This window comes from Tetrao urogallus (genome assembly GCF_951394365.1).
Source record: "Tetrao urogallus genome assembly, chromosome: 1".
In the NCBI taxonomy this organism is placed as follows: Eukaryota; Metazoa; Chordata; class Aves; order Galliformes; family Phasianidae; genus Tetrao; species Tetrao urogallus.
The window spans coordinates 15,429,764-15,551,659 of record NC_136813.1 but is presented as its reverse complement, the minus strand read 5'-3'; the positions used below and the strand labels follow the sequence as shown (position 1 = coordinate 15,551,659).

At 40.3% G+C, this 121,896-nt stretch overlaps 2 protein-coding genes across 2 annotated transcripts; both read left to right on the top strand.

Moving 5' to 3' along the window:
* Nucleotides 1–269: 269 nt before the first annotated feature.
* On the top strand, nt 270–62,519 carry CWF19L2 (CWF19 like cell cycle control factor 2; the record flags this gene model as incomplete). The annotated part of the gene is made up of 18 exons (XM_079548793.1): nt 270–353; nt 6,653–6,763; nt 7,452–7,571; nt 8,922–9,029; nt 11,376–11,495; nt 12,721–12,814; nt 13,939–14,054; nt 16,892–17,589; nt 21,322–21,418; nt 22,238–22,327; nt 35,076–35,201; nt 36,416–36,553; nt 53,025–53,237; nt 53,844–53,960; nt 58,280–58,435; nt 59,453–59,533; nt 61,417–61,518; nt 62,379–62,519. The coding sequence occupies 18 exons, from the start codon at nt 270–272 to the stop codon at nt 62,517–62,519; spliced, it is 2,712 nt and encodes a 903-aa protein (XP_079404919.1).
* Nucleotides 62,520–99,536: 37,017 nt separating this feature from the next.
* Nucleotides 99,537–101,413, top strand: VMO1 (vitelline membrane outer layer 1 homolog; the record flags this gene model as incomplete). The annotated part of the gene is made up of 3 exons (XM_079549616.1): nt 99,537–99,704; nt 100,359–100,453; nt 101,128–101,413. The coding sequence occupies 3 exons, from the start codon at nt 99,537–99,539 to the stop codon at nt 101,411–101,413; spliced, it is 549 nt and encodes a 182-aa protein (XP_079405742.1).
* Nucleotides 101,414–121,896: the final 20,483 nt, after the last annotated feature.

Below are 121,896 nucleotides of genomic sequence, written 5' to 3'. Positions count from 1 at the left end.
CTGTAAAGGGCAGCGGCCACAGCCCGACCCCGGCTGGCTGCGGAACGTGCTCTGAACAGCCGCCTGTCGCCCTCGGCGCGGCTGAGCCGCCCGCGCTCTGGGCCGCGAGGAACCGCGCGCGCCTCGGCCCGGGTAAGGCGCCCTGCTGCCGGGCGGGGCCCGGCCCGGGCCGCCCCGCCCGCCGTTGCCCGGGACGCCGTTCGCGACAGCCGCCGCCTCTCGGTACGGCAGCGTTGCCGTGCAGCCGCCGCGTTCTGCGGGGCTTAGCGATGGCGTCCGGATGGGAGAGCGAGCGGAGCCTGGAGGCGCGCAAGGAGCGGCGGCGGCGGGAGCGGGAAGCGCTGCTGGCGCAGGTGGGCTGCTCGGCGCGGCTCGGCCTTCCCGGACCGAGGGCTTCCTGCCCTGCCCTGCTCTTCTCTGCTCTGCTCTGCCCTGCTCTGCTCAGCCGGGCTGGGGCGGCCGCAGAGTGCGCTCCGAGCGCGACCTTACCCCAGGCCTCAGCCCGCCGTGGGCTCACAGGACAGCCCGAGGGGAGTGCCGCGACACGGGGCGGCGCGGAGCGGGGATCTTGTCTGCGATTTCGCTTATTACGGGCGTCTGGTTTTCAGTCATCTGAAAAGAGCCCGCTTCTGTCTGCTTTGAACTTGGCTTCATGTATTCGTGCACATAACCCCGAGCCTTCTCAGCTCTAGGCCAGGCAGTTTTGTAGCAACAGGATCTGGGGTTGTTAGCTGACAGCTGGCTGAATGTGAGCCAGCAGTGTGCCCGGCTGGCCAAGAAGGCCAACGGCATCCTGGCTTGTATCAGCAGTAGTGCAGCCGGCAGGAGCGGGGAGGGGATCGTCAGCTCTGGTGAGGCCGCACCTCGAGTACTGTGTTCAGTTTTGGGCCCCTCACTACAGAAAAGACTGAGGTCCTGGAGCGTGTCCAGAAAAGGGCAACAGAGCTGGGAAGGGTCTCGAGCACAAGGCTTATGGAGAGCAGCTGAAGGAACTGGGATTGTTCAGTCTGGAGCAGAGGAGGCCCAGGGGAGGCCTTATCGCTCTCTGCAACTGCCTGAAAGGAGGTTGTGGTGAGGTGGGGGTCAGCCTCTTCTTCTGCATAACAGTGATAGGACAAGAGAGAATGGCCTTAAATTGTACCAGGGGAGGTTCAGGTTGGATATTAGGAAAAATTTCTTCTTGGAAAGAGTTGTGAGGTATTGGCACAGACTGAGAGGTGGCACATGACCAGAGAGGTGGTGCAGTCACTGTCCCTGGAGGTGTTCAGGAAGTGTGTGAATGTGGTACTGAGGGATGTGGCTAGTGGGCATGGTTGTGAGGGGTTGACGTTTGGACTGGATGATCTTAGTGGTCTTTTCCAACCTTAATGAATCTATTCTATAATTCTATTGTTTTGTCAACCCTTCCTTTTACAGGTCATCTCCTCTCTTTGCATTCCTGCCCTTTCTTTCCTGAGGAGCCCATGTTGTACCACTGACACTTTCATTGTGGGGCAAGTGACATCTCAGACAAAAGTGAGGCAGCCTGACGGGTAGAGCTCACATTCTAGCTGCTGGGTTAGCCCCTGTTCTTGTGTGAGCTGAGACACAGCAGCCACTCTTTCACAGTTTTCATGGAGTTGCTGTGACCCAGAGAGCTAACTGTCTTTATCCTGATACACTCAAAGCCTGCCTGTGTGCAGCGATCAGTGCATGTGCTGCTGGTTCTTTTAACTCAAAGGCAGAATGGATAGTGGCATTGGGAATCACATGCTGGTTAAGTAACGTGGCTTGATACGAAGCTTAAGGAGTGACTACATGGATGTGTAGGATAAGATACAGAAATAATAGTAGGTTGTGATGGTGGGCTTGTGAGAGAAGGAAGACAGCCAAGATATTTCTAGAACAAAGGGAATGGGAAAATGGCCTGAATGGCTTGCTGCTTACATAGTAGTGATGTTTTTTCTCACTTTTCAACGTGAGAAGATAGCAAAATTTAGGTAATGTTTTACGTGGGTGCCTCTTGCATAACTAGGGAACTGTTCCTAGGCAACAGGATTTCCGTTCAGTGACATCAAAATGTGAAACAATTCTACTCTCTATGTTCCCTTCTTCTTACAAGCAGTTGAAAGGGATATCCTTTAACTAGGTAATAAGCCGTATTATCCTGCAGAAGTTTTTTTTTTTTCTTTTTCTTTTTTTTAATTGTTATTTTTTGCACTTTCTGCTTGATTTGAATTCCTGTGAGAAGTGCTCTCTTGAGCAATTCAAACTGTTGGAAAATGTTCTTAACTAGAAGAAAGTAAGATTTCTGTAGGGCACCATTATCCTGTTTTACCTCTTCTCACTTGTACAGCAAGAGAGTTGAGAGCTTACAGTTCTATTTGTAGAAAAACTGTAAAGTGTCAGGCATTGTTGGTGTAGCTTATCAAATAATCATTTTTCTCTGTTTTCTTTGCTTCTGCTAGAATCAGTGGTGTAACACAGAACAGAAGTATACTATGAGGATTTTAAAATTTTAGCATAACTTATTCTTCAGAGGACTTTCTACTTCTTTTGTTTGTATCTTTAAATAGTGTTAACTTTAAGTAGGAGTTTGTAGTCACTAGATTGTGGTATTACATATGCTGCAATCTAAAGAAAATCCAATAAATTTGTATTGAACTTGTCATCATGTAAGTCTCATTTCAGGGAGACATACGGAAGCTGAGAAAAGCAGTTGGGTTGCATACTGTAACACAGTTTGACAGTGAGACATAAGCTAATTCCATGGTGAAAAGGCTGAAGCTGGTGATGAAGCCTAATCCTAGTTTGGTGGTGAATCCCTAAGCTGGTGAATCCCTAATCCTAGCAAGCCATCTTCACTAAACTTGTTTTTTTCCTTGAATTTGAACAAGAAATAAATCATTGTGGTGGATGAGAAGCTGGACATGAGCCAGCAGTGTGACCTTGCAGCCCAGAAGGCCAACTGTGTTCTGAGCTGCATTAGAAGAGGAATGGCCTGCAGGGAGAGGGAGGTGATTGTCCCCCTCTACTCAGCTCTTCTGAGGCCCCATCTGCAGCACTACATCCAGGCCTGGGGCAGCACAGGAAGGATATGGAGCTCTAAGAGCAGGTCCAGAGGAGGGTACTAAAATGATCAGAGGGCTGGAGCACCTCTCCTATGAGGAAAGGTTGAGGGAACTGGGCTTGTTTAGCTTGGAGAAGAGAAGGCTCCAGGGAGACCTCATTGTGGCCTTCAGTAACTTGAAGGGAGCTTATAAACAGGAGGGGGAATGGCTGTTTATGAGGGTGGATAGTGATAGGACAAGGGGGAATGGTCTTAAGCTGAGACAGGGGAGGTTTAGGTCAGATATTAGGAGGAAGTTTTTCACACAGAGGGTGGTGACGCACTGGAACAGGTTGCCCAAGGAGGCTGTGGATGCTCCATCCCTGGAGGCATTCAAGGCCAGGCTGGATGTGGCTCTGGGCAGCCTGGTCTGGTGGTTGGCAACCCTGCACATAGCAGGGGGTTGAAACTAGGTGATCATTGTGGTCCTTTTCATCCCAGGCTATTCTATGATTCTGTGATTGTCTTATTCAGAATGTTTTTAAAATCTTGTGAATACATTTTATTCCTAGATAGAAATCTTAAAGAAATATCAGCATCTATTTTTGCAGGCAACAATGATTGCTTAGAATCATGGAATCACCAAGGTAGGAAAAGATTTCCAGGATCATCCAGTGCAATTGTCCACCTACCACCAATATTTCCTACTGAATCATGTCCCTCAGTATATCAAAACATTTTGTGAACACCTCCAGGGTCAGTGACTCCACCTGGACAGTCAGTGGTTCCAGTGCCTGACCACTGTCTCGGGGAAGAAGTATTTCCTAATATTCAACCTTAATCTCCTCTGGCTCAACCTGAGCCATTCCCTCAAATAAATAAAACCTCATTAAGTTCATGCAGGCCCACTTTTCAAGCCTGCCCAGACCCCTCTGGGTAGCGTCCCTTCCTCCTGTTGTGTCAGCCGCACCACTCAGATTGGTGTTGTCTGCAAACTTGCTGAGGGTGCACTCGATCTCACTCTGTCATTGATGAAGATGTTGAAGAGTATCTGTGCCAAGACAGTGTGTGTGTCCAGAGTAGGGGATGCTACTCATGACTGTTCTCCACCTGGATGTAGAACCACTGACCAAAAAGAGATGATTGTGTGTACTTCAGTTTTTGATTCTGAATGAGATGAGATTTTGAACTGACTCATCTTCAGGAGCCTGTAGTAGTATAGTATTGAAAATTGTTTACCTGTCTTCTGTTCTGTCAAGAATGCAGATGGGGCTTTGAAAAAGGGAAGACCTTTCACTGGTTCCAGGTACCATTTGTTTGTTCATAGGTAGGACACTGAGGTGTCTGGGGGAACCTTTACTCTATTTTCCTGAAGTAAAGATTCTACCAAAATCACTGAGCTCACAAGAAAAAAATGGGTTTCACTCTCCCTTTTCTTTTTGCAAATTCCATATCCTCAAAAATCAAGATTAGAATTGTTTTGAAACAGTTGTAGACATAGAACTGTATTCTTTACCTTTTACTTTAAAAGGAGCTGAACAGATGTTGTATCTTGCTGACTTTTAATTACTCTTATGTTTTTGCTGGTTATGACTTTACTGTACTACTTTGGAAGAATCCAAATATTTCCAAGCCCATTGATTGAGATTTCTCTTTCAAATTTTGGAGACATAACTTCTATTTGTGTAATCTGCCCTCCCAACTGCATTGATAAAACCCTAGCAGCTGGTAATGCTTGTGGATAACGATCAGTAATCAAATAATTAAGTGTTGACATGCAAATTGTTATCAAGCTCCAGAAATAGCATCTTGTTTTGATGAGTATGATCGTTCATGACATTGGTGTTTTACTTTGCAAGTTTGGAAAGGGAAAATAATTTGATGGGTGTTTTGGTAAGCATAGGGCTGTGCACTTTTCCTAGATGTGAGCACTTTTTTCTTTTTTTTTGGTAAAAACTGGCAATAATTCACTCCTGAGTTTAGTCCCTGAATCTGTGCTATGTCATGACAGCTTTTAATTTCGTTGTTACCCTTCTGTGACTTGTTTTTTTATGGAACTGATGAGTTTCACTTGGTCTCTAAGGCTGATGTGATTTGCTTATTGCTTCTGTAGGAGCTGTTAGGGGTGACTGATAGATTGCAAGATTCTCTTGCTACCAATGCGTTGTTTAAAAAAATATATTTGCAAGTAAATGAGAGCTCATTCAATATTTCAAGTGAATAAGATGCGTTTGAAATAAGGTGAATAAAATAATGGTGCTTTGAAACAGGTCAATGGTTAATTTGTTCCTCGTTTGTAACGTTAGCCTCATTTAACTCAGTGTCTATTTGTAAATTTTCCATCCCGAGGCAAATAGTAATTTCATTCTATTCTAGTTCTATTTAAGTTTCTAGAAAAGTTTAAATCACACGCAAAGAATAAGCATAAAGATAAAACAAACAACAACAACAACAACAAAAAACAACCAAAAAGCAATCCAGCAAATGTGAAGAAGCAATGGAAAATAAGTGAAAGAATTTATACAGCAATGATGAGTTCTCTGGGGGGAGAAAGGGGAGGAAGTAAATATAGGAGAAGAGTGAGTGTTGCTCAGGAATGAAGCTGATAGAGGAGACAAAAGGGATGGGGAGTAATTTTTGACTTTAATAGTGTGCAAAAGGAGGCAGTGAGTTCCAAATATGTAATATTGTTACTCTTTTTGTGCAGTCATTTGGTTTATGATTGAGAACACTTTCTAGTAAAACTGGTTCAGGATGGAAACCAAATCCCGTCTTTAGTTTTTGCTTCAACTTTATTAGAAAGTGCATGGTTTATTTCACACAGCTGAAAACATTGCAGGAGTGGAGTTGTAATAATGAAAAAAAAATTTCCTGCTTAATCAGATGTGATGATTGGATTTGGGATAAAGAGTTTTCATAATGACAAATTCAGTTTGAGGGAACTGAAAGCTGTGCTTCTGATGAATGTATCACAGGAAACTTCATTGTCTGGAAGGGTCGACATCTTATTTACATAGTTTACAGCATTCCTTTTCAGGAGTTGAAAGTGCAGCTATTACTAACTTCAGAAATAGGACTAAAAATATTTCTAGCTTTCTCTCCATAACCAGAAAGGGAAGAACCTTCTGCAGCCCCAAATTTTGAATCTGGCTGAGATACTTCTGAAGTGGAGAAGGCTTGCTTACAGCTTACTTGTAAAATTAATGCATACTGAGCTGTGCTTGGCAGTGGAGTAATTGCCCAGGGAATGTTTTGAAATAGAAAATCAGAAGTCCACTGTATCACGTAGTGTGCTGTTTGTGAAGGCTGCAAGAAAGAAGATTCTGCAGAGTGAAGAAGGGAAGGTGAACATCTTTGCCTTGTTTACTGAGGATGATGGGATGGAGTCAGTGCTAGAGAAGCTGCAGAACTGTAGCCTGAGGAAGTAGGGTGCATAATCTTTTCTTAGCTGGCTTTCCCATTTAACGTGCAGTAATCCTGAAGTGTGTTTATTGCTGTCTTGTAATACGAAAAGCTCTCAAGTACTGTTTTGAAATTGTCTAAGACTGTGGCAATGTGACTTACAAAAACATCTGTACCTAATGCTACTGAGCTCCATTTAGTTATTTTTCTTCTCTGTTTTAGGCCAAAATTGATTACGAGAAGGAGGAGAGGCGCAAGCTGCAAAAGCGTCTGCGAGGCGAAGACACATGGATGCTTCCTGACGTGAACGAGCGTGTGGAGCAACTGGAGGAGGTGATGCGCCTGGAAATCACTGAATTGTGTTTGTAATTTTATAACATGTCCATATGCACAGGAAGGTTTGAGGGCCCTAATGTGGTCTAAAAGATCTCCCAATTTCTGAATTTTGTATGCTTCAAAATTAGCTTAGTTTAAGTGGAAATAATCTTTTACTCAGAAAGAGGAAAGCAACTTTAATCATTCAATTCCAGCTTTAATTTTTATCATACACAGGGGAGCAAGTACTGCCAGACAAGAATAGTGCCTCGAGAGGAGTTCTAGAGGATCCAGGGTTTTGTAGTAAGCTCATTTGCGCTAATTCAACAGAGAAGTTGTAATGGAGCATCCAAATATCTCATCCCTAAGTGTTATTTTAGAAACCTGTGTGATATATCAACAAATGACACAGTGTTGCTCAAGGGATTGCATTTGACTGAAACAAGGGTAGTGCAGATGATCTGTGTCTGATGTAGTGCCTTAGTTTCAGTGAAAAGGATACTGTGGGTAGGGGTGGGGATTGGTTATGGACAGCTCTTCTCTGTCCCTAAGATGAAGAGAGAAGGTAGTAGAAATAAAAAGTGTCTGTGTCCAGATGTGTGTGTTTTACCTTTTTCAGTGTGGTTTGGTATGTAGGTTATGATTGTTTTTCTTGTATGTGGCCAGTTGGGTTTACTGAACCTCATTTACAAACATTTTCTTGTAGGAACATTCTGGGAAGAAAAAAAAGAAAAAGGATAAACATTCAAAAAAATCTAAGAAAGAAAAAAAGAAAAATAAAAAACAGAAATCTGAAAAAAAGGATGACATTGATGATAGTTCTTCAGTAAGTAAGAAACTTAAAAGAGCTTCAAGTGACTTCTAAAAAAACTGCAATGTTCTATGGGTACTTGGGTACACACGTTTAGTAATACTAAGACTCACTCTTCCTGTTGGGAAAAGCTGTGGCAATATTTGTCTCTTTAATGTACCAAGTCTCCTTCATATAGCAAATGTTTAGTCAGTTTAGAAGATGCTGTAATCTGAATCTGTCTGAATTTTATAATATTCATATATTTTATAATATAATTAGAAAATAAGGATTTGCAGTTTTTTAGCCAAGTTCTTGATATTTGGGGACTTCTGGAATAGAGTGGAAAAATTCATTATTCTCTGTAGTTACGGGTATAAGGTAGAACAATGTGTCTAAAATTGGAAATGTTTGACTTAGATTTCAAGCATGAGTTACTGTTGCCTTCTCCCGTGGATATTCAACTGGGAGCTGTACACTAGTCCAAAGGAAGCTCAGACCAGTGCATTTGATTCTCTTGACAGATGCCTTCTCATTCAGAGGCACTCTGGCAAAACAGTACAGAGAGCTGCTGCTTTCTGGCCATGATGTGCAAAACATCTTCCTGGTGTTTTGGTCCAAGTCAGGTAGCAGTGTAACTTTTCTTTTGAGAGAATCTCTTTTACTGAGAGAATAAACATGTAGTATGATGAGGTTTATTTTCTAGTGACTGAAGGAGGTGAAGCATGCTTTAAGTGTGGGAAGTAACCACAAATGTCCCACATTTCCTGTGGGATTCATCAAAGCTAAAATTACATTGGTGAGTCCCACAGTAAAGCACAAGTCTGATTGCTTTGTTCCAGAGTCTCTTATTGCCACAACAGGTTCAGATAAATAGCAAAGAAATTCTATTCAATAAAATACAGTTTGGTTTGAGTGTGAAATTACAGTGCATGGTTTGCAAATGTCGAAGTTGGATTTGAAAATGGGAGATCATGACATGTGAAGTGCTTTGGATGGTAGTTACTGGTTTAGTTTTCCAATGTAAAACATAGTGATGAACCTAAACTTTTTCAATATTTTGTTTTTGTAATGCAATGAAAACATTTTTTAAATGTTTTTATTCTGACAGTTTTAACATTAGCAGTGTTATGATGTGAGTCAGCAGCCAGTGGGAACTGGTGTTACATACTGCAGTGTGCTCATGAACTCTAGCAGTGTGTTTTGGTTGTGAAGGAACAATTTCCTTTTGGATCTATCTAAACTACATTTTTATCCTCAAATATTACATTAGTAGTGCTTAGCAACCAGCATCAAGTTTGACTAACAGTATACTTGGTAAGTGGCATAAATTTTATCAGTGTATGTTGATGTGTTATAATTGTTTGCATTAAAATTTATACTTAGGATTCTTCAGTTGAATGGGTTGAGTCAAATGCATCACAGTCAGATAACACAGAAAAGGCCTGGAAGGTCAGCAAGCAATCAGATGCTGCAAAAGAACCAGCTGTGCAGGTAAGAGGTCAGATAACTACTCCAGAAATAAATTCAGCATGACCAAATGTGGAATGTGTTTGGATTTCTTGACAGTTCATTTGCAGTGTGTTGAATAAACACTGTTTCTCAGAGAAAAGTTATGTTTATCAAGCTAAATGTTACATTTCATTAATTCATGGCTTCTCTACTTGATAGTTGCATAGGATTTAACAAGGTGCAACGTTTGAAGTTGCCCAGCGCCAGTTTCTTTCATCTGTTTTGAGGCTCTAGCAACTTAGCCTGATTTTCTTGATGAGTCAGTTTAAAAATATTGAGTGGAGAAGTTATTTTTCTACATAATTTAGGTGTTTTGTTCTACAGTTGAATGAAGTTTTGCTTCTGCAATTATTAAACAGTTATAAGGAAGGGAGGTGCAGAACTTCTCAGCAACAATATTTATAGGCTCAAGGCCACTCCCAAGGTGAATTCTGTGCACAGTAAGCAGATTTACTATCAGAATGGCATAAATGGAGCGACATGTCATGATGTTTTCAGTTGTGTGAAAGGGTCTTATTTCATTCCTGCTTCTCACTCTGAAGCTGTGTATGTTATTAAGAGAAATAAAAAGAATCTCTGAATTGTACCACATATATTTTGAAAAAGTATGTAGTAATAAAATATAATCACAGAATCATTTGAGCTGGAAGGGACTCAGAAAAGTCATCTAGTCCAGCTCCCCTGCAGTGAAAAGGGACACCTACAGCTCCATCAGGTGCTCAGAGCCCCATCCAGCCTGACCTCGACTGTCTGCAGGGAGGGGCATTTGTGCCACTGCCTCGCTGCCCTTATTTTAAAAAAACTTCTGCCTTATATCAAATCTGTATCTCCACTGTTTTAGATTGAACACACTTCCCCTTGTCACATCACAAAAGAGCCTACTAGAGGTTCTGTTCCTACAGCTCCCCTTTACATAACGAAAGGCTGCCCTCACGTCTCCGCGGAGCCTTCTCTTCTCCAGTCTGAACAGCCCCAGCTCTCTTAGCCTGTCCTGGTAGGAAAGGTGTTCCATCTGTTGGATCATTTCTGTGGCCCATAAGTCCTTATGGATATCATCGTAATTTGTATTGCAAAGCCATTGTTTTTGCCAGACATTTCTCATGTAAAGTCACTTACTCTGCACACTCTGGACATGTCTTATTTTGGATGAGGAGTGAATTTCCAAGTCATTCCTACCTTTTGTATTTTTGCTGTCATTATAAAGCAGTCTTGGAGCTCATAAACCCATTTCATATATACAGAAGATGCATACAGGACTGCTCAGAGCAGTTGTGAAATCTCCTTGGAGATCTTCAGAAGACATCTGGATATTGACCCGGGCACCCTTCTCTGTGTGGGATCAGGGAGCTTGGACCAGGTGTCCTCCAGATCCTTACAAATCTTCTGTTGATCCATACTGCTTGGTTATGTAAGTGTAGATACTATTGAATGACTTGAAAGCAGATTAGTTTTCAGTTCTTTCTTGGAGGAGATCTGAGAAGTGGAATGTTTATCACCTCCAAAACACTCATTTTTGAGCACTGGAGAACTAGTTAACATACAACATCTGTTAAGATTGACGGTTCAGACTTGAACCTTAGCAAAGACATTTGAAGACTCTTCTGCAAAGGCATGTTTTGAAATAGATGTAGCTGTGTCATTTTGATTCCTGTACTATACATAGAAGTGTTCCAAATGTTTTTGCAGAGTAGTTGCTTATAATGTGTGTGACACTGCCTTCTTTGATGCTTCAGGGTTTGTATGTATAAAGAAGTGTTTCAAATTTGAGTAGGTTGTCCATATGCTGCTGTTCTTTAGAAAGTACTCCTCGTTTTTAAATGTCCTCAATCTGGCTTTTCTACCTGCTACTGTGGGGTACAAATGACAGAATTTAGATGTGCAACTCTTATATTTGGGGGTGCTGTTAGATGCTGAGATATCCCCAGTATGAACTATGCTCAATGATATTTTTTTTGGCAGATTTTGTATATGCTAGAAGATACATAGGAGTTCATGAAGCCAAAAGCAGCAAATTGAAATTCTGTAATGATGGAAAAGGAATTGGCTTAGCTGTACAAAGTTCACTTAAGCAAAAATGAAAAAAAAGCTGTCTGTACGTTTTGCATATTTACTGCTGTCTTAAATACACTGGGTGGACGACCGGGGCAACGGGCACAAACTGGAACACAGGAAGTTCCACCAGTTCTACACAAATATTAAAGACTGAAGCTCATTAAATCGCTTTTGCTTTTCATCAAAATATTTCATATGTATTGGTAAAATGTCTGCTGTTTGTTGTAAGTAGCTTTTGTCAATAGTTGCATTGTTTGTTTTTTTTTTTATTTGAAGAGAGAAGAATGGATGAATTTAGACTTCATGTCTCTGAAAACCATGTCACTGGCATCTGTCAAAGGTGAAAGAGAGAAAGACAAAATACTGGAACGACAGAAAGCTCGAGAAATTGAGCAGGTAGGAGGAATTAATGCACCAACTTTTTTCTACATTTTACCATGTTTTACATAATGAATTGGTTCTAATACCTAAATTTCAGTATACTTTTAAATTATTTAGATTAATGCCTGATGTTGTGTATGATAATGGTTCTGATTAAATGGATCAGATATTTGTTCTCTTTGGGTTAGGAAGGGTTCTTATAGCAGGCTTATCCTGTAGAGAAAAGCCTGTAGTTACCTTTTCAGTAAGAAAAAGGCCAGCTTAGAAAGTACCAAGTTCTGTAACGATTGAAGTACTTCTGAGATGTTCTGTGTAGTTACATACTCTTGGCCTGGCCTTCTCCCCATGATATGTGCGAAAGGAGCCCTGTTGTTTTGTGCAGTAAAAGCTCACTCAGGTTTCTGTGTTAAAGTGTAATATGGCTGTTTTTCATGAAGAAGGAACTCAAAGTGGTTGCAATGCCTTCCATGTGGTAGTTGTGCGTTAACACTTCGGAGGATCAGAGTCCAATTGCGGAAGGGCTTGGTGTCATAAAATTAGTTCTGTGCGTGTACGGTTGTTGGTGGCTTCATTTGTTCATTCAGCTCTTTCAATGCAGTATGATCTGATTTGAAAACGTAGTTGATGATCACAACCTTTTCTTTCTGCCATGCTTTTCAAATACTTACATTGTAGTTAAGAACCAGGCAGACCTGGACTGTTCTTGTGTGCTACACAGCACTTCAGGTATTCGCTTTTGAGCAGAGCTTAATCTTTTTTCTTCCCACATAATATTTTGCTGTTTTTTCTGACCCGTTGAAGGACCATTACCAGACTGTCAGCATGCATTATATGGTTGATGACCACTTATACGTACTCTTGATCCTAGAAGAATATGGTTTGTTATAGACTGTTCCACCCAATTGCTTTCCATGCAGCTTTATATTTTATCTATTCCTTATTGGGTACATCAAACCATCTTACAACAGATGTGTGTAGCATGATGAGTTGAAAATAAATGGAGACAAATATAAACTTTTGTTGCTGCTGGAATTTCCTATTAAAAATTTTCTCCAGTGAACTTGCTTGCTTCCAGACAAATAAGTTGACAGAATCACAGTAAGAAATCTATTTTGAGATTTCTTGAGGTAAGAGCAGAAGCTTTCATAGCCCTGCTTCATGCACAAGTGCATGTTACTGCTACACTGATAATGAATACAAAACATATGCAATGCATGCATAAACATTATCTTTGTATCAGGCCGTGCTTTCTGAGAGAGAACTCAATCCCTATTGGAAGGATGGTGGTACGGGATTGCCACCAGAGGAGGATCACTCAGCTTCAGTTAAAAAAGGTAAACAGCAACTTTATTAATAATCTTAAATTCCCATCTCCACTCTCTGGTCTCTGGGTTACTAGCAAATTATTACAAATGTTAATGTAACTGGATTATAGATAAAGTAGAATTTAGATGAAAATTCAGTAGTGAATATTGGGTTAATATCATAGTATGTTGTTTTGCAGAATTTCTCTTCACTGGTTGCTAGTCTTGAGTGGTTTAACCTTCAGTATCTTCATAGAAATTCCCCATGTGGAACTAATTAAAATAAAGAAGCATGATTTAACCAAGACAAGATAAATTGTTGTCATCTCATTTGGTTCCTTTCATTCCATTACACAAATTATAGTTTTAAAATACTCAACTACAGAAATCTGAGTCACATTAAAGTGAACTGCATTACAGATGCAATTTGTGAAAAATATTATTTCTGTAACCTTTTTGTTTCTTTCCTTACCCTGGGGTTATCTCATCTGTTTCTAGCAAAAGTGTTTTTCATAATGTCATGAAACAATTATCATGTGGTAAAAAGGCCCTCATATTCTGTCAGTGGGGAACACTCAGGTCCCTTGCATTTCTGTTTGGGAACCTTTCCCTTGGACACTCTGTCCTACAAACCATTAGCCTCATGCACGCTTGCAGGAGTAGCAGAGATCAGCGCTGTATGAAGGCAGCAGGCATTGGTGGATGTGTTCTGAGTGTTAAGACCTCATGCTAACTTCTCAAAGGAAGAGCACTGGGTTACTCATCAGTTTTCTGAGAAGGAAAATGCGCTTGTTTGTATTGAATGGGTGTGCCAAAGAACAGACACAGAAGGTGAAAACAATAAGAAGGTTCTTTAAGTTCATTTAGAAAAATCTCACAGCTTTCTGTGTGCTGCTCCTGTCTTGGAAGATCTATGTTGTGTTCAGTGACAAAACAGAGAAGCTTAAATTTAATCAATAGTATGACTGAGGGACGCTCGACTGAACTATAAAAATGTGTAATTGCATTATTAGATTCCTTCTGTTTTTCTTTTGTATCCCACCAGTTATTACATTAACTTCAGGTGAAGGTTTAATGTCACATATAGAGCATGTTTTAAGTAGGAGTAACTACTGAAATACAAAATTATGACTTCTCATTGTTTTCTATTTTAGTTACAGTGATAGAAGATGCTGGTTTAAGTTGGTTACGAAAATCATATCAAAGAATGAAGGAGCAGGCTGAGAGAGAGAAACGGGATATTGAGGAAATTGTGGCTGAAAGATACGGGGTAAGGATCTTCAGTTAATTTTTTTTAATAGTAATTATAAATACAGTATATTTTTTGTAGGTGCTTGGAAAAGGTTACTTTCATGTAAAAACACAAATAATGTGCAGTGTAGAAAGAAGCAGTAGGAAAGAAGCAGGAAAAGGCAGCCTCTTAAGCTTCTCTGCAGTGATGAAAAATTTTATGCTATCCAAATTCATTTAATATCTTTTTTGTTAATATTATTTAGGTTTGCTGTAGGATTCTATATATTAAAATAATTTCCTTCAGCATTGTTGATCAAACGATCCCAGTTACAAAGTACCTGAGTGCTTTCAAAATTGTGATAGTTATTAGAAAATGTATTTTTTGCCTGCACACAGTTTGTGGGTAATAATAATTCCGAGGTAATTTGGAGAACTGTGTCAGGTTTTACCAGATGTGAACCTTCTGGCCACTTGTCCCAATGCACTGAGAAAGCTATATGTTTTGGAAGTGTTTAAAAATTATTTTTAAAGACTGCTTTATTAAGTCTGCCATAACAATATTAGAATCATAGAATCATAGCGACATTTTGAGTTGGAAGGGACCTTTAGAGGTCATCTACTCCAGCTCCCCTGCAGTGAACAGGGACACCTAAGCTAGATCAGATTGCTCTTCAAGGCTTCTAGATATAGTAATATTGTCTTTAAAAGCACTAGTCAAATGTGTGGGATGTTAGTATTTAATCTTGGCTGTAATTTTATAGTTTTGAGTTTTGTGTGTGGGGTGTGTATGTTGGTTTTTTTCTTTTGGTTGGTTTGGTTGTGTGAATCTTGGATAAGACAGAGTGAGTTCATACTGTTGTCTTGTCACGCCAGAATGATGAAATCAGCAAGGTCAGCACTGTTGGAAATTAGTTGGTGCCAGTAATTTTAAAGAATATTATTTTTAAGAGTCTTTTTCAAGAAAGTAGGATTCAAACGCACACACACTCTAGCTGCTGTGGTACAGGGTAGTGATTGAAAGAGGTCTTGGCCTGGTATGCCTCAGTATGTACAGGACTTCAGTAAAGCCTTTGACACTGTCCCCCACAACATTCTCATGGAGAAGCTGGCTGCCCATGCTTGGGATGGGCGCATGCTCTGCTGGGTGAAACACTGGCTGGATGGCTGGGCCCAAAGAGTGCTGGTCAATTAAATCCAGTTGGCAGCTGGTCATGAGCGGTGTCCCCCAGGGCTCGGAACTGGGACTGCTTCTATTTAACATTTTTATTAACCATCTTAATGAGGGGATTGAGTGCACCCTCAGTAAGTTTGCAGATGACACCAAGTTGGGAGGGAGTGTTGATCTGCCTGAGGGGAGAAAGGCACTGCAGAGGGATCTGGATAGACGGGATCGATGGGCCAAGGTTAACTGTATGAGTTTCAATAAGGGCCAAGTGTTGGGTCCTGCATTTTGGTCACAACAACCCCAGGCAACCCTACAGGCTTGGGGAGGAATGACTGGAAAGCTGCCTGATGGAAAGGGACCTTGGTGCACTGATGGACAGTCGGCTGAATATGAGCCAGCGGTGTGCCCAGGTGGCCAAGAAGGCCAATGGCATCCTGGCTTGGATCAGGAATGGTGTGGTGAGCAGAACTAGGGAAGTCATCCTGCCCCTGTACTCGGCACTGCTGAGGCCCCACCAAGAGTACTGTGTTCAGTTTTGGGCACCTCAGTACAGAAAGGACATGGAGGTGCTGGAGCAGGTCCAAAGAAGGGCAACAAGGCTTGTGAAGGGCTTGGAGAATATGGCCTATGAAGAGAGACTGAAGGAACTGGGGCTGTTCAGTCTGGGGAAAAGGAGGATGAGGGGAGACCTTACTGCTCTCTTCCAGTACCTGTAAGGTGCTTACAGCGAGAGCAGGGCTGGTCTCTTCTCACTGGTGACAGGTGACAGGACAAGGGGAAACGGCTTCAAGTTGTGCCAGGGTAAGTTTAGGTTGGATGTCAGGAAAAACTTCTTTACAGAAAGGGTTGTGAAGCACTGGAATAGGCTGCCCAGGGAGGTGGCTGAGTCATCATCCCTGAATGTGTTTAAAAACTGTTTGGATGTGGTGCTCAGGGACATGATTTAGCAGAGGGTTGTTAGGGTAGTTTGGTTAGGTTGTGGTTGGACTTGATGATCTTTAAGGTCTTTTCCAACCTGAGCTATTCTATGATTCTATGATTCTATGTAGTATTTTGAGTAAAAACTAGATGATCTTTAAGATCCCTTCCAACCCAAGCCATTCTACAAAATATGTAATTTGTGGCATTTAACTTCTCAAATGTGTTGCATTGCCTACTACAAAATGAAAGAAGAGGAACAGTTCACATTTTGTATAATTGGCTAATGGATTTTGATTTTAAGCTTTCTCTCTTACGTTTTTAAGAATTCAGCTGGATGATAAAATACTTTAGTGGGAACATCTGCTGGTTCTGTAAAAGCTGAACATCCAGTGAGCGTAAATGTAAAGTTCATGAGCAGGTAAGAAGAAACCTTTCTTGCCAGCTCAAGCTCCTAATCGCTGAGTTAGCTGGAGGAAACAGTTGTGAAGCTGTGCTTCCTGTTCCCAAGAGTGTTCAGAGCTTTACAGTAGAGGCACTGGATGAAAGTTAGAAACAGTCCAAGATAAGTGAGCAGAATACCTTCTCTGTGGAGCACTTGAGACTCTAAATTGTTAATTCTTACTTTTTGTTTGAATTGATTTTCCTTCTTCCTTCCCCCTCCATGGCTCACGGTTCTGCACAGTGATACATTTTCACAGAATGATGCCTTTTTTGTAATATTTCTTAAGGAGCTTTACAATACTCCATGAGCTTAAAAGCAGTGTGACCTTTTTTGTTCTTTCTTGTAGTCAATGGAGGCATTTCAGTCACGGTTAGAAGAAGCTGAAAAAGTTGCAACCAAGAAGGAAAATGATTATAGAGGTGGTAGATGGAAAAAACATGACTACTCAGAAAATGAGAAGAAGGAACATCGTATGAAAGATGAGACACGACATGAAGATGGTAGAAACATGTCTGGGGGACATACAAGGGAGAAGCATGGCAAAGGATGGACACAAGAAGACAGAGGTTATAATAGAGATGGAACAAGAGCAAACCAAGAACGTGGACACAGCAGTAGAGACTCAGAATTGAGAGGCTATAGCTCCAAAGTAGAAAAACACTTGGATGAAAAACGAAGTAAAGAAAAGAGTGTGTCTCTAAGTGACATAAAACACAAATTTCTGAAACCCTCTGAAGATGACCTGTCATCTTACAGTGCATCTGGGGACTACAAGTCACAGGGATCTTCTTCAAAATCGCCTCTTCATAGCTCTTTAAGCAGCCGTTTCCAAAAACCTAGTGAGGATACTCCATTGTGGAACAGAACGCGCACACAAGAAAACAGTGAAAGATCAGTGTCTGATCAGAAGTCATTGGATGCTGCAGCAAAAAGTCACGGTGAAAGAACTCAAAGTTTTGAAAAAGAGAAATCACGAGAGGAGTACCCAACCAGTATCCCTGAGAAGCAGCAAAGGTCATCTGACAGCATAACATCATGTTCCAGGTATTTTACAAACACCTCTTCTTGTCTTTGGTTTGTCTGTATTGTTCATGGCAAAGTATAGCTAAAATGTTGTATTTATTATAGTAGTATTCAAGCTGTCCATGTCAGATCTTTAATTATGTGGACACTTGTCCACTTGTCTCCCAGCTAGGCATGGCCAAAATGGACCTGTGTGGAATTAATGAGCACCTCTGTTTCCTCTGTTTCCTTGGCATATTTAAGAATTGCCAGTTACAGATTATTTTGCTGCTTCTTTATAATGTTAGCTCACGCTACAGTAAAATTGTCCTATTAACATACCCCCTCTACCAAGCAAAACCATGTTTCATGTTTTGATTAATTTAGTAAAGACAAACTTTAAATGTCAGAAATGTGAACTGAAAACTGAAGTAATTATTAAAACAAGGGATAGGTTTGCCTCCTGTAAGATTCACTCATAAGCTAAAGTAATAGCACATGAAAATAGCAGAAGATATTGATTAGAAAGGTGTATTTTCTGTGAAAAAGGGATAAGATGAAAAGGAATGGGAAGGGAGATGCAAGGCAGCATGTGATGGAAATTTCAGTTTGACTGACTTGCTTTATTAAAAGAAAATGGGGAGTAGTAAGGAGAGGGTAGGAAAATGAGTTGCAGAAAATTGAGTTGTTTCTCTTCTTAAAGTTAGCTGTTCTCCATCATTACCAGCTGGTTTGTTCTTCCAGTGATATAACTAGTGTGGGAATTACTGTGAAGGTTTGCTTTGGATCTTCCTGGTAGCTGATAAACATGTGCAGAGTGTTTTACAATTGAAGTAGTGTTATGCAGGTACACGGGGTCTGACTGATTGGGGAAGTTGGCAAGTGATTGTTCATGGCCTGTGTATGTAAGGTGACAGGGTTTAGTCAGGAACAGCAGTTGATGAAATGTTCTCAGGTATAATTCCTTGTTTCTTAAATGCTCCTGTCAGTTATTTGCATTAAAAATTCTTATAGTGAGGTTATGAATTCACTTTTAATGCTTTAATGTTGGATTCTAGTAACAAGACAGTACCTTACAGTTCTTTATTTAACATACAACTGCTCCTACATGTAGTACTTGCAGAAACCCTGCAGTGTATTTGCAAAGGTAAATTGTACATTAAACCAATACTGTGTGACGAACCAAAGGCAAGTGGCTGAGTCGACACAGTTCTTTGTATTGCACAGATTGTGTGGTTCTTCCAAATTTTTACTTACTATATTTTCTGCTTTGAATGGAACTACTGAAATGTGCATTTCCTTTCATAGCAGGGGTAAAATGATGTTGACTTTTTTTTTTTTTTTAAAGCATGAATGTACATTGTGGCAGGAGTAGTTTGCCATTCTGTCATAAGCAGTTTGTGTGCCCTAGCACTGGCACCAAAATCACTTTCTGATTGTTATCTTAGAACAAGCAACTACTGCTTTACAGTGGTATTTTTTTTCTTTTTTTGTTAGATGATGGCAAATCACTTTTTTGTAGGACAAGTGCAAAAGCTGCATCTTTTACTGTTTGGTTTTAGCACATGTAGCAAGCACAAGGCTGACTGGATCTGGGCAGACCCGCAAATTTGGGAAAACTAGATTGTGTGCAGAAGTGGTTTGCTTATTCCAGTACATTGAATTAAATTGTAATGGTAGAACAGATAACTTGATGTAATTCTTTTCTTTCCCTCTCAGAACAGAATTAAGCATGGAAGCTATTTAGCTGATACTTTATTTTGCATGTTTTCTGTTTTAGTACTCTGAAACCCAATTGTGCATCTTCTTTTATATTATAATTCTATTTCTTAACCAATTTGATTACTGAGCTGATTTATCAGTAGATAAGTGAAGATTATATAGTTTTCCAGACCTTAGTAGCCTTTGCTTATTGGTTTATTTCCAAGCTCTTTTAAACTGACTCTCAACTCCCTGTGTGTGTCTCATTGCTGTGTTTGAAACAGAACATGGCGTGTCTTCCTGTTCCCCTCAGTAATAACTTGTTTATTCTGAATCTTGCAGCTTTTTGGGGTTGGGTTTTTGAGGTACTTAATTTGGGTAATGATTTATAGCTGCTGCTTTCTTTTCTTCCTAAAGTTTTAAGCTTGCGTTACGTGTATGTTTTCGATGTTGTTCAGTCACTAAAAGTAAACCTCCACTGAAATGAAGCCTTGAATTAATAGGTGTTGCTGTAGTTCAATTCTTCTTCTCTCACACTGACAATGTACCTTTTAGATTTTATCACTTCTAAAACATGGGGAGAGCTTCTTCAGTCTATAGATCAAAGTGTTTTGGACATTTATGACACAGGTTAATTAAAAGTGCTGATTAGATGTCCAGGGGGTCTCTCCAGAGGAAAAGTCCATCCAGCGGGTGTTTGCAGGACATCACACTTAATTATGTGACTGCTTCAGAGTTTAATCTGAGACCGAAAAATAAAGAACAGCAAAACAATGCCACTAATCTCAAAAGGTTTTAAGGGATTGATTCACAGAGTCACAGAACTGTAGAGGTTGGAAGGGACCTCTGGAGATGATAGAGTTCAACCCCCCTGCAAAGCAGGCCCCCTGCAGCAGGCAGTTACTAACACTGCTCAAAAACACTGCCTGAAGTGATAACCATCTCTTGCTTCCTTTGCTCAAGTGCTCTGCCTTGTTTTGAAAATGGAGGTTTAGGGGGAATTGAGAACTTCATCTATGAAGTTTCTGTTTCTGGTGAAGTTAGCATGAATATTTTTGTGGCCTTTTGAGTTTTGTTGACTTTTTGTGTTTTGGATTGGACATCTTCAAGGCAAAGATAAAAGTAAGGGGTAATTTTGCAGGGGTAAAAATTGTGTTTCAAAATCCTGCCATCCTCCCACTCTTCAATTCCTATGGGATTTAATTGTATTGATTTGTGAGTGAATTCAGTCTTCCTTTTAATAGCAGGGACCGATATCATAGGTGGATTTTTATATCACTTTTATTAGCTCTTTCGTATTCAGAGTTTGTTGTTTGAAGGCTGTTTTATGGTTAGAGAAAAAAAAGTGAAACTCGTTTGACGGCTTTTTACAGTTACTCTTTGTGGTATTCTTTATTATCCCAAGAAGCTAGCACCAGTAGCTTCCCTAGGAGCATTTCATATGTTACAAATTAGACAAATTTAGACATAAGGAAAAACTTTTTCTCTCAGAGGTCAGGCACTGGGATGGGCTGCCCAGGGAGGTGGTGGAGTCGCCATCCCTGGCAGCATTCAAGCCCAGTGTTGTTACAAACAGAGATGGTGCTGTGAGCAGATAAATATGAGCATAGAAGTAGTCTTCAAGAGATGGAAGGCCACAGGAGAACTGGGAAATAGGTGCTGACCAAAGACAGAAAGGATGGCTACAAAGTGGGTTTAAGTTACTCTTTTTACTGCTGTTTTCTTTGCTTTTTGCTGTCTTATACCTAGTGCTGGCTCTTGACTGATTTTTATGCTGGGAAAGTGTTCATTGGATAGTGCTTTTCATTTTAATGAACTCAGAACTAAAAGAAAACATACCTCATGAAATTTCTTTCAGCTTTTTGGTTTTAGAGGCAATAATAATGGTAGTGTTCTTTATAAAAGAGAGTCATTATAACAGTGACAACTTCTGAGTGCAGGAATGTTTTCATAGAACGTTGTTATTATTTTTGACAGTAAGAATGCATGTGCCAATGCAGTAGGTATATAATAATTCTACAGGTGAAGACAGTATTGTTTTTGTGTAGGTCTAATGCTGATGTTATTTTCCAGGCATCCATCAGAGGATGAGCCGCCTCGGGTCCTTAGTGAAGATGAGATGAACAAACTGGGAGCCAGGATTGTGAAAGCTGAGCTCATGGGAAACATGGTAATGTTTTTGAAAAATTGTGACAGTTTACTGCAATTTTGCACGCAGTGCTTTAGTTTTAAGGAGCCACACGATCAATGGAAGTATATTTTCTGAGCAAATGAAGTTCTCTGAAACTGATCATGTAAGATTTGATGATACTACTTTTAAGTACAACTTAAATAGAATATTTCATTTAAATAGAATATTTCTGTAACAGAAATACACAGATAAAAAAAATGTGCCTCTGAATTAACATAGCTGTGTTACAGGATTGTGAGGAATTAGTATCGGTGACTCAGATGTTTTATAGGCGGTCCTTTAGGAGTGCTGTTCAAATGGAAGTTTGGACACAAGTGTGGCTTACTTCTCTTAGCCTGACAGCAACAGAATAAAGAATGTTTTGAATAAGCATACAAGAGGTGTGTGGGAAGAGAGTGATTCTTTAATTATAATACTTTTTTTTTTTTTTTGCAAAATCATGTAGCAGAGATGACATTGCAATTTTGCTGTCACTTTAAATATGCATTTTTTTCTGCATACTCACTCTGACTTAGTTTTTAAACAACAACAACAAACCCTAATTTTCAGGTGTTTTTATTACAATATGTATTTCTGTACTGCAAGTACATCTTGTCTGAACAAATATTTGTATTTTATTTCCAGTAAAGAGTTGTGTGAATTATATTGACACTTTCTTTAGTCTGTTTGTGTCTTTGGAGTTTTAAAAAATGTAATAAAATGTAAATAAATGAAATGAATAGTTACTTCTGACTGGTTTCTGTAAGTTCAGAATGGTTAAACTAATTCAGTGCTACCACTTTTTTTTTTTTTTTGAAGGAATTGGCTTCAAAACTTCAAGCTGAACTTGATAGTGCGCGCAAATTAAAGGAGACTCAGAAGCAGATCCCAGGGAAGTCTCGCAGAGAGGTAAGGGGAAAATATTCTTTTTTTTTTTTTTTTTTTAATGCTAATGTGATACAATGCAAGTAGCAGATATATCAGAGAGAACATGAAATACACACAGGAAAATGAGAAAGTGTGGCACGCAAGAAAGATCTGTACCTTCATTTGTAGACTTTGTCCTCATAATGGAGAGAAGATTTTTAGGGAAAACTGTGATGTTTTGGTACAGTTTGACCTCAGTTCCACAGTGAAAAATCATGCATATTTTGTCAGCAGAATTTGAGTATTTTTTCAAGAAGAGTTCATCTCAGAGCTTTTACGTTTACTAGTAGTTTGCTTGTCACTAGAAGAAGGTCTGAAATAGAAGTTAATGTGTGGTCTTTACGTCATGACAGTCAAAGTAATAAATCTCAGGCCTTGAATTTACAGCTCTCTGTAGGTGAACTTGGAAATTCTTAAGACTAACAATTTTGAGCACCCTTAAATATTAATCATAGTCTGATTTTTATCTTAATTTTTAATTTAAGGATTTTTAAAGCTAACAACATGTGGTCATTGCAGAAATACAAAATGTTAATATTAAATGAATTTCCTGAAGGGAAAAATCATTTAAAAAAAAAAAAAAAAGAAAAGTGAAAACATATTTAGCAATTGATGTCATAGATTTTGCTTTTACCAAGCGATATACTGCTCTGCAATTTGGGGATTCCTCCCCACATTTAAAAGCACTACGTTCACAAAAATGAGAGTTTGGGAATTCAGAAATATAAACTTTTGAAAAAGAAGAGCTTTGCATCCTTCTGATTAGGCTGATTATGATCTGGTTCTAGTAAGTCTTGGATTGGCATCTGAAACATTCATGAGTAGTCTAGGAGAGGTGTTACTAAGAAGGACACATTATAGACTTTGCTAGGCTACAAACTCAAGCTTGTTTCCTGAAAACCTTGAAGCTATTGACTTAGTTGTTTCTGTTCATGAATTATTGCTATAAGATAGTTATCGTTTGGACTCAATGATCTTCCCACTGAACTATTCAGTTCTATATGATTTTTCTTATATCTTTTGTGTGACTATCTTCAGCTTTGCACTCTTGTAACATATACTTCAGTTGGATCTAGGGACTTAGAAGGCACATTCACTGTCTTGGGTTCCTTTAAACATTAGGGGAAAAAAACAGAACACTTGGCCTCCTGCCTTCCCTGTTCGCCTCTCAAAACCTTCTGGAGCACCACCGTAGTGTTGGGATTGCTACGAGCTTCTGTGATTTAGGGATTTAGAAACAGGACTCTTTCCTCTCTTAAGCCTCTTAGATGCAAAATGTTTACCCTTGTGCTTCCCATGCTGGCTTTCTCTGAAGCCCAGGATCAGCATCTTAAATAATTCCATTATGTATGTGCTTGCTTTTCGGGTCTCTTCACCTCAGTGATACTTTTGTTAGTCTGTCTATCTTGCAGAAATGATCTTTGTGAGAGTCAGGACTGCTAACAGTCCTACTGTTGTCATCTTTCCAGAGTCTGCCAGTGGGAATGGTCCCTTACAGATACATCAGGGCTGGTGTCTATAATCCTGCTGATGGTTAGCTCTTGAAATGCACCTTGCTTGAAGAGGGCCAGCCGCATTACAACCTGCTGTAATGTTGCTCAGCTTCTTAGGCTTGTAAATTCGCATACTCTTCCAGCCTCTGTGAAAATGGTGCTGTTTACATGAAGTCACTGTAGATTTAATTATTGCCCAGGGCTTGCTTTCCAGAGAGCGGGTGTCTTCTGTGACATTCTAAAGCCTTGCTATGTTGTCTTTATGAATATGCCGATGTAGTGTTTGTTTCTTGGTTATTACTAACTTGTATTAGATGTTTTTTAAGTGTGAGCAGTCTTGCAGAGCTGATAGTTGCTCAGTCCTAAGTCCTATCCAAGTTGCCAAGGTAATCTTACCAGTTGCATAGCTCAAATTGATTTTGAAGTTTTGGGACATAAGCAGAATGTATTGGGCCTGCAAATCATCGGTGTATAAACAACTCACAGGTTCAGAAACCGTCTTGTAGCAAGAAGCTGAAAGTATATTTGATAGTATTTGAATTGGTCTTTCTGTAGCATTGACCATTCAAGTGATGGTCTCAATCGATCTAGACATCGGTATTCAAATTAAATACCTGAAACAGTTTCCACAGGAATGGTTTCCAAAAGAATGCCTCAACAATCCTGAAGTTTGATGTATTTGCCTACTACCAATAATAAACAGAAAGAATTTTGTTTCAGGCAGGTCTGTGGTTCCTTGAAGTAACATTGCCATTGTTGTGCTGAAAGGTCCCAAAACCTGGTTTTGCTTTCCTTGTTTTCATTTTTGTTAGGGAATTTGGGAGATAATTCAGAAAGCAGTGAAGGTAATTCTGAATGCATCTCCATAGCTAATCTTTTTCTTTCTTTGCGATTAATTGAACGTGGATCAATTTCCCAATTCATTTTACTGTGCGATTGAAAGTAGACTCATACTAGCGTAAGGGGTAGCATGGGTGACTGGGGTTTGTGCAGAGGACAGCATCAATTCTTTTGAAGTGAAGTGGTGCTAGTTCTTTATCGACCACTTTAAAGTGATCAAGAAATTATAGTTCACTACAGGAAAGACACTGAGGCCTTGGAGTGTGTCCAGAGAAGGGCAGAGAAGCTGTGCTGGTCTGTAAGCGCAGTTCTTATGGGCAGCACTGAGGGAACTGGGATTGTTTAGTCTGGAGAAGAGGAGGCATCATGTAGCAGTGATAGGATGAGAGGGAATGGCTTTAAGTTTCATCAGGGGAAGTTCATACCTAAATACGTATCCACATCCATATCAGAAGTCTAATTTGAGGATGAATTATTTTCAGTACCCTCTGAACTAGTATGCTATCATAAGTGTTTTTGCAGTTAGTGGTATCAGGAGGGCTAAGCATTGCTCTTATCAAACTTAATAGCTGAATATGCCATAAAAATGACAAAAGTTTTCAGTGCTGTGGTAAGCAGGAAGACTCTGAGAGAACACCACTGTGTATCAGGCTGCTGTCAGTTAGCAAAGCACCTCAGAAACAAGGCCATGAAACAGAACACCAGGCTAGACAAGAAAATGATTAGTACTAAAAGGTGGATTTATTAGAGTGTGTTCTCCTCACACCTCTGAATATGTCAGTGTCTGGTATCCTTAATGGCTCTACAGATTGTTTTCTGTATTAGAACATTAAGTAAACATTATGATGCTATTTTTTCTAGTTTGAAATAGGAAATTAGATCAGAATAGCAGCCCAAGGTTAAGCACTCTAAACACTGAACACTGAAAGCCTGACTTTCAGTGAATAGGATTAACTTCCTGTGGAGGCAGGGACAGGCAACTCAGGCAGAATAAGAATAAGGAGTTAGGATATACAGGAAGAAAATTATAAAGGCAAAAGCCAAGCTTGAACTTGACCTGGCCACTGGGGTGAAAAAGAAAAGAAAAATGATTGCCAAGCTGCTTTCCACTGTCTATCAGAGTTCCTGGTCAACCACAGAGGTCTCAGAACTGGAGTCTTGTCAGTGTGACTCCCATCTACAAGCAGGGTCATAAGGAGGTTCTGGGGTACTGCAGCTCTGTCAGCCTGACCTTGGTGCCAGGAAAGGTTATGGAACAGATCACCTTGAAGGATATCCCATGGCATGTAGGGCGCAACCAGGGGATGAGGTTCAGCCAGTGTGGATTCACCAAAGTCAGGTGCTGCTTGACCAACTCCTTTTACGACTGGCTGACCCAACTAGTGGATGAGGGAAAGGCCATTGATGTAGTCTACCTAGACATCAGCAAAGCCTTTGACGCTGTCTCCCACAGTATTTTTCTGGAGAAGCTGAAAACCTGTGGATTGGACAGGGGCAGTCTTTACTGGGTAAAGAAGTGGCTGGATGGCCAGGCTCATAGAGTGGTGAATGGAGTTAAATCCAGCTGGAGACCAGTCACGAGTGGTGCTCCCCAGGGGTTGGTCCTGGGGCCTGTCCTCTTCAATACCTTTATTGATGGTCTGAGTGAGGGCATTGAGTGCACCCTCAGTAACTTTGCAGGTCACACCTCACACCAAGTTGACAGGAAGTGTTGATTTGCCTGGGGGTAACAAAGTCCTACAGAGGGATCTGGACAGGCTGTATAGCTGGCCAGCAAGATTGAGTGCCAGGTCCACAACAACCCCAGGCAATGCTACAGGCTTGGAGCAGAGTGGCAAGAAGACTGTATAGAAGAAACAGAGCCGGGAGTGTTGGTTAACACTAGGCTGAACGTGAGCCAGCAATGTGTCCAGGTGGTCAAGAAGGCCAATGGCATCCTGACTTTTATCAGAAATAGCACTGCCAACAGGAGCAGGGAAGTGACCATCAACTCTGGTGAGGTCGTACTTTGAGTACTGTGTTCAGTTTTGGGTCCCTCATTACAAGAAAGACATTGAGGCCATGTAGTGTTTCCAGAGAAGGGCAATGAAGCTGGTGAGGGGTCAAGAGTGCAAATCTTAATGGGGAGTGGCTGAGGGAACTGAGATTGTTTAGTCTGGAGGCTTGGAGACTCGGGGGAGACTTTTAGCGCTCTCTACAACTACCTGAAAGGAGCTGTGGCAGGGTGGATCAGCATCTTCTCCCACGTAACTAGAGCCTGGTCTAGAGGGAGCGGCTTCAAGTTGTGCCAGAGGAGGTTCATGTTGGGCATCAGGAAAAAGTTGCTTTTACAAAAGAGTGGTCAGGGGTGCTGGAATGAGCTGCCCAGGGAAGTGGTGGAGTCACTGTCCCTTGAAGGTGTTTGACAGACATTTAGATGTTGTACTGACGGACATGATTTAGAGGGGAAATATTTGTGGTAGGTGAACGATTGGACTGGATGGTCTTAGAGGTCTTTTCCTATCTTGGTGATTCTGTGATTCTATAGTTTTCCTGGGGTAGAGACTGCATGTGACATTAATGGCAAGGCTGTGACTACATGCACTAATTGCAAAATGCATGGCTGGCTTTGTGTGGTCAGCTCCAGTGAGAGAGATGTTGGACTGCACTAGATTTGGACTGCATGTATACAGCAACACTGTATAAGCAAAGAAAGGCTTAGGTGGATTAAAAACGTAGCTTGTTTTGTCTTTACATTTCAGCACAAGGCAACCTTCAGAGTCAATGGAAATTAAAAAAAAAAAAACACAAAAAAACTGAAAAACCAGGAACAAACTGTGTGAATATGCCAAAGCAGCATTTGGGCTAACCTTCATTTTAATTTTAGATGGAATTAAGTGGTGCTTATGTTCAAATTCCTGTGTTTAATTTTTTTGTGGCCATTTAAACCCTACTGAAACTGTAATGAAGACTGCTGTGCCAGTGTTTCTGCTTTAGGATAGACGAGGACAGTGAGTGCTTACTGAATGTAAAGACAGCAGAAAATTGTGAAGGCTTCAGTATTTAAAAAGTAACTTCTATTTTTTCACACTTGCTTTAGTACTGTTCCTGCATAAGAATTAGTCAAATCTGCTCAATGAAAAATATTCTGCTTTTGTGTTGCTAAAAATTTGCTTAACTGTGTTTGTGTTTTTTTAATCAGAAAATACATTGACACAATACAAATTTAGGTAAATCTAGGATTCTTTTCGTGGTGATGGATGAAGGAAGTGTGTTTGCATCTTATAAAAGTCTTATATACATCTTGTACTTGGAGTTGAAAATAGCTGTGCCTTTTGAGGAAATTTCAAATGAACGAAAAGACCCCTTCTGAGCCCTAAGCCTGTTATTGGGTTCCATAGCACTTAATCAGTATGCAGGAAACAGAAAGTAATCTCTGCTGGGTGATTGCTAGAGACAGTTTTTAATAATGATGAATTGTGTTTATAATACAAAAAGGAATACAAAATTGAGTGAAAAGTAAAAGGTGGTTCTTCAAGCAAAACAGCATGGTAGAATATATACTATCAGAGAATATTTAAAAGGTGAGAGTGAGGTTCTGAAAAGCAGAAAAGCGAATACTGACTTTTCTATTACGCACTTGAGATAAATTGTAAGGAAAACATGAATGACTGCAGCATAGTCAATCTTCGTTTGAATAACAGTTTTCTGTGAAAATGCAGCTGCCTTCAGTCTGATATGATTCATTCAATGACTATATTTAAGTTATAAGGAATAAAACATTTGATTTATATTTCTACAATATAGAGCAAAAAACTCAAAACGTTATTTATTTATTTTTTTTTCTGATGAAGCATGTGTGGTGCTTCTGTGAGGACTGTTGGACAAGGTATCCCTAGAGCAATTAGATCCCTAGAGTTGTGGCAGGCATTGTATTCCACTTTACCATATGTATCTGACTAACACTGTACTGCTTTAAGGGAGACGTTTTTTTTCTAGGCAACCTGTTGCCTCCAGGCAATGATAACACTTTCCAGCCCATTACACATCTCACAGATGGAAGGAATGTTACGAGGGAAGGAAAAGATGCTTCTTAATTTAGCTCCTTTTATCTTGGAGTGAAAATCTTTATAGTATCAAGAATGTAGTATACAAGTGTGGTTTTATGACCATAAGACTTAAGCAGTAGTTAATAAGTGTGAACACGACATGAAGGAGGGGTGAAATACAGTCAGTACTTCAGATGTGATGTTTAGAAAAATGAAACAATGACGCCCCAAGCCCTTAAAATTAACATTTGAAATTGCAGGTGTGCCATCGTGTTCAATTTCATGTTTGAGAATAGAGGAGGATATAGAAGCAATTTATTTTTCTGCAGTAAAAATATTTGCTTATCAAAGCTTAGCTGTAACATTTTTTAATTTTATGGAATTGAATGGCCTTTCATTATGCCATACCCAGTGTAGAAGTTAAATTCACTTGAAGTAAATCTCTTTGACTTATCTAGATAGAGGGCCGTTTAAAAATTACTTAAAACTCTTGGAAGAATACATCTGAAACACGTGTGTGAGACTTAGGATGTTGGGGTCTAATGACCCTTGCTAAATATACAGTAAAAATCTGTGATTTCATTTGGAGATTCAGATAATGTGGGGTACAGTAGCAAATAGATTTTGGCCAGCTGCATCTCAAATGTTCTCAGTGCATTTTAATTTCTAATTGGTGCTGTTCCATCACACGTGAATCTCCTGTGCAGGATGGCTGTGCCATTGTGTCTTCAGCAAAAGCTTTTCTTCACGCAGCGTGCTGAATAGTTATAATTAGATCAAGGAATAATAAAGTAGGCATATGTTTGCAGAAGAACTTTAACAGCATTAGAGTGACTTTTAAAAAATAATAGGTATATGCAGCTTCTGGTGAGAGTATTTCCTGAAAACTCTTGTTCATGTCAGCTGCAGAAGGTTAAACAATTCTTTATACAACAAAAACATATTAAGACAAACTTTCTTAACTTCCTAAATGTAATTTTCAGGAAATTGAATTTTGTATTTAAAAAGTACAGGAGAAATTGTATTAGTAGCTAAATGAAATAAAATATCATACTAGTTTCAGTACATTATCGCATTCTGAGTCTTATATTACATTTCTGTCTTTGATAAGATGAAACAGAAATTTGCAGCCTGAAGAATCAATATGCTGCAAGACCTTTCTTTTTATGGTCTGTGTATTTATGTTTTGTACCTGATGTTCTTGCTATAGAAACAATGTGCCTAGTCATTACTGTTTTTATTTCCTTTTTCTACATCCCATGCTGCAGTGGCAGTTATGTTGTTTACAAGACTCTTTCAAAATACAGCTAGCAATTTGAAATATTGAACTGCATCTTCAAACCTTTTACTGGAACTATATTTGCAAGGTTATATGGCTTGCTAACATCTGATGTTGTTCTTCCTAGGCTTAATCTCTTCAGTTTTCCCTGTTAGGCTCTCATTACAGGACATAGTGCAAACTGCTGTCGGGTAAACATTTCTAAGTCCTAATCTTAATTCCAGAAGCTGGTAATACAAAGCCTTCTGATTTTGATTTTAGGCTGTATGCTTGTTCATTCTATTCATGAGATGTTATTCTGATAATCTTATCTCAAAGATGCTCTGAGTACTGAGGGCAAACAGAACAACTGTTGAATGCAGGGTTGATTGGAGGCGTTCAGTATCAAGAGGAAATGAACAAGGCGGTCAGGTTTGTTGTTCTGAGCAATGAGCAGTTTAGATAAAATTCCATTTTTCAGAATACAAGAACAAAAAATTGAATTTAAAGGCCAAACAATTTTATAAGACAAAATTGCATTTTTACATAACATGTTATTAACTGATGTCACTAACTGGATTAAAAAAGAGATAAATTAGCAGTTATGTGTCTAATCCTTTTGTAATAATGAATGCTTTCACTTATGAATTAGGACCTACGTTGTTTTTTTTTCATCTCACGCTTTATGTATAAACATAGCAGAACCTAATAAAGATATTCTGTTGGATACTTTGGCCTGGTGTTACAGCCTGCATTAGATTTTCTGCTTTTTCTCCTTTATTAAATGCAAGTTGCTAATTATTCTTGATCTCATTAAAACAAAACAAAACAAAAAACAAAACCTTTTTTTTTTTTTTAATTTTTAAGCATTCACCTGGTACTTCTAGAAGTTGATCATTGATGCTGATTACTGGTTTACCAAAACACTGAGTTTCTAACCTGGGCTGAAGTTTGCTCTTACTTCCTCGTTCTGCTATTTCCCTTCATCTTCCTTTCTTTTGTTCTTCTCTGTAGGAACCCAAATCAAAGATATATAATTTATACTATGGTCTGCTGTATGGACCTGTGACCACTTTAACTTCTTGTTGTGAGATGCAAACCTGGGTCTTGTTAGGAGAATGCTATATCTGTCAATTTATTAGCTATTACCTTTGAAGTGGGCGGTTCAGGTATTCACAACAAATGAGGAGTAGCCTGGGTACTTTGAAACTTACTTAATGGGCACTCAGAGCAATGAATACACTGGTGAGCTCTGCTTATAAAAATGGTTACAAATAAAGTAACCATTGAGCCTGAGCAGGGCTGCCACATCCTTCTGGAAACTCAAGTGATTGTGCATAATCACAATCTGAGGAGTCAGAAAAAGATCAGTTGAAAATGGAGAAAACGATTGAAAATAATAGGAGACAGAGGATGGAAGAAACAGCAAGCTGTAGTCAGGCATGCTGAGAAATCCTTAGACCAATTAGAGATAATGGATTCAAGGCATTTCCACTGGCCATAGACTGTAAGAGAAATAAACAGGTTATACAACAAATTAGTTCAGCACCTAATTTTCTGCAAGCAAAGAGCTGGTGTGGTGGTTGTGGTTTGTCTTTATTGAAGACATTGGCAAGTTTTGTATTTCCCTTGTTACATTGTGCTGGTCCCACTCCAGTGTAGTGCTTAGTAAGGATGTGCAGACAAATTGTTTCGCACAGTCTACAGCTTTTTGTTTGCTCAGTAATTTAAAAAAAAAAAAAAAAAAGCTTGTTTTTCCTAGCTTGCACAGCTCTCAATCCTGCAATGTGCTGCCTCTTAAAATGTATTTTATTCTCCTAACTGCTAATACTGAAGCCCAGTTCCAATTAAGCGGATACTGTCTCAGATGATGGCCCTCCCTTTGTTTAGGCACTTGAATGTCCCTGCATGTATGGAGGCAGAGCTTTTTCCATTTCCTCTTACTAGATTACGGAACAGACAGCATCTCAGGAGAGTTCAAAAATCTTCTATTGAACTGCATTTTATTATTTAATTTTAAGCATTTATCTTTCTCATTGTTTCATTCACTTGGGTATTAATTACTCTGTAGCGTCTTGTATATTTTTGAGAACTGCTTTGTACTTTGCATGTTTAATTGGCCTGAACTAGATATTCATGTTCCTTCATTAATGGCAACAAAGAATTACAGTCTAGTTCAGTAAATTCACCCAAATGTTGCTTGTTAGGGTTGTAAGTTGCATTGCCTGTGTATTGATCATCACATGGCTCAGGAATGGGGACTGAATCTCTTCTGCAGTTTCAACTTTAACATATAATAGTATATATAATATTTAATCTACTTCAACATGTATTTTAAAAGTTTGTATTGTACTTCTAAGATGTTATTTATCTGACAATAACTATTCAGGAAAAATTAATACATTGATATAGCCATCTATTTTGTATTTATAATACAGTGTGATGTAGTTGAAGTCATTTGGAAAGCTGAGAGATTTAAAGTAAGCTTTGTAACAGCACGGAATGCCATGCCAGTTTATGAAGGGATAAATATGCTTTCTAGATTCTAAAAGCAAGTTAAAACAGAAGCAAAATCCATTCTCAAAGTGTGTCTCTATATAAAGCACAAGAAGATAATTAATGCCTCTTTTCTGAAAGATGGTGCAGTTCCTGGGAATATTTCTGAAGTCTTCTGGATGGTTTCACGGAGTGTGAGAAAGAAGGAAAGTCATTACTCTTGTGCTGTGACAAACGGGTCTTAGCATATACTGTGTCATATAGTCAGGGGAATGCAAAAAGTTGAAAATCAACAGAAGATATGAGAGCAGGGGGTAAAGAATGCTAGTGGTTGTTACATATGAGATTTGATGGTGCGTTCCAGAGTTAATGAGATAACTGACAATAGTTAAACAGATAAAAGTTCTCAGCATGCTCTTTCAGCTAGATAACTGCATGCCTTTAAGCTCCTCAGAAAAGACTGGCTCTGCTAAGAGTCATTACTTCACCTTACAAACTTTAATAGCACAAGGACTGCACTGAAAGAGATGCCTCCTATTTTATGATGTTGGCCCACCATGTCAGAGGCAGATAGATGCTGGTGGTATGGCAGTAGAGGTTGAAACTTCCCACCAATGTTGTGTTATGTTGTTGCTGTGCAACAGATGGCAGCAGAGGGACAGTCTGACAAAATGGCACCTGAGGTGGGAGTGCCTGTGTAGCAAAGGTGTCTCCCAGTTCCTTCATGTGGAAAACATGGCACCCATTGACATTCACTGACACTTGCTGAATGTCTGTAGAGGCCAAGCAGTCGGTGTGAGCACAGTGAGGTGGCACGTGGTACGTTTCAGCTGTGGTGACAGCAGCAGTGGGTCACCTGCACCTGTGAAGGCTTTTAGGGAATGGCATGTAGGCTGTTGTTCATAGCTGGTGAAAATGCAGAGCTTGTGGTGGTCTTTGTATCTGCTGTCTTTGTACTGAGTCCTATGTAAGTGATACAGTGAGTGCCAAGTATGTGGATGTATCCTTTGGAATGGTTTTTGGAAACTCCAGAGACAATCATTTTTTATGGAAGCTTTCTTGAAAAACTTTTCTGACATTTTGGTTTGAAAATGATTCTTTTTTTTTATTTTTATTTTTTGAAGTGGAAAAGGAACACTATTTTTTTTTTTTTTAACTCATTTGTCATCTTTTCATACTGCAGTAGCCACCTGATCATTTCCTATTTTTCCATCAGAAAGCTTTCTACTTCTGAAGTTGAGAAATAGTTTGTGTATTAATAAGAGCCTCTTCCAAATGAATTTTTGCCTTGCATTTTTTTTTGTAAGGTACAATATACTTCTACAATTTACTGACAAACTGACTGACAAACCCTGTAGGTGCTGACTTCAGTGTGTTACACCTTAATGTTTGTCCTCAGCATTATCTCATGTTGTGTAAATGGGAGCCGGTTGGAATTTATTGCCCTGGTGGCTTTACCTGACTTCTTTGTACTGGTTACCTGCTTGTCATGCATAGAACACTCCTTTTGCATCTGTCATCCATTTAAGTTGGAAGTACATCCTGCTCTATTCCCCTCATTCTATAGTCTTTCTTCATCTTCTTGTACTTGTCTTTTTTCATCTAGAGATGAACAACCTTTTTCCCCTATTGCAGTTAATCACCTCTTTTCCCCTGGTCCTTCCCAGGAGAGAGAAAACAACTGTTCTGAAAAAGTGGTGTATGCAAAGTGCTCCTCTTCTCCATCCTTATTCGAGCCAGGTCAGCCTTGGACAGCTTGATTTGCAGTGCCAAAAGTGAGGTCTGCCTTTGGTGGTACAGAAGTGGAAAGTTTAGTATATCTAGACAGTTTTTTTTCTCCACAGCTTCTACTTCTGTGTGCCTATTCCTGTGAAATATAAGCTGTTTGAGCCTGCATACTCCAGAACTTTCTGTTTTGATTGGGGTTTCTGGAACAGGCTTTTGTTAGGGAGGAATGGCACATGTAAAGTAGATGCATCAGTTGGACAATGGAAGGTAGCTTCAAATTGAGATTAATAAGGTTGCTTATACGACTTGACAAAGGCTGTCCTAATATCACCAGAGTTAGCGATGTCCCCTTTTTGCTCTAATTTCATCATCTCTTCCCTAAATATCTTTGTTGTCTAGTGTAATCAAGAAGCTCTCACATTTTTATTTTTTATTCTTTTTTTTTTTTTTTTTTTTTTGTTCCAGAAAGTTAAGTGCTTATTTTTCTTAACAATGTTCAGAACAACAGATGTTTTTCAGGAGTACACCATTGGGTTGGTTGTATAAATTAATTTAATATTCTCCGTTGAAGTATTCAGAAGCATTGTGTTCCTTTTGGGAATGAGGTTTTATGAGAAAGAACCAAGAATAGAAGATTAATTCTTTTTAGAAAAACATGTTTACTCTGGACTTGACTGGTTGGATACATTTTCAATATCCTGTTCATTTTCACTGTGTGTAATGTAATAGTACCTTCTTATAATTAAAATAAACACACAAAAAGAAAATAATTTGTTCTTTAATCTTTAGGGTTTAAATTGTTTATTTAATGTGGGATTAGGTGTTTCTTTTGTTTTTTGTCTGTTTTTTAACCTCTGTTTTAAAGTATATCTTAAAACCTGTTACAGGCCTCAAGTCATCAAGAAGATGAGCAAGTGATCCTTGTCAGAACAGATCAGAGTGGAAGGGCATGGCCTGTGACTGCATCAACTGAGCCACAGGAGCCTAAAGGAGGGCGGAGAAAGAGGAAGATGGTAAGTTTTATAGAAGTGAGTATTAAGGAGTATAATTCAAAAATGATTTTGTAGATGCACTTGTATGATGCAATAGTCAATGTGAGTGTCTTATCAGAATGTCAATAGGTAGTTAAAAGTTCCCTTCAGATGATGATTGTAATTAAGTGATAGAGTACATATTTATTAAGCGTATATTAAGTTTATTTTCAGATTTACATTTCCCTGTGGACCACTCTAAGGCTTATTTAAATGTATTATCAAATGTCTTTTTTTCTCTTTTTCAAATTCTTACAGTCTCTTAGCTAAGTAGTTTATGTTACATATTATTTGTAAACAGTAAAGTCTAGCAGAGCTGAATACTTCTAAAATAGTGTCCATGACTAATTTCCCTTTTTTCCTGATAAAAAATGCTGCTGATGGTAAGAAAAGTTATGACCTAACCTTAACAGGAAAGTGTTTGGAGTGCGTGAATCTTGGAAGCTGGAGCAGCATTTTATAATTTGGATATTTGCTTGCCAATGGTAAACTATTTGATCTTGGGGCTGGGGGAGCATCCAGTACCTCTATATTTCTAGTATGTACTTGATTGGTAAGACAGATCAGTTTGCAATAGTGCTATGAAGGAGTGAAATATACAGGGGATAAGGAATTATTTGTAATCCTCCTATTGGTTTTGTCTTGGAAAGATGCCACCTTTGGCATATGGTTAATGACCATATCCTACCATATCCTTTTTCGGTATTTAGCTTAGTTCTGCTCTGAAGGGCAAACTGTTTCTTTGTGCACTCTAAGATGGTGGAGCTATCACATTTATACAAATTTATACACGTTTATACAAATTTTCAGTAGTGTTTGTAATTGCTTGTTTGTTTGTTTGTTTGTTTTAAACTACAGTTTAAAAACAGATAATGGAAATTATTGTTTAAAATATTCCATCTTTGCGAACTGATCAGCTGTTTTAGTGAATTATTCTGCATCTTTCCAGAGTGGTAAGCTCTGTCAGCCTGAGGATATAAGAGATGTAGGCAGTATTTTTACCTAGGCATACTGAAACAACTGAAGAAAATGGAAAACCCTCCTTTCCTTAGGTCAAATGAAGTAGCAAGTGCAGTTGTTTCAGATATGTTTAGCTTGATCCCTCATTCTTTAAACTTGCTGAAATTATTGGGGTCTGAATTTCATACTTGATCTTTCTCACTAGATTAATATTTATTTTCATTGTTTGTTTCCAGGTCACGACTCATGTAGATAAAGAAAGAGTAAGATATTTTCAGGATGATGACAGTATGAGCCTTCAGGATTTAGTCAAAAATGAGAAAATGAGAACAGCAGAAGATCAGAATGCGTTGTTCATGCGTATGGCATCAAAGGTAAGGCAAGGGTTTATGAGCATTTTACAGTCAGAAGTATTGAGAAGGCAATAGAGTCTCACTGTGCTAGGTTTGTTGCTTTGATGTTCTCAAGTCGTGGAAACCTGTGTGCATGCAGGACATACGGTGGTTCAGTTCCTTCATGAGCTGATCGTTCTGCCTGTTTCTTTTAAACTTCTGAGATAAATTCTCTGAGTGTGCTGTACGTTAATTTCTTTTTTTAAATGCACAGCAAAGTCTGTTTTCCCCGAATTAATGATGAATACGAGCAGCATTTTCTTAGTGCTTAGAATCCAGGGGAGTACCATAAAAGTGGTTTTGTATTTGTTTGGTGTTATTTTATTTTCTCATTCTTATGGTGTTACTTGAAAGAGTCAGATAATGTCCAGTAGAAAATATTTAATCTGTTGTGATAAACCACCTGGCACAAAGTTCTTCTGGAGAGGTTATCAGAGCTTTAGATAGTACTGTGGTTTATGCATCTAATTCAGCTGCTTCTGGTACCTCTCATTCTGTCCCACTAGCATCCTGACATGGGGGGAGTGGGCGAAATGCCCTTACGATCCAGTTTTAAATAGATGTGTTGTTGCCAAAAATGACTTGTTTTGTCTCCTTCTTTACCCTCCCTGCCAAAAAACCCCACCTAATATATAAAACTTTTGCTTGGAAACCCTTCTACTTGTACAAGATGTTACTTACAATACATGTCATCACCATGCAAATGTGGAAAAGTGAATGAAAATATAAGGACATGGTAGAACTTCATACTGTTCTCATATGCTAATAAGAATAGCAAAGAGAAATAGTCAGTGTATAACTCAAAAAGCTTATTATTTGTATTATCTTCTCTCCTTTAATTATTTTCTTTAGATAAGGTATCTTTCATGAGAAATGGTGGTGCTTTGCGTGTTTATGAAAAAAAATATACATATGTGGCTGGATTTTAAAATAAATGGTTCAAATCTGAGTATTGAAGGTAAATTCCTGAATCAGTATTGAAACTGAAATTACCATTAGCATGCTTAATTTGCCATGTGTTTTGTCTGATGCCTTCACATGACTGCTTCCACAAAGTAGTTCACAGGCTTGCTTAAATTTTTGTGGACTGATATTTTCATGTCTCTGAAAAGAATAACCAGACTAATTCATTTTTGCTGAGTTTGGTATCAGTAGAACTCCCTCTTCGGAGCTCCTGAAGAAGCTATCAGATCTTAGTCTTAATGGTGATTGCTCCCAAAGCCAGAAATATTCATTTGTTTGGATTCTTCTGAATGCACCTAGAAGACCATTTGGACTTCTCTGAGAAATGTGTGTATCTGTTTTTTTTTTTCTTCTTCTTTTTTTTTTAAGTATTATGTGGCAAAAGAAGATGATGATAGTGCCTTCTAATAGGATACAAGCACCACAGCAATAGCAAGTAAAAAAGAAGGGAAATTGGCTCACCCCTTCTAATTACCAACGACAGCCCAAGCAGAGTGCAGTCTCTATCCAGAGAGATGCTGCTCCCTCAGCTTCTAACCCATTAATGAAGGTGAGGAGGAATGCATCCAAGCTCCAGCCCTTCCAGTCACTCACATGCATTGCTTACACCAGAGCTCTCTGGGTTAGCCACACCTTTTCACCTGCTGTTCAACTGCTGGTTCAGGCTATGACCTGGAAATTCTGCTGCAGAGAAGGTGCTTGCAGGCTGTTAAGAAATTCCAGCACTAAATGTTAACTGCAAATACAGGCCACTGACAAAACAGTTTAAGGGGAGAATGCCTTCCCAAAACGGGATAAAACTTTTATTATAAATAAGTCTAAGTATGGCTGAACAGAAAAGTAAAGTGCTTGCCACATGTAGGTAAGAGGAATGGAAAAGAGCCTGAGCCCAGCAAGCTGTGGAAGTAAGCTTTGATAAGAAAGATTGAAAAAGGATCTTGAGGGAATTACATTGACTCAATATTTTGAGTCTGCTAAAGTAAAAAAAAAAAAAAAAACAGGGATTAAACTCACTGGATGCTGCCTGCAGAAATGTTATGTTAAAAAGGAACCCATCGAGGTGTAAATAGAGCTTTTAGGAAAGGTACCTGCTTGAGAGAAGAACTAGTGACGTACTTGTATTTGAAGAGCAATTGAGGGAACTGGGGCTGTTTAGCTTGAGAAAGAGGAGGTTGAGGGGGGCCACGTCGCTCCTACAGCTACCTGAGAAGAAGTTGCAGTGAGAAAGGTGTCAGTCTCTTTTCTCAGGCATTTTCTCAGGTGGCAAGTGATAGGACATGAGGAAAAAGCCTCAAGTTGCACCAGGAGAGGTTTGGAATGGATATCATGAACAATTTCTTCATGGTTAGAAAGGTTAGGCATTGAAGAGGGCTGCCTGTGGAAGTGGTAGAGTCGTGATTCCTGGATGTATTTTAAGAGATTGTGGATGTGGAATTTAGGAACATGGTTTAGTGGTGGACTTGATCTTGAAGGCCTTTTCCAACCTAGATGTCCTTGATTCTAGTGTTAACTATAAATGGTTACAACTACAAAGAGTTTCCTTTGCATGAGGAAATAAATTCATAGAGAATAAATGATTAACTGTCTCAGTAGTATCAGTGAAATGGAATTTAGTTATATAAAAATCCGTCATTTTAAAACCAAACTTGAGCTTGAGAGGAATAATGACAAAGGACTAAAACCAAGTGGTCCTCACTCAAGCGATATGGAAACGGTCAGACATAACATTGGTGAATGAGGAACTGCTGAGTGCAGCCTTTATTCATCCATGATGCTGAGGACCAAAGGATGGCAACAGCAATTGCATTCTTTAAATAGAAAAGAGAAGGCAGGAATAAATGTTTAATTTTTATTATAAAAGGAGGTTAGTGGTGGGCTCCATAATAGTCTCTTCTGTTCAACATGCGCAGAAACAATCTGGAAGGAGGGATACTTCTGACATTTTGTTATTGTTACATAGTTATTCAAGTTGTTAAAACTAAAGCTCACTGTAAAGAACTGAAGAATTCAAAACAAAAAGCATTTTAGAGCTTACATCTGAACTGCTCCTTGAGATTCACTTCAGAAAGTCACCGGAGGGAAGTATGTATTTGAGTGGTGTGAGTCATCTGTCCTATTTTGAGTGCCTGCTGAATGATTTTATGGGTATAAAAGGAATTAAGAAAATTAGCTCAGGCACACAAGATTGTGCTGTAGACCTCTAAAATACAGAGAAAGAGATCCCATCATAGGTATTTGGACAGCTCATTCAGATGAAGGTCAGGACTGATGCATGTAGAGTGGTGATAGTTGTAGACTCATTAAGGTTGGAAAAGACCACTAAGATCATCCAGCCCAACTGTCAACTCATCACCACCATTCCCTTTAAACCTTATGCCACGTTTATTCTTTTCTTGAATGCCTCTGGGGACGACGACTCCCTGGGCAGCCCGTTCCAATGCCTCACCTCTCTTTCTGAGAAGAAATTTTTTCTAACATCTAACCTGTACCTCCCTTACTACAACTTAAGTCATTACCTCCCATCCTAAATGAATGATGAAGCTGGGTGAAACTCAGCTGTGCATGTAACACCACAGGCTGTTACTGTTTCATTCGGGAATAGTTGTGAGCCTGCAGACACCATCTCAGCACCAGTGTGACTGAAAAGATAAACACAATTTAGGGGATTTTGAAAGATGGGAATTTATGACCAACTTAAAGCGTGTAATACTACTGTAGTGTACTGGTGATGTTCCCATACTTGAAGGATACTCAAGTGTGGTCAAAGGCACAGAATGGTGGGCATTTGAATAATACCTAACATTTTTTCAGCTTGGGTGGGGAGAAGGCGACTGGTATATATGTAAAAAGAAGTGACAATTAATATAAAAATTGTCATAGAAAGCAACTGCTTCTATATCAGATCATGCTTAACATGATGGAGGTTTTCATTCAAGCAGTAAATGAAGGAAACTGTAGAACTTGTAGAGCACAAGATACTTTGGGGGCTGCTACTGTGAGCAGGAGGAGAGAGGATATGGCAATTGTAAACTGCAGTTTCATTGGTAATTATTGAATATGGAAATACGAATACAGGACTTCCACATGCTGAGAGAGTTCTCCGCATTAGAATTGCTGAGAGCTGCAGATTTGTAGCAGGAGTGTCAGTTGTAGGAGTTTTTCTCCAAACATTTTAGCTATTGCTGGAGATCGATTTTTGCAATGTAAAATAGTCTGTGCAGTGCAGTGTACAGCTGAATTCAGTGTTTTTCATTCTATTTTTTTGTTTGTTCATTTGTTTTAGGATAATATTTCTTAGTAATGTTGGAAGAGTGCTTCATGGTTTATGTATCTTTTTTTTTTTTAGTTTATGATGGCTCTGAGGTTTGCAGTGACTTTGGATCAGCTGTACTGTGGTTCTTTTTTCTTACTAAACAAAGAGGCACTACTTCACGTGGTTTTGTTAGAATGAGCTTCATACAGTCATTGAGTCATAGAATCACCAAGGTTGGAAAAGACCTCCAAGATCATCCAGTCCAACCGTCCACCTATCACCAATATTTCCCACTACACCATGTCTCTCAGTACAGCATCTCCATGTTCCTTCATGACTTGCTCTTGGCTAAGTCTTTTAAGGGAAGATTGAGATCTGTTGTGTAATTTCATTCATCTTACTGGCTAAATGAGCTAGAGCAGGTGCTCGAAGTACATCTTCATGTCAGTTACTGCTCAAGGTGAAGTTATGCTTTCTGCTGTATAAGTGTACAATTGCAATGTTTTTTTAGTTGTCTAAATCATAATTCATGGTGCCTATGACCTGCAGTACCATGCAATCTCACATGTAAGTTTCAAAGATTATTGTTTTTGGTTGGTTTTTGTAAAAAAGGAGCATTATACATTCTAGTTTTTCTCCTCTGTTAAGTTCTGAAATGGTTTAATCATTTCTGTATAGCTTATCTCCACAAAATGTGATGATTTTCACCCGGCGGCAATTGTGTCTTTATCTTAAATTAACTGACTGTAGGCATACTCAGTTTTCCATATCTTTAGGTAGAATGTGTTCTTGGCAGCATTATGAGGTCAGCATTAGGATGAAGTGTGGGTTTGTGTATTTACTTTATAAGCCCGTACTTCACTGTACATCTGTGTTGTTATCTGGGAGCTCAGTGAGACAGTCTTCAAAAAATCTTGCGTCTCTCCTATGTCAATTGAGCAAGGAGCTTTTGTGTTCAGCAGGAACTCCAGCATCCAACCATCTGTTGTCAGTTTTGGTATGATGGCATGGTATTCTTCTTTGACACATATAAATTATTTTCTTCTTGTGGGCAGAAAACATATCCATAGAGATGAATCTGCCATCTTTCAGAAGAACAATGGGAGGAAACTGCTGAAGGTCTGCAAATGACATCCTGCATAGGATGGGAGAAAGGAGACCCTATCTGTTAAAAATCTGCTGAGTAATTTCATTCATCTTACCCGTCAGATCTGCTTTTGTTGGGTTATTGTTGTGATTTCTTAGGTGTGACTACTCAGATAGAGGAAGTTAGTGCTACAGACAAGACAGCTGCTTTTGGAGAGTGAGGACAGGGTGCATTTTTACTACAGTCCCATTAGAAAATGATGATCAATATGACATTACTTCATGCCTCACTTCTGTTCAGCTTCACAGACTAAATATCTGTTGTGCTCAAACCATACTTGTCCTAACAAATCTATCCACCCATAAAGTCTCCTTTTTTCAGGAGCTCCCCAAGATCAGACAAAAGAGGTATGCCAAGTCCGTGCTGGTTGTTTTAAATTAAGATGAAAAGCAAATTCCAGTGTATCAGTTTTCCTTTGCTTTCTTCATATTGTAGAACTGGATCTAAAACTCTTGTTCTTCGCATTTTCTTGCCCTGCTACTTTTTGGTTTTTGTTTGCAGCAGGTTAGCACGGACTTCAGTTATCTTGGTTTGTAAATACAGCCTCTGCCACAGCTGTCCTGTGCATGCTAATACGTTAAACTTAGAAACATAATGAAAAATCCCCATATCTTTTATTTTCAGTGGTGAAGAAGCTTTTTTTTTTATTTTTATTTTTTTAAAGTAACGGGAATAGAATACACAACACTGATCTTTTCCATAGGTGTAGAAAAGCAGGCCTTAAAATGTGACTCTTTCAAATTTGACTGCAGTGCCGAAGAAAACCAGAAGTTTGAAGTTGATGTATTTCTGCTTTTTACTTTCTTCAGCAAGGAAAGCAGATTTGCGTCTTACTGCTTCTTACTGACTAAAGGATACAAAAAAGCTAAAAAAAAATTAAATAAATGGGAAAGTATTTTTGTTACTGACAGTTTGATAATACAAAATATGTGTGAAGTATTCAGTTCTTACTACTGTTAGCTTTAAGCAACTTCTCTGTAGTTCCTTCTGCCCTTGACTGTTATAAGTAGTTCAATTTTCCCAAATTCATGCTGTTAAAACGTACGTAATCCTTTCATTTCATCAATAGATGCTTGTGGGTGTATGGAGACTGATTTCTGGAACAGTGCCTCAATAGAAATTACCTTTTATTTGGATGCAGAAATTCTACTCTGGATTTTTTTTTTGCTTTTTGATTAAGTTTTACTAAAAGTAAGCAAGTAAGCAAGATTAAAGCAAGTAAGAAAGATTAATTTGTATTGCTCGTTATACCATTTCAATTTTGGCCATGAACTAATTTTATTTAAAAGTCTCTGCAGCAATTTGTATAACATGAATTTAAATGCTTAAGACATTTATTTAAAGTACAAAATGGCATTAGTAATGCTGCCTTCATTTACAGATTTACTGAAGAAATGTGCTGATATTATAGATTTCCAAAAAGGAAATTTGCCTTTCCTTGGTTTGGATCTGTAAAATGGCAAATTGCTTTCAGGCTCATTGTTTTCTCTTGCTGAGCAAACCTGTCTATTGTACCTATTTGCATTTTCATCATCATAAATAAAAATAACAGTCTGCAAGTGCCTTACAAGCTAAACTGAAAGAATGCAGGATGCTGCTGCTGTTAGGTAACAAATTTCTTTCTTTACCTGGGGCAGCCCTTGTAGGGCAGTGTTTAACAGGCATGATCACATCCTTACAAAGCTCTGTGCGTTGTTGCTTTTTACATTCACTTGAAGATGTAAGCATGCATGTGGTGTAGTGTAGAAAAGTTAGTACAGAAAACCAAGAGAAAAAATTCCATTTGTCTTGTTCTGTGTTCCACTAGGCTTTGGTTGAATGCAGTAAGCAGCTTTCTGTGTGTATTGCATAGGCACTGAGTTAAAACTGTTCATTGGAACCGAATCCATGTTGTGAGAGCTAGGTTAGAAAAGAAAACCTGGGAAAATGAGGAACCCTGTAGATGCAGCACATGCTAAACATCTGTGTAAATGTTTTGTGTTCTTTATGATTTATGCTAAGGATACCAGATAAAGTAATAGTGAAGAGACCTCATTGTGGCCTTCCAGTATTTGAAGGAAGCGTATAAACAGGAGGGGGAATGGCTGTTTACAAGGGTGGGTAGGGATAGCAGGAGGGGGAATGGTTTTTAAACTGAGATGGGGGGGTTTAGGTTAGATATTAGGAGGATGTTTTTTACCCAGAGGGTGGTGACGCACTGGAACAGGTTGCCCAAGGAGGCTGTGGATGCCCCATCCCTGGAGGCATTCAAGGCCAGGCTGGATGTGGCTCTGGGCAGCCTGGTCTGGTGGTTGGTGACCCTGCATGTAGCAGGGGGTTGAAGCTAAGTGACCATTGTGGTCCTTTTCAACCCAGGCCATTCTGTGATTCTGTGGAGACTTGTAGAGGACAGCCTGTTTTGTGCCTTAAAGTTGAGGGCATGGATAACTGTAGGGTTACATGCTAATCATTTGTACTTCAGAACACTGCATTCTGAGGTTGAAGGTATTTTGTTTTGCTTACATTTCATTTCACTGGCTTGAAGATAAAGTTTTATCTGTCTTGATATGTGATTGTAGCAAAATGTGCAGTTTTCATTTCAAATAGCTGAAACAAGGAGTGTGCTCCCTCACCATTGAACAGCAGGCAGTTGTTTGCTTCTTGCTTGGCTTTCCATTGCTCAGAGATGGCCCGAACTGCCTTACTCATCACAATTGCTCATAATTCTCCTGTCAGCAACACAGACCTCAAAAATTCTGTGTTGATATGTTAAGAATTCTTTGAAGCTCTGTGTTTACCATGTTGTTTTACTAGAAAGAGAAATTTGGGAAATGCCTGTATGTGGCGTTGTTTGTTGAATTAAACCTACAAACTCAGTTTCTGTGGTTATAGGAAGGTTGGAGTTACACTAACAAAATTAACGCGATGAAGTTTTTTCTTAATAAAGCTTGAGCAAATACACTTTGAGATGAGATAGACTTATTTCTATGGTGATTTTGTTGTAAACAGTGTGTTTAAATTTAAGTGTGGTGACATGTTCTTATGTCACTCAGGTTTATATTCCAAAATAATAGTTTATTCTTTTTTGCAGCTTCCCAAAATATATTATGAGTGCAGCATTCCACAAATATTAACTCTGTCATTTAAAGTTGAAGACGTCAGCGTTGCCATGGCAATTTAAAATCAAACTGATACATTTTATACAATCTATAGAGGGTTTTTTTTGCAGATTTTCCAAGCAGATGCACTTTTATTAGCTTACATGGAAGTTACTTTAAATATGACTGTGTCAAAGAAAACAACAGAAGCAGAAGTTCAACACTTAGATACAAAATAGAACAAGAAAATAAGCTGAAAATAAATCAGAAAAATGCAGGTATATTTTGCTACCATGCTAATTGCATTTAATGGAATTAGAGAAAATTTCAGAGGAAATCTGAAGAGGAGAAGGTGCAATCAGTGTATTATGTAGGAGTAATCCCTGTTGATTAGGAGTTCTGTGACTTGAGGTTTACTTTCAAATGGTATTAGATCCTTTAGTAGGGCTTTCTTTCCACAGTGTGCACCCAAAGAGCAAGCGTTACCAGCAGAGGGAGAGATAAGAGGCACAGCACACTTCAGATTGAAAATGGAGGCTGCCAGCAGCTTGTAAGACTCCAGGGGTTTTACTGTAGCAATAAGAAAAACAGAATCAATATAAAATTAAACTGATGTACAGTTCCAGTTTTCTGAACATGTGTTGGCAGAAAAATGAGGCTAAACCTGGAGTGAGCTGAGTACAGATCTGTGAGAGTTACTTTCATAAACAGCCCCATGCCAAGATGCCTACTGGCTTCAATAATGTAAAAATGAAAAAAAAACCCAAATGTTGCATGAAATGAATATTATATAAGGAAATTATTTATGTAATATAGTAATTAACATAAATAGTAAGAATATGTTAAAGAAGATTTCATCAATAAATGCAGCACAACACTGTAACTTTTCCATCTCAAATCATTCTCATTTGTGCATTGTCAGATGCTAATATTTTCTTGAGTTCCTGTGCTGAATGATCACATATCTCTCTCTCTCTGTCTTTTTTATTTTATTTTTTTTCCTGGGAGTCTGCCACGTTTACACTGTAGTATAGACATCTAAATGAAAGTCCAGTGGATGATTTTTGTGTTCTCCTGCATTAAATTTGGGTATCTTTCCTGATTATTCCTAAACATTTGTATAGTGCAGACCTTTCATTGGCCAGGGCAAGCAAAATAATTATGCTGTCTCTATTGGTTAAGCCCAAACTGCACCTGGCTTTGGAAAACAGATTCTCTGTCAGATAGATGGAAGAAAATTCACAATTGCATGCCATGAATTGTGACTGTGTCATTTTGCCTGGTGGTAGGAGGTGAAAGCTGCCTGTGTATTCTCTGGGTAATCGCTACTTGCCAAAGGAGAAGGAAAAATTGGAAAGTAGAGTGCACCTATGAGGGAACGATGTGGCCCATGGGCCCAAAAAAAGCAAAGTGATATGGGAAACAAAAGACGAGGGAGTGACAAGATGCTCTCTCTTATGAGGGTGTTAGATTAACTCTACTTTTTTGGCCATTGTCTGGTAGAAACAACAGTGTGAGGTGTGTTGTCGTTATGGGTGTCTGAATATTAACTTAGAGCTGGTCAGTGATATTCCTAGGACATCCAAACTTGAAGTGCTACATAAGTGGTTGCCAATTTCTCTGTGCAGCACAAAATACAACATGTCTGCATAGGTAGCATCAGGCCTGGCTTGGGAACTAAATGCACAACTTGCAGGATGCATTGACTCCCACGTTTAACAGATGTAAAACGTCACTTGTTGCAGCACAGGGACCAGCAACACCTCGGTATGGTTTCTCCTTTGAATTTGTACTAGCTGTGTGTTTTGCACGGAAGAACATATTTATGAAATAAATCAGCTTTTAAATCGTTACTTTCTTCCCTTCTGGCATTTAGGAGAACACTGACTTCTTGTTCTTTCAATTCCCCAGTAACTTGCTCAGAGTTTTGTTATAGCCAAGTAATGCAATTGACAAAGCATACCAGACACCTTATAGTAAGAGTTGAAATTTTTGGAGAGAGAATTTCCATTTTCTTCCTGAATAACTTTTTTTTTATAAGCTAACATATAGAATAGTAGTGGAGGAATACTATCTATTGTGCTGTAGTGGCAGTTGCATTTTATTGTATTTTAGTGCTGTCATGTAAGTGTTTCTCATCTGCAGCATTTTGGGGAAAAACCATTTTTAAGGAATTATGCCCTTAAGTAAAGAAAAACAGACATTTTTAACTGCTACTGGCAGAGGATGTGTTGATGATGTTCATTGCTACTATTGCAATATTAAGAACTAAATATAATTTTTGTTTGTTTTTGTGACTTTTTAAGGCAGCAAAAGCATTGTGATTGGTTGTGCTGGCAGAAACTTGTAGCATGTCTTATTTCAGTAGGAATACACAACTCTTGCTGGATGATAGTTTTACCTGTCTTTAAGTTTCTGACTTCGGTTAGAGGGACATTGTTATAATAGAGGATTTGCAAAGAAATTGTTATTCCATTCATGATACTTTTTTTCGAGGTGAAAATGTATCCCATTTTAACACTCCTGTAAAATTATCTAAAGGATGTGATAAAATATGACAAGAAATGAAGATCCAGGGGCAGGGTGACTGTGTGTAACTGGGTCTCTGTCTCAAAACTGCAGAATATGGCACTGTGCATTGGTGTTTGTGAATAAAGGTCTTGTAATCTTGTTAAATGTGTGACAAAGGGAAATAATAATAGTAATAACAACCCTTCCTCCTTGTCTGTTCTTTGACAAGTGAAAGCTATATTGCTCAAGGAGCTTACTAATTATGAGGCTTTTTTTCATTGCACAAGCCAGCTGAAATAACTTTTTTCTTAGATCCTGTTTGTTTCAAATGCTTAATATCTGAAACAAAGGTGTTGGTTTCTTGAACAGCCTTGAGTTCCTTAGTGTTTTCTGTTATTGTAATGGGATCTGTAGTAATATTTCACTGTATGTCCTGGCAGCCAAAAGGGCCAGCAAGGCTCAGAAACGATCTGATAAATGTCTATAAATATCTAAAGGGAAGTAGGAGGCAAATGGGTGAAGCCAGGCTCTTCTTGGTGGTGTGTAGTGATAGGACACGGAGTAATGGCCTGAAACTTGAACATAGGAAGTTCCATACTAACATGCAGAAGAACTTCTTCACAGTAAAGGTGACTGAGCTCTGGAAAAGGTTGCCCAGAGAGGTTGTGCAGTCTCCTATGGAGATACTCAAGACCTATCTGGATGCCCACCTGTGTGACATATTGTAGGGAACCTGCTTTGGCAGGGAGGTTGGACTTGATGATCTCTTGAAGTCTCTTCCAGCCCCTGAGATTCTGTGATCCTTGTGCGTCCCTTCCAACTATGATTCTGTGATTCATTATCCTGTTGTTGCTGGTAAAGACTCTGTGATAGAGGTGCTCTGAACCTGATCTGTACATGCTCTCTCTAAATGTCCCTTTACTACGGCTTCTTTCACCAAAATGCTTCATTGCTTGTTCCTGTCTGAAAAGCTGTTTTGTGTTTATTTTATTGAGTTTCTTGACTTGCTTTGCTCAATCTTGTCGAACAAAATGTGTCACATCTTAAAGCAAACTGCATTTTCCAGATTAAGTTTTGTATTTTTTGTTATTCAGTTTTGTTAAAAATATCTGTCTGAGGCTGGTTCTCAGTATATTAGTTTTCCCTGCTTAATATTTTATAGTTAACATCCCTAAATTTGGTTGTTGTAAAATGAGCCATTAGAATGTAGTCTGGTAAATTTTTGTTTTGTAAATGCCATTCAATATTAGTATTCCTGTCTGTCATGGCTTTTACTGGTATAAACTCTTCTATACATCTTTTTGTTTCCAGGAAAAATAAAAAACTTTGAGGCATTCTACTGACTTACTGTAGCCTCATACAGGTAGACCTCAAGTGGAACCCAGGCTGTCCTAGAAACTCACATTGACACTTTATATGTGTTTTGATTACAGGAAATCCTGAAGTATTGAATGAGTGATGTATGCACATGATCCCACTTTTGCACAAAGCCTACGTAACATTATTAGAATAGAAGATATTTAATTTTTTCTGCCCTTTCCCTTCACTTTGAGGACTTCCAATTTTGAATTCTGAACAGCTACAGATAGATTTTCAGAAGGCACTGAGAGATCTCTCTAGTGCAGCTGGGGAATATTTCCCACTCGTTCTTCTGGACTCCAACTTTTACCAGTGATGTTTCTGTTACGTTTTGTTTATTTTTCCTTTTTTTTTTTCCTTTTTTTTTTTCCCTTCTTTTTATTACATTTATAACTTATTAAGTTTCCCGAATTGCTCTTATTTTACTGATATCACTCAAGGTTACGTATTTATTTGACTTCATTTTATTTCAGACCTACTTTTAAGTTTGAGTCACTGAATTTTAAATATTTTTCCATGTTTTCATCATCAGATGATAAAGAAAAGTATGGTTGCTAAAGAACAACATCATCATTTCTTTCTGGTCTTAGTGAGTTACCATTTGAAATGTAGTAATGCTGTGTTGTTCACTACTACGCCAGGAGAAAACCAAATTTGGTCTTTAGATAGCATTTTAATGATGGTTACTGCTTTTAAGATAAGCCTTTTATGTTGGGCTCCATGTGCCTTGCTGTATTCAGCACTGTATCCACTGTAGAAGAAAGACATCAACCAGCCTGTTAAACAGGATGAAAATTAATTTCATCAGTAAGTAGATAGAATTCTTGACTAGTGTTCCTGTTGCATAAGAGACTTGCTTAATGGGATCCATAGAGTATTTTTAAGTCATTTGTGGAGAATGCTGTTACATTAAAGAGATTGTGTTTAGCAAATCAGATATTTCCATGATTGTCCAGATATTTCCTTCTAAGTGCAAGGAAAGCAAAGTAGTGATGGCAGTCTGTTCTGTGTATGATATTTCTGATATCCAAGGTTTTGTTTTCCGTTCCGTCTTTTCTTTGTAGTCTGCCAGTTGTCTTGTTGTTTCATGTCTGTTTGCATTCTCATGGCAAATTGTCTAAGAGAGGAGAGAAAAAGAAGTAATAATGGAGGGGTGCTATTCAACAGGTAGTACTTATTTGTGTTTCTTTTGGTGAAGCTCTAGTTCTACTTTTCTTATCCTCGTATGACAGTAGAACAGGGAATGGATTTTTTGACAACTAAACCACTACATATTTTCTCTGCAGCTCAAGAATCTCCTGTTTATTTTAAATACAGAAGTACAGAATTTTAGTAAGACAACAAAAACAGAACTCTGCTGTTGAACTGTTGACTTTAATATACAGTGGCTTTCAGTAGGAAATGCACATCAGCAGCTGAATGTATTAGAGCTACATAAAGTAGTATTAGGGAAGCTGGTATGTAGTTGCTTGGTGCTGACAATACTGAGCATTTTTCAAATGAAGCCATTGGTCTGTTTCAGGGATTTGCAAGATTCAGGAAGAGTAAGAGCTGATTTTTGTATTTTGTGAAGGAAAGCTAATTATCTTTTGTCTAAAAAATGGTCTTTTTTTTTTTTTTTCTTTCTTAGCAAGATATCTGAACTAACTACTTATGAAGTATATGGAAGATTTTCTTTCATTTGGAGAATGTGTTTCAATTATGATAATTGCTTTAATGTTGCTGTTATCTTAAATTGTGGCTACATATGAACATTGAAGGTGGAAGGGAGACCTTTCCAATCGCAGTATGTGATTTGAATCTGTAAGAAAATAGAATGAAGCTACCATATTATGTGCAATAAGTCACATATATAAATCAGCAGTCCATTGTGACTGGATTCCTTGTAGGTCTCATTACAATGGAGGCAGTTACAAGGGGTCTATCTGAAGGTTCAGTATTATTTAGCTGTGTATTCTAGATATCAAACGTTGAAGTGCAGATTTATTAATGTTCTTAGGTTGGATTTAATGTCTGTTTTAGTAATGAGGTAAAATGCCTCTAACCAAAAGAGAGACTGTTTTTGGTTAGAAGACCAAAGAGAGACTGTTTTTGAAGAGAAGCCTCTTAAATCACAGTTCAGCAAATCATAATGCTCTGTTGACACCCTTGACCCTAAATCTTTTTGAATCTTTTGAATGCTTACAGTATTTATCTTTTTGTTCAGAAACCCTCTGTACTCAGAGGAAGAGACATTTAGCAAATTGACTGCATTGGAAATTTGTTTTTCTGCTCAGATATTAATATTTTATTTCAAACTATTAAGTTAAAAGTGTCTCAGATGCAAACCAGCTCTTCCTGGGAGGAAATGCAGCTTTCTTGCTGTGTTCAGCTCTGTTAGCATGATGTAGCTTCAGCTAAAATATCTACTGAGTAGTGTCATTGATTCTGGTGTTACTGTACATGAGAGAGCAGGACTCCAAGTCTTGAAGAGCAGTATATGCATTTTCCTTTCTTTTTCAGTTATTCCCTGGGCAGATGTTTCTAAGTGCTTTAAGAGAATTTTCAGGAGGTTTTCCTTCATTATCTTGACAAAGGCACTTCATTTACACAATCACAGAAAATAATGTACCTCTTCAATGCCTTTAGAGCACTAGTCCTTTGCTAGAGATACCTCAATCAGTGTTTTAATGTCTATTAGGATTTGTTGCAAATACACTTTTATCATTTCCCTAGTAATTCTTGAAGCAAAACTACTCATACATAAATCTGCTAATGCTCTGAAGGTCTAGCACCTCCAATATCAAGAGATCTATACAATGTGGTTTTTTTTTTCTTTTTTTTTTCCCCTGTCGTTTTGATGAGGAAATTACTGAAACTGTTCAAGGTAAAATTACAATCAGGTATAGCATGAGTTATTACAGCACTGGGACTTCATTTATAGAAGAAAAACTTGGAAAAATTATTTTGAAAGCTTTTTACTTTTGCTCTAGTTGTGTACACTGAATATTCAGGGTATAACTGGCACGTAATCTTATAACTGTATAGAGTAAACTGAAATAGTTAAGTGTGTAATACTTTCCAAAGTCCTTTACAGTCAGTCTTTGTAATTAAGACTTGCAAAGTCTTCATTTCAGCAATACAATAAGGCATTTATTTGTCATCAGCAAAGTCTGATTATATAAGACTGATGCTATACACACCCACACATGTATGTTGCATGGTGAAGCTTAGTAAAATCTTTTATCACTTGGTTTTGTCCCACGATGCACATAAATGTTTTGCTTTTCTTTCTATTCACTGTCTCTTGTTGCCCTTGCCCTGTAACCCCTGCATCACGTCCAGTTCCTATACACAGACACCATTCCTTAAGTGGTGTCCAGGTGAGGTATATCCTTTCTGTGTGGGTTTTCATAATATTAAGACCCTGTAAGATACTGTTAACCATCAAACACATCTTCATAACAAATACTAAGTATTTTCAGAGCTTTCTTTTAAATAAATGGCACCTACCTGAAATGTAACAATTAATTATCAAACAAACAAACAAAAAAGTGAATTATTCAGCCTTGTTTCTGGTAACGCTAGTTGTGTTGGTTATCCCTATCCAGGAGCAGATCCTTTCAAGAAAGACAAAGACTTCTCCACAGAATGGCTTAGTGTTGCTCACCTGAGGAGAGTGTTGGCATTTTTTCACAGAGCATGAAGATGAGGGATAGATTTGTGGTCTGGCTGTTCTACAAAACATGATTTAGTGGGCAGTGTTAGTTGTAGTAGGAAAGGAAGAGGAGGGGAAGGACTGAAATAGAATGTATGATAGTACATGATTAAAAGAAGATTGTGCATCTATTTTAAGTTGGAGTTTTGTCAAGCTTATATTGAAATGCCTAGCTCTTATCTTGTGGTGGAAGATAGTGACATACTCCTCTTCCTGTTGTTAAACATCTGTACTTTAATACCTAAGCTGTCTGAAACAGGGTATGACTGCTCTCAGGAGATGTATCTGATAATGTTATGGTTTGCAGATGCTGTGTGGAAGCGAGCAGTGCTGCTTCTGCTACACACTTTATCCTTTTCTTAGTAAAGGATATCACAAGAAGCTAAGTATGCTTTTTTCCTAACTTATTTATATTTAAATGCAATTTTTTTGGTCTCTCTTTTCAGCTTATGGAAAAAACTGACAGAGACTACTACACTCTGGATGACATGTTTGTTTCCAAAGCAGCAAAAAAAGCACGCAGTGGGGAAGAAGAAGAAATACAAAGAAGAAAAGCAATACGTGAGCACCAGCAGCTTGCTGCACGCATGGAAAAGTGTCCTTACTGTTTTGATAGCAGTGAACTTTCTAAACATCTTATTATTGCAATTGGTACCAAGGTAAGAAAATAGCAATTTAGCACAAAAGCAAATATAAAAAAGAAAGAATAGTAGAGTGACTGAGTTAAAAAACACAATTGCTTCTTTCTTTGATTATTCTGCATCTTATTCTCCCTGCCCTTCCAATTGATTTCAAGAGTTCCTCAAGGATTAGGGAGAAAAAGATATCTGTTGTGAATTACAAATCTAGTCTTTTGTATCAGAACTTCTAATTTGTGGAAAACATAAAGCAATAATGAAAGATCTAAGTACGAACTATAGATGGATTTGTGGAAGGCTAAATCATACCACTCTGGAGGAAATTTGAACTGATTATGATCTGTATCTCAATGATATCAAAGAAACCCAAGTGCAGAATTTCATTCTTAAGCTTAAAATCCTTTGAAATAAACAAAACCAAACCTTCCTCATTTTGTTAATTCTTTCAAAATATATGTGAATATTTGGACTTATAACAGCCCTTGCTGTATATACTTTGCTGTAAGTAGAAGATAATGGCTTCTATTGGTTTGAAATGTAACAGATGATGTATTTCTTCAACTTAGCAATGAGAATATTTTTAACTCTATAATAATAGGAACTTTAGTTTTTGTTCACTCTTTATAGGTATACTTGTCTCTGCCAAGCAACCAGTCCTTAATTGAAGGTCACTGCCTGATAGCTCCTTTACAGCACCATACTGCAGGCACTCTTTTGGATGAAGAAATCTGGGAAGAAATTCAGGTCAGCTAAGAAACTGTCTCATGTTCCAGCTGCTTTTTAAAATAATGCTTTGAATAATATGGTACACACTTGAAAAGTAGGTACATTAGATTCTTATCTAATTAGGTTTAACAAGGCAAAGTGCAAAGTATTGCACTTGGGTCAAGGCAATCCCTGATATGAGTTCAGATATGAGAAGAATTTATTGAGAGCAGCCCTGCCAAGAAGAACTTGGATGTCCTGATAGACAGAAATTTGAACATGAGGCAGCAGTGTGCACTTGCTGCCCAGAAAGCCAACAGGATCCTGGGGTGCATCAAAAGAGGAGTGACAACAGGGAGAGAGAGGGGATTGTCACTCACTACTCTGCCTTATGAGGCCCCATCTGCAGTATTGTGTCCATGGCTGGGGCCCCTAGTACAGGAGGGATGTGGAGCTCTTGGAGTGGCTCCAGAAGAGGGCCACAAGAATGATGAAAGGGCTGTAGCACCTCTCTTATGAAGACAGATTGATGGAACTGGGCTTGTTTAGTCTGGAGAAGAGAAGGCTTCAGGGAGACCTCATTGCAGCCTTCTAGCACGTGAAGTGAGCCTACAAGTAGAAGGAGTACCAACTTTCTACACCATCTGATAGTGGTAGGACAAGGAGGAATGGCTTTAAACTAAAAAGAGAGGAGATTTGGGTTAGATCTTAGGAAGAAACTTTTCACTGGCACGGTGGTGAGCTGTTAAAAAGGTCGCCTGGAAAGGTTGCAGATACCCCATCCCTGGATGCCAAGATGAATGAGACCCTAGGCAGCATGATCTAGTGGATGGCAACTCTACTTGGAACTAGATGATCTTTAAGGTCCCCTCCTACCTAAGCCATTCTGTGATATGATTGTGTGATACTTGTGGTGTCTATTTTAATAGTTCCCAACCTGTCAGCTCATTTTGATCCCACTAAGGGATATAACATGTTTGCATTATAAATTTTTTGGTTATAAAATTAATGCTCAAAAGTTGGTAAAGGGAGATGCAGGATAAACATTGAAGAAAAGTTTCAGTTTATAAGCCCTAGAAAAAAAAATGCCTAAGAATGTTGCAGGACTTCTTGGAGATCCTGGCAATAGATGAGAGGGATGTGTCAAGACTGACAAAGGTACAGCTGATCCCTTGCAGAAAGCGTAACAACTGGCTAGGGTGCACTATTAAGAAAATGATTGTCAGAGAGGAAAGATCACTTATAATGAAGCACCAGCTAAAGATACATTTTTACATGAGTTTTTTTTTTTTTTTTTAAGCTAATCTGATTTCGTGGTAGATATCATTCTTACTCATATCTGAGGTCCCTGGTAGAATACAATTTCCTCCTTTTTTAATAAGATTTTTTTACAATAAGGGTGCCAAATGTGATGGATCAAGCTCTCTTTCATGTGAAGACATTTTGAGGTTTCTTTGAGTTTTGCTTTCTTTCGAAAAGGAAAAAAAAGGGAGACATATAAGAAACTTCTGCCTAAAAGATAGTGATCAGCCTCCCTTAATTCCACCATTGGTATTGTTACAATGGTAAAACAATTTGCATCGAAATATTGGAGACTATTTCAAAGAAGATAAAACATTAACGACACAGTTAAATTCCACAGTTTCTAGGTGTAAAATCAGGTTAATCCGTGAGTTTGAAATGGTTTAAATAACTTTGGTCTTGTCTCAAGTGTAGCATATGTGTTCTCTGACATTCCACAGGTACTCCCAGCATTGATATTTGTGGCTGATGTAATTTTTGTACAGTGTTGCTTTGCAAATTACTCTCCTCCCTAGGAAGAACAAATAGGAGAACTTTCATATATGAACAGAAATGCTTCAGAAAGTTGTTGTAAGAAGGGAACAAGCATAATGAGTATGATCAGAAGGAAAAACAAAGGATGAGGGTGAAGTGGTCTATATGTGTATCCTGTATCCTCTACTTTAACCTATTGTCTTTTAGCAAAATAGGGTCATAGAATAAATGATTCAAAATGAAAGATGATCACTTTTCTAAATGTATAGGGGAAGGAAAATTGGATAAAGACGAAATAAGTAAATGCAGTTTCTGAATTCAGTCCTGGAATTTTTCTTGCTAGAAAATGCAGCTTGTTGGTAAACTCATCAATTCTGTGAATGTGTTAATTGCGAGTTTAAATATTTCTTTGTGGCAAAGTACTTAGGAAGTGATGGTCACGTTATTTTGCAGCTTTTGTGTAATTCAGTAGGAGGAGTCTGGAAAGCTTCCATAGGAATATAAGCACACGCTTACTTGGTGACCAAACTAACTTAATGATGCCAAAGCCCTATTTGGTATTGTTGACAGAAAAAAAACCATCTTTATTACACTATATTGCACATGTTTTAGCTCTATTTATTATTATTTTTTTTTCCTGAGATATGTTGGAAAGGTTCTTTTATATTGTATCTTCAGGTGCTTAAATTTAACATGATGCATGTTTTAAAAGTTATCTACTTCACTTGACAAAGTAAATATGCATCTAATTTTTTTATACAAAAATACATAAATCTTTGCATGTTCTGTTGCCTGAGTTGTGACATGTATCAACATACTGTGTATTTGAGCATGAATCATGCCTCCTTGATGAAAATATTAAAGAGTACAGGTACCAGTACAGACCCATGAGGGTCACCACATGTCACTGGTCTCCATACAGACACTGATCTATTGGTCACTGCCCTCTGGGTATGATCTTGCAACCAGTTTATCAACCATTGAACAGTCCACCCATGAAATCCCTGTCTTTCCAGTTTGGAGAGAAGAATGTTACAGGGAGCCATGTCAAAAGCCTTACTGAATTCCAAATAGATAGCTCTTCCCTTGTCTAATGATACAGTTACATCATCATAGAAAGCCACTAGGCGGTCAGGCAGGACTTGCTCTTGGTGAAGCAATGCTGGTTGTCTCATACCACCTCTCTCACTTCCTTCTTAACATAATTTCCAGGAGGATCTGTTCTGTGACCAGTGGTGAGGCTAACAGGTCCAAAGTTCCCTGGGTGGTCCTTTCTAAGTTTCTTAAGAATGGGTTTGACATTGCCTTTTTTCTAGTCACCAGGAACTGTCACCTGACTGCCGTGATTTTTCAGATATCAGCTCTTCCTTAGGACTCTGGGATGCATGGCAGTGGGACCCATAGACTTATGGGTGTTCAGTTTTCTCAAGTGGTTTTAAACCTGATCTTTGCTTACAGTGGGAGGGATGTTGCTCCCCCAGTTCTCTCCTCCCAACCCATCTGCTTGAAGAGCAGTTGCCAGTGAAGACTGAGGCACAAAAGTTGTTGGGTACTTCATACTTCTCCTTGTCCATTGTTACCAGCCTGTCTGTGTTGCTCTGAGGTGGGGGTACGCCTTCTTTGGACATTCCTTTTCTCACTGATATGCCTCTGGAAGCTTTTTTTACTCTTCTTTCTGCTTCTTTCCAAGACCAGTTCCATTTGGGCCTTGGCTTTCTTTACCCCTTCGGTAAACATCCAAGCAGCTTCCCTATACTACTTCCAGGTACCTGTTCCTGCTTCCACAGCCTATGCATTTTTTTGTTCTTCAGTTTGATCAGCTGTGCTGGTTTCTTGCCTTCCTTTCCTGACTTTCTACACTTGGGGATTGTGAGCTCTTATACACTATGGAAAACTTCCGTAAAGATCTGCCAGCTCTGCTCTTCTCCCTTGTCCCCAAGGACAGATTCCCAGGGGGTTTTGTTGACTTGATTCTCTGAAGAGATGGAATTCAGCTTTCTTGAAATTCAGCATCCTGATTTTTCTTTGACTGATATCCCTCAGGATTGCAGACTCCACCACTGCATGATTACTACAACCCAGGCAGTCTCCAATCCTGATGTCACCAATCAGTTCACTTGTGCTGGTGAGGAATAGATCCAACATTGCATCCTCCCTGGTGTGGATGTCTACTACTTGGCTCAGAAATTTATCCCTGATACATTCTAGGAGCCTCCTGGGTTGCCTAATTCTTATGGTACATCATAGTTATGAAATTCAACCTAGTTTTACTTCCAATTGTAAATAATAATAATGATAGTAACAACAATAATAAATGTGATATTAAGTGGAACTGAGTTTATACTGTTAAGTATAATGCATATTTCACAATAGATTCCTAGACTTTGCATGTTTGCACTGTCAGAAATACAGTTTGTATTAGATTGTTGAATGAAGTAGAATTTTCCTACTGTGATCACCGCTGTTCCATTTTATTATGATTTTCTAAGGAATTATATCTCTATTAGTGAAATAATATAAGATATTTTATCTGGAAGCTTTGAAAAGCTAATTCAAATTATACATTCTTTTTCTTTTAACAGATGTTTAGAACAGCACTGGTGAAAATGTTTGAAGCTAGAGGCTTGGACTGTGTCTTTATAGAAACAAATATGAATATGAAGAAACGATATCATATGGTATACGAATGCATTCCTCTTCCAAAAGAAGTAGGAGATATGGCTCCAATCTACTTTAAGGTATATGAAAAAAGCATTTTCTGTAGGTCATTTGGATGCGTTTATCATAAATTATTTCTGGAAAAGTTTTTTTTATAGTGCTAGTTTTGAAAAGGTAATTTTTTGTTTTTCTGATGAAGAAATGTTTCTTGATCTTTAAACAAATGTGTTGGTTTAGTATCTGAGAAAGAAGCTTTTATAAGGGTAAATTTGACTGAGTGCACACATTCTTCAGTATTTATGAGTATATTATTTTATTTGTTCTTTGAAAATGTTCTCTGGAAATAAATAATGTAATTGTTTTAATGAAGTGGAAGTCAGTGTGATGGATAGCAACGCAGTAACTTTTACAACACATTTGTAACTCTCCACATGATTCATCTCACTGGCTATGTTTTAAGTGCATTAAGCATCTTCTTTGAAAACTAGCAAAGTTGAAGTACAAGCTTCAATGCAACGTCATTTGTGTTAAACTTTTTCTGAGAATTTCCACCACTGAAATACACAGTAAATGAAAATTACATGAAAATGAGAAAGGTACTTATATTATCCACACTTCCATATTATGAAAGATGCAGAGTCAGTTTTAGAGGTTTTTGAGTGCATTCAGGCTTCTAATTTGGATTTTTGGATTTTCGTTTTGGAGCTTAAAAATAGACAAAAGGAAAAGAAGATAAAAGAATAAAAAAGGCTAATATGGCATAATGAAATCAGAACAGGTTTATTATGAGCTTAGTAAAAAGAAAATGAGACCTTTTAGTTTCTAATAATTTGGAAGTTTTTTAGTAGAGATAACTTGTCAGGCAGAAGGTAGATTTCAGGGGAAAAAAGGAATAGAATTAAGTGAGTTTCAAGATATTAAATGATTCCTCTATAAAGTATGTTCTCTAAATCAGAAAGATTGCCAAAAATAAAATTACTCTGTTAAGAAATGACTAGTACTTGCAGTGCAAAGTGCGCTTTACTCCATTGGAAAGTGAGTTCTGTGCTGTACAACTGCTGTGCTAAATTTTCTCATTTAGAAAAATGATTTTACAGAAAGCTATAATGGAGTCTGATGAAGAGTGGTCCATGAACAAGAAGATAATTGATCTTTCTTCAAAAGATGTTCGGAAATCTGTAAGTAATGAAATGTATTGAACACTGAAATTTTCAGCAAATTGCTTTCATCTGTTTTAGTTATTAACTGTTTCAAAGAGAGAAGAAGGGGAGCACAATTGAATTAGTGGGTCAGGAGATGGCATAGACATGATGAGCACTGGAGTCTGACTGAACTCCTAATTGACGTTAGGAAAGATTCCCATTTATTTCAACAACAGATGGACTGAGCTGCAAACATTGCTTGAGAACAAAGCTGGCATTTTGAGTACATGCACCAGCATAATTTTCTTGATTAACTTTAAGAATTAAGATAGATCAAAGATCTGAAAATTGCTGTCTGGGAAAGAATATGGTGTGTCTTTTGCACTGACCTGGAACAGCCTTTAGTGTTGCTAAATTTATGGAGTGAAGATGCAAATAGTATTATGGATCTTTATTTCTGTAACAAAAGAGCTGAAACATTTTTGCGTATGCATCTTAAATGAATAATCCTGAAACTGTTAAGTTCAAAAATTGATCCATAGGTATGCTTTGGATTTCTTCTGCTTCTTAGCCTTTCTTAACAGGGAAAGTCAACACTTCTCAAGAAAACAAAGTGTAATTTTCTTGTCTTTGATAGAGCATCAGGACTTTTTTTTTAATTAAACATATGTTTTTGTGATTGTGTTATGTACCCAAAGTAGATCACTTTTCAAATTAATTCTTTTCAAATTAATTCTTTTCTTAACGGCACTTCTTTAAATTAATAAAATGCATCTGCGTGTAAAGTGTTTCACAGTTGTATAACTTTAACATTATTTTAGGAAAAAAAAGAAAAGAAATGCCTTCAAGAAAATTTGAGAGAACAGTTTAGAGACTGACCTGAGGAAAATAGAATTGCAGTATGAAATGGTGGTGTGTGGAATGAGAAGCAGACATGAGTGTGACGTTTATTGGACTGACTGTGCAGAAATTGGGACCAGTTTTCTAGAGGCAGAGCCCTAGCACACAAGCCTAAGCAGCCAATGCTCTTGCACAGTATCAGAGCCTTTCTTTTTTTTACTCTGCACCCTCCAGTAAACAAACTCAGGGGTAAGCAGTGTGCTGGGAGGGGGCACAGCTGGGACAGCTGACACTGACAGTGCAGCAAGAACTCTTCAGCAATAAATAAGCACTGGTGTATTATCAACACTGGCCTAGTTACCAGTCCAAAAATCGCTCTGTGTGGGCTGCTGTGGAGAAAATCCATCCACAAGTAATATAAGGAGCACCTTGTGAAAATTTTCAATTATTTGAACCGTAGGGGAGAATATATGTGTGAGTTTGAGGCTTTTTAAACCTTGTTATCCAGAAACAAATAATAAGCAAATTATGAAATTATCCGCTTTGTAGTTATCAGTGTATCACTCTGTGTGAGGATCAGTGATTATCAGTGTTTCCTCTGAGTAACCACTTCCTTGTACAACACGTCACCTTATTTTTAATAAATGTGCTTAAAATTTGTACTCATCCCATATAATTCAAAGCTGTGGACTCAGACAGCCATTTGCTCGGTGTGCATGCTGCAGTCTAGCTATTTCCTTGTCTCTGTCCTTCCCAGTCTCTTACCTGATGTATAGTGGTGCCCTCCAGGTTCTGCCACCTGGCAGTCCTTTTTTTTTTTCTTTCTGTTTATGGTGCCTAGTTGACTTTTTTCCCTTTACCTGTTGGTCTTACTGTACTTTATATATGTATTTTATACCTTATATATATTTTATACTTTATATATGTGTATTTTATACTGCACGAAGTGGTTTCAGAAGTGATTTAAAATAAAATGTAATACTACTAACTGTAAAATCACTTTCTTCAAGAAGCTGTGGGGAGGTTATTAAATGCTTGCAGTCTATTAACCATCTAAAAATGCATTTTTGTGTATATAGGTTCCTAAAGGATTACCGTACTTTTCAGTGGACTTTGGCCTTCAGGGAGGGTTTGCTCATATCATTGAAGATCAGCACAAGTTCCCTCACTACTTCGGAAAGGTACTGTATACAAAATCAGTTTACCAGTTGTACTCTGTTGTGTAAATTTTGAGTAATTAAACCAGTCGCTGCTACAACAGTCACTTCGATGTATCTTATCACAGTTCATGACTTGCCTTTTCATGGTAAGTCAGTATAACTTAGCTTGTGAATGAGGGATTGCTTTACTGTGTGATACTTGGAATTATAGATCGATTTTTCTTTTGAATCAATAGGAATTCTAGATATTTCACATACAGTCTGATAGATGGAAAATAACTGCTACTACGATATTAAAAATTTTTTTGGGGGGATGGTTTTTGGGATGGTGAGATCTTCATACAGGCACTCTGACTGCCACTTGTACAAAGTAGAGGTCATACACACACGGGCTCACAGACAACTCCTAGTGTAACACATGTGGTTAAATCACTCCATTATGGCATAGAGAGTACATATAGAAATGCTGCAATAAAGTCGTCTTTTCCTTACTGTGTTGCAGTGATCAGCTCTTGAAAGAGTCAGTATTACAAAAGTTTGAAGAGGGATTAGGAAGTAATAGAACTTGAAAAAGTTGAGAGCAAAGTAAATAATTTTCTTTGTTCTCAACTTCCCATTTTTTGACACAAATATAGAAATGCATCAACAATCTTGTAATGTTAGGATATTTTGTACTTAGAACAATTCTAGTAAGGCAACTGTCTCGCAACTACGGTTATAGTCCTTGAATTGATGTATTTTTCAGAATATTCAGTTTTTATAGCTAGCACAAATGATCTCATAATTGGAAAATTAGTGTTTTTACATTTTATGCTAAAATAGCAGTAAGTGGTATTATATTTTAGCATTTATCATTATCTGTCTTTGTTCTACTTGCAAAGGAAATCATTGGTGGCATGCTGGACTTGGAACCACGGCTATGGAGAAAAGGAGTCAGGCAGAACTTTGAGGAACAGAGGAAGAAAGTGTTGCAGTTTGCACAGTGGTGGAAGCCATATGACTTCACCAAAAAGAAAGAATGAGTACATCTTTGCAGCTAAGGACTCTATAAGCCATAAATTATATAAAAGGATATTTCATTTATGAAATGTAATACCAGTATATTAAAACCAGTATATTATATATTCCTATTATGTTTTAAACCCAGGAGTGTTAGTTACTTGATTATCTCTTTCTGGTTTAGATACTGTATGAAACATGAACCTGCAAGCCTGACAAAACCAGAAGTTTACAGTGATTTTGGTTTTTAATGTTTTAGCTGAGCCAAAACTAAAAGATCCATGTGACTATTGGAATTCTTAAAAATATAGCATTTTCTTTTGAGTTTTATAGTAATTTGAAACAATTTTTTATCTTGTAGCATAGAACCAGCGCTTAATTACTGCAGTGTCTTTTTGTAGAAAATGGTGTAAATTTTATGAACATGTTGATTAAAACACATTGTTGCACTGCCTTTGAGTCTTTGTTTTCTTTTAGTTGACACCATTGCAGTAATGTTCAGTTATGACGTGATAAAACCTTGTTGATCCTATGCACAAAAACGCAATTTTCTGTACTTTCTTTCAATATGCAGTAGTATTTTCAATCTTACTTGTTGCACAAAGGATGATGAGATAATCCGTAGCTGACGGCAAATGACAGCTTTAGTGATTATGATTAGTACTGATGACAATTAAAACTCAAAAGGAAGTAGAGGGGAGGGAAGGGAAAGAAGCTTAAGGGACACATATTCTCTGATGGACAGCCAAGAAAGAAAATCACCACAGGGGCCTCCCCAAATTACTCTTCTCCACTAGCACCCTTGCCAGAGTGGCAGATGATCTGTAGTAAAACTTCCCAGATAATAAATTCATAGTTTTCACTGGGACTGGCTCAAACTCCATCTTGATTGTTTCTGCTTATGTAATTGGAATATTTAATGGACTGTTATTTACAATATTTTTCACTAGGTCTCGTGTTTTGTTTGTTTGTTTGTTTGCTTTTTTGCATAAAAGTTATGAAATGGGAGGGTGGGAAAAAGTGAGTAGAAAAAGGAAGATTCTTGAATCACTGGCAGTCACAGTCCATAGGTAAAATGCAGTCTTTTGTGGTATAAAACATAACTTAAAGATTATTTTCTCAGAAAGTGCACATTGCCTCTGTTCTCGTCTGTTCCTTTGCAGGATAGCCATGAAATGGCAGAAGTGATCGTCTCTTAAGGCTGTATTAAAGTCATTTATCAAATGCAGTGCTAGAGATGCAATTTTTAAAAATAATTTAAATTCTGCTGAAAATCTCCATCAAGAGAAGGTTCACATAGGATATGTAGCTCTGAAACATCATCTGTGCATATTTTTATTATTTGGGTGTCAGCAATACTTCTAATCCTTAGACTGGAAAGGACTTGGAAATACGTATGGGCAATGTCTCAAGCTACAAAGGCAGGGGAATATGTCTTATTCTGTCAGAAATTCATAGAATCAGCAGTGTTGGAAAAGACCACTAACATTATCTACTCCAACAATCTACCCATCCCCACCATGCCCTCTAACCATGTCCCTCAGTGCCATATCCACGAGTCTTGAAAACCTCGATGACTCCATCACCTCCCTGGCAGCCTGTTCCAGGACGTCGCCACTCTTTCTGAGAAGAAATCTATTTCTTAATACTCAACCTGAACCTCCCCTGATGCAACATTCAGAGCACCATGACACTGGCTACAAAATGGAGCTCAAAAGCCACAGAGGTATCCTTATCTTTCTGCATAACCACAGAGGTTGATAGTAAGGTGATTGCCTGAAGTCATCTGCTGAAGACACACTTAAATTCAGTTAACAGGGAGAGCAAGGCTTTCTACTAATCACTGGTATTCTTTCAGATAGGTGGTTCTCATGCATGTCCATGTTCCACTTGCTTTTCTTTTTTCCTCTTGGGTTCTCCATTGGAATAAGTGAGGTGCTGCAATCAGTACAGTATTGTTGCTTTGTACATATTAAAATTCCTGAAGGAATACAATGTGGATTTTTATTGCTTTTAAAGAAAGTTAATATAGCAACATGCAAGGTCTGTTTCAACTGAGTTATTTATTTATTCCTTCAGAATGAATTAGTCCCAGATTCATAATGAAATGTGACTTACTGGGATTTTATCTACTGAATTCTTCTACCAACTTGTTTTAAACTTTGGCTGAGTTCTGACTGCAAAATGTTATGGTAAAATAAACAGTGGTTCTCATGGCAGGAGATCACAAGTCTCTTGTAATCTGAAGAATGAAATAAGAAGTGATTTGATGTGTTCCTAAATGATTCTCTCTGACTGAAATTTCTTCAGTATTTTCTGTCTCCTGTATCTGTATTTTTATCATTCAAGCATGTTTTCTATTTATGGTTCAAGCTGCACAAGATGATGTGTAAACACATAAAATGATATATGCCTTTGGAAGCAAGATCTTTAATCACTGAGTCTTTTGAGTTGGAAGGGATCCTTAAAGGTCATCTAGCTCAACCACCCTGCAGTGAAGGGGAACATCTACAGCTCCACAGGTTGCTTAGAGCCCCATCCAGCCTGACCTTCAGTGTCTCCAGGGGTGGGCACCCACCACCTCTCTGGGCAACCTCTTCCACTGCCTCATCATTATTACTGTAAAAGACTTCTTGCTTATGTTCAATCTAAGTTACCTCACTTTTAGTTTGAAACCATTTTCCCTTGTCCTATCACAACACACCCTGCTAAAGAGCCTGTCCTCACTTTAGATGCTGAAGGGCCACGTTCAGCCTTCTCCAGGCTGCAGAGCCCCAGCTCTCTCAGCCTGAATCAAGCCCAAGTGTAGGTTATTTCTTATATCTTTGATTTTCATTCCTTTTCCTGGATTTCATTTCTGTTATGCTAAAACCATTTTGAATTCTGCTCCTGCTCTTAAAAAGATTTTTCTTTTACAATCCGTTGAATCATCTGCAAAATTAAGCAGCATGCTCTACTGCAGGAACTAGAAATTCATGCTACATCCATGTGTGCCCATTTGCTGCAAAGTAGTACTTCTGTTTTCCTCTGTTTCTGTTTGTCAACAGTCTTGAAATGGGAAGAAATCTTTTTTTTACGTGCTGCAGGTGGGCTCCCTATTAAAACACTCTTCTGTGTCCATCTGCAGGCTGCACGTCTAAGGGGTTTAAGTCAGCGCTGTCCTACGCAGTGAAGTTGATGGAGCGTTGCAGGGGTGATTCATCTCACACCAGTGCAGGTGACCTGATGGGCTATTCAGATCAATTGCTAGAGTCTAGTGATATTGATTCTCAGCGTAGAAACAGTCTAGATTTGACAAACTAGACTCCTTTAGCCTAGAGAAATATTCTGGGGAGGCACAATGTGGCAATATTTATTTTTGTTCCACACAGATGCAAGGAGTTGCTCCAATGTTGCATGATGTTTATATTGAATAGCGATTTTACAGTCAGAAGCCTTATCATAGAATCACAGAATCATAAAATGACCTGGGTTGGAAGGGATCATGAATCTCTAACCCTCCTGCCACATGCAGGGCTGCCAACCTCCATATCTAATACTCCACCACGCTGCCCAGAGCCCCTTCCAACCTGGCCTTGAACACCTCCAGGGACGGGGCATCCACAACCTCTCTGGGCAGCCCGTTCCAGCACTCTGTCTGTAAACAACCCATGTTTCTCTTGTTGACATTTTCTTCTCTCAAATCAGAAATGATCAGAACACCAAACCTTAGTCTATCAGCAGAGAAAACTTACTGAAAATAAATATATTGAATTAAATGTCTCAGCTTAATTGAAATAACCTCGTGGATTAAACTTCATGGCTGACATTCTCAATAGCTTTCTCTCTTTGCTATAATGTGTTGGAAATTATTCTGGAATTACCATACTCTGTATTTCTAGCCCCCTGCCTTGGGAGCAGGGAGCCTCCTGTGTAAGCAGATTTGGAAGGCTTGGGCCAAGTCCTGATTTGTCTCATGCTTGTCCTGGGGGAAGTCACCTGTTCCTTGCCCTTTGCTATCTGCAGGTAGTGAGATGACCATTGGAAGCAGAAGTTTTGGCAGACTGCTTTGAGGTGCTGTGAGTCCTTGCAGTGATTTCCAGATGGTTGAATCTATACATGAATGTGCTGCTGTCCACTCTTGAGAATGCCTGGAAAATTTTATCTGTAATTAAAACATAGACCTGAAATTTCAGAAACCTTGAAAACGCTTTCAAAGGCAAGGAGTAGGCGGATTTTTTAACTATTATATTTTAACATTGTATTCATATTTAATGTTCATATTTTTAATGTTAATTATTTTTTTTTATAAACATCATGTGCTTCTCAAGAGATTTGTCCAATGTGTAGAATTGTGTAGGAAGCTTTTGCATTTATTTTCTCCACAGAGCAAAAATATTGTGGCTGGTATCAGAACTGGAACAGATGTCACAGAGGATGCCCTGCTCCACCCGCATCCCTAATCCCAGCCCCAAGATGCAACCTGTTTCAAGTGGCCAGCTGCCTCTGTGAAGTGCTCCTTGCCCGTGAATGCTGTGTTTCAGACGATTTGTGTCGTCTTTATTTTTAGCTTCTGTGCAAAGATCCCAAATCAAATCTTTGTGAGAACTGCCGCCCAGGATAATTTTGCTGTCTTCTTCTCTGCTAATGACAAGTTTGGTCTTGCTGTTAAGCTGTTCAGTTGTCTTCCTTAGGATGCTCTTATACAAATCAAACAGGAATATAGGTAGATGAGAACAGTAGTATGATTCTAGTGTATTAAATAATTAACTTTATAAAGGTCAGCGAGCCTCTGTCTAGTATAATAGCAGTGCTAGTAAGCCTGCATAGTTTTTTAATGATAGGAAGAGAAGACAGGCAAGTGGGTTGTGAGGATTCCACCATTTTCTTCCTCCTGATCCACAGAAGGGCCATGTGATGGTCCCCGGCTCTTCTGGGAAGCTGTGCTGTGAGGATGCTTGCTTCTTCCACCATCTTCCAGCTGGGTCTGATTTCATGTCTGGTTTCTGTGAATTGCTCTGATCAATCGTTAATAGTTATTTTTAAGGTATCAGAGATGTGACAATGTAAGTTTTTTTTCTAAACTAGAAAGTAGGGGCTGTTTTTTGAGGTCACTGATAGCAGAATCATGACTTTGTCTGTGTTACAGACCAGACACCAGAGGTAGCATTGCCTTTCTCACTTCCTTCACTCTCCCACAGGCACCTGTGAGCTCAGTCTGCAAGGGCTCTGTGTGGGGAGAGGCAGAGATGGAACAAAATCACTGCAGAATGTTTGCATTCAAGGGCTCTCTGAAGAAGAGAAATTTTTCTCTGAAAATATTTGGATTGGTTGGACACAAGATACAAGACACCAGAGGGTGGATATTGATAGGAAAAGGGGGAATGGTTTTAAACTAAGGGGAAGTTTAGGTTAGATGTTAGGAGGAAGTTTTTCACTCAGGGGGTGGTGACGCACTGGAACAGGTTGCCCAAGGAGGCTGTGGATGCCCCATCCCTGCAGGCATTCAGGGCTGGGCTGGATGTGGCTCTGGGCAGCCTGGTCTGGTGGTTGGTGATCCTGCACACAGCAGGGGGTTGAAACTGGATGATCATTGTGGTCCTTTTCAATCCAGGCCATTCTATGATTCTGTGATAAGATGCAGAAAGATGAACAAAGCTTTAATATTGCAAATACACGGCCTGAAATAATCTAGTCAGTAACACTGATGGTAGCTGTATCTTCCCTCAGTTGCTTGGAATGCACTGAATTAATGTTGCGGAGGGTTGTTTGTTAGGTAGTATGGTTAGATCATGGTTGGACTTGATGATCTTAAGGTCTTTTCCAACTTGAATGGTTCTATGAGTCTATGATTCTATGATTCACAGAGTCCCCTGTTTCTCAGTGCCTGTGGTACCTAGGGAATTCATGCTCCTCTTTTGCTTGAGAAGTGAATTGTTTGATCACAGGAGTGTGGGTAGAGGAGAGGGATATTTCTGTCACGGACTCTGGAGAGACTCCCATTTAATCCACAATCATTGCTCTCTTGTGTCTATATTACAAGCTTCTTACTTGTGTAAGTCTAAACAAAAATTGATTAGGAGAAACCCAGAAAGGCTCTAACTGCTGTGATTTCACAGGAGATGACCAAGAGAATATGGAAGTAGCATCATTTTTCTTTCCTTTTTATTTTTTTCAGTAGCAGAAACTGATGCTGCCTGGAAAAAGGGAATAACTCACAGCAGAAAGTGGCAACGAGTCAGGCAACAGCTAGCCACGAGTGGGTCAAAAAGCCAGCATCCATGAAGGTTTGCAGTGATACAGATGCAGAATGTCCTATCTCTGCCTGTAGCTTTGTTCAGATCTTTCACAGAAAGTGAAGAAATAACCCAGGAATTCATTTTACATTAAAGGGGGCCAAGCTCAGTGTGATTACTTTGTGACAAGTGTTGCTTGCACCCCTACAAATCCAGCAATTAATTTATTTTAATTGAAAAACTCTAGTTTAAAATCCTCCATATGAAAGATGGTTCTGTGAAGAGTATTTTGCTAATAATTGAAGGTGTGAATGAGAAAGAGTTTAATGAATTATATTCTGCTTAGAATCTGTATCTGAAATCCTCTTATTTAAGTAGATTGGCCTGTCCTTGGAGTCCTCGGAATCCTTGGAGTCCCCTGCTTTTTCCTTTCCCAATAGCTTTGGGGACAGAGTCTTTTTTAGAGATGGGTTTGTGGTTCTGATTTCCACCCTGTTCTGGAGGAGGAGTGCTATACAAGAGTTCTGGGAACTGATCTATCTTATTAAGGATGTTTACTAATGGAGCCCTATTGTGGTGACACAGCAGCCAATGATTTTTTGTGTGCTGAGTTCCCACTTGTTTAATGACAGTCAGTAGGACCCTTTTAGAACGGCATGTCTGACAACTTTGTGTTAAATCTGTAGTTTCAGTTTAGTCTTTAACAGCATGTCTAAACCCCAATCTGAATCCCCAAATATAATCACAGTACAGACCAATTATTACACTTGCTGATTCACTTTGTCAGTTTGACAGCATGCTTGGCAGAAAATTTTGATTCCTTTCATTCTTTGATTAAAGAAATTAATTAATTCAGAGTTTTATTTTGTTTAAAGATTTCAGCATCTGATTCTCCCACTGATTCATAGTCCCCATGGACAGCCATTTGTGGGGCTCATTCTTTCTTCAGTCCTTTGAAACTGGAGATGTTTCTTCTGTGATAAATGTAATGAACTGTCACGCTTCTGGGCAACATCCATCCTACTGCCATGCTATGATACAAACCCCTGTGTTTGAAGGCCTACTCCTAGCTTTATCTCTTGCAATGGTCAGAAGATGATGGTGTTTCTCCCTAACAGCCATGAATGGCCAATACAGCAAGTAATCAAACAGAGGGTCTTGTACAACACCTTCATCAATGATCTGGATTAAAGGATAGAGTCCACCCTCACCAAGTTTGCTGATGATACAAAGCTGGGAGAAGTGGCTGACACACCAGAATGCTGAGCTACCATTCAACAAGACCTGGAAAGGCTGGAGAGTTGGGCAGGGAGAAACCTGATGAGATTCAAAGAAAACAAGTGTAGTGTCTTGCATGTGGGGTGGAATAACTGCATGCATCAGTACAGGTTAGGGGATGACCTGCTGGAGAGGAGCTCTCCAGAGAAGGGCCTGAGGGTCGTGGTGAATAACAAGTTGGCCATGAGCAAGCAGTATGTCCTTGTGGCCAAAAAAAAGCAAACCATGACAATCAGGTTGAGGGAGGTGATCTTCCCCATCTACTCTGCTGTGGTGAGGCCACATCTGGAGCACTGTACCCAGTTCTGGGCTCCTCAGTTGAAGAAAGACAGGAATCTTCTAGGAGGTGAATAAAGAGCTAATTTGTTATATTGTTATAATTATAAAAGTAGTTGAGCCCGAACAATGGGAAAGACATGGAGTACCTCAACCATAACACAAGGATCCTGCTGATTGGTCCAAGGAGACACATCCTAGAAACCATCCTAGACACTGAACGAGTTGAAGCTGGAATACTTCCTCAACCTACACCAAGGTCATAAGTACAATGCGAGGATGACATATGGCCTTCATTCCCATGACCACCAGAGCAACCACCAGGAGGCACTGAGCATGCATAGAAGCATTAGTTAAGGGGTGGAGCTTCGGTTGTAGAATAGGCATAGAATATTGTATTGGATTTCTGCAAGTAATTTTAATAACCACTCCTTGTCTTATAAATACCATGAATATGCATGTATTCCTTTTATAAATAAAGATGTTCACCTGCTTTCGGTGTGCAGGCTAGGAAGGGGTTACCCCTCCTGCACCCGGTGCCAAATAAAAAACATACCTGCTTTATAACTACTTTGTGGCCATAGAGTTTGATTCCACAAGTCAGAGAAGTCCAGCAGAGGGCTGCAAAGATGAGGAGGAGTATGGAGCACCTCCCATCTGAGGAAAGGCTGAGAGACCTGGGGCTGTTTAGAGTGGGGAGAAGACGACTGAGAGGCAATCTTACCACTGTTTAAAAGTATCTTAACTGTAGGATGCAATTGGATGTGGTCAGACTTTTTTCAGTGGTGTGCAGCAATAGAACAAAGGGGATTTGGCAGAAACTGGTATGCAGGAAGTTCCATACTAACTCAAGGAAGAACTTTTTTACAGTGAGGATGAAAGAGCACTGGAACAGGCTGTCCAGAGAGGTTGTGGAGTCCCTTTCTCTGAAGATATTCAAGACCCATCTGATTTCTTTCCTGTGTAACCTACTGCATGTCCTTTACTGTTCTTCCTACTGCAACTCTTTAGCAAAGGATTGGACTAGATGGTCTCCAGGGGTTTCTTCCAACCCCTGCAATTTTGTGATTCATCCCTATGGAAACCATCTTCCTGATGAATGTAATTTAGAAGAGGGAATCCAAAGCTGTGGAAACAGAGCTCGGAGATGGGAAATAAACTTTTAGATTTGAACAAACTCTTCTTCAAGTTAGCAGCTATTCAACTACAGTTTTTGAACTTCTGGATAGTTGGTTGCTTAGAAGAGTTGCGTATGTGGAGTCTCTAGTGAAGAGCCAGAACTGTTAACAGAAAAATACTGCCAATCTCTTTCCAGGGTGTTCTATTCATAATAACAGGAAAGGAATAGTATTAGCACTGATATTTTGAAACTGTTTCTCAAACACAACAAATACATTATGTTTAGAATTTGGGTGTTGTATTGTTATGGGTACCCTGCAGACCAATTCAGCTGTTGCACTGCCTATTGCCTAATCACATAACTAAGCCGTATCATAAAGAGGTCAATCTCTACTTTAAAAAAAACAACAGAGCAGTGGAGAACTCGACTTTTCACTCCTGTTTGCTAATAAGGGATGACCCATGGAAAGATAAGAGCCTGTGTTAACTGACACTTGACACAGTGCAGTCCCTCGTGTGCAGAGGCAGTCAGCACAGAGCAACATTTAATTGGAGGCATAATAATCCACTTGTAACATATGCAAGTGAAAAATGGCTAGAGATCTACTTGTGGACAGAAAAGGAATGTGTAGGGATGAAATGAGGAGAGTTAAGATGCAAAGCTGGGTCATATGAAACAGAGAAGTTTATACATATACACTAAGGAAGGCAATGGAAGCACAGGTTCATTGCTGAATTATGGAGAGCAACAACTAACAGATGGTGCAAAAGATGGATGAAGTCACTTTTGCTTCTAACTTTGCATGGAAGTGTCAGTTTTGATCAGATGCTTAACAGTTCAGTAGATAATAGTCAAGAATAAGGAACTAAGAGGAAGAACAAAATGTTAGGCAATTTACATGCATGCTGATCTCTGAAACATCAGTGAGAAACAATCTGGATGGTTTGGAGTATCTTGAGGAATGCAAGAATACTGTTACTGCAAACTAATAAATATTCACAAAGAGACTATCAAGTACAGTATAATGTTGAAGTATGCATAAGATTGCCTGGATCTATGTCCCAGAGCTTTGTTCCTTTCATGAAAGTCCTTTTTCAAGAAAGAAATTAAGGAAACTTTCAAAAGAATCAAGTATTTGAAGTTCTTTTCCTGGGAATCTTCATACTTCCTTCAAAAGTTAGTTTTCCCGCTGAGTAAAGCTTGCAAAATTTAAGCATTTTCTTTTATTTTGCTCTCAGATGGAGCTTTACTGCCCAAGAATAAGAGTATGAAAATCACTGTCCTCTTGATGTGGTATGCCATAGAAAGGTGGTTTTGAAGAGCAAAAAACCTGTTCTTTCTGCTGGACTAGACCACACTCTCTTGTGGCTAATAGGCTTCTTTTTCAGTCCCAAATTCCCTGAAGTAGATAAGCACATTGCAACTGGAAGCAATGTGTTTGGATCCCAAAAGCCACCTGCATGGCCTTTTCCTACGATCAAAAGAGATATAGTGGAATAACTACACATCTTAATTAAGATTTTCTTTTTGCTTCCACAGTCCTCTACATTACTGGAACAGAAATCAGTCCTATCTGTGAATTTACACTTAAGAACTGCTGTGGGCAGACAAGTTTCAGAGTACTACTAGAAATGTCCCTAGGGATGAGAAGAACTGAGATGTGGCTGTGTGTTTACGTCTGCATCTTCTGGGCTTTCATGCTGAACACAGACAAGAAAGTGGCTTGATGTGGGGCTCTGGGCACTTTGGCTGACATCAGGCTTCTTATTTCAGATAGGAAATATATCTTTGGAGGATCTACTGCTCCTCGTGGTTGGTATTTCTGGAGGCACTGGAAGAAACTGAACAAAAATAAACTCTCCAGATGTTTTTAGTATAATCATTTCATCAGTTTAATGTTATGTAAAAATACACAAGAGAATAGGTGTGTGTGTATATATGTATATATGTTTAAATAACGTATAGCTGTAGTGGCCAGATGGCCTTCATTTATCAAAGAAGGCTGTCTTCTTGTTTGTTGAAAGGACTGAGCAGATTCCCTGGCTCTGACCCGAGGATCTGGATAGGTGTCTTGGGACCAGGCCTGGCTGTGGGGTGGATCTGAGTGCTGTGCTGAAATGTGAGGACTATGTGAATGAGGGTGTGCTTGTGAACATGGAGAATGAAGGTCTCCATTTTCCATGGTGGACTTCAGTCCTAGTCAGCTGAACAGGAGGGACAAGACTGAGCTATCAGTTCCTGTATGTAGGCGCTAATACATATCACCTCTTTTCATTAGCTGAGCAGTACCCGAGGGACTGGCTTTTGGATGACTAACCATAGGAGAGATAAATTGTGCAAGCACATGGACTCAAAGAGCACTGATTAAACACGTCCCATTGCTGGCTGCCCTGAGATCTTTTCTTTCGGTTTTTCCACTCAGCGAAGGCACCTCAATCCTTCTTTGTCACTTGGATCTCAGTAAGTGAAAGACCAGGGTAATCTATGCTAAGTACGTACAGTAAGGCTGAGCTAATCTGGGAATCCTCTGTTTATTTAAGACATTTAAAGGCTGCTTTGTAGTTGACTGATGTTTCTAAAGGCTTTAATTATACGTTGTCAAAGATACGAACTTAATTGAATGACTCTCATAAAACAGGTCATATGGTATCCTGTTTCCCTTAACTGCAATAACATCTGCTAACAATAAACTTATTTTCTTAAAAGTGCTTAGGTCAAAGGTTGTGTGTTGTTTCCATAAGTTACAGAAAACTTCCTTACCTAAAGCTCCCGTAACCCTGAAGATAATGATTCACTGCCCATGTTTAAAACATAATTGCAAAGTTCCTGTGGGGCTCTCTCAATTTTATGATGCAAAATCTCTCTGGCATCACTTTAATAATGAGATTGCTTCACAGAGTGTTTCATAGAATCATGGACTAGGGACACACAGGGACCATCAACTCCAACTCCTGACTCCATATGGTTGAGCCATGCCCAAAATTCAGCTGAAATTTACTGATAATGTTACTTTTCTGACTATCTCTGGTGAGACCGATGTGTACTCCTACCTGTGACATACTTGTGATTAATAGCTTTTGGTCACGATATTGCTTCTGTTATAGGAGATCTGCCAACCAAGGAAGAAGATAATCTCAAAAGTCTGAGCTTTCTGATGAGTGTTGGGGAAGATAATCAGAGACAAAATTGCTCTGGAAGACCTGAAAATACACTGGATGACATGATGCTGCTGCTCAGAGAAACTGCATACAAAATTGGGTTTGAGAACAAAAAAGAAAGGGAAAAATGCAAGAGAAATGAGAAAAAGGTGAGATTGCTTGCTGTCCTCTCTCAGTTTCACCCCTGTGTACTACGAAGATTAGGAGAGAATTGAAAAGAATTCTGAGCAGGTCTGAGTCATCTCTTCTAATGTGGGGAGAATTGTTCTTCTGCAGAGTCGTCTCTCCTCTTCAGGATATGTTTCTGGCTCCAGGAATTAATCTAACTGAGGTTTAACTGAGGTGCTTTTAGGTTTTACACGGAAAATCGTGGTTGCATTAATTGCTGCCTTAATGCAACCAGAAAGAAATGGTTTTGGGGTAGCTGCTGAACTTGCAAACAGTCAATTTTTATGATTTTGGTTCTAAAGATGACGCCTCTTAAAATGAAATAAAGTATTAGCCTTACTAGTCTGAACCTACATAGGTAGTGTTTCTGGAATAGTTTCCCTGCAGATTAGTGAGTGCTTAGAGCAGAATGGTTAGGTACAACAAAGGCTGCCTTTCCCTGGCACACAATTTAATCTACTTTCTTTTAAGGAGATTTTGCAAAGAAAATCAGATTTCGTTTTTTTTAAACTTGAAACTGTTTTCTTGTGTGTGTGTGTGCGTGTGTGTGTGAAGCTGTGCTGAGAGGGGTTTCTTTAGGCACCAAAAAAAGACTGCAGAAAAAAATTATTTTTTTCCTGCATGTTCAGCTTTAGAAGCTGGAGACATTCTGTTTCTACCAGCCTTCATCTGGTGCAGGTTGCTTGACACAAAGGTTATCACTCATAAATAAATGTTTCCTGGCAAGTCTATGGGCAGCCCCACCTCTCAGTGTGTTTTTTTGTGCTATTCAGGACACTATCACCCAACAAGGACTTGTGCTCTTCTATCATATAATCAAAGAATGGTTTGGGTTGGAAGGGGCATTTAAGATCATCTCATTCCAACCCCCTGCTATAAGCAGGGCACCTCCGTCTAGAACACATTCCTCACATCTAGTCTGGCCTCGAATGCTTCCAGGGAGGGGGCATCCCGACCTCACTGGACAACTGTCTCACCACCCTCACAATGAAGAATTTCTTCCTAATATGTAGTCTAAATCTACTCTCTCCCAGTTTAAAACCATTTCCCTTTGTTCTGTTGTTATCTGCCCTTATAAAAAGTCCCTCCCCAGATTTCCTGTAGGCCTCCTTCAGGTACTGTAAGGCCTCTATGAGGTCACCCTGGAGCCTTCTCTTCTCCAGGATGAACAGCCCCAGGTCCCTCAGCCTGTACCAATAACGGAGGTGCTCCAGCCCTCTGATCATCTTTGTGGCCCTCCTCTGGACCTGCTCCAGCAGCTCCATGTCCTTCTTATGTTGGGGTCCGCAGAACTGGGCACAATACTCCAGATGGGGTCTCAGGAGAGCACCTCCTTCAGCCTGCTGGTCACACTTCTCTTGATGCAACCCAGGACACAGTTGACCTTGTGGGCTGCAAGCAATCTATCATCAATTAAGTCTTTATGCTAAGAAACTGTAACGCATGTACGTAAATCATTCCTCCTGTGGAAAAGAAAGAATCAGGTTTTTGTAGTGTTGTAGCTGACAAAATTTACTATTCTCTTTGCATGAAAAATACTAGTGAAGTCATATGACTCTGTAGTGACTGCTCTGTAACTGTTTTTTTGGCTCACTCATGTTGTAAATCTTGTGTTTTCAAGGTATTTCCAACTCACCAATTGAAAATTGCATCAAACAAACTTTCAACATTCAGGAAGTCAGTTGAAAAAATTATACAGGAGTTTAAAAAGAGCTTACTTTAATGCAGATGACTTAGTGAAAGGTAAGCTCTCCTGAGACATCACTTCTTGTAGAGCTGTCGGAGCTCACATGAAATGTCTTGGGAGGAAGGAAAGAGCAGAAACTCCACAGCTGCTAGAGGTAGTTTGAGGCTCTAGATAACCTCATACTCTAGGCACTATCTGTATGTATTATTAGACTGTTCTTGACACAAACAGTTGATAGTCCAAAGAGAAGTACAAAGAGATGAAAGAAATAGGGGAATGCTTTGCTTTGTGGTACCAGACCAAGCCATCCCTGTCAGGCTGCTTGGCAACACACAGGAATTTTACTTTTTGCCATCATTCTGCAGGTATACAAATAGTGAAATAATGATCCTTAACTTCCAAGTCAAAAAAGGTTTTGTGTAAGTGATCCTAAGAGATTCAAGCAGGATCAGGATAGTGGGTATATGGGTTTATCCATAAGATATACTCTCCTTGAGCTGCCTTAATCTTTTACGCTTATTGGACAGCAAATTAAGCCTGTGTTGTGCATCTTTTGGGATATGTGTTAAACTGGCTTAAGTCAAAGTCCATTGTGTGACCACAGCTTAGAAGTACAGTGTCAGGAGGATAGATGATAAGAGCATTGGAACTAGGAATTTCCAATTTGCCAGGGAGTTTTTCTAGATAAGGACGAGGGTGTGATTTGAGGGATATCTTTAATGGGTTTATGTGGCAAAGTTTTGTTAGCAGGCACTGCAGGGGTGGCTCTGTGAGCAGTACCCAGCAGCGCCCCATGTCCCCCTGCAGCCCAGGGACACTGCACAGAGCACATCTCCATGTGCAGCCACGGAGGAGCCCACTGTGCTGCAGTGGATGAAGGCTGAAGGAGGGACAGCCCATGGGAACACCTGCAGGAGCAGCCCGGGCTGGAGCTGCAGCCCGTGGAGAGGAACTGTGGTGGGGCAGGAGGGCTGGGGGAGCTGCCACCCACGGGGCTGTGCTGAGCAGTGCCTGAAGGTGGGCCCTGTAGGATGGAGCCGTGTTGGAACAGTTGCAGCTTGGTATAGTCAGCCATCATGTGAAACCATCACAACATTATATTTACATGAGCAGAGAAGTGCTGGAGGAGAAATGCTTACTGGGCAGCTGAGAGGACCCTGGCTGACCTGTAACTCCTACCAAAGCTGTGCAGGGTACCTTGGGCGCTTTCCTGAAGGAAATGGCTTGTGTTAATAACACAGATACAGGCAATTTGTCCTGCTTTTATTTCCTGTCAGGCCATGATTTCCCTTCCTCCTGCCCCCTCCCTCAATTAACTGGAACACACAAGCTATTAATGAACATGGAATTCCAACAAAACTGCTTCTCTATCTGGGTTCCAAGCAATCTTGCCTGGACACCAGTTCCACCCAATCCGCTGTGTGTGGAATTTCTGTGGACTGTTTAATTAATGCACCAAGCATAAATGACAAATTATGCTGAAATATTGAAGTTGAACTCTGTGGAGATTTTCCAGCCCAGTAAAATAACAGTGATGTCAGAGTGCTTTTATGTTCTTTCTCCCACTTGTAGTCCTTGGGAGCTGATATCTAAAAATGCTACAAGCAATAGATAGAAAAAGGTGTAATAAAGGCATCAGTGTAGGTTTAAAACATTTTCTGTACCTAAATGGAAGACGTATGATGACACTAAGTAATTTTTAGGTCCATTACATTATTACAGATGACAGAGGTGCATTTAGACAATTCTGTAAAAGCAGACAAGCAATATTTTAGAGAAGAAAGGGAATTGCGTGCTTAGACAGTAGTTGTTTTATGACAGGCTTTTCTGATGAACCAGAAAAGAAAATAGCGGCATAATGAGACTTTGGAATATGTACTACAACTACAACAGAGACACAGATTTTACCAAAGCACTAAAATTGTAGCACTTGGAGACTTGTTCTTGTGAAACCAGATATTACTGCTACATATTTCAGGCTTGGAAGTATTATGAGGATAGTGAATGTTGTCATGTGCTTCATGAAACACAACCAATTTCTCCTCTCCTCTCCTCTCCTCTCCTCTCCTCTCCTCTCCTCTCCTCTCCTCTCCTCTCCTCTCCTCTCCTCTCCTCTCCTCTCCTCTCCTCTCCTCTCCTCTCCTCTCCTCTCCTCTCCTCTCCTCTCCTCTCCTCTCCTCTCCTCTCCTCTCCTCTCCTCTCCTCTCCTCTCCTCTCCTCTCCTCTCCTCTCCTCTCCTCTCCTCTCCTCTCCTCTCCTCTCCTCTCCTCTCCTCTCCTCTCCTCTCCTCTCCTCTCCTCTCCTCTCCTCTCCTCTCCTCTCCTCTCCTCTCCTCTCCTCTCCTCTCCTCCTCTATATGAAGTCATGGTTGAGGCTGATCTCTTCTTTTGCTAGAAAAATAAAAGGAGAGATGGAAAAGGTTAAAGGATTAAAAAAAAAAGATTAAATATTTAGGTTAAAAATAACAGAGATGATACTGATTTGCATCACAGATACTACAGCCCTTCTTTAAGTAATGGACTTTTCTGAGGTGAGAAATTACAGCAATTCATCTTGAAATGACACAGGACAAGTGGCAAAGTATTTATTATAATTACATTTAATAAACTGTTCATCCCATTTAAATATGTTTTCTATCTGCTTTGCCTACTGGAAACATACATTTTAGCAATTCTAATTAACCTCCTTTTTAATTGCATGGATGTAGTCAGCACTCTGCTATGACCCTGCAGGACCACAACACAAAAAGTGTTGTTCTACCGCAACAAGTACATGCTCATTTCTGAAAAGAGTCACAGAAGGGTCAAAGGAATGTAGCTGTTTGCACCCTGCTTTGGATTTACTGGAATAATTACTTGGTTGTTCAGAATTAGCCATGACTTCAGTAAGAATTTTATTACAGGTCAAAGAAACACTTGTGGAAGCAAAAACAAACCTCCTACCGAAATAAAAAATAACAGATGACACAGATTGCAGGGAAAATATAAATAAGTACTTCATTAAAGTGCTCTCAGAGGAAATAAGCTGGCTTGGAAGAGCTCTGAACTTTAAGGACATTTGCTCAATGAGGAGCCAAGTTCAAACTTTGCAGCACTGGAGATGTATTGCTTCTCAAGTGAATGTGGTGGGCTCAGAGGAAAAGAACACCTATAAGTGTAGGAATCCTGGACTGCAATTCCTTCTGGTGCAGTTTATTTTTCAGTTCAGACTAGAGTCCATCACTTGTTGAAATGAAGGAGAATGCAGGAAACTTCCCAAGGCATTTTGGGGACTGTTGTCGTGAGGGTTGGCTGTTTGAAATGCCCGGAAGTGAGCTGATGCTTCATGATGTGAACACTTTACAAGGTTTTGAAGACGCCTGTTTTCCAACTTTGATATTCATTTTTTCAGCTTACACGATCCATAGAGAGATTTAAATTGACTCCTTTCAGAATTTGTGAAGTGTCTCATATTGCCTTTATCATTTGGGAATGAAGTCCAAGGGCTCCTTGGGCACTGGGGGAACAAAATCCTATAATGAAAATGGGAATCATCAAAACATTTTCTGTCTTCCTTCAGTATTTCCAGGAGAAACACTGAAGACTCCAATGTGTGTTCCATCTGCTGTAGTCTATTACACATATTTATTCTCTTACTCCTGGAAGCACATCTCAAGCATTGTGGTAGCTGGGGGATGGGCCTGTGGCTTCTAAGAAGAGTACTATTTTCTCCTCTCTTAGTCCATGAAGAATATATCCGTCTGGATTTGTGCAAAGCATTTGACACTGTCTCGCACAACATCCTTGTCTCTAAATTGAAGAGACATGGATTTGACAGATAGATCACGAGGTGGATTAGGAATTGGTTGATGGTTGCACTCAAAGAGTTGTGATCAATGGATCAGTGTCTAGGTGGAGACTACAGAGGTGTGGCATTCTTCAGGGGTCAGTCTTGGGACTGGTGCTTTTTAACATCTTTATTGGTGGTATGAATAGTGGGACTGAGTGCACCTTCAGCAAGTTTTCTTATGACACCAAGTTGAATGTTGCAATCAATCAATACACTAGAAAGAAGGGCTGACATCCAGAAAGAGGCTGGAGAAGTGAGCCTCTGTGAAACTCATGAAGTTCAGCAAGGCCAAGTACAAGGTCCTGCACCTCAATCAGGGCAATCCAAAGCACACATACAGGCTGGGTGGAGAATGGATTGAGGGCAGCCCTGGGAAAAAGACTTCCTGGTGTTGACTGATGAGAAACCAAACACGAGAAGCTTGCACTGGCAGCCCAGAAAGCCAACTGTATCCTGGGCTGCATTGAAAGAAGTGTTGGCAGCATGGTGAGGAAGGTGATCCTGTCTCTCTGCTCTGAGCTGGTGAGGCCCCATCTGGACTTCTGCATTCAGCCTTGGCACAAGTAGTAATGGTTTTAAAATAAAAGAAGGTAGATTTAGCTTAGATATTGGGAAGAAATTCTTTACTATGGGAGTTGTTAGGCACTGGTGCAGGCTGCCCAGAGAAACTGTGGATGCCCCATTCCTGGAAGTGTTCAAGGCCAAGTTGGATGGGGCCCTGGGCAGCCTGATTTGGTGGAATGTGCTCCTGCCCATGGCTGGGGCTTGGAACTAGATGGTTTTGAGATCCCTTTCAGCCCGCCTTGTTGTATGATTCTGTACATGCTAATGTCCGTGCTCAAATTGCAAAAAAGGACTATCCTCCTGCTCTCTAGTTGCAGTGTCTACCGCAAGAACCCTGGCTTATTAAGGGATTTTTTACGTTTTAGGTCTGTCTCCAGAATGGATATGTAATATGAGATAGAGCTCCTCCATTAATGCAGATGTAAGTGATAAAATGTGAATGTTTCTCAAAGCAGCTGTCGCCTTAACATTCCAGTTCTTCACACCACCCTGCAGAACCTTGTGCATATGAAGAGGAAGGCTTGAGAGATAGCATGTGTTGTCCTAGATATAGCACAGAAAGAAGATTGGGTAGAAAGTTCCGAACAAAAATATGGCATAAATGTGGGGGCAAAGGGAAAACAATGCTGAACTTTGGTGAGAGAGGTCTGAGGACAAAAGTAGGTCTACCTGTTGCAGACTTTTTTGTAAACTCTTATGAACACTCTTGTGGATGGTGTTGCCTCTGCTCTAAACTGGGTACTGAGCAGCTATGATGGCTGTGGTGCACAGAGGAGATGGCTGCAGCTTCAACTGAATGCCATGCTAACCAAAACAGCAGGGCTAGTTCATGATGGTCTGTGGACAACACACTGGTTCACCCAAGCTTGAAGCTGACTATTTGACTTCAAAGGTGCCTTAAAGGTGAAATACGCATTCAGAAATGTAGGATTAAACATTTCAAACAGTGCTTGCTGTACATCTCTTCTGTCTGTTCCCTAACAAAGACTTTTGCTTGAGGTTGCACTTCTTTACTGTAGTCTAAATTCATTAATTTTTTATTTTTTGTCTGAGTCATTCCTTATTGGGCAAGAAAGTAGATGTTTTCTGAGGAGAAAAGCTGATTGCTCAGATAGAGTAAGGTCACCATCCTTCCATACTATGGACTGTGTTTACAAAGGTAAATCCTAGACCTTATTTTTGACCTAGCCCCGTTCTCCACATGCTCAAATATATATATATGATTATCAGTGCTTGCTATGCACACACCATATATTTTGAGGGAGAGTTTCTGCAAAAATCTTCACATAAAACTAGGGGGACCATGCATGCTTTCCCCAGTAAATGGAGGAAAAATGTTTGTGAGTCTGACCATTTGCGGTGCCTTACTGACAAAATACTCCTGAATTCAGGAATGTACGATTAAACATTTCAAAGAGTACTTGTTATGCATCAGGGTAAAGGGCTGCACAGGAAACATAGCTGTTATTAAAAGTCTTGGGCTTCCATCTAGTATCTAATCCATATTTTCCTGAGATGGGAAAGCTATAGGCAGCTGTGCATCACAGCTTCTCTTTGAAGGGGTGGTGTGTGAAGAGGCAGAAAGAGAGCAGCTGACATGAGCCCTGTTGCATTGTGGTGGACCATGGCAAGCTCTGGAGTTTGCTGTTGTGGCATTCGTGATATAAAATCCTACATTAAATAATAAATTTGAAGGGCTAGTGGACAAGGATTTCGCTTCCAGCATTTCTCCATTAGATCTCAGCTGAGAAACAGCAATATTTATTATTCAAAAGATCTTCCATTGCATTTGGATTCAATATGGTTAAGAGTTTTCTTCATTAATGGGGAGTGCCAAGAGCTTGTCAGGATAACCAATAAATAATTTCTCAGAGTAGTATTTCTGCAGGATCATGCCTACATAGAGATAGCATCTTTTTCATGTTGAATGTCATATGAAATACCAGTGATGCATACAACAACATATTTAACTGAATGAGGAATATGAAATTGATACAATAATACAAAGGCTATACAAAACCTCTTGAGATAACCATGTAAGGAATCCCACCTTTTTGTCTCATTGTATTTCATAGTGCCCTAGTGTAGGCTTTTTATTCTAGGAGAAAGGTTATGTTATTAATTTTCCTGGTTTGTCCAATTGCGAACAGAGATTGCTATACCAGAAAAATGTTTTACTTTATCCTTTGGAAAGGGGCTGTGCGGTACAGAACCTGGGTTTTTCTCAACCTGTGAATTCCTTTGCTAAGAAATCACTTGCTAGCAGGGAGCCTGGAGAGCTACTCTGCACTAGAGATTTCTTACTGATAAGTCTGCATGAGTGATAGAGGTACAATGCAAACTGCTGTGATGGAACAATGTGTCATGGCCAGCCATACTGATGCCAGAATGAAGGAACGTAATTTCACAGCAGGATTTTTTCCTACCTCAAAGAAGGAAATAACCATTATCTTCAATTCATTTCCTATAGTGTAGCCATTGGGATAAACTGTGTCTGGTCCCAAATGCCCCACTCCCTGCAGTGGGTACAGTGAGGAGGGAGTCTTACTGCTGTACCTGAGTGCCTTGCAGGCAGCAGGGGAGGAGAAGCAGTAAAGAGGAGCTATGTGGAAAAGGAGACCCTAAAATAGCTGAGGTCAAAAAGTGAGAGATGCTTTACAGCTTGACGGATCCACAGAGCTGAATTCTGCTACTTTTGAGTCTCACTCATTGGTCACACAAATAACTAGCTCTACCTGTGGGAGACAGAGGACAGCACATGCATTTAACACAGAGTGGTGAGCTAGAAAACAAACATGGAACTAGCATCAGTTTCGTGTTTCCCTCTCTTGTCTCTCATTATTTTTTTAGCCTTCCAGAAAGATGAGCCTCCTCCTAGAATCAAAAATACTTCCATACTTTTCTACACAAAACATTCCATTCTGTCGAAGTAAGGCATGGCAAATTAGCAGTTGCGTCTGTCATGCTGGATTGAAGGAGGACAATGCCACTGATTTATTTGGATAAATCAATCTGCTCATACACTGAACACACTGGACACCCACTGGTATTGCCCACATTCCTTCCAATGAACATTGCCTAGTTTGGGTAGGCTCCTTGACTTCTACCCCTGTTTTTTTATTTTCCCTTAACACTCAGTCCTCCCCTCAGGTTGGGGTGGTACTGCAAGCAAGGGTGGGCACATCGCAAACTTGGGTTTGAACTTCTTGGTGAGGAGGGGCCTGGAATCCTTCTGCTCTCTTCTTTGTTCCTCCCCCGCTTGGCCACACACCCCTCACCTAGTCTTGGAGAAATTGTCTGGGAGAAGTTCAAATACTGTTCCCTGTGTTGAACTCAGCTTTGATATCATGTACATAAAATCACTATGCACCTGCTCTGAAAAATGTGTAAGAAATTCTTTGTAGGTGGTGAGTCCAGCTCTTCTTTCTTCCTGGAGGAAAAAAATAGCATTCAGAACTTGACTGGATATGATTCTGAGAAACTCAGTCTTACTTTGATGTTGGCACTATGAAACACATCCTCTGGGATGTTGTTTGAGACTGAACTGGTTTAAAAGTGGGTATGTCAGAGTGCTACTGACATTCGTGTGAAGGAAAACTCTTCTCCAGATTTGTCCTCTGAGTCAGTTTTTTAAACTCTTATTCTCTTCCTACTGGTTTACACATGTTGAGTACCTTTTCTACTTTAATTTGTTTCCAGATGCAATCTCATTTCTTCTCTCTTCTAACCCATAGAGATTCATCCTTTTGAGCTCTTTCTTTGCATCTCCTTCTGATGTAATCAGTGTTGCCAGGGAACTCAAGACATTTGAAAAGCTAAACCTCCATAACTGTGGTCTGCAAAGTCTCAGAATTCTTCTTTAATAACTTCCCTCCTGGCTCAAATCAGAGTTTTAGTTGTTCTTTAATCTAATATACACCAAGGGCTGGTTTGATGGTTGCAAAACAAGGAAAAGAATGGAAGAAATAATAATAAAAGAAAAAACAAAAAAAACCCCAAAATACAACAAAAATATCTTGAGCACAAAGGAATTATCCTTGTGAGAATGGATATTGAAAGTACAAAGGCAGTAGGGAGATCATGGAAAAGAAAAAGTTTTAACCATCAGTGCTAATCTCTCCCCAGAGTTACATGATGAGCATTCATCCTGAGCATCTTGAAAGAGCAGCTGCTGGGTACTTCCCAGATTTGGAAACGGAGGAACTGCTACTCCAGCAGCACAGAGATCTGACTTTTGAAACAACTGCTGCTACCTCCTCCACACCTCTGAGAGCAGCTGTCAGGGGAAGGGAGGTCACTGCTCAGTGTGATAGCAGCATGATGGGAAACTGGCCATGCTCGTCAAGAATGGGCTTAGAAAGCCAGACAAGTACTTGAAGTTCATTGCTAGATGTGGACGTTAAAGTGAGCATAAAGTAGGTCCTTTGCTGACCAAGTAATGGTGCAGCCAGAGAACTTTTCTCTTTCGTGATCCCAGCTGCAGAGCTGATGGTTGTTTCCCACTGGCCACCTCCTTCCTTCATGGGCTCTCCAGGCTCACTGATACACTGTGCTGCAGCCACTGCAGGCTCCGACCTCTTTCAGCATTCAGGTCCTCTCTGGAACATGATGGTACGTGGGAGGACATCTTGGCTCTGACTGTTGCATGTCAGTGGCTTAAGGATGCATGTTTCAGACTAGCTGCTGGATAGGATGTCTGAGAGAAAGCAGGTAACATGCATTATGTGTTAGTTTCTGTCCTCAAATGGGAAAGAGATAATAACCTGAGTTTGGCTTTTTTGTCTTGTTTCATAACATGCTTTTTGTATTTTCTTATCATCATAAATCCTCTTGCCCTGACCAAATCTGCTTCCCACAGAAAAGCTTCATGGAGAATGAACAGGGGTACTAATGGAGAGAGAATAACACGGAAATGTCTGCCCACGTTGTTATCAATGGTTGTCTACAAAATAAAAATCAACCTTATTAACTTTGCAGACCATAGCATACTAAAAGAAGCTTCCAGTGCTCTTGAGCTTGACAAATGATCTTGTCAAATTGGAGAAATAGTCTTAGGACGGGAACAGAGACAAGTGCAAGCTCTTCCTTACACATAATGCTAAGGCAGACACTTCTCATTTCTGTGAGCAGCTGCATGCAGAAAAGTGCTGCCTTAACATCACTCTGTGGAGGGTCTGGGGGTCATGATGGATCAAAGGCTAAGCATGAGTCAGTGAGGTCATGTTGTCTCTACGATGAGATATAGGAACCAAGCTATAGCCTGTGAGACAAACAGAGCAACTTTTCTTCTGAGAGAAGTAATTCCTCTGCAGGGATGCTCGGCTCAGGGCACTGAGCTCCCAGAAGGATGTGGCCCTGTTGGACAGAGTTCAATGGAAAGCAACACAAATCGTTGGAGATCTGGAAAACATGACCCGTGAGGAACAAATGTGAGAGCTGGGGCTGTATAACTGGGGGATGAGAGGACCGGGCAGCAGAGTCATGGGAAGAGAAGTTCAGCTGAGGGTCTGCAGCCAATGCTGCAGTGGGTGGCTGTGGGAGGCTAGTGCAGAGAGCACAGGAGAGAAAATCTGTCCCAGCTTTCCCAGTCCCTTCCTCCATGGTTGTATCCATGCCAGGAATCATAAAATCATAGAACTGTTAAGATTGGAAAGAACACTGAGATCATCTTGTCCAATTGTCAACCACTGTGTCTCCATCGTGTTTCTTGAACACCTCCAGAGATGGTGACTCCTCCAGGAAAGCCAGGATAGGAAGCAGATGCACAGGACCAAAGTGGGGTGTGAGGACTGATGTGGTTGTCTAGGGGCTGAATGAGAATCCATTTCTGCTGAACATCAGGGTGCAATGGTAAAGCTGGAGTAGGCCTAAGGAGACTGGGAGATCTCCATCATCTGAGGATTTTTAGCTGCACTTGGGAAAGATGTGGATCTTGATGGGAGCAGTGCTGTGTGGAGAGCAGTGCAGTTCCTGCCTGCTGTCAGTCTTCACCAACCAGGACCTGGGGACACAAAGTGTCTCCACAGCAAAAGGCTTTTCCTGAGGTGTCGCTTGCAGATAGTGTGAGCAGATGAACTGAAGTAGGAAGGAGATGTCACCAAGATGTCACCCTTTGCCATCCACCATCATGTCAAACTCCTCTGTAGGCTGACTGTGGGGACAGCTTTCCTTGCAGCCTTTCCTGGCCTTTTGCAATGGCCTCAGCACAGTTGCGTGCAGGGAGAGCAAGCCCTCGGTCAGGTGCTGCTGGGTGGGAAGTGAAACCATAGAATCATAAAATCATTTAGATTGGAAAAGGCCAATAAGATCATCTAGTCCAATCATCAACCCATGCCTGTGATCACTCTAGACCATGTGCCTCAGTGCCACATCCGCCCTTTTCTTGAGCTCCTCCAGGGACGGTGACTCTCCCACATCCCTGTGCAGCCTGTGCCACTGCCTGAGAAGAAATTTTTGCCTAATATCAAAAGAAACATGTTTCCAGCAGCATCCCACCAGCAAATGGTTGAAGGCTGCTGCCAACCATTATTAGTGCAATAGGATTACTATTTTTGCAGGGTAAAATTAGGAAAAACCTGAGAAAATGGGCAAAGGCAGTTGGGATCTAACTTTGTGCACTGACTGCTGATAGAGAGCGTAAGTAACCGAGGTCATATATCATTGCAGGATGTGCTGTGCTTATTAGATTAAGCATATTAAAAAATAGATAATATATTATTGCAAAGATTATATTTTATTGTGGTTCTAAGCCTGCACTGAATTTCCCAGATCCTCTCCCAGAAGAGTGGAAGTTCTAATAATGTTGACATTTTGTTAATGAAAGCTAAACTAGAGCTGCAGATAGGAAACTGTTGGACATCAAATTCCTGCTGCTCAGGGAGTCCTCTTTCTGACAGTAATGTGAGCCTAGAAAGGGCAAATCCCCCAAACAGCAGTGAAGAAAACAAACAGGGACACAAATCCTGCCTAGAGCTGACATGCAAGAAATAGCACTAAGCCAATTTTCTAGGGGTGCTCAGCACTTCCCTTCAGCTACAGCATTGTTTGTTGAGATAAGTGAGCTTGTGTGGGCCTGCATGAGTGCTGATACCAGCTGGGATTAGGAAGCACCCCCTCAGTCTGGAATCCAGCTCTATTCTCAGGTCAAGGTGGGAGGTGAAAGGACATTTTTAAGTCAAACACTGGAAAAGATAGAATCAAAGCTTGGGTTGACTTTCTTGAATGTTTCCAGGGAGGGGGCACCTAAAACCTCACTGGGCAACCTGTTCCAGTGTCTCACCACCATCACAGTAAAGAATTTATTTCTAGTATTTAGTCATATACATCATATAATTCATACATATACATCATGAAAAAGTATTAGAATTAAGGATTAACTTACCATTTATTATTGTTATTAATACTATAAAATATAGCTATATAATGTTATATTAACAACAAAATGTATAGTATAATAATGATAAAATAATGTTGATAATCCAGTAAAACCTGTCTGGGAAGTATGCTTTCAGCATGTGGGGTAAGATTTCCAAAGACAAGCTCTTTGATATTTCAGACCAAATCTTTCTGACGCATCTGAAGTTGGCATCTTCAGGGACAGATATTTGCATTCTGTGTTATCACCAAGTGAAACTGAATCTCATGCAGCAAGTGTAGCTTTCATATACACTGTAGAGGTATACTATGATTATCCCTAGAGGCTCAGGCTCTCCTCGGCCGCCCTGAGATGGCTTCAGCCAGCTGTAACACCTCAACACTGTTTGCCCTGAGGTCTGCCCAGCTCTGGGAGCACGGGCAGCTCTGCAGTGAGAGCCATGATTTGCCCTGCTGGAACAATATCCTCTTCCAGGGGTAAATACTGGCACTGCAGGCAAAGTATCTCCACCAGGAGAGCACAGAGGAGTAGCACTGTGCAATCACCACTTACACCAGAGGCACAGAACTGTACAAGGTACATCTTCCCATTTTCCTCTCTCTTGCAATCCTACAGCACCTTCCCCAAGTGCTTTTCTTATTGGAAAGTCTTCAAGCTGAAGTTGACACACCACATGGTTTCGATAAGAACCTGCAAAGCAGACAGTTTCCTGCTTATTTCTGTCTGTTCCAGGCTGTGAATTAGATGTCCTGGACCTCACATGGAAAAAAATCAAGAGGTATCGCCCTAGTATTCCTTGGAGCAGCTCACTGTCCCAGGCTCCAGCAGTACAGTAATTTCTTGCAGCAACATAGAAATCAAAACAGCACTGAGCAGCATGGGAGGAGAGAGCTCATTCCTGATCCGTATTAATTTATGCAGTAAAGCTTTCCTTTGTCTGACGAGCTTTTCATCAATAGATTCCTTACTGGCAGGAGCCAAGGTTTAATTACATGATAAATTGTGCAGATGCGGCCATAGAAGAAACATGCACTGATAATATTTTTCCACAATGGCTTGTACCAATCTGGGTGGAAAAAATCCCTGTCTGTCTTTTTTATTTTTTGGTTTGCATAACTGCATCTCATGTAGACTCACTGCATGTCACCTTGGCCTCAATGATAAAGCTATTACGACCAAGGTATGTGCTGAATTTCTTTGTCCTTCTACAGCTGGTCACAGGAAAGGAAGGGTAAATAGGATCAAAGCACTGAAGAAATCCCCTGAAGTAAGTATAACATGAATAAACAATAGTTTTTTTTTTTTTTTTTTAAACTCACATTTGTAATATGATTAATTTAATACTGAGGACAAGGAAGACTTGGCAGAGTGATGCAGGAAGAAGATTTCTGTGGTGACCAAGGTGACGAGACTGGAGAAGAAAGGCTCTCTCCTAGAGGATCTGGTACATGCTTAGCTGGATGCAGAAAAAAGAGGAACCACAGCACAGAAAGCAGCTGATAAGGAGACAGTTCCTGTTTGCTCTGTATTCGCTCCTTTCCCCCTCTGGAATAAGAAACCAAGCCAGAAGCCAGAAGAGCAGCTGATGGGTCAGGTGTGTTTGCTGAGGTGGAGTCACACAGTGGCAGCTGGGGTCACCCATTCTTGCCCTTGGCTGCAGCCTGCATGAATGTAGGGGAGAGAAGGGAGTCACTGAGAAAGGAAAAGGAGCCGGAGGTGGTGCCGTAAAAGGAAAAAGAAAATGACTTCTTTCTCTCTCCCTTCTGTTCCCCAGATCTTCCCCCCCCATCTCCAAGGCTGTTCCTACACGGTTGTTGGGACCCACAGAATAACATACAGGTATTCTCCTTGTCTCCCATTTGTCCCTGCACTGAACATGAAAGCATCCCCCAAGTCTAACATGAGTATCAACATTGGGTGATTTGAGGATGAAGGAATGCAGACAGCATTGTCAAAGTTTCAAGGATGTGAGAAGAGCAGGATGACTGACTGGCAGCTGCACATTAGCAGTCTCTCAAGTGAGATAAATAAGCAGAGATTGGCCCCACCACCAAAAAGAGTCTTTCCTGAGAAGAAATGCTTGGGAATATCTGAAAATCTGCATGTGGCAGCAAATAGAAAGGCTTATGTGTGTCTCCTGTAGCAGTGCTGTAGGAGAACAGCTCTTTGCCCTGCTTATATCACCGGTTCACCAGTGCTTCACTGACAGCTGGTGTGCCAGGTATTGGGGAGAAACTAAATGAACTTGCACTTGCTGGAGCATTTAATCAATTTGAATACATAGAGCTTCACAAACATGTCAAAAGATGTTAGGCACATGCATGTAGCCACTCTGTGAGAGAATCTCAGAATTTTACTCACATCTGCATGGAAATTTTAAGTCTTTTCAAGAGACTGGCAGTTCCCATTTGTGTGGGCTGTACTGCTGCTCTACAGTAACACCAGGGCAGAGGGGATTTAGAAGCCTGTGCTGGGGGGCTTCTGCCAGGAGGTGAGTGATACAGAACAGCAATGGGTCATAGAATCATAGAATCATAGAATATCTTGAGCTGGGCCTGTATCAAATCCAACTCCTGGATCAGTGCAACTTCCAGTGGGGATGAATGTGGGTAAGTGGCTTCTGCTAAGAAAAATGCAGCAAAAAAAAACCCTGCAAACAATTAAAAAAAAAAAAAAAGCACACAAAAAAAAAACCAACCAAAAAGATCATCTGAGGCTTGCAGAAACAATAGAGGAGTCAAGAGGCTGCGGATGGAAAGAAGAATGGTTGTTCTGATTGGGTTGCCTAATGATCTCAATTTATATTTTTGCCAAATCATGACTTGTCAAACTTCTTGTGCTCTGTTATTCTCCGAACAGTTTCAAGTTAGAGTATTTCTGAGAAGGAGGATAGAGAAAAATATATAATTTTGCCCTGGTTTAGAAAGTCAGCATTTCAGCAACATACGGTATTGGCTCAGTGCAAAATTTAACATGATAATTGTCGTCTGTGTTCCCTCCTCACATCTCATTTTCCATAATTACTGTGAACATTAAATATAAGCAAAAAAACCCAACATTTTGTACCTATCCATATGAGCCTTGACAGCAATTACACTAAATGGACTGGTTGTTTCATCTCAACTGAACAGGGTTATTGCTGCAACAACAATGTGACCCGATGCACACCTCACCAATGGACTGGGGTCTGGATTTGGTCTGTCTGGGATGACTGAGACAGTATGTGGAGGTTTGGATCATCACATTTGCAGGAACAAGGCAAGCAGGCTGAAGGTTCAGAATGTGTTCTATGAATATCTGTTCACAACTTGGGAAGAACTGCTTTTATGTAATTTGAAGTAAGGAGGTTGTACAAAGGTGGGAATTGGCCTCTTCTTCCAGGTAACAGTGATAGGATAACAGGGAATGGCCTTAAGTTGTGTCAGGGGAGGTTCAGGTAGGATGTTAAGAAAAATTTCCTCTGAGAGAGAGTGGTGGGGCACTGGCACAGGCTGCCCAGGGAGGTGGTGGAGTCACTGTCTCTGGAGTTGCTCAAGAAATGTGGAGATGGGGCACTGAGGAAAGTGATTAGTGGACAGGGTGGAGATGAGTTGATTGTTGGACTTCATGATCTTAGAGATCTTTTCCAACCTTTTCTGTGATTCCATGATGTATACCCAAATATACTACCTTTGTAGTTCCCAACATTTGATGACAGGCAGGAACCAAAACCATATAAGGCTCAGGACTGCCTCGTGGGTCAGCAGTCTGCCATCAGTGTGGAGGGTTCTTGGGCCATGATTTGAAGGCTGCTAATTGGAGGGTTGTCCTTGTAAAGTCCGAATGCCGTACAGCAAAGCCTTTTCAGTCTTGCTGAACTTTAAGAATATAAATGAAATCCTGAAGATTAATCCAAAGCTTAAAGGCTTTGATGGATCAATATAATGTGCAGCATCAGTTCCAGAGGTGGATGGTTAACTGCAGATGACAGAGTGTGTTTCACAGTAAATTCCACACATACAGATTTCCTGTAGGAACACAGTCTTTCTCACATGAGTCTTCGTCTTCATGTGATTGTTTACAAACACTTTGTCAACACATTTATTATAGAAGAGATCATTGCATTGCCTGGCTCTGGACACAGACTGCAAGTAAAGAGATCTTCACAAATATCGAACACCAATAGCCATTTTAATGTTGAGGATTTGTCTTCCCCCTTTTTTTAAATCTACTCTTCTTGAGTGCTCAGCATTTGCTACTAAAGGTCCTTTTTCAAAAAGAAAGATGTACACTATATGATCAAGTATTCATCAAAGTAATCTAAAGATATTCCATTGTCTTTTCAGAGCTCTGTACAGTTTCTTTGTTTCCTCCCTCCTTCCTCAACTCTGAGTGGATCTCAATCTGCTTTGTTTGGCTTGATGTAGCTCAGCTGGCATGCACAGCCACCCCATTGCTGCACACATGGCTGGGTTTCAGCCCAGCTACAGCATATGTTGCCTTTTTACATGAGTCAGGTAAGGAGTGAGGAAAGGAACTGAGGAAGGCAGTCAACTAAACTTGGTGAAGGTGTTACCAGTGACAAGTAGTTGCACGGTCCCAGCTCCCTCTCTCACTGTGGCTGCAGGGAACGCTCTGGAAATGAAGGCCCAGAGATTATTTCCCCACTGGCACTGCTGTTAGCACCAGGCAGATTTTCATTGCCAAGTAGTGAAGACCAGCTTGCCTTGTAGTGCCAACTGACTGGCATCTCAGTGCAGAATGTCATATATCTGGTAGTAGCCTATCCCCATCTCGGGAAACAAATGGCTACTGGAAAAGAAATCCCAGGTGTGAATATTATGTATGCAGTTTATGCAGCCAGCTGAGTAAGACCCTGATACAGAGCATCTTCTTGAAAGGTGGCACCTGTGCCACGTTAGATGGGACTCAGTGCTACTGTTCAGAGAACTGAGCAGCCTTGCAGCTAAGGTTATGGACACCCATAGAATCACAGAATAGGTTTGGTTGGAAGGAAACTCAAAGATCATCTAGTTCCAACCCTCCGTCATAGGCAGGGTTCCCAACCACTAGATCAGGCACCAGATCAGGCTGCCCAGTGCCCCATCCAACCTGGCCTTGAACACCTCCAGGGATGGGGCATTCACAACAGCTTTCGGCAGCCTGTGCCAGTGCTTCACCGTCCTCTCTGAGAGAACTTTTTCCAGTATGCTTTCAGAATAAATTGCTGAAGTTTTCTTATGTGAAGTGATCTTTAGATGAAGATGTAGTGATAGATCTGCAACAGGTGTAAATTGACATTTTGTCCCTGGCTGTCAGTAAAGCTGCACCTCAGGGTCTGGTTCTTTTATTTTTGTTAATTAGCAATTTGAATCAATGGTTAAAAATGTCAAAAGACTAATCCAATTGCAGAAACACATATTGATGAATAGAGAGTTTGCTTATTAAATCTGTAGATGGCACTATCCCGGGAGATGCTGACAACACTAGAAGATGAGGATAGAATTCAGAATAGGCACAGGTGCAGAGTATTATACTGCTGTGTTAGAAGTCATCTTCAAAGAGAGAAAATATCTTTTGAGGAAGAAGCTCTGTGTTAAGTGAGGTGCTGATTCCACCCTTGCTATCTAACCAGGTACTTCACTTAAATAGCCAAGTAGAAAGTTTCTACTTTTCAACTGTTCTGCAGTGACGGCAAGGTCCATGGAAATGCTGTTCAAAACAGGTTCAACCACTAGAGGAGAGCAGCAGAAATGATGAGAGGTCTCAAAAAACGGTGAGAGAAAACAACAGAAGCAGGATAACCAAGAAGACTGGGCCTTCTTAGTGTAGGGAAGAGATGGCAGTGGGAAAAGTAAAGTATATCTCAGACAGCAGCACTAGAATAATCTGCTGCTGTGAATGTGCAGCTGTATAAACAGGTCTCCATTGGGAATGATTAGCTCATTGACTTGCAGTCATTTGCTTTTTTGTTGTACACTCATCCACAATATGTCCACACATTTCTATTCCAGGGTGTTTCTGCTGGGACAGAGATGCCTTGCCAGGAACAAATTCAGGCCAAAAGTGTAGTTTTGCTGACGAATCTTGCAGCCCTTTGTATTATCACAGGTCTGGGCCATCTACCCAGTGTCTTGTTACAAACCCTAGAAATATGTGCACTCATTGAGAGCTGGCTAAATGGTTAGGAAGGAAGGAATCAAACCTAGTTAAAACCTCTGCTCAAATTAGCTGTAAGAATGAGAAGGATCATGAGGGGGAGATGGTAAAATTACACATGGGGATTAAACCTTCCGAAAGAGTGAAGTGTCAGAGCCTAAAGAAACAATGCCTTGGTTTCTGTCATCACCTGATAGTGTTCTGTTGTCTGCTAGGTTCTCATCTCCATGTCCAAGCTGTGCTTTCTGCAGCCTCCCTCCTCTCCTTCCAGCAGAACCAGACAGCACCTCTGTCCATCCCAGGCTGCTGCAGTACTATCCTGCCTAGGCAGGTGCTTCTGTTTCTCTAGCTGCTGCCCTCTGACCTAGTTTGTGAAGTTCCTTCCTTTCCTGCTGGTTCTGGCCCCCAAATCAATCTTGAGGAAAAGAAATGCAGATGGTGATAATGGGTTGATGATTGGACTAGATGATCTTATTGGTCTTTTCCAACCCTCATGATTCTGCAATTCTATGATTCTAAGTCTCCCCATAAACAACAGGGAGATTTGAACAAAATAGTTTTCTTGGTTACCAGCTATGGTGTCTTCTTTATGTTCAACAGGTTTCTTTCCACCATGCAAGTGGAAATCACAGTGGGATTTCAATGACAAGTGGGCCCTTTATGTATTTTCAATTTCAGTGTGTGCACGGCAGAGAGCAAGTTATGCTGAAATTAATCTAGTATGAAGGAAGGGAGCAGGGAACCTCTGAACAGGAAAAAGCAGTGGGCTTAAATTTCAGCAGACAGTAGAACTGTTCCAACAGTATGGAGAGTCAAACACTGTATTGTCTTCCTTAAGAGATCTGCAGTGTGTTTATCCCCAAACGTTTTAAAAAACAAGTGGGACAAACACTCCTCACCCTTTGGGAACACTTACTCAGGTGTGGACTGAGCCTGCCCTAAGGCTGCAGGCATGGACTGGCTGCTTTGCTCTCCTTCATCAAGTTCTCTGTCTCTCAGATTCATTTACAGAGAGGATTCTTCTGTGGCACTTTCTGGCAAAAATAAGAAGCAGTTATAGCACGCTGATTCCTGGGTAGGAATTGAGAAACAGAAGAAATTGAGGGTGCCAACTGCAAAGAAGTGAGTTTTTCAAAAGTGTGTCTTAAAACAGTGTTAGTTATTGTAAACCAAAATCACAGTGAGTAAATAAAGATGAAGGCCATGCAAACAGGACAAGAACAAGTCATACATGAAGGAAGGTTAGTCCTACAGATAATACAGAAATAAAAAATGAGAGAAACTCTAAATTTATGCTTGAGACAATGGGTGCTCAGCTTTGTATGTTTAAATGACTGATTTGTATTAGTTCCTGGGGAAAAATACGAAACTTTATGAAAATTGGAGGTCATGAACAGGTAGTAAACTGCATGAAGACAAGCTCACAGCAAGAGGAGTACTCCGAGACTGAAGCTCTGAGATGTCTTCAATTGCTAATGCAAAACAGCCTTCTCCTACACCTGACAAACAGCTATACTCAGTCTGTTGTTCACTGTAAAGCTTCATTCTCTTCTTATGCATCTAGAAGATCCTGTCTCTTGTCACATTCTGATGTCTCTCACTTGCATTTTTTCCTGCTTTTCAATTTTCCATCAATCCGAGTCAATTTAACAAACGAGAAACAGTGGAACAGACAGCACATAATTTGGTTACGTATATTTTCTTGAACATTTGCTTGTTCTACACAGTACTAATTCTAATTCACCACTACTGTTTTTAGCCTACTAAAGCCTAAAAAGAGACAGAAGTTATAAGACTGGTCCAGATGGACATCCTGCCTCCCTGCAGTCAATGGAGATGAATGGGTATTTTTAGGGAGAGGTTTATGTGAGGGTATTTATTTCTCACTACTGCCATCGTACTGTTTTTCTCAGCAGCCATAAAGGGAATTATCTACAGTAGACATCCAGGTTCAGTCAGAATCTCACCACTTGTTTCTAAATAATGCAACCCTTTGTATTTTTACAAAGACAAAACAGATTTGATATTTCATGACAACACAGGTGTGATTTCTGGGTTTGTTGCTGTGCCTTTCCTCTGAGACAATGAGTTATTTTGCAGGAATGCAGTTACCTGTGAAGTGGCACGTCTCCTACATCTCCTCCCTAAAGCTGGAGGTCAGGACGGTTTGGCAGGGTGTGTGTTACACCTGATTTGTACCTAAGTGTAGGGGCCACTTTGGACATAGGAGCTGCTGGGGACACGGCTACTGAAAGCTGATAAGTAGCAACCATTACCTTGGTGAAAGTGTGGGAGAAAAACCAAATGGCCAAGAGCACACAGAAACACAGCCATTCATCAGAAAGCACCCCTCTCTAATTACTGACTTCTCTTTTGGTAGATGCAATTTATCTCCACTCCCCTCCTGAGTTCCCAGGCACTTACTACCTTCAGCCCTTCGTACAGCTCAATGAGAACACATCACTGAGATGATCTATGTGGCCGTTTCTTCTGCCTTCTTGTTCCCATTGATATGTCTCTTCCAGTTTCCTGTAGGTTTTATTATCCTCAGGGACAACAGACTCAGCAGAATTTTCTTGTCCTTCACTTATCTCTTGGGCAACCACCGTGTTGGACCCCTCCCTGCTCCAGAGGGTTTGCCATGTTTTGCAAAAAAGAGGGCATGATACCCAACATAGAGGGTAGAATGGATGGGTGAAGGTTGAGATGCAATTTCTACTTCTAAGTTATGTTGCTAAAAGAATCTTCTTCTAGATTAGCATATTTAATCTTTTACAGGAAGTTTTACCAAATACATAGTAGAGAGAGTGATGGGAACAGAATTTCCCTACCTGCCAGTGAAATAAAATTTATAACTAGGTTTTTTAAATATTACAGGTTTAGAGAATTAAAAAGTAGAAAAGAATCAACTATCTCACATTTGACATTGCAGGTTAGTAAGTAGTTTTGTTGTTTATAAATGGGGAAAATGATACTTCCCTGGTCCTAGAGTGACAGCACTACTCATTCCTCACGGCTGAATCCCAGCCCTCTCCCCCATCCCCTTGCACACTATGGGCTCCTGGTGCCCTGGGACCCCTTCCTGTGCTGCTGGGAGCAGATGGGCATCTTCTGGTAGGGTTCTGCTAGGCCGTGGGTCTGCAGGACTGCTGGAGGTGATTTGGGGCAAGAAAAGTATAAATGAATGTGGGTATCCTTATTTTTCTTTGTGGTGTTACCACTACGTCCCAGTTGTTTCTTTCTGCTTCTTTCTGTTCTCTTGCAGACAAGGGCAGGTCTGAGTGTCCCTGTCTGCCCCGGTGTGACTCTACCTGAGCAAACACACCTGGCTCAGCAGCCATGGTTGCATGGTCCTTGCGATGGAAAGCACCTGTCCTCTGGGCTCTGACACCCGCCCTCAAGAATCAAAATTAAAGTCCCAGTCTCTTAAAGAAAAAAGGCTGTGCCTCCATCACTTGGGGTGATCTTGTGGTCCCTTCCTCAGAAAGGCTTGTCCAGATTCCTGTCATCACCGTTTGCAGATATTGTCACCTACACAGAAGTGTGGATCGGTAGAAAGAGAATGCAGAGTGAAGACTGGAAAGGCAACATCAGCTCTTACTGAGGCAGACACACAGCAAAGAGTGAAAGAGAACCCTAGAAAAGGGAAACTTGTTCTCTTCCAGTAATTAAAGGCTTGGCATCCTATCCTGCTCTAAAATCCTGGGCCAGAGGATGTATTTGTAAATTATATTCTCCTCTTTGCCTCTTGAACAGAGAATCAGCTCCTGCTAAGCTTGGCTGTGGTCTTCAGGGAGCATTGGTTATCTGTGTGTGAAGAGATCCTTTCAAAAACAGGGATTCAAATTCATCTCTCCCTGCATTGTGCCATCCTCAGAGACTCAAATTCAGAACCACCTTTCTGGATAACCTGCCATACACATTTCTCCCCAGTGGCATTTATTTTTCAGTTACTTTGAGACTTGCTGGGGGCACCTCAGCATTTCTGACCAGTTAAGCTTGTGACAAAGCACAGTATTTTTTATTGAGATAAAAGTAGCAGTGGAAACAAAATGGTACTGAAACCTTAAATAGCCCATACATCTTGGTTGTTCCGAAAGTAATGCCTTCTATTTATTTCCATGGAAAATGCAATCAATACAAAGAACATAATAACACTATTTGACAAAGCAAATTCTCAGCTACAAAATTTTTCAACGTAGTCATCACCATGAACTATGCATTTTCACCAGCAATGAATGAGAGCCTGCATGTCATGCTCATAGCCACCTGCACCAGCAGAGGTGACTGACTGTCTCTGTTGTCACTGCTGCAGTGCACCACCCCCCACCTCACTGTGCTCACATCCACTGTTTGTTCTCTGTAAATGTTCAGCAAGGATCACTGAATGTCAGTGGGCAGCAGTTTTTCCTCATTGAGTGTTCAGTTCCACACCTTTGCTTCAATTACACTTCCATGTCAGATGCCATTTTGTCAGACCACTCCTCTGCTGCCATCTGTCACACAGCAACAAAATGGTATAGAACACTGGTGGGAAGGCTCAGCCTCTACTGACAAACCATCAGTATCCACCTCTGATGTCATGGGCCAAAATGACAAAATGGGAGACATTAATATCAGAACAGCCTTTTGTATATATATATGTACGTATGTATGTATGTATATGCACATTACCAGGTATTACCTTTTATATATGTATGTATATATACATATATACCTTGCCAGGTATTCTATTCATCGGTGGGATAGAGAGACACGGGACATGAGTTTAGGGATATTCCGTTCCAGATCAGGTCCCTTGTGTTACTTTGTATAGTTTGACCTGTCTTGCCAGCCTTCTAGAAATAACTAAAATGGTTATGACAGTTTCACTCAAAAGGCAAATATTCACGTGGCCAAGGACCTGCCCAGAGAATCAGCATTAAGCTTCTGCCAAGTTTCTCTCTGAGCACCATCAGCACAGCAAGGACAACACAGGTGTTCCTATAGCTCTCCAGTAAAATGGGCATCTCTAATGTCCCAGCATTTGCTGCATGTTTGTTGTCAAACTGTTCTTCCAAGTGAGCTCCTCACTGGCACGAGAAACAGGTCAGCAAGTGCTGTGTTGCTGCCTGGGTAGGAGCTATTGTTCCTACAGTGACTTGACAAATTGATGGGGAAACCCAAGCTGACTGGACAGGGTATAAGTTCCCTGTCCGTACACCAGGTCCCCTTCAGATGCAGAGTGGAAGAGATGAAGTTGTTCACACCAGCAGCACTCATCCTGCTCTTTTTCTACGCTGTGGATGCAGGGGCACGTGAATACACTTCTGTCATCACCGTGCCCAATGGAGGCCACTGGGGAAAGTGGGGCATTCGGCAGTTTTGCCGCAGTGGCTACGCCGATGGATTTGCGCTGAAGGTAAAATTCTCCCTGTTTTCTTTGCCTCCTGTTTCTCTGTGTCCTGCTCTATGTTTCCTTTAAGGTCTTCCCCAAACTCTGAGGGATTTCTAAAGTATCTGTCCTCCTCCTGACTGTGGCATACTGCATGTCAAATTCTGAGCTTTTGGGAAAACGTAGCCACCAGAATTATACCAGCAAACTAAAAATATGGTTATCTACCAATTAATTCATTTGTTTTCAAGACAAGAGGACTCATATTGGATACAGTAAAAACAGAGCTACTGCCAGAATTGTTTTGTTGTCAGACTGGGCAGGGGCATGCAGGCATACTCATGTTCTGCCTGTGACTGACTTTGCTGGAGGAAGCCACATTTATGCCAAAGTCAGGGTTCAGTAGAGCTGGCAGCCTTCCCCAGTGTGTTCCCTGGAGCTGAGTCTCTGCTCTATCTGTCAAACCAAAAAGAGTTAAAAAAACCACAAAGAAGAGCATGTTGCTTGTGTTACATAGCTACATAACTGTTTCCTAGTGTGACAGATGTCTTTTCCTACATGCTTTTCAAGGTATTTTTTTTCAGTATATAGAATAGAACCTTTTATGACAGGCACTCACAGGGCTTTTCCTGAGCCTTCTCCATCTTGCCTTTATCTCTGTCCGTGTGTTTCCCACTGCAGGTTGAGCCCTCCCAGTTTGGCAGAGATGACACAGCTCTGAACGGTATACGGCTGCGCTGCCTCGAAGGCTCAATCATTGAGTCCTTGGTGGGGAAGTAAGTAACACTGGTTCCTCCCCCATCTGTCATGCACCATCTCACAAGATATCCCTAAGCACCACCATTTATAGGGGTCTCTTTGACTTTTTTTTCTCAGAGCTGGAATAGAAAGTAAAATAATGCGAGTGGTTGACTATTTTATTTCATTCATTTTTAGGGCAATTAAATAGGGATACTTCTCATCACCACCTTCTTTTGCTCTTGAAATTTCTGCAGAGCACTGTGAACACTTTAGTCATGTTCCCAGGGCTACAGCCCCTCTTGGAAATCTGCAACATATGTGACAAATGAGGAGAAAGGGATTTTTAACCATATCTTCCAAAACTTTGTTTGAAGTCCTGGCCCTGCTGCAGTGCCCCTCAGGATGGCAGAGTGTGTGCTGCCACAGCTCTCTTACGCATACTTGTGAGCCAGGCCAGGGATTTGTCATAAAACATGCGTTCCACAGAGGTTCTAGCAGAATCTGGAATTTTCTGTTATTTTTTTTTCTGATAAGATACCAATAAAGAGAAAAGTACATCCAAAGGAAGACACAGAGTGCATCAGGGCATTGTAATAGTCACTGCTGAGAGCAAGGAGCCATCAAACTTGAAGGCAGTGTGGAAAGGAGAAAGGGTACAACCAATGGCCTGCAGAGCCCAGAAATTGCTCTGTCTGCTTTTTTTTGGCAGATGGGGTACCTGGACCAGCTTCCTAGTTTGTCCTACAGGCTACTTGATCTCCTTTTCATTGAGAACGGAGAAGTCTCAAGGAGGAGGTGATGACACAGCGGCCAACAACATCCAATTCAGATGCTCGGATGAAGCTGTTTTAGTAGGTGATGGACTATCATGGGGAAGATTTGGCCCATGGAGCAAAAGATGCAAAATATGTGGTCTCCAGACAAAGGTAGAGCCACCACAAGGATTTCAGGATGATACAGCGCTCAACAATGTGAGATTCTTCTGCTGTAAATGAGCACTTGCATGTCTTCATCACTGTCCCATACATCCCACATCACACATCAAATGAGACATCATCAAAACTTTGCTCTAACTTTATACAGGGAAATGTCTGTGAGTTGCTGACTAAATCCAGCTTTTTGATCTGAAGGGAAGAGGTGAGAGACAGAACCATGCAAGAAACAGCAGAACAGAAAGACAAAGGAAGAACAATTAAGAACAGAAATGAAGTGGAGGGGAGAGACTCATTTTAGTGACTTACCTTCCTGTGGATTAATTCCTCGCACCTTTGGTTTCTTGTGGCTTAACTTCTCCTTGTGTCTTACCATGCCATCTTAGAAGATACTTAGATCATGCCTTAAATGATAATACTTCTCATAGCCTCTGTTGCTTTACCATAACTTCTCAGTTACCCAAGTATATTGCATTATTAACAGCCAGTATATAAGATCAAATCTCTGACAACTGCCTACAAAAGTGGAATAGACTTCTCACCTTCCTTTACTCTGACTGGTGAGTTTCTTCCAAGTTTGCTTTGCCTGTTTGTTCCTTTATTTGAAACAATATTTGACCTCCAGACATGACCAATAGGGAAGAAAGGATATTAGTTTGGAGTTGTGCTTTAACCCAGCAGGCAGCTTAGCACTGCACAACTGCTTACTCACTCCCCACTCCCAGTGGGAGGGGGGCAAGAATGAGAAAAAAAAACCCACAGTGTAGAACTCATGGGTGGAGGTAAGAACTGCTTACTAACAGAAGAGGAACAGAAAAAAATAATGGTAATGATAATATACATAGAATCATAGAATCATAGAATCATAGAATCATCACAGAATAGCTCAGGTTGGAAAAGATCTTAAAAATCATCAAGTCCAACTGCAACCTAACCATTACTACCCTAACTCTAGCAACCCTACTCTAAATCATGTCCGTATATATACTTATATATATATATGTATAAATCAGTCCACACACACACACATATATTTATATAAGAGATGCACAATGCATCTCATCACCTACTGACTGATGCCCAGCCTGTCCTTGAGCAGTAGCTACCTCCCACAGCCAACTTCCTTCAATTTTACAGCCTCTGCATGACACCATGTGGTGTGGGACATCACAGAATCACAGAATTGTAGGGGTTGGAAGGGACCTCCAGAGATCGTCAAGTCCAACCCCCCTGCCAAAGCAGGTTCCCTACAGCAGGTCGCACAGGTAGGCATCCAGGCAGGTCTTGAACATCTCCAGAGAAGGAGACTCCACCACCTCCCTGGGCAGCCTGTTCCAGTGCTCCGTCACCTCACTGTAAAGAAGTTCTTGCGCACATTTGTGCGGAACTTCCTATGCTGCAGTTTCTGGCTGTTTCCCCTTGTCCTGTCTCCACTCACCACTGAAAAGAGTCTGGGCTCGCCATTCAGCCCCCCACACCTTAGATATCTATAGACCTGGATCAGGTCTCCCCTCAGTCTTCTTTTCTCAATGCTGAACAGACCCAGTTCACTCAGCCTTTCTTCATAGGAGAGATGCTCCAGGCCCTTCACCATCTTCATGGCCCTCTGCTGGACTCTTTCCAAGAGATCCTTGTCTTTTTTGTACTGGGGAGCCCAGAACTGGACGCAGTACTCCAGATGAGGCCTCACCAGGGCAGAGTAGAGGGGGAGGATCACCTCCCTGGACCTACTGGCCATGCTCTTTTTAATGCATCCCAGGATGCCATTGGCCCTCTTGGCCCTTTGTTCAGTTTGTATCAGCTGTTTTTGCAGTTTAATCTCATCAAGAGTTGTATGCATGTTTTTTCAGTAGTCTTTTAGGTCATAACTGAGATCTTGCCTTAGGGAACATGGTTAGAAAGTGTACTTACACTGTGCATTCTCGTAAATGTCTTGTGCCTGAGTTGTAGCTCCCTAAACCGCTCTTGTTTCTGTTTTGGAGTGTGCTCTGCTTGTTCGCCTAGCAGTTAATGTTAAACTCAGTATCGTGGGCCTTGTTTTTTTTGTTTGTTTCTCTCAGGCTTCATGCTCCAAACAGAATTAGAGAGAATAAACAATAAAAATAAACTCAACATCATTCGTCCATTTTTTATGTTCAAATTTGCTGGATAAGCTTGGAGTTAGAACCTTGAGCTGCTGTGCCACATAATGGTTTTGGGAAAAACTGTGCCTGGAGTTTATCATCAAGCCTGATGTCTGAGCCATGAGACCTCTCTGACAAGAGTTCAAGAAGATTGATCATCTCTCTGAGCATCTTTTAGAAAGTGTACCTGTTGTCTTCCCACAAAGCAATGGATCTTTCTGCACTTTGGACAAGGCAGGGGCATGGTGCTGCTGTGCTCCTGGTGATGGGCTGGGCTATGATGTCTGAGGGCACAGCAATGTGGAGCAGTGTGGAGCTGATGGATGGAAGTTTCTTCTTGCAGTTCACTTCCCATGCTTAGCACATGTGCAACAAACATCACTGTTTTAACTCTTCGTCCATGGTAAATTTTCTTCTTGTCACCTGCATAAAAAATACTACAGTAACAACCACATTTTCTTTTAAGAGCAATGTAAAAGCAGGCTAAAAAGTTGAACAAGCTTAATATTTGCTATGTTTAAAAGAGTTTTGATAAAAAATCAGGAGATTACTGTGGAGTAGCCCATTGGTCTATCTCTGTACTCTTTCTGGTTGCAGTGCTCCACATCTAATGCCTGCTGCAGAAAAGTTTATCTGGCTCAGGGAAGCGAGGGTATGAATTATATTGGTTTCATTCATCACAGCATGTTCATTGGAGATTTGATGTTTTGCAACGTTTTCCAGTGCTGGCCTTTAGAGCACACAGCAATTTTTCACGATATTTGTGTCATTTGGCCTCCTAGTTCCCATTTTTGACAACACGGGAATTTTCCAAGTGGTGGGTGATAAATGGAGAAGTCAGCCATACAGAACTCAGGCTTGATCGCATTTGCAGCAGCTAGCAGGGAATAACACATTTCTCTTGTCTCTGTCAATACAGTACAAGGTGTTGAGTCTCATCTTCTTCTTCCTGAAGCACAGCTGGAATAAATGAATGCATCTCCACTTACATCATTCAAAGTTATTTCAATTGAAGTGGTTGTCAAAGACTCAGTTATGCAAGAAGAAACCTTTCATGCATTTTATTTAATTACAAAACACAAGCAAAAAGACACAACAAATGAAAAAGGAGAAGGAATAGAAATAGAAAAAGGAAAAGAAGTAGGAAAAGCAAATACAAAAGAGAAAGAGAAAGGGAAAAAAAAACTTTCCAGGTCTGAACCTCTGGTTAAAACTTGTATAGCTCTGATTTTTTTAATCTGAGGATGCGATTTATTTCTTAAATTCTTAAGATGCTTTTTATAACTCAGTATTTATTCATCAATCCTTTAACTGCTTTCAGTGCTGCACCTGACTGCAGACATTTTAAGCACATGATTTTTTTTTGGATGAATGCTCATTTTGCAAAACCAGCCCAGAAGCATTTGAAATAAAAGGGATTCATAACTTCAAGGAAATATTTTGTAACTTCTGTCTCCATTTGGGATTTGCTGAAAAACCCCATATTTATCATATATTCAGCTTTTTATAAACATTCAAATCCCTCAGCTCTAGTACTTAGTAAAGCAAACAAAAAACAAACAAACAAAAAAACCCACCCCAAAATAAAAGCAAAAAAAAAAAACAAAAAAAATAACAGCAATCGAAGTTGCAACCTTTTTCTAGCAAGCTGAACTAAACTCAGTGAAAACTAGATTGTGATGCTATCAGTGTTAGTAGCAGTTTGGGACTGACTTGTCCTTTTTTTTCAAGACACACAAGTATGATTTCCAAAACTACAGTGTTGCCAAACACTACAAGTGGACATACTTTAATTTGCTTCTAGTGTTTGCTTTCCATTTCCTTGTGAGATAGGGAATGTGTCAGCTTGCAAACTGACTATCCAATACGATTAGTGAGGTACGATATGAGGACATAAGAATAACAACAGTTGCAATGTGTTGTGATGACATAGATGTTGGATTAATCAATAATAAAACACAAGAGAACAGCATAAAATTGTGCCATGGGGAGTTCAGACTGCATGTTAGGAAACATTTCTCTACTGTGAGGGTGCAGCACCACTCCCCCTGCTGCCAATGGAATGGAAGAGAGAATTAGGAAGAAAAAAAAAAGCAGAACTTTCAAGCTGAGATAAACAAAACTACTTATTAGGAAAGAAAACAAAGAGAGAAATAATAGTAATGAGAATATACACATGTATGGTTACAAAACAAGTGATGCACAAAAGAATTGCTCACCACCTGCTGACTGATGCCCAGCAGTGGCTGCCTGCCCATCTAACTCCCCTCAGTTTATCTAGTTTTCCCACATGGTGTCACACTGGAATATCCCTTTGGCCACTTTGGGTCTGCTGTCCTGGTTCTGTACCCTCCCATCTCCGTGTGCCCCCTGTCTGCAGCTCCCTTGCTGGCAGGTCTGTGTGAGAAGCTGAAAACTGAGATGTCCTTGGCTCTGCACAGTGCTGCTCAAGAACAACCAAGATATCAGTATGTTATCTACACGGTTTTTCTCTAAACACCAAAACATGGCATCATACCAGATACTACAAAAGAAAAATAAACTCTGTCCCATCTGAAACCAGAACACCTAGAGAGGTGATTGATGCTGCAAGCCTATCAGTGTTCATTCCAGAGGCACTGGGATTATGCTATCCATGATATACTTCAGCTTTTGGTTATTAATGAAGTGGTCAGAAGGTTGATCTTTGAAGGTCTCTTCTGACTGAACTATTCTAAACTGCTGCCTACATTGTCTTCCTGAGCACTGGGCTAAGACAGTGAAAGTTCCATGCACTTCACATAAGACTTACAGAGGCAACTTCTGGTGCCCTTCCATCAGAGTGAGTGGGACAAATAAAAATTATCATGTAATCTGTATTATGGTACTGCGTGAACAGCAACATCAGCAAACACAAAAGGATAATGTTTCAAATGCTTTTCATGAGCATGGAAGTAAATTGCAATCTTAGAAAGGCATGCTTTGTGAATCTAAGTTTTCTGCACAGTTTCCCAAATGATCAGCTATGTCTGGAGAAAGAGGTATGGGTTTCTCTGTTCCCTTGAAAGTGTTGGTTTCTAAGAAAGCTAATTCTTGGAATCGCCATTAGTGCTGTGAAGTACTTGAAGTACTTGAAAGTACAAGTGAAGTTCTTGAAAGAAATAATTACATTTCTTCTGAGTGATTTGTTCAAGAACTGGTGCCTGTCTTCTGTATGTGTATGTGTAAGTAACAAACAATTTGAACTTCAGATTTGATATTTCTTCTCAGGAGGGTAGGCTAACTGGAAGACACTGAACATCTGCTTCTTCTCTGCAGAAGAACCATTCAGTTGAATTTTGAGGTTGTACTGGGGAAAAAATTATTCACACCATCAGCTAAACTGACCTTTCATGCTTCCCTATTATGCCTGATGTAATACAGCATCGTGTTCGTGTGTGAATATACGCTCCAAACAAGAGCTGCTCCAAGAAATATTTGGAAAACAGACCACTGCCTCCTCTTCATGTAATTTCTCTTGTATTTATCAGCAACTTCAAAAATCAAATGGTAAGTTTTTGTCATCTGAATACTGATGGAATGCTTTCATCAAGGCCTCCTCTGATGGTCCAATTGGGTAACATCAATCATCTACAAAAAAGATGGAATGGGACAGCTCGAGCAAAGAGATCTCTGCTATTTGCTGCACTAGTTCAAGATGTCCTATACCCTAAGGGTACAGAAATTTAATGCTTTCAACTGAAGCAACAGCTGGAACTGATATGGCTGAAAATGTGAATTACTGAAAACTGAGCAGCCACAACTGTATTACTTTCAAAGGTTGTGCACTGGCACATCTAGGATCCAGGAACATGTTGCCAAAGAACTGCCATCCAGTTCCTGTGAGACAACAGGACCTGTAGCTGTAAGTTGTATTCATTTTAACCAAGATTTGAGATGGCTTCTACTAATTTGACACTTAGAAACCTTGTGCTCATGGCTTCTTAGTGCCTATGCTGTATCATTCCTTCAGGATAGACAAACAATCCCTCAATCACAAAGATGTTCTTAACATCAAGTTTCTAGTTTTTGCAAGATGTTGTTTTGCAAGAAAACAACTGAAGATGATTTAGCTACATATAATTGTAGATGCTATACACGATAGAGATACGCACCATGCAGCTCATGCTCAATCTGTCATAGTTACCTTTACCAGCCCTTAAAGCCAACCCTAATTAACTGAAATGATTATCAGTGAGGAAACAATTGAAAACATCTGCCTTGGAATTTTCAGAGTGTAAATATGTGGAAATGTTGCTACGGAAAGTGAGCAGCACAGAATATTAATCTGTTGCCTCTGAAGAGAAAAACAGCAGGGCCTTGTAGATGATGGGATTCATGAAGGGTTGAATTCTGGCTTTCATCTCCCCCCACAGAACTGAGCCTCTGGGTATGCCTTGCAATTCAGGACTGTGTATCTGTGGCACTGTGCTCAAACACTATGACTTGGATTGAGATGTTTTTGCACAGTTTGGAACTGCCTGCTTTCTTTCCATCTCTGCAGAAATTAAACTTAGTCCTGGCAGTCCACAGATGGGAAATGAAGTTAGAAACTGTTGTCCTGGCAGAAAAAGGAGATGTAGGGTACCCCCTGGCTCAGTGAATGCTGTGGAGACTGGATGAACAAGAGGTCCTGGGGAAGGTCTCACCTGGCAGCTCAGAAAGAGAATTGGCAGTGAAGAGGCAACTCCAGGTGTATACAAAACATTCTTCGCTGTAGTGGATAAAGTTGAACCTTTCTTAGAGACTTTCTGTTTTGTGGCATGTTTCCTGCACTTTCCATCTGCCTTCTTTCCATCTGCCTTTAATAGTCAGACCAGTTATCTTCAGATATCTGGGCTGACATGCAGAATGTCCCCCCGGAGATTGAGGTGGAGACCGTTAGGGAGCTCCTCCTCCATCTGGACAGTCACAAGTCCATGGGACAGGATGGGCTTCATCCTAGGGTGCTGAGGGAGTTGGCGGGGATGATTGCTAAGCCGCTCTCGGCTATCTACCAGCGCTCCTGGTTGACTGGAGAGGTTCCAGAGGATTGGAGGCTTGCTGATGTGACTCCCATCTACAGAAGGGCTGTAAGGAGGATCCGGGAAACTACAGGCCTGTCAGCCTGACATCAGTGCCAGGGAAGGTCATGGAACAAATCCTCCTGGGAGAGATCTCACAGCTCGTACGGGACAGCCATGGGATCAGGTCCAGACAGCATGGGTTCATGAAAGGCAGGTTGTGTTTGACCAACCTCATCTCCTTCTATGACTGGGTGACCAGACTGGTAGATGAGGGAAAAGCTGTTGATGTAGTCTTCCTAGACTTCAGCAAAGCCTTTGACACGGTCTCTCACAGTTATCCTTCTGCGGAAACTGGCTGCCCGTGGCTTGGACAGTTTTACCTTCCATTGGATAAGGAACTGGCTGGAGGGCCATACTCAATGGGTGGTGGTCAATGGAGTGAAGTCCAGCTGGCGACCCGTTTCAAGTGGTGTCCCCCAGGGGTCGGTGCTGGGGCTCATCCTGTTTAATATCTTCATTGACGACTTAGATGAAGGGATTGAGTGCACCCTGAGTAAGCTTGCAGATGACACCAAGTTGGGAGGTGGTGTCGATCTGCCTGAGGGCAGAGAGGCCCTGCAGAGGGATCTAGATAAGCTACATTGCTGGGCTGAGGTGAATGGAATGAGGTTTAACAAGGCCAAGTGTCGGGTTCTGCATTTTGGCCACAACAACCCCATGCAGTGTTACAGGCTTGGGGACGAGTGGTTGGATGATTGTGAAGAGGAAAGGGACCTGGGGGTGTTGGTTGGATGACTGTGAAGAGGAAAGGGACCTGGGGGTGTTGGTTGATGCTCGGCTGAACATGAGCCAACAGTGTGTCCAGGTGGCCAAGAGGGCCAATGGCATCCTGGCCTGCATTAGAAATAGTGTGGCGAAACTGGTGAGGGGTCTGGAGCACAAGTCTTACGAGGAGCTGCTGGGGCAGCTGGGATTGTTCAGTCTGGAGAAGAGGAGGCTCAGGGGAGACCTCATTGCACTGTACAACTTCCTGAAGGGAGGTTGTGGTGCAAAAGGGTCTGGCCTCTTCTCCCAGGCAAATAGTAGGACCCGAGGAAATGGCCACAAGTTGTACCAGAGGAGGTTTAGGTTGGACATTAGGAGAAACTTTTTCTCTCAAAGAGTGGTCAGGCACTGGAATGGCTGCCCAGGGAGGTGGTGGAGTCGCCGTCCCTGGCAGCGTTCAAGAGGCATCTGGATGAGGAGCTACGAGATATGGCTTAGTGCTTGTGGTACTAATAGGAATGGGAGGGTGGTTGGACTAGATGATCTTGCAGGTCGTTTCCAACCTTGCGATTTTATGATTCTATGATTCTATGAACCTGAATAGTTCTGGGATTTCCTCTTAGTTTTTGCTACTTCTCAAAAGGAGCAAATTCTGTGTCTGTTTTGTGAATCAGTTAGAAGTGCATTGACAAAAGTGTACATCATTAGCTTTGTAAAAATTCTCTTGGTCACTGACAGTTCAGAGGACAAGGCGTCTTCATGCTATCCAAAAATATTATGTTTTTTCCTAAGTAGGAAGTTAAGAGATTAACCCCCCAATCTAATGTGTACAGAATGTATTTCAATCATTTCTCCTCTCTCTGGTGATTTTTTTTTTTCATGTCAGTGAACTTTTTCTGGTGAGATAACCAGAATTAACTTAAAAAAGCAGCTTTCTTTCTCAGCTTTTGCCACTATTTTAATTATCAACTATGGCCAGCTTTATTATTTCTAGTACATTGCAATGAAATCCACAACATAGCTGGCAGTGCTACCAGTGGGAAAAAATGAAATATATTCCAAAAGTTGATTTCAACATCTTTCTGAGGAGAAAACACGAAAATTAATTCAGCTCTGGTGCTTGTGTTTCACTGCAACAGCTACTGCTATGTTCTCACTTAATTTTAGAGACTATCATATCAGAAAATGTAGCAACTAAGTGAAGAAAACACTACTTCTATCTCTAGGTGTTTGCAAACAAACAGCTGGGAGCACTTCATACTTTATGAAAAATCATAACCATGTTTGTCCTCAGGGTCACAACAGAGACAGTAAAGTTGTGTGCAGATAAAATAGAGTGTGAGAAAGACACAAACTTAGGAAATCATTACTACATCATCTACCTACTGAGAAATTTATTTTCAAGTCTAGCAGGATAACTGCTTCATTCCATGTGAGATTCTAAGACCTATGTGACACGTTAAGCAGTTATCCAGCACTACTGCTGCCTCTCACTGCTGTTAGAGGTGTGAGAAACCCACTGGTGTCCCACTGCACTTTCAGACCCAACTAGAAGGTTATCAGTGAGGTATCTTGGAGGTGGCTCACCTTGAATGAGATACACTATCACACTCTTCCTTGTTAAACAAGATTTTATATAACAGTTACGGTTTCCATAGAAACATAACTAAATCTTTCCTCCAGCATAATCCCAAAGGCTTTCACAGACGTGGAAAATGTGCTGTGAGTAGTCAAATCATTTTTTTATGCTGACACAAAGAATGCCACAGTTGTCACCTAGTGAAGTTTTGCATGGGGGAAAAATAAGTTTAAATCCCACATTATAGAATTGTCTTGCAGCATTCTGACATTTTCTGCTGTACCATTTCCCTGCAAGATCAGATTTATAAAACTCTTATGAAAACATACAGAATTATGTAAGTTATAGATGGAACAGATCTTACTGTTCACTTATCTTCTCAAAGCATGATGGCAAATGCAAAATCAATGAGAACAGAAACCAACGCCTATGGTGATGATCTCTTTCTCAGGACTTTGTTGTTGTCAGTCATGTATTTTATGTATTCTTCATGACTACATTTTAGGTGGTCCCCTTAACTCTTGGGCCTCTCATCACGTAACAGGGAGGACATTCTGTAAAATGGTGGATTTGTCAGGCAGAAAGATTTTCCTGACATTCAGTCTGCGTATGATTTCACATCCCAGTTTTCTTAGGACTCCATCTGCTTTTCTTGGACTTGGTTTAAGACGTTTACTGATCCCCTTCTGTGACAGAGATGGGGCCGATCTGTAGTAATGATTCAGTAGTTTGTGGGTATTTTCATGCTTTCAGCTAAAAGAGAGACAAACTATAAGGTTGAAACTAAACTCTGACTATTAGATCCTCCCTTGCTGGATGCTTTCTTTTTTATTTTTTTCTTTTTATTTTTCTGTGGGTTTTTTTTTTTTTTTTTTTTTTTTTTTTGTTTGTTTTTTAGTAGATTGGTAACAGGAAAGTCATAGATAACATAACTCTATTCTTGGTTTTTTTGCAGCCTGCATGCTCATTATTTCAGTGCTGAGGTGCACTAGTTCCGTGCCAGCTGAGCAGCTAGCGGAAAGAAAATCAAAAATGTTCAAGGCTTTACTATCCTTTTTCTCCCCTTGTTGGTTTGTAATCTGTTATCAAGGTATGGGAAGCTGTCCTTTATATACTATTTCCAACTTTTTTTCCTCCCTACTTAGTGTTTTTGCTTCCCTCTTTATAAAATAGCAAGTTGAGGAAAGTTCAGAAAACTGATACTAATTGGGTAACAGAAAAATTTAATACATTTTCTTGTCATCACTACAGTCCCAAACCACTAGTGATTTCATCTAGAGAAATTTGAATTTGTTCTGAGAACAAAACTTGCTGTGTTATTTTTGCTAGATGCATTAATAATAAAGGTATGCATTTGGAAGCTGACTTAACAAGGCCGTTTGTCTGAACTTTGAGATCCAGAGCCATTCATCATGAAGCTTTTCTGCTCTCATTGTACTTCTGTATGTTTTTTTTATCAAATCCCTGTATATTCAGCAACTAGTCTAACAAATTAGTGTTTCAAATGCAGTGTTCATACTACATACAAAAAGAGTTTTCACAAATGGTACGAAAATACTTAATGCCAGGAAGTGTTATGCATATATCAATTCTCCTCACTCAGGCAAATCTCATCCTACTGGCAAAGTGCACTCAGACTAGGGAATATGCTCATGGAGTCTGTGTTGTTCCTTCACTCTCCCACTTGGTTGCTCATGGGAAGATCCTGCAAGGAGAAGTCCCCATCCTGCAAGGCCTGATTAGGGAGAACAAAGGTGAAATTTTTGTGCACCATTTTAAAAGTCCATTCATACCCTGATTGTGTTTCTCTCAAGAAAGACTCTCCTTCCAAGCAACTAATTATTTGATTATATTTATCCGGTTGAGGTATTTGCTTGAAGCTAAAGTTCTGCTTCAAGTTCCAGATGTCCTGCTAATTTATGAAAACATGCCAGATGTCCCTCTTCATGACTTCAAGACTTCACAGATAAGAAAAATAGGAACAGATATCACTGAGATAGGGGCACAAACCCAAGATAGAGTCCAACCAAGAAGAGACTACGAGTCCTTATAAAATCTGTGCCCAAATGTGGGTAAAGTGAGTAGTTAGACACCTCCCCAGATGACCTCTGAATATCACCAAAGACCCCCACGCAAGCGCAGAAGATGCGAATATGTTTATGTAACATTGTACTTGCGTAATCTTCTGAATATGTAATAGAGAGATGTGACTTATGTATTAAGTAGGTGTGTATTGAAAACTTTTGACTTTAAATAGAAGTCATTGTGAAGATTTGTGCTTGATTTGTGGGAATTTTCCACCTTGAGCCAAGTGCAGAGTAAAGCTCCTCACTAAACTTTTTTCTTCTTGAATGTGTTCCAGGAGATTTAAAATCAACTACAAAGCTTGCCACAATTCTCCCCACCCCCAAGTATGGTGAACCTTTCCAGTCACGTCCAGCATACTGAGACTTACTTGATGAATCAGTCAAGTGTTTCTTTGGTGTAGATAGACCAGTGGCAGCATTCAGAGCCAGTGGTGACCAGTGAGTAGGAGTGGTGGTGGGGGCTGAAGAAGCCCATGCTTCAGGGAGAAGAATGGTCTGAGCGTGTGATGTGGGAGCAGGACACTGTCTGACAAGGGCAGGAATCAAGTTTGTGCATGTTATGATCATAAACAAGGGAAATACAGAAAGAAGATGAGGTGGGAAGATGCTGCTTTGGTGTAGAAGCCACATACATCTAAGTGCATTTTTAATCCTTCTCCCTTGAACTAGGGGATGAATGCTATTTCCTCACATAACTATGCAGTGATGGTGAAATTTGGTGCAGCTGGGTTCTGAAACTATGAAATATGGGCACAGCCAAAGGAAACGAGTTAGGCAATCTGAGTTAGGGAATCCTTGTGGTGTTCACCATGGTAAGAATTTGGGATGAGTTGTTATCTCTGTGCGTGGACCATGTTCTTGTTCTGCTAACCATTTCTATGATGTAAATTGTCATCCCTATTGTTATCCAGTTTCACTCAAGGAATTCACCCTTTGACATTTGGTCAAATACTTTGACTTCTGATATCCCAGGGAAGTCATTTCTGACGCATCCCTTCTGTTGTCACACTGACTTCAGACTCTCCTCCTTGTGTTCAGATTGCAGATGCTGCCTCATGGCTTGGTTTCTAGTTCAGTTGCAAGTCCTTTATATCACTCCCCTGGTTGGAGCAGCCTCTTCTTATGGTACTTGGTGTAGGAACTTGCTGTGCTTTCAGTTTTGAGCAGGAGCATTACTTCTGTGCTTCTGAGACAATGTATGTTGTTTTCTGTGTATATTGTTGTCATTCACACATGTCTATTTTCTTGCCAATATAAATACACCTCCTTCAGTGTCTTTCTGATATATTCCTCCCTATATAAAACTAGAAGAACTGTGTGAACTTGTTTTCTTTGACTTGAAAATTTAAAAATAGTTACAGTATTTTAAACAATTGTGTTAAGAACTCTAAGATGTGTAAACTAACTTCAGTTCACTGTATGGAAAGACTATGTAATAGCTGTCAATAGCCAGTACACATCAACACCAATCCAGAGGAGTTGGAGGTGTGATCATGTGTATTCAGATTTTTTTTGCTATCTGAATAGAGTGATTCATAAAAATTGAGCCTGGAAATAAGTATTTCCAGTTGGAAAGATGGAGAGGTTCCTTATGAACAGCCAGACCAGCAGTTATTGGAAAATGTAGCGACCAGGCTGAGGGGAAGGAAGATGTACTTAGCTCTGCTGTTTTGTTCTGTTCAGGAATGTGAACAAAGAAGGCTGAATCTTTACAAAATATGGAAAAAATGCATTCTGATTCATCTAATTATATAAAGTTGTGGGGTTTTTTTTGTTTGTTTGTTTTTTTTTTTTAGTTTTAAATGTACAATGCAGATGCAACTCACTTAAGCAACTTAGCTTAGGTTTAATGCAAATTCATGAATAACACCCTCGTTTTCAACACTCACAATTAAAGATAAGTTTGTGCTTTATTAGAATTGAGCTAAGTTTAGCTAAAATTATTTACTCTGAGTGGCAGTTATCTGAATTACAGTGTCTTCAGGTGGGATATACCTGACTAAATACAGGCTAAATGTGTTTGAGTGCTCGTGAGTAGCAATATCCTCTGGTCCTTCTCTTCTTCTCCTGTTGCAGGAACACCATCTGAGATTCAGTAATAATACAAACTACCCTTGTTCTTTAAAAGGGAAAAAGCAGTTCTAGCTTGTTGCTGAAATGCTGTATTTCAGTAAGGCAGAGAGAAATCTTCTGAGTAGCTCATTCTGTACTGCTGATCAGCATTGATGGGAAATGAGAGCTTGGTCACAGCCTTCCATACTGCCAATACTTACTGTGTATGCTGTCCCAGCTGCAAAATTGATGGTCTAGCCCATAGTGAGAAACTGAGAATGGTTTGGCGCTGGACACGGCCATCCCTGATGATGAGATGAGGAGAAGGGCAAGCAGTCTTTATTACAAATGCCTTTCTTTGGCCACAGTGAGAGCTGCCGCTTTGAGGAATGGTAGAAATCATCAACGGATTTAATGAGACTTGAGGAGGGACACAGGCGCTGTCTTGAAGTTAAACCAGATGGAGAAGCAGCTGTGAGATGAGCCATTGTATTGTGTCATCATGCTCATCTACAAGTGTAAGAGTTATTTTCTAAAACTTTTTTATTTTAAATGATCTCATTTAAATTGTAACTTAAGGTACTTTGTTGTTAGGGAGCTCCAGGGAAACCAGCTGTTGGTGCTGATTTGCTCAGACATACAAAAGTCTCCCAGAGTCTGTTTGGGATATCCACAGGGATGATCTACATTTCTCTGCAGGGGTCATTCTCCTGTCAAGCTGCTGAGGCACTGAGGGAAGTTGCTGATGAAGGAGTTGAGCTCACTATATGACATCAGGGAAGTTAACAGGAGACCACTCCTTCTGCCAAGAGCCCAGCCTATTTTCAAATTCCTATAGCAAACTGAAAAGTGTGGCTGCATATTCTCTGCTGTTCAGAGGACTGTGTTTAGCCATTGTATCAAAATGCATGCAATTGTTTGCCATCACTTGAGTCAGCACTGCACAGCACTGCACAGCACTGCCCTCCCTCTGCCCCTGCTTTCAGTCAACCAAGCATTAATAACACATCCATGGTTTGGCTGTTGCTGAGTGATGGGTGCATGCCTGGGGCTGCTCTGAAGGGCAGAGCTGCCATTAAAGTGCGGGGCAGGGGATGGCAGTAGTGCCAGCCATGCTGGGCCATGAATTGAATGTGACTGTCCTAAGCAGCTCTTCTTTTATCTGGAGATGATTCTCAGGGTCTGCAGGAGAAGAATACTGTAGGATAACTCTGCTGAATTTGGCAAAGCCCTTGGTGCTCTGAAGATGACAGAAAGAATTCAAGGAAGCTGCTTAATAGATGTCTGGAGAAGGTATCCACAAGCAAAGCTGAGACCTGAATCTGGCCTGCTGAAAAGGCAGTCAGCAGAGTTGCACTTGGTGATGAATTACTAGTGGATCATAAAAGCAGCATTCACTTCAAACCATGACATGGTAAAATGAGCTGCTGTTACACTCTGACTATGTCTTTCCCATGACACTGTATCTGCAGGGGTCTTTGCCCTTCAGTACAAGTAGAGATTGAAATATTTTTTGGTAGCTCAAGTTTCTACAAAGAAAGTAGTCATACATCTTTAGCACTCTGAAAGTGCTTGATATTTGCCCTCATGTCTAGGGGTTTTAAGGAAGCTGAATCATGCGGTAGGTGGTGAGAGGTCTGCTATAATTTCAGTACATGCAGTGATCTTCCCTTCCCAGGCAAATAAAGAATACCCCTTGCAGCTTCACTCTTCACATTTGAAGGTCCTGGCAAGATCTCCTTGTCAGATCTCGAATGACCCTAAAGTTCTCCATCTAGGAGAATAGGTATCATCTTGCCTCCAGATGAGGTGAGGTGTTATCCAGAGCTGGCCGATTGGATCAGCAGAGGGGTGAAATCTAATGGATGAAGAGTTGCTGGGGAATCTCCGCAAGTTCATGGCATGGGGGTTGGAATTAATTTGTGATGCCTTCCAACATATACCATTCCGTGATTCTATGATCTGTGACTTAAACTGAGTTACAGAGGAGTTCCACCAGAGGATTGTCATTTTCATAGCCACTGTGAAAAAGAATACCTGTAACAACAGGTTTCACACAATGACTACGACTTTTTTGTCATTTTCTATAATGACTACCTTTCCCATTTAATGGTGGCATTAACATGCAGTGTAGTGGAATGCACTTAAAAGCCTGTAATATTGAACTTGGCTGCCTCGCCTGAGTCTTTCAGGCTGTCTGAAACACAGAGACAGCTTGTGAGAAAGTAGTGAAGGGAAAGAGATGAGTGAAGATAACAGGGATACATCCCAGCGGCAGCTTCCATGGGGAGGAGGCAAATGATATCTTGTCAGAGGATAAGAGACTCAAAGTGACACAAACCTGCTGCAAGAACTGTTTCCGGAGGTGTAGCCTTCCTTTCCCAAGTCAGCTGCATAGAAAGGGAATCCCTCAGCTCCATCCTGCAATGCCAGTTTGCTCTCTGCAGGCCAGCTCATCACTACCCCTCCTGCTTGCAGAGACCCTGCCTAAAATTTTTTTCCCAAGGAAGTAGCTCTGAAACCCAGGAAAGTGTTCTGTACCTGGGTCTCAGTCTGCATGCCTCTGGTCTTAATTAGTAAGAATTTTACCCTGGGTTATGTGTTTTTTAAAGTTCTTTTTCTTTCCTCTCACATCCCAGGAGGTGCCATGTCCTTGCAGTTATGCTGGAAAAGCACATTCTCTCTGTGGAGCTTTCTGTTCCTTCTTTAATTTGGTTATTTATGCCATAAGACAATGGCTTCTGTTATTTAATGCTTCCTTGCAGAAACTGGGAGAAGAGTTCATAAGGCTGTATGTCTGAGACATTTTATCTGACACAGAATCATCATAGAATCATAGAATTGCCTGGATTGAAAAGGACCACAATGATCACTTAGCTTCAGCCCCCTGCTATGTGCAGGGTCACCAACCACCAGACCAGGCTGCCCAGAGCCACATCCAGCCTGACCTTGAATGCCTCCAGGGATGGGGCATCCACAGCCTCCTTGGGCAACCTGCTCCAGTGCATCACCACCCTCTGTACGAAAAACTTCCTCCTGATATCTGACCTAAATCTCCATTGCCTTAGTTTAAACCCATTCCTTCTTGTCCTATCACTATCCACCCTCATAAACAGCCGTTCCCCCTCCTGTTTATAAGCTCCCTTCAAGTACTGGAAGGCCACAATGAGGTCTCCCTTGATCCTTCTCTTCTCCAAGCTAAACAAGTCCGGTTCCCTCAACCTTTCCTCATAGGAGAGGTGCTCCAGCCCTCTGATCATCTTAGTGCCCTCCTCTGGACCTGCTCCAAGAGCTCCACATCCTTCCTGTACTGGACGCAGTTCTGCAGATGGGGCCTCACAAGAGCTGAGGACAATCACCTCCCTCTCCCTGCTGGCCACCGCTTTTTTAATGCAGCCTAGAACACAGTTGGCCTTCTGGGCTGCAAGTGCACACTGCTGGCTCATGTCCAGCTTCTCATCTACCAGAAAAACTCCCAAGAGCTCCACAGGGCTGCTCTCCAGGATATCCTCCCCCAGTCTGTATAAACACATGGGATTGCCCCCACCCAAATGCAGCACCCTGCACTTGGCCTTGTTGAACCTTGTGGATTTCTTTCATTTCTTTATTGTGATGGTTTGAGGTTGCCCAGAGAAGTTTTGGGGTCTCCTTCTGTGGAGATACACAAAACCCACCTGTAAACAATCATCTGCATCGAGCTCTAGGTGGCCCTCCTTGAGCAGGAATTCTTGACTACACAGTCTTCTGAGGTCCCTTCCAACTTCAACCATTCTGTGTGATTAAGAGACAATACTTTCCTGAGTATTTCAGCTATGTGTACTTATTTCATGGTTTGGATGGAGGCAGTTGGTTTTGTAAAAGCCTGACTCCTTACTCCATTGAGCATAATGGAAAAGAAGTCCAACCAAGTCCTTTTTGTCCTTTCCCAAGACAGCAATAGCTGTTTTGCTTAAAAAAGGATGACAGAAAGTTGCCATGGGTGTCAAGGTTGTGTAATATCTAGCACATTTGTTTGTATTTCAGAGAAACTATCTCTTATGGATTCCTTTCTCTAAATTAATATATTGGTTCTTAAATTAATGTGCTAATCCCTACTGCTAAACAAACCAACCTATAAACTCTTTATCATCAAAAGACAGCAGTAAGGGCAAAACTTTGCATTGTCATCAAGACTTGATTTCATTTGCTCTTCATTGCATCACAGTTCCAGCTTCTTAGTGGAGCCCAGTTCTGCTTAATTTCTTTCTCGTGTGGTGACACACCTGGTGACATCAAATTGTTAGGACTGACTTTTAAAACTTATGCTTCAATGCCATGAATGTGAGCAAGTGAGATGGGTTGGTCACACCCCCCAGACTCATTTGAAGATTTTGATAGGCAAACTGGGAAGTAGGTAACATTTGCTATTTCTTTACAACCATGATAGAATTTTTTCCCTCTCTTTTTAACAGAAATTTATAACTTTGCTGAATGAGTCACGCATAACACATAGACAGATGGTGTTGTTTAAATAATAACCTGTGGTCTGCATGCATGTCCATCCTCTTCTTTCCTGCATCACCAAGATGGATGCGTATTAAAAAAAAAAAACCCAAAAAATTCAAAAAAGAAAACCCAAACTCTGGGTTGGGTGATGGCAATTGTAACAATGGAGGTCTGGAGCATGAGAGGGATGTGTTTGCTTGAGATGATGATTGCTGAGATGAGGATGACCCATATCACAATTGCTGTGTGTAGCATCGCTTTGCTTCTGCTAGAGCAGACCAGTTGCAAAGCAGTCTGCTAGAGCTGACCAGAAATCCAAGTGTTTTCTCCTTTGACCTTCAGGTAATCCAGAAGCTTTGTAATTTTTAACTATGGCCTGCTTCCAATTTGGAATAAGAATTGGTATATGTTACTCCTTTATAGCTACATTGTATTGCTCTTTACTTGTAGGCTTTCAGTAGTGACTTGATGGCTAATTTTGTCTTTGTAAATACTTCTCTGGAAAGATTCCTACTGAATTCAAGATGAGTTGCCTTGGAGACCAACTAATGCAATTCAAAATGCAATGTGGTGCAGACTAGTTGCATGCTGTCTAGTATATAGCCAAGTTTTTTTCCACAGAATACCTAATTTCAGAAGTTTCTGGATGCTTCCTGCTCTTACACTTGCTTTTTCCATTGGTAAGAAGATGCTTTAATCACATCTCAAAGTAACACCTCTTTGTTTGGTTTCTGTTCACTAAAAAAGTAGTAAGAGCTTTTTGCTACTACTGTTTTTTTTGCATAGTTATGATTTTAACGGATATCTTCACCAGTGTTATCACCTTCCCTTTTAAATACTCAAATGATAGAATCACAGAATCGTAGAATGGCTTAGGTTGGAAGAGACCTTATAGATCATGGAGCTCCAACCCCAGACACGGGCAGGTTTGCCAGCCACTAGTCAGGCTGCCCAGGGAAAGATTTTCAGGTGGGACTGGAATCAGTGAGCATGACAGCTCTGAAAAAAATAATTCTTAAATGCATTAACTAGTTTAATTAGGGAAGTAGTATTGTTTCTTGTTTACTAATGTCCAGAAATGTGAACAAGATCCATGCTGCATTGCCTGATATAATATAGAGGCAAGGGTAGATCATGTCTTGAAGAACTTACTGTCAACAAGTTAAGCAAAAATGCATCACAGTTGTTTGACTGAAGTGAATGATAGATGAAAGGCATAGCTGGGTTGAAGATATAGGTCCTTTAAGTTCCATAACCCTCTACTTCCACTCTCTCTGTCTCACTGCATGTAGGATTACCCATTTGGGGATAATTCCTTCTTTTCTTTTATTCTCTGTTGTTCAAACAAGTTGGTGGGGAGGAGAAGAAATCTCATGAAATCAGCCTAACCTGCAGGAGCAGCTCTGCAATGTGTTGATTCTGTGAGGTTGGTGCCTCTATCCCTATGCTCTGGCATTTCAAAAAGAGGAGAATTAGCTCCTTGTTGCCAACAGCTGTCTCATTGTGCGCTGATTCATTTGTCAGCCATGACTCTGAGTACCAGAGCACATTGATGACCTATGGTCCGCCTTCTCAATGCATAAAAGACTGTCTGCTTAAGCTGACAGGAGATAAGCAGCAAGTGCCCAAACTTCCAGCCTAGGGCAAGATTTCTCAGTGCTGTGCCTCTAGCTGGGGTTGAGGGATCCTGAATGAGGATGTATAAAAACAGTGAGCAAATAAAGCATGCTTCAGATTTCCTAACCTGGCTTTAAATGGTTTGCTTCATTTTATCTGATAGCATGAAACAGGCAGAGACAGTTTACACGACACACAGCCCATGGAAGCAATGATCCTGCCAGGTTCACCAGTTGAACAGCACCTGAGGAAATATTGCAACAATTTCTACTGAGTATTGGCCACAGACAAGCAATATATTTTTTCCTGCTACAGTCATTTCACCAATCTGTATTTAGAGGGAAACTGGGAAATTCTGTCCCTTCTATTGGCCAGGCTTAATAAGACCTTATAACTCTTCTCAAAAAACATGCCCTTTAAGTTCTATTTCTTTCCGGCTTTTTCTTAGGTTTATTGCATGAGATGGAAACAAAACAACACCTTTTTATTTTGGTGTGTGCATCCCCACTGTCTTTACATTGTGTGAGTGGTAGAGGAGCCTGGGTGCTGCTGTCCTCTCTCTACCAGGAAGCTCCAGTGCTGCTAGGTATGTGCACAACATAGAATGTAATGAAAGGGAATATATGCAGGAGGGAGCCATGTGCCTAGGCTGAAATGGAAAACAGGGCATCAGCAGGCAGAAGCATCAATCCAATTCAGTAGCTGCCTCTGCTTGGTGGTGACGTGCTGCAGATCACTGTCACAGGCTGCCTACTGATACTGGCTCCTCTGCAGAAGGATGCGGATGTGAAACAGCCCTGAGAGATATGACTGG